Source organism: Thermobia domestica, chromosome 4 (genome assembly GCF_964235325.1).
Source record: "Thermobia domestica chromosome 4, izTheDome1.hap1.1, whole genome shotgun sequence".
Taxonomy (NCBI): domain Eukaryota; kingdom Metazoa; phylum Arthropoda; class Insecta; order Zygentoma; family Lepismatidae; genus Thermobia; species Thermobia domestica.
This window is the reverse complement of record NC_137457.1, coordinates 16,115,879-16,260,057: the sequence shown is the minus strand read 5'-3', so window position 1 is coordinate 16,260,057 and position 144,179 is coordinate 16,115,879. Positions and strand designations below refer to the sequence as shown.

Here is a 144,179-nt window from a genome sequence, read left to right as displayed (position 1 = left end):
CAGTTGTGAAGTTATCAACACATGAACAATGGAAACAAAATCTAACGTTCTTTTAAAATGTACTATACTTACCGTCGTTTTAATTGTGTAAATAGTTTCATCAACAATAAACACTTTGTATTATTTTTTCTCTTTGAAAACAAATGTTTTATTTCTTATTTTCTCTGTTTCCTAATAAATAAATATGTTTTATGATCAGTTATGTAATTAAATACACATATCATAAAACATATTTTTAAGTCATTGAATTAAAGAATTTCATAGTGATTTAAAAAAAGATTCTAAAACTGATTTTTAATTCAATGATGTAATCATATAACTACATAATAATAATAATGAATTCAAATACTTAATCAGTTATTCTTTCGTAAATTAAATCAAGTATGTGAATTCAATATTATTATTATTATTATGATAGGACTTTTGTTTTTAAAATTTTAATATTAATTATTTTAGTTCCTTTTTTTAAATTAAAAAAAGTCCTATCATACTTAAGACAAAGTTGTATAATAATAATAATTTCAAATACTAATTTTTATTTTAACATTCATTTCAAGAATTTGAATTCATTATTATTATTATTATTATTATTATACGTATCACTTATACGAGGGAAAAAATATGTTAGGATTTTTTTCTTATAAAAAACTTTAAAATCCTATCATATTGAGGTGTATGAAACGAACACAAAACACACACACAAATAAAACATTTCACTTTTCACTATATATATTTTTATTACATTTGATATTACGTTGTTTAGTATACATGAAAAAACAAATCAATTTCTCCTTCTTTATGAAGAGTCGTTCACTTCATTGATACCCTCCGAAGGTTGAGTTTCGGTTTCCCCCCACCATGGCTGTGTCGATACACTATCAAATAAATCAGCCATAATTGAATCTATAAGTTTTTGTTTGCAAAATACTTTCATTTCCAATTTTAATCGTTCACCATCAATGTTCACACCACTGTTCTTATCAAGAGAGACACTTGGAAAACTAATATTCATACCATTAATAATACTCTGTTCATCTACACAGGTATGGATTCCGGCAAGTCCTCTGCATGTAAGACACTGCGATTGTACATGATTACGAATAGTATCTGTACACAAGTCAAAATATTCACGTAGCACAACACTACAAACTTTACTGTTTTTCACAGCATGTTCAATACACGGTAATATTTCCAAGAAATAAAGCCAATCACTTGAAGTTAAGTACACAGTGTTTCGAGGAGCATGAAGTGTTCCTTTCTTCTCTAACATCACTAATTTTTCACCCATTAATTTTCGCACCACCAGTTCGTTTTTTCGACCAAGAGATTTTATAAATGTAATTTCCACTTGAGAATTTAAATAATCCGTAACAAATGGGGTTAAATGTACAAGTTTCTCCCACTCTGCCAAATTTAACTCTACTCCAAACACAAGTCCTTTGCCAACACGAATCACTGGTTCAAATGTATCACTATCCAGTCCGATACAAATTAATTTGGTTTTCATTGAATTAAGTCCATATTCAACATTTAACAAGTACTCTTTCTTGGTATCCATAGTTGACGCACAAGCACTCAAAGACATGTTACTCCAGTCGCTGGTCAGCACAGAATAACGACACTATGCATACAGATGACTGCGCATACATGAAGAGGAGGGGCGAAGAGGAAAATTCATGTTTCATCTTGTTTGTACATGTCACCATACACTTACGATGAGTAAACCAGTTCAGTAAATTCAAGATCATGCATGTTACGTCCAGATACATTAATCTTCATTCCTTTATATATTAAACAGACATTCCCACTTTGTAAATACGTTAATAATGCACCATTATCTGCTTCCAATTTTTCAGTACAACGTCCAGGTAAAATCACTTTTTCACCTCCTTCAAATGTCACACAGGCCTTCCTACCATATACCGTTGTAATTATGTCACAGTTTACAATACGAAATGGTACTCCAATCTCCAAATCTCGCATTTTTGTAAAGGGTACCATTGATGGCTTATTAAGTTTATCTAATAAACTCATTGACGATGACATCTTTAAAATTTTGACGTTTCTTCCTTTGCAACAGCTGCTAACAGAATGATCTACACAAGCACATACGTTCCGTTTACGCTCTTCGCAAGAGGGTGGGGGGTTTGGGGTATTCAAATTATTAACCAATAGACGACAAGAACAAGAAAAAGGCATGTTTTATCTTGTTTTTTACATCTGGTAGGCGTCCAAGACTACGAACATAGCAACAGCAAACCAACATTTTCCCACGGGCTTCTGTGGTAACCGTAAAAGGCTATGTACATAGCAACTAAAGAGGAGTAGGGGGTAACGGGGGTTCAAATAAACCAAAATTTTCCCACGCGCTTCTGTACTACCCGTAAAAGGCTATGAACATAGCAACCAAAGGCTTGTCGAAACTTGCCTCCCAATTCCAGGAAATGACACCGAATTCTGTGAAAACAAGATAATTTTTTGCTGACTCGGCCGTCTATACGCGGGGACATCTACTATTATCAATCCATTGTCTCGTATTAAATTACTCAGATGGACCGATATTTTTAAACATTTGGTAATAATCCTGATACAAAGTAGACTTTTGATTATTAGTTACTTATGTAGTTCAAGAGTCTGGATCTCCTGGAACTTTTAACTTTTAAGAAAATTAACACAATTTCAGGGGAAAAATTCACAAAATTATTTGCATTTTGTAGACTACTTTGAAATATATTCAGACTCAAAAGCGTTACATTCTGTACGCCACTGCTTGTGTTTACTTTGTGTTACCCATTGTTTGATTTAGAATGTCTGTGTTGGAAAGAGACATGATAGTATTGAATAGTTTTATACGTCTAAGGGGCCCTGAAAGGAATTTTTGCGTGGGGACCTCATTTCGAAAACAAATCCGCCTCTGGATCTAAGACAAATTAAATATCGATTAAGACTCACACTTTTGCCATTTGGTGTGTACTAAACAAGTTCAGTTAAAATGAATAACGAATTATTTGAGATCAACCATTGTAACGCCCCATTGTAAATGATTCTACAATTGTATTATTAGTACAAGTTATTACTTACCTCTTGTAATCCTTTTGTATTTGGCAACCCTGCCGAAGCATCATGTTCGCGGGTTCGCGCAAGGGATTCTGGGTACTGAAAGTCGAACATGAAGACATCATGGCATGATTAATTTGGTGCGCGTTGATAAACTATGTCAAATCTCTAATTTACAGCCGCCATCGTCACATTTAATAGTGTGTGTGCTTCACTTTATGCTTCAAGGAACTGTTTCACAGGTTTTGGCAAGTGTGCCACTATTTAGCATAGTATGAAATTCCGAATGTAGTTGGGATATACCTATTAGCCCAGGCTGCCACGTGAGTCATCTTTGTGTAGGTGTATGTTTTAAGTTGGCTCTGTTCGGTTGCTTCTGCATATTCAAATATCTAGTGAATAACATTCTCAGAGTGGACTGCTCATCATGTTTTTTTTAGTGAACCATATTTTTACTTGCAGTCAGAAATGATGTATCTAATGTTCAACTAAATTCTTAGCAGCGGGGCCCCCCAACTCATTCACAATGTCCGTGAAGCGTATCAGAATTAAGTACTTTCCTCATCTGTCCCATTTGGAAATATCCGTGCCTTTATGTAATATGGAAGCATCAGGAGTTTATGGTAAATTCGCCAGTGGAAATATGACATTCCGGAAATGGAATCCAGAACATTGTCATCATTGTGATTTATTCGAGTGGCAAGTACGGATACAGGTTTATCACTCGCTCCTGCTAATTTTGCTTGTGCTGTTTAGCCATTTGATTGTACGTAACCTGGTGACTTTTGTGATCCAGTACTCCCGAGTGACTATTTAAGAAGTCAAGAATTCAGCATTCTCCCAAGAAGTTGGAATGGAACTTTGTACATAGTCTTACAGTTTGAAGTGTCTATCCATAATAGTTAATATCTACACGTTTAACTTTCATCAATACACTATCTGTGTCTCTTACGAAGCGTTCAATTAATATGTTCTCAGTACGATGTTATAATAGTGCTATTTATCATTCAAATCTCCATTGATAATCATAGTAAATACTTTATCTTCATTGTCTGTTAAACTGTCCAGTGAACGTCATGGGTTGTCAGCATCAGGATCGGTGTGTTTATTTTTGGCGACGGTGCCCCCCAGCCCTCGCCTGCCCAGATCGGGTTGTGTGCAAGACGAAGAATTCTCCTCATGTCCTATCTTCTAGACGTTATAGCTTAATGGAAGTTCTCCACAACAGTGATCAGTTATTCTGTCTCAGTTTCTGTGCATCGTATGCGTTTTGAATAGCAGTTAGTGTGTATTTCTTTTGTGTCCAGTTGGAAATGCGTTCCGTTAATAGTGCAAGTGCATTTAGGGAAGGTATAGTAGTCTCTGCTTGTTTATACCTGTCAGAAGGGTAAGTACCCTGTGTTGTTGTGTGTGCCCGCCTTCGTAGCAGGCTGCCCATAATTCTGCTTTGTACAGAATTATCTTTTCGGTTGCTGATTCATTGGAATCGTAATTGCATAGCGCCCGTATGTGGATTTGCTGATGCCCGTCTTAAGAATGTAATTTCGACGATTGTTTGTTTGCACTTATCAATGCTGATGTAAGCTATAGGAACGCCACTAGCTACATGATTGTTTAAGTAACTGCTGTGTATTGAGTTTATCACTGTCGGAAGCAGGAGTGTGCTTTCCGTATTTAGGAGACACCTGGCCGTCTAGCACAAGTTGATTCGATATGTGATCCTTTTGTCTCTCCACTTAAAGTTAGTGTGGCATTTACTTTTGTCAACTTATATGGATCACTTTACAGTCGTTTCCTTTCAGGTTTTATCCAAATACGCCACTACTTGAAGATTACACGGGTTTTGTTAGTCAGAGCATTACGTCTGTATAATTATGATGCTCACTTGCACCTAGCATCCTGATCAACGCTGACGTTCAGCAATGCATTGTCCGTTTTACTTATAATGTCTAATATTTACACTTGTCTAATTTGTCCACCCTTTTATTCGCATTCATGTCCTCATTCATTTGGGACGAGTCACTTGTCTTAGGTTTACATACGATGTAGCGAGAACCTATCTAGCATGATGTTTCTTTGGGGTTCCTTACTCCTATGGTGGTTACTATTAAGTGCATCATAATATACTTCTGAGTATTACATAATTGGTGTAAACCCGACTAGTCGTGGTAAGTAAATCTACGTTCGCTCGAGCCATTTATCCTATTAGCTGTTAGTGTCATATTACTCGTTATGCAATTTTATAAAAATATATATGTATATGTTCCAATATTTTGTTTCATATGAGTGTTGAATCCCATATCATTATTTTCAATTACAATATAGCAATAAGATGGGTGTGAGTTTATTCAGTTAAGTAACTGAGCAAGTCACTAAGTATAACATTGCAGGGTTATCTCAGAAAGCAGGCACAATGGTAACCTCAGTATAATTTTGGTGTAATAATTGGTGAGATCCATTATTCTTAAACTGTGAATGTTTTTAAGTCAAATAAAATGTTGCAACACCCTACCATAAGTGTTATGTTTTGGGAAATTAACTCTGCAGCCTTGTATTTCAGCTTTGGCATTCTCATAAGATTCAAATAGGTAAGGAAATCACAACACAAGGGAAGGGCTGTGTTCTGTGCATTCGTAGAGTGTACAGGGGGCAGTCTCGCACAGGTTGGATTCGTTTTACCGTTGTACTAAAAGTTTTTTTTCTTTCTTTTCTTTTTCTCATTCTTTTATTAACGCATGGATTTAGCGCAATCTTATACAGTGTTAGCATCTTTTGCTATTCTTCTCCTGTGTCATAGCATGATCACAGGTGGCGACCCTTACCATATATTTATCATCTCAGTGCTCCGGCATTGGGCAATCAAGCTTAGCTGTAGCCTGCCAGGGATTGGGCCCTCTGGGGCGCTACAGCGGTTTGTTTGTTTTTGGCGACCCAGCATCAGGATACGGGTTTTGTTTGTTTTTGGCGACCTGATCGCCAGGATATCAGCTGGTACCTTCTGATTTTTCTGGTGTTCTAGTGATTTCTATTTTTATTTCTCTATATAGAATTTTGTTGGCATCGTATTGCAATCTTGTTTATCAGTATCTTGTACATTCTGTATATTTCTTAGTTTCCGAAGATGGTTACCGTCATCTTTGAATTTTCCGAAAAAAAAAAAAGTCTTACTGTCTTAAGTTAACTTTCATCGTAGGTGAGGTGCAGCGCTCTTTATTGACATTGTCGAATTGGGTTGGGGACCCGCATCATATATCAGTGAAGTAAAAGTCAATTGAGTGTTTAACGTCGAATAAACTATTTTTTTTCAGTGTATCCTTTTAATCTTAGTGCATGTGTTAAACTGTTAGTGCCAGAATGAACAAGTCTAAGAGGAAAGTTCGTCAGTGTGGCCATTCAGGCACTTTATTAGAGTGTACATCTTGTAATACTTGGTACTGTAAACAGTGTTCAGGTTTAAGTGAGGAAGCTTTTGCCGAGAAGGGCAAGCCCAATGTTTCGTGGGATTGTAATTCATGTTTGGTACAATCTCCTGATTTAGCAGATAATACTATTGAAATAGATGATGTAAACACTGGATCTTTAGTAGAAAAGTGTCAAAGTGGAAGTAGTAGTGAAGTTGGTGTTGCTTCCAACTTTTCTGAGCTGCTAGCGCAGCTCACTGCCCAAATAGATTCCATTAAAGTGGTTGTGACAGAAGAAGCCGTGCAGCTGAAGTCAAAGGTGATTGAAGAAACCACACAGTTAAGGTTGGATGTAGCCAACGAAAATTGCCAATTAAAATCAGCAGTAACAGAAGAAGTATCGCAGGTTAAAGCGACAGTGATTACTGAAATTTCCGAAGTCGTAGGAAAGGAAATGTCTGAGCTGAAGGACACTGTGGATCGTCACATCAAAGAGCAGGACGCTCGTATAGCAGCCTTGAGTAACCAATTAGAAAATAACACGGCGGAATTGAATCATCAGTTGGAAGTGGTGAATGAGAATTTAGCATCTCAGGAAGAAACTTTACTCAACTGTTTAAGGGACAATAGTATGTGTAAGCGTCAATTGGAAGCGTTGTCTACCCAGGTTAAAGAAATCCACCAGACCAGCAACTCTTGTTTAGGACTACGGGACGAACTTGAAGCCTTGAGGGAGAAGGTTGATAGCCTTTTTGATCAAGATTATGATGAAGAAGTGGAAGAGCAAAGTAACCAGCTCAATTCTGATGTTGTAAACGTGGAGCGTAGACACTTCACAGACTTTGAAAGATTTTTAGGTCTTGTTAATCCTAGTACTTGTGAGGGCAGAAGTCAGTCTGATATTCCAGTGGTTGTTTCTAGTCCTTTGATTGGAACTACTTCAGTAACCACTACCTCTTGTCTTCGCCCTGCCAAAGTCAATCTGTCCCAGGTACAGCATTTCTTTAACAATGCTAGTTGTGTTTCCACTGCTTCTGCTCATGGTATGCCGCATAGTCATTGCACTCATTCCCAGCCTGGTCATGACAAAGGTTTGAACGGTCGGAAAGCTGATGGTTTTCCTAGTTATGAGCGAAATAATTTATTCAACCCTTTTCTTTCGCAGCATGCTAAAGATAGGAATGATTTGCCTTGTGTTTCGTCCGTCAATATTGGTCGAGGTGACTCTGCCTACCCAAGAACTTCCACCTTGGAGCCAGATGTCCCCTCTTTCTTGTCCAATGGTTATTCACTGTCTAACATTAACGATAATAATAATAATAATGGTCATGGTCTAAAATCGTTACGTCTGTCAGATTTGAGTCATTTCCCTGAGTTTACAGGTAATGTGTTGGAGATTTCCCCACTTGATTTCTTGCAACAATTAGAACAGAATTTTAATTTGTTGAATCTTGATCCCGAATATCAAGTGTTAGTTGCTATGAGAGCTATGAAAGACTCTGCTGCTTGTTGGATTTCGCAGGTCTCAGATCAAATTCATTCATATCATGACTTTAAACGTCTCTTCTTGTCGCAGTATCTCAATCCAAAAGTTTGTAGGGCTCAGTGGAGATATTTGCTGTCCACCAAGTATAACCCCAGCATTCACGGAAAAGCTTCTGAGTTTGTGTGGAAACTCTCTAAAGGTTTAAGAATGCTCAAGAATAACATGTCACAAATAGAATTAGTGGATTATTTAATTGATACACTACCTCCAGAGTATCAATTTACTTTAAGTCAAGTAGAAATCACTTCTGTTTCTGAGCTCGCTGAGCGCCTAATGCGGCTAGAAGTACCCGATACAACTAAGCTATTAAACAGCCCTCTGGTGTCTTTAGAGTCATTTAGTTTTAAACGTAAAGCAGGTAATGACAATGATCCTCCTAGTAAGAGTAAGAAGCGCAATGTGCATTTTGATGTTAATCTCGCCACTACTATGATCAATGAAAACAATAATGAACAAGGTAGCTCTAGTGTAAATTCCAGTTCTGAAAACAAGGTAACCACTAAAGAGAAATGGGCTCAAGTGGGATATGCTAACGTAAAGTATTACCTTGGCAATAATCCTCCTGGTAATAGCAATAATAACAATAATGTCAATTTCAGGCGTAATAACCGAAGAAGGTTTGGTTTTGGTAACCGTAATAATAACAATAGTAGTAATAATTTCACTAATAGACAAGGTAATAATGGTTTTCAAGCTAGACAGAATAATCGTAATGTTAGAAGGGTTAACGTTAGGAATCGTAACATTAACAATGGTTTTGCTAGAAACACTAACAATCAGTCAGGAAATTCTTGTGAACAGGCTGAACCTATTTCATCTTGTTGTAATTGTAATCATTGTCCTAATTTTAGGAATAATCATGAAAGTATGGGTGTAAATTCACAAACTGTCTCTGAGCCTTATGCTCAATGTAATACAACTTTAAATTAACAGGGCAGACTCCTGATCGGTCGCCTGGAGCCCGCCAAGATTGTAGTAAGCGACCGGAAGCTGTATTATCTAACCGAACTAACGGTACATGGTTCACTCAGTCTCCTCTTCAAGTTTATTTTATTTTAAATGAAAATTCTCTTGACAGTGTCAATGAAAATAGCACTTTCGTAAAGTCACCTTATCTGTCAGGCCAGATAGCAGGTTTATCCCTATCCTGTATAATTGATAGTGGGTGCGAAGCTAACCTTTTGAGTTATGATAATTGGAAAAGGATTGTAGAAGTGTTACCCACCGCCAAGCTAGTGCCAGCCAAGCACGTAACTCTGCAAGCCTTCGTGGGTGATAATAAGCACCGAGTTAAAGGCCAAAAGACTTTATATCTAGAATTCTCTGGTCATGTTCTCGAAGTTTCTTTCTTCATTATGGAAGGCATGAAGTCAGACGTTCTCCTAGGAACTCCTTTCCTGAATAAATACAGTTGTGTTGTAGACTTTTCTAACCGCATCCTTACATTCAAAGATCTCGATGGCAAGCCAGCTAAATTGAACCTGAACTCCTTATGGATAAGTTCAGTGGAACCAGAACCTTTAATACAAGAAGTGAACCAAGAAGATGATTATTTGGTGCCCGTGAGCGAAATTCGAGATACCATCTTGTCCAGAACTGATGTAACGGAAGACGTTAAGTCAAGATTAGTAGATTTATTAATTCGGTACCGAGAATTATTCTCTGAGAGACCTAGGCCAGTAAAGATAAAGCCGCTGAAGATCGAACTTACAGATAACGAGCCAGTGGTGTGCAAGCCATACCCGATAGCCTATTCAATGCGAGAACCATTTAGAAAACTCTTGCAAAAATGGTTAGAATGGGGAGTCATTGAAGAGAGATTGTCACCGTATTTAAATCCGGTGCACTGTGTATATAAGGCAGACAAGCAGTCTATTAGACCCACATTGGATTTAAGGCACCTGAATAGAAAGGTAATATCTGCTAATGTGCGAGTGGAGCCCATACAAGATATATTAGCTCGTCTCAAAGGTTCTATGGTGTTTTCTTCATTTGATTGTAAAGATGGATATTATTGTCTACCCTTAGAAGAAGAATCTTATGAGAAGACAGCTTTCTTATTTGAAGGAAGACAATATTGTTTTCGTTATCTAGTGATGGGACTGAAATCTGCTACCAGTTTGTTTCAGTTCGTTATGAACAGTATCTTCGACCTGTCCACAAAACATTTTGTCTCCTGTTATTTAGACGACCTTCTTTGTTTTTCCCCCTCTATAGAACAACACTTCGAGCATTTGGAATTTATTCTGTATACGTTAAACAAGTTAAATTTTTCTTTAAATTTTCGTAAATGTAGATTTCTGTTTCCCGAACTGTTATTCCTAGGACACATTATATCTGGCCGAGAAGTTAAAGTCAACTCCAAGCTGAATGAAACTATTAGAAATTTTCCTGTGCCAAGAACTCGTAAGCAGTTACGTCAATTTTTGGGCATAGCCAATTGGCGTCGCAAATTCATTAACAATTACGCCGAATTAACCGAAGATTTAGTGCATCTTCTACGCAAGGAAGTGAAATTTCAGTTCGGCCCAAGGCAACTGAAAGCTTTTGAACTGTTAAAGCAAGAGTTAATTTCTCCTCCTGCCTTAGCATTGCCTGACATGAGTAAAACTTTTCACATCTTTTCAGATTCCTCTGCCATAGCTATTGGAGGATATATTGGTCAGTACGAAGGTGACGAATTTAGAGTTATCTCTTATGCCAGTAGACGTATTAAGCCCACTGAAATGTCATTGTCTATCTTCCAGACAGAATTATTAGCAGTAGTATTTCTGTGTGAGAGATTCGCAGATTATATTCTTGGTAGAGAAACAGTTGTCCATACAGACAACAAGGCCATAACGCATCTCAAAACTATACGTAATCTAGATGCTAGAACCACCAGGTTATTACTAAAACTTCAGGATTATAACTTGCAATTTGAACACCTGTCTTCTGGTGAGAATTATATTGCTGATGTTATTTCACGTAATCCTCCTGAGGAGGATGAGTCTGGTAGTGCTATGTACATGGTGAATGTTGTGTTTAAAAATTTAACTCAATCTTCTTTCTTACAGCTAATGTCTAAAGAACAGCAGAATGATGCTTTTGTTAGTAAATGTTTAACTAAATTGGAAGAAGGTAATTTAAATTATTGTAAACATTTAAACTTAGTGTATGTTAAGCAATCTAATGTTTGGAAATTAATTATTCCTAAAAGTCTAGTTCATGTAGTAATAGACGAAATTCATAAGGAAGCCCATTTTGGTTCCAGGAAATGTTACTTACATTGTAGAAAACTTTTCTATTGGCCGAATATGAAGCGTGACATTGCTAAATTTATAAATGATTGTGAAATTTGTGCAACAACTAAACCATGTTCACAGGCCAAGGTACATCAAATTTGCCATGTGGAGGCTGACCGCCCACATTGTAAATTAAGTGTAGATCTTATAGGGCGTTTACCAAAGAGTAACTCTTATTCTTACATATTATCTGTCTTAGATGTCTATAGTAAATTTCTTGTGTTGTATCCAGTAAGGAATGCTAATGCTAAAGAGATCACTTCCATTTTTACTAAAAGGTATTTTTACCATTATCCTATTCCCCAGGAACTCATTACGGACAGGGGAGCACAGTTCGTTTGTTGCCTGTGGCGTCGTTTCTGTCGCAGAAATGGCATTCAACATTTGTTGTTGAGCCCGTATAATCCAAAATCTAATCCTGTAGAAAGATATCATTCAGAAGTTTCTCGCTTGTTAAGAGTATTTATTAACAAAGACCATACTCAATGGAGTCAAAAATTATCAGAGATTCAGTCATTGTTAAATAATTCTATATCTCTTACTACTGGTTACGCTCCTTCAGAGCTTTTTCTTAATTTCTCAGCTCTAGATAATTTCAAGAAAGAATTAGATTGGCCTTCAGAGTTTGGTGAAGTAGACTATAAGTTTAGACATCAGTCAGTATTGTTAAATACAAAGAAAAGTCTCAAGAAAAATGATTCTAAAGTGAAAACTAAAGGTGTCGAAATTAAAATTGGTGATCTTGTTTTCGTAAAAAATCAGAAGCATAGCTCTATCATGGATAAGACCATTAGCAAGTTTTTCTTAAAGTATTTGGGTCCATTTTTGGTCATAGGTGTAGAAAATAACGCAGTAAGTTTGGTTAATTTAAACAATGAGTGGATTGGTACTTATAATTTAAATAATGTTAAGTTGTTCAACTGTTCTCTGGAGAAGCGCCAGGAATTGTTGGTGAATACGTACTTATAAAAAAAAACTATTTGGTCAAAGTTTTTTTTCTTCAACCAGGGCGAGGTTGTAACGCCCCATTGTAAATGATTCTACAATTGTATTATTAGTACAAGTTATTACTTACCTCTTGTAATCCTTTTGTATTTGGCAACCCTGCCGAAGCATCATGTTCGCGGGTTCGCGCAAGGGATTCTGGGTACTGAAAGTCGAACATGAAGACATCATGGCATGATTAATTTGGTGCGCGTTGATAAACTATGTCAAATCTCTAATTTACAGCCGCCATCGTCACATTTAATAGTGTGTGTGCTTCACTTTATGCTTCAAGGAACTGTTTCACAGGTTTTGGCAAGTGTGCCACTATTTAGCATAGTATGAAATTCCGAATGTAGTTGGGATATACCTATTAGCCCAGGCTGCCACGTGAGTCATCTTTGTGTAGGTGTATGTTTTAAGTTGGCTCTGTTCGGTTGCTTCTGCATATTCAAATATCTAGTGAATAACATTCTCAGAGTGGACTGCTCATCATGTTTTTTTTTAGTGAACCATATTTTTACTTGCAGTCAGAAATGATGTATCTAATGTTCAACTAAATTCTTAGCAGCGGGGCCCCCCAACTCATTCACAATGTCCGTGAAGCGTATCAGAATTAAGTACTTTCCTCATCTGTCCCATTTGGAAATATCCGTGCCTTTATGTAATATGGAAGCATCAGGAGTTTATGGTAAATTCGCCAGTGGAAATATGACATTCCGGAAATGGAATCCAGAACATTGTCATCATTGTGATTTATTCGAGTGGCAAGTACGGATACAGGTTTATCACTCGCTCCTGCTAATTTTGCTTGTGCTGTTTAGCCATTTGATTGTACGTAACCTGGTGACTTTTGTGATCCAGTACTCCCGAGTGACTATTTAAGAAGTCAAGAATTCAGCATTCTCCCAAGAAGTTGGAATGGAACTTTGTACATAGTCTTACAGTTTGAAGTGTCTATCCATAATAGTTAATATCTACACGTTTAACTTTCATCAATACACTATCTGTGTCTCTTACGAAGCGTTCAATTAATATGTTCTCAGTACGATGTTATAATAGTGCTATTTATCATTCAAATCTCCATTGATAATCATAGTAAATACTTTATCTTCATTGTCTGTTAAACTGTCCAGTGAACGTCATGGGTTGTCAGCATCAGGATCGGTGTGTTTATTTTTGGCGACGGTGCCCCCCAGCCCTCGCCTGCCCAGATCGGGTTGTGTGCAAGACGAAGAATTCTCCTCATGTCCTATCTTCTAGACGTTATAGCTTAATGGAAGTTCTCCACAACAGTGATCAGTTATTCTGTCTCAGTTTCTGTGCATCGTATGCGTTTTGAATAGCAGTTAGTGTGTATTTCTTTTGTGTCCAGTTGGAAATGCGTTCCGTTAATAGTGCAAGTGCATTTAGGGAAGGTATAGTAGTCTCTGCTTGTTTATACCTGTCAGAAGGGTAAGTACCCTGTGTTGTTGTGTGTGCCCGCCTTCGTAGCAGGCTGCCCATAATTCTGCTTTGTACAGAATTATCTTTTCGGTTGCTGATTCATTGGAATCGTAATTGCATAGCGCCCGTATGTGGATTTGCTGATGCCCGTCTTAAGAATGTAATTTCGACGATTGTTTGTTTGCACTTATCAATGCTGATGTAAGCTATAGGAACGCCACTAGCTACATGATTGTTTAAGTAACTGCTGTGTATTGAGTTTATCACTGTCGGAAGCAGGAGTGTGCTTTCCGTATTTAGGAGACACCTGGCCGTCTAGCACAAGTTGATTCGATATGTGATCCTTTTGTCTCTCCACTTAAAGTTAGTGTGGCATTTACTTTTGTCAACTTATATGGATCACTTTACAGTCGTTTCCTTTCAGGTTTTATCCAAATACGCCACTACTTGAAGATTACACGGGTTTTGTTAGTCAGAGCATTACGTCTGTATAATTATGATGCTCACTTGCACCTAGCATCCTGATCAACGCTGACGTTCAGCAATGCATTGTCCGTTTTACTTATAATGTCTAATATTTACACTTGTCTAATTTGTCCACCCTTTTATTCGCATTCATGTCCTCATTCATTTGGGACGAGTCACTTGTCTTAGGTTTACATACGATGTAGCGAGAACCTATCTAGCATGATGTTTCTTTGGGGTTCCTTACTCCTATGGTGGTTACTATTAAGTGCATCATAATATACTTCTGAGTATTACATAATTGGTGTAAACCCGACTAGTCGTGGTAAGTAAATCTACGTTCGCTCGAGCCATTTATCCTATTAGCTGTTAGTGTCATATTACTCGTTATGCAATTTTATAAAAATATATATGTATATGTTCCAATATTTTGTTTCATATGAGTGTTGAATCCCATATCATTATTTTCAATTATAATATAGCAATAAGATGGGTGTGAGTTTATTCAGTTAAGTAACTGAGCAAGTCACTAAGTATAACATTGCAGGGTTATCTCAGAAAGCAGGCACAATGGTAACCTCAGTATAATTTTGGTGTAATAATTGGTGAGATCCATTATTCTTAAACTGTGAATGTTTTTAAGTCAAATAAAATGTTGCAACACCCTACCATAAGTGTTATGTTTTGGGAAATTAACTCTGCAGCCTTGTATTTCAGCTTTGGCATTCTCATAAGATTCAAATAGGTAAGGAAATCACAACACAAGGGAAGGGCTGTGTTCTGTGCATTCGTAGAGTGTACAGGGGGCAGTCTCGCACAGGTTGGATTCGTTTTACCGTTGTACTAAAAGTTTTTTTTTCTTTCTTTTCTTTTTCTCATTCTTTTATTAACGCATGGATTTAGCGCAATCTTATACAGTGTTAGCATCTTTTGCTATTCTTCTCCTGTGTCATAGCATGATCACAGGTGGCGACCCTTACCATATATTTATCATCTCAGTGCTCCGGCATTGGGCAATCAAGCTTAGCTGTAGCCTGCCAGGGATTGGGCCCTCTGGGGCGCTACACCATATTTCAAGAACGATTAAATGGACTAGATTTGATGGTCATTGATATTGAAGTACTCAATGAAATGGATATGGATCCAATCCAGGCTGGCTCTACCGTATCTGTAACATGTGCATTTGCACGTGGCGGCAAGTTTCGAGAGGCGGCAAAATCTGTCATATCTATATTCTTTAAAGTATATATATATATATATATATATATATATATATATATATATATATATATATATATATATATATATATATATATATATTGTTGGAAACAAACTTCATGGTGATGGTAGTTAAATTTACTAAGCTGGCCTGTTTGAAGAGTACATTCATAAATCATGTTTAGGTCGCATTAGTTTAAGGTCACATTGACAGTGCTAAAGCAAGAACTCAATTCTCAAACAGTAGCGAACACCTGTTCCATTTTCTTAGTAATCACAGTGTTGATATGAAAACTAGTCTTTTTTTGTCTGTCACAAACAAGTTTCCTACATTTGCGAAAACATTTGTTTTCTAATTTAACAAATGTAGAAGGAAAATCCAGAAATAAAGATAAAAGAGCTAGCTGCACTGGAATTGCAAAACTGATATATTGAGATTGAAGCTCGATATGGAATTTTATAGAAACTATTAACATCTTTCCTCTGCAGGTGTGTTTGCCTTTTTCTTTCACTAACATAATAGGTTATTTTAAAAACAAAAACAAAACGAGATTATATTTGCAGTGTTTAGGTCTTTCTGAGTGTCAATGCACTTTCTCTCCTCTTCGCTGTTCATGAGGGTAACATACTTAAAATCGTTGTTTTTAAGATTTGTTCTTTGTGGAAAGAGAGTGGGAGGCGGCAAATGATGCCATTGCACGGGTCAACAAATTGCCTAGAGCTGGCCTCATAGGCGGAACTAGATGGGAGCCGCCCCTCCAGAAGCTAAGCTAGCCATTTGCAGAATTTTTCTGGACGAAAGTAATGATATTAATTTATCTCATTTCACGCATTAGAATTTTAGTTATGCTTGCATTCGACATATTTAATAGTGTCTATACTTGCCCGCCCATCGTTTTTTTAAATATGGTCTGGTGCCTTTTAAATATGGTAACAAAATCCCTGGACCAATTTGATAGTGGGCAGTATAGCGACCTCTCAACTTGCGCTATATTTGTCTTTTTTATTTGATAGCTTGATTAATGTAAATAATTTTTTTATTGTTTCAAGTAATTAACATTATTGACGTAGTAAGTGTTTCTTGTTTATATACGTATGATAAACCAGTCTTATAGTTATTTTTACTTATAGCATAGTAATGTTTTAATAGTTAAGATTCTCAGAGCAAATTGTTAAGGTACACTAAAAACAACAGAAAGGAAAGAAAGAAGAAGCCGAGTACTTGAACTGTGAAACTCAAGCCGATTGTTACCTTCTACATACATGCTTATAATACTCATTTAGAAGTCATTATTCCGTATCGTTTGTTGATTATTATTATTAATATTATTATTATTATTATTATTATTATTATTATTATAAATGAACTTAACTTTGTGGTTAGATCCGGCGCGCACCCAGAAATGTCTGTGCAGGGAGTCGAAAGTTGGGATGGGTACAATATTGTAAGACACAGACACGACGTTATTCTGCACCCGAGTAAACGATAAATAATTTAGAATAGCGGAAGTCGTGCATCTCAGGATACTTTTGTATTTTCCTTTTGAAAAGTGAGTATATTTATAGTATGCTAAAGAAAAAAGGTTCCTGATAACCTGATATTTTAGTTTCATACTGTAAAAGTTACATGGATATTGCAGCAAAAACAAGACCTAGAGCAATTTTAACCGAGCAAGTCATGTCGTCTCTTGGTATGGGGGCAGAGAACATGTACATACCTAGGGACTTAAATTATTGTACGTAGGGACAATCGATGATAATCGATTATTACCAACTAATTTGGTTGTTGAACAATGATAAGTACAATTCAGAAACCATAGCTTGCTTCCTCATTCTCAACAGAAAGGGAATTTTTGCAATGTGAAGTTATTTTGTAAATACAAGGAAGATAATGTTATACAAAACAAATAATATTGCAATTTTATCACATTATTTGCTGAAATAGCATAGAAATACAAATTCATAAGTTTATTAGAGCTACATCAAATAGCTATTACCATTTGCAAAGTATTGTATCTTGGTACATGAAAATTCGTGTCCCTTCGTACTTGGATCGCCCTACTCAATATAAATAAAATAAGTGCGGCCTGGGGATCATACGAGTCGACCGAGACTAACCAAATTTTGGTCACGGGTATCTTGGTCCAGGCCTCAGTCCAAGACGAAGCCTTTTTATTTAAATTCGAACCATTGGGTCTCAGGGGGTCATTTACCGTGACATATAAAAATAGAAAACGATCGCTATTAGTGTCGAATTCATAGTTTTCGCAGTCGCTGAGACAAATGGTGAAACTCCGATCGCATTAACTACCAAATTCACCCCATTCAGCTGCGGGCCGAGGGTTACCGGGAGGGATACCAAGACTTAAAAATAATCCAAAATGAGCAATATTACTGTCAAATCCATAGTTTTCGCGGTCGCTGAGATCAATGATGACACTTCCATTAGGGATGATTTTCAAATTCAGCTACCATTGTATGCGGGCCGGGGGTCACTTTCGGGGAGTGGTTACCAAGACATGTAAAAATAATTCAAAATGGCCGATATTAGTGTCAAATCTAGTCTTCGCGGTCGCTGAGATGAATAGTTATCCTTCCACGGGCGTTGACTTCCAAATGCAGGCCCCACCGGCTGGGGGCCAGAGGCGTTTTTTTTAATATTTGAACCTGGGGGCTCAAGGGGCGTTTACCGGGATATGTAAAAGTACTAGAAAATGACTGATATTTTCTTTTGTTGTTCAGTTTGTTTACATAGATATTTTATCTGACGTATGCGAAAAATGGATATTTTAGTTATTTTATAAATAAAAGTAAATTTAACGAAAAAAGTGCATAATAAATTAAAGTTTCAGAATGTAGAAGCAATATATAGGTATCTTAAATATGCTGGAGCATTTACTTCTGTATAAAAAGTGATCATTTCTTAATTAATCTGCGACACTAATAAACGACAATGATTTATTGCAAAACTAAAAATGAAAAGATTTTACACTTTAGTTTAAATACAGAAATGAATAAATATTAGCCCATGACTGATTTTTAAAAGGTTATAATTTTAAATTATATTATTGCTTGCATATTTATTTGTGTTTCTATTAGACGTTGAGAACATGATAGTTAACGTTTACGAATAATGTACTTTCGCTCAGAATTGCACGAGTAAAACATTAATAGAAAATTACGAGTTTTCATAATTAGAGTAGATTTTAGGTAGTTATTTAGTAGCAATAGAATACAGGAAATATACAATTTTAAGCAAATTTCGGATGTAATAGATTTTCACTGAACTGTTACATGACAGTGTTGTGTTAGGAGAACTAAATAACTTGAAGAGATGATAATGAATTCTGGGCAAGGAGTACTCACGAAGAAATATTTTTTAAAAAATTAACAAGATCTTTCAATTTTCAGATATATCGGGCCATGGCCTCCCTAGAAAAATATCCCAGTTACGCGAATGGCCGGCCCTGGATGCAATAATGAGAGGTTCTGCCAAATTGAAAGCCAGAAAAGTGTCTTTATAAAATGAGCTTTTCAGTAAGAAAGAAAACGAGAAATTAAGCTAATTACTGTAATCGTATCATTATTAAATATTATGTAAATATGCATTTAATGAAGCATAAAAGCATACTTCTTTGTCAAAATCAAACCTATGTTAATGTTAAACTTGAAGCTCATGAGTTTTATTCTATTTCGACTTATATGTTTCAATTGTATTTATTAAAATACATCTGATATATATCTTTGTTGTGTATTGTGCTTGTTTAACAGAAAATGCTATTAATTATTAAAATTAGAACTTTGTTCAGTATTAATCCACAGTCAATTAGTTATAATTTGACCATTTTTCGTTAATATTCACAGGATTAATATTCATTCAATCTATAGGTATTGAAGAAATTTGCAATTGTAATAATTATTTGTTCGTTACAACTTTCTACTCTTTTATTATCATTTAGGTGGGGGAGCCAGAATATTGTCTGTTTACACTTAAGAAATGTCTAGAGCCGGCCCGGTATTCCTTGTTAAGTTAGCTTCCATAATTATGATTTTGTGTGAAAATATAAAAAGCAGATAGGAGAAGCCCTTCTCTTAAGGCTTGAAGTGACGTGTTATGACTGTTAAACACGAATGTATGGTAGAAAGTAAAATGTTGATTCAGCGGAGTTATTGTGGTTTAATCGATAACGTTACAAGCCACACTTCAAATAAGGTCTTTACCGCATGTCGAACCCATTTAGTTTTCTTACTTTTCTAAGTTTTAGATAGTAGTATAGTATGTGTAACATATTCATATTAATAAGAATTGAAACAATGTAATAAAGAAGATAGAAAACAGTGAAATGAAAAGGTAGGTAGTTCATAGAAAATGATGCTCATATCAACATTACGTGAAGAAGGTAATGTTATTTTTTTTTATAAATGTGACAAGTGCGCATCAATATTCAATGTATTTCGTCCTTAGAATGAAGATAGATTTGCGATGTGAGTTACGGTTTCTGGAGAGGAAATCGAGAATGAATCGCCTCTTTAACAATGTGATTGAATTAACAGTTTATTAAAATATTTTTTTTATTACAATTTAACATCGCCTTACGTTTCGACAGTTATTATTGCAAAGAACACTTGTATTTTCTTAATTCTAAGACAACACACCTTTAAGTTCGAGAGAAGTCGTGCTGTACCATAGCCAGTAAGGCGTCTGCCTGTTAACTGAGCGACCGTATTCGAATCATAGTTCTTAACATTTGTGGGAGCTTTTGTTAATTCTATCATCGTTCCAATGGGACTCTGAGTTTGATCCAGTGTCTTTAAAATAAATACTTTCGACAATTGATTGAAGTAGGCCTAAGCATGCCAAAGGAAGATGTTGATCACATAAGTTTAGAAGTCTGAAATAATCATGCCCGTCCAGCTTATATATGACGCAATGGCTGGATTTACGTAACGGAACAGACTGGACAAGTTGTACAAAGAAGCGAAGGGAACGAGATGGGAAAAATTAAATAAAATTGGTGTTGTTAAGGCTCGGTTACTTATGAATGCTTCATAAGTAAATAAAAAATATATTGACGTTCAGTTGTTCCCCACTCAAACAAGTCTTGGACAAAAAATTCAGCCCTTTGCATAAAGCTAAAAACTAAAATTGAAGACTTATTAAACGTTTTGGGAAGTTTCACATATTCATCCATTCGTCGTTTGAATTTTTAAGTCCTTCTTTTGTGAATCTTTAACTGAAGCTTTCTAGCCATCCTTACAATGATTCGGTTTGGATTCTAGTATTTTTTTTTAATTTCACTACTGAAAGCTCAGCAAGGATATTTGACCGTACCGGAAGTTAATTTACTGTTTTGCAAAAACGTTCCACTTAAATTTGTAAAACTATGAAAAAATCGTTGTTGTGATTTAATTGAATCATTTATGTACGAAAATGTAAATGGACATAATTTATGAAATGTATGTCCATTCACGAGATTTTAATATTCGAACTAAAGTGTCAACCACATTCACTAACAAAAACGTCAAGTAATCCAAAAGCATTAAGGATTTTGGCACGAGATTGCGAAAGTCAATCGATTCTTAGGGTGTGAGTTGCAGCGGGTCAAGGTTAAAGTAAGGGAAAAAATGAGGAGGGGTATACCTAAGAGAAGATCGAAAGAAAAATACAAGAAAATGTGGACGAAAATGATGAAAAATATAAATATCGATCCCCTAAACGTATATATCACTCGCGATTTTCTCATGTATGTAATGTTAACAGTGCATATCCAAAGATAAACCCCACATATTGCATTATTATTATTATTATTGGTTATTATTCCAACCAATTTCCAGTATCGCTGTTATTTTTTCCATCCTTGACATTGGAGAAATGATAGTTGTTGCGAGTTTCTCATATTGTCACTAAAAAGCAGCATACTAGAATACGCCTGTCCTCTAGCGCCATTCTTTGGTATTGCTTGCGACTCTGGATGTCATTCTTCGCATTGGGTACCTGCGCCGAAAGTTAAAACAGAAATATCACGAAAAAGTGCAAATAATCATGTCACCACTGGAGAAAATTTGTACTAAAACTTGTCAAAAATATTTTATAAATTGTATTCACGTGTGCCTATTTTACGGCGATATTCGGTTATTTAAAAACTTAGTGATATACTTAAATCTTGTGCAATGTATGAGAGGAAATTATGCAATAGCAGTGTGTGATTATTGCAGTGGAATCACGAAGCTGTGAAGTCATAAATAGGAGCTAGGGGTAATTGTGACTATATAATTGCTGATGTAATTTAGCTTCTCGAGCATACACAAATAAAAAGGTAAGTGTGCAGAATGCTCGTCCAACTTTTTAACTTAATATTTTCACTAAAGTGAAAACATGTATTAAACATTTTAATATTACAGTTATTCGTGGCTATGATTGTTCTACAAACAAGCAGTGGCAAAGGGTGGTAAAAGGCTCTGAGGCCCGGCCTACCCATTTAGTTTCAGAAATTATGATTTATAATTAATTCATTTTCCTTGCACAGAATGTATGATAATTTTCAAAGTTGAGAATATATTTTTTGTCCGATAAAGAAATTGTGGTTAGCACCACTACTGGGAGGCTCAGCGAGCAGTGTCTCAAGCCAATGTCACCTGGACAGATGGCATTGCTCAAGCGACAGTAGAACGACTGCCAAGCCACTCAGAAAATCCCGCGACAGAACGTGTTGGTATTAAGCTGTGAAAGAGACCGGCCTCAGCGCTTATCGACATTCGTTTTCTACATAAAGCATTTCTCTCGAGAGTTTCGATTTCGATTCGATATGTCAAACAAATAAAGAGCAAGAGAATGTGGTCCCCATTCCGTAGCAACTTTGTTTAAGTTTGCGGACTCTAACGCAACGCAAAGCTGTTACAAGCGATTATCACAAACTAGTTTTCTTTTATTCCGTTACGTTGACGCATACTCATACGATACCAAACTCGTTGTATTTATTAGAATTGACTAGAGAGTATGTGTTTCTGAGATATTGTAAGTGACGTACAAAATGACTTGATTGAGTGTTTGTCATGTATTTTGAACAATATAATTAAAGACGAAATTTTACAAGCAGAGTACGTTTCAGTAAAAGTATACGAAACAGCATATGTTTCTTGTGAAACTCAGGTAATGTGATAATCCATCTTCCCCACTCTATCACACCCAACTGAAACAATTAAATTGCATTACGGCAAATTAAGATCACCTATCAGTCACATACGTGAATTTCATTACGAAAATTGAGATCCGGATCGAATAGGTGCTGTCGATGGTCTACAATTATGTTAAATTCATGTGAATTTGTCTTGTGTTTCTGTAGTAAAATATTTTCACCTTATGCAGAGTCGTTTTGACGTTTAATTAGAGTCATACTAAAGGCCTGACTACCGCAGGAGACATGTTAGTCGAACTCTTTAATATGGTACTAATCACGCGTCAAAACGACTCTGCATAAGGCCCTTTATGTCTATCGATAATCTGTTTCATATATTGCAAAAGAAAATATACTTCCAGTATGTCACGCTTAGCTACAAAGGAGTGATGCAAACATTGAGTGCGTTCACAAGAAATTGTACATGATTTGTTAAAATATTAGTTCGTTGCAGTTCGGTGATAAGGAAAAGCAAAGCTTAAAAACTACTTTCCTACGAAATTCTGGATATACTTGAAGCTCGGGTGGATGTGATTTATTCTCTTTGGAATCTTCAGAATTACTTGACTGAACAGTTTCAGGATTATAATAGTGATTTTGCTAGGACGAAACCAGAGAATCTTCTTAAACTGTGTCCCACTTTCGACGGTAATCAGCTGCGGAATGAACTAACAGTGATCTTTTACGACGAAAATCAGTATCTTCGACCTGTTAATTTTGTTCAATACATCTTATCAAACGGCTTGCAAGAAATGTACTTATAATGACTTCGTTTCCTACATGTGTACTCAAGCATTCCAGTTACTACAACACCATGTAAAACAAGCGCATAGGTGCCCCGAAGAAAATCAAAACATTCCAGAGGAATATAATGAGTAACAACAGACTTAGTGTGTTATCTTCAATCGCTACAGAAATGAACTCTTGAAGAATATTAGTCAACGATACAGCTTTCAAGAAGAAAGTAATTGATATATTTGATGAGAAGAAAAACTGACATTTGGAATTAATTTACAAGATGATATAAGTAATGCAGATATTATTATTATTATTATTATTATTATTATTATTATTATTATTATTATTATTATTATTATTATTATTATTATTATTATAGTAATAGTTTCGTTTGGTTTTTTATTATTATTTGGAATAGTATAGGTATAACATTGGCAAACAAAATTGAGTCAGTACAAAAATGTTTTTTTTAGGTTACTCTGCCATAAAAAGAATAGAGATTACTACTCACGTAGTTATGAATACTGGTGTCAATTTTGGGGATTGCAGGCATTGAGCGACAGAGAAAACTTATTGAAAGAGATTTTATTAAGAAACTACTAGACAATAGCTATCATAGTGAATATTGCTTGCATAATATAGGTATAAGGGTATAAGGGTATAACCAATGTATAATACAAGAAATAGATCAACATTAGTTCCTTTGAATCCGAAATTTGTAATTTTAAGAAGATTGACTAATTTTTTAAATTTAGTTTAATTTATTTTTTATCAATATAAAAGCATGAATTTTAGAGCTTGACAAATATTATTTTTAATATTTTTGACGACTATTTTTAGAGTAAAAAAATATTTGGTGTTAATTTGACAAGGAATTATTAATCCGATATTATTTTACTTTATTATTATGTTTTATTGTTTTAGTATGTAGCTTACATTGTATCTAATATGTATTTATCTTGTCTGATAAAGTGCTGTATTTTTGCCGTTAGGCTGTTCATTGCACAGAAATAATAATAATAATAATAATAATAATAATTATTATTATTATTATTATTATTATTATTATTATTATTATTATTATTATTATTATTATTATTATTATTATTATTATTATTATTATTATTATTATTATAACATTGGGCCTACCCTGTTGAAACTATCACCCTTGGCCACTGCAAACAAGTTGTTCTAATAAACACAAACAGTGTTGGGTAAGTTACTTGTAAAAATGTAACGCGTTACAAGTTACTTTACTTTCTCTTAAAATGTATCGCGTTACTTGCCCCAAAAAAGTAACAGGTACTGTACTTCGAAAGTAACGCGTTATAACGCGTTACTTTTAGGTCCGAAACTTTAAAAATGTGAAAAAAGAAATATAACTTCAATTTTCCGTACTGTTATTACTACCACTATTATTATTATTATTATTATTATTATTATTATTATTATTATTATTATTATTATTATTATTATTATTATTATTATTATTATTATTATTATTGCACGTTCTGAATCGCTTTATGTAAATGCAAGGAAAAATTTTTATTTGATATTTGAACATTTTCATATAATGTAACATTGATAAAATGCCATACTGCGTTACTCGTAGGGACGGACACGAGCAAGTTCGAGCGAGTTTTCTTTGAAACTCGATTCGACTAGAAACAGACATCTTTGAGCTCGAACCGAGAACTAGGCTCGAAAAATTTCCTCCAACTCGACTCGAATTGGGGTCGAGTTTCGAGTCGAGTCGAGCCAAATCCGGTATGTAGATTCGAGTACATTCTTCATTAACCTTTACACATGCTATTTAACCTAATACTCCAAACCAGCAATTTCCCAGCAAAATGGAAACTTACAAAAATTTGTCCTATTCCTAAAAATAATGACAGTAAAGAAATTCAAAATTATAAGCCGGTTTGTATTCTAAACTCATTTGCAAAGATATTTGAAAGCATAATTTATAAGCGCATTGAAAATCACATTAAACCAGTAATATCGGATTATCAACATGTATTCGTTCCTGGCAGATCAACCGTAACAAATCTCGCTGTCTTCACTGACCATCTAGTTGATACATTGGAGAGTAATAATCAAATAGATGTAGTTTATACAGATATTGCAAAAGCATTTGATAAAGTAAACCACACGTTGTTAGTGAATAAACTTAAATTTCTCAACTTTTCTGATCAGTTAATTGCTCTTATGAAGTCATATTTGATGGACAGAAAACAATATGTGGTTTATAAATTCTGTAGATCATTTGAATACATTCCATTTTCTGGAGCCCCACAAGGATCTAATTTAGGGCCGTTACTTTTTATAATATTCATTAATGACCTTCCTAATTGTATTAAAACATCACATAAACTACTCTATGCAGACGATCTAAAATTATATAGGAGAATTACAACAGCACAGGACTGTGTCAGTTTGCAGGAGGATCTAGACAGAGTAAATGAATGGTGCAAGAGCAACTTGTTAAACATAAATTCAGGTAAATGCAAAACCGTGTCCTTCACTAGGAAACGGAATGTTGTTAAATGGTAAACAATTAAAGGAGGAACAAACTGTCAATGATTTGGGTGTAATATATGATAACAAACTATCGTTTGAGCATCATATAAATCAAATTGTAAATGACGCCAACAGAAATCTTGGATTCATTTTGAGAATGGGAAGGGAATTTAATAAGTCGAATGTTTTACTGAAATTATATTTTTCATTTGTTAGAACAAAATTAGAATATGCGTCTATTATATGGAATCACCATACGAAGAAAGACTCTATTAGAATACAAAGAGTTCAAAATACATTTCTGTGGTTTCTGGTGTACAAGAGAACGGGCATCTTTCCCACATAAGAAATTGTACTTCTCTTAATGAAAATTTTAACACAATGTCTCTCAATCACAGAAGAGTGTTAAATGACATGATATTCTTGTACAAAATATTAAATAACAAATTAAATAGTAAAGATTTGGTCTCTGCCTTTCATCTAAGGGTACCCAATGGAAACATACGTGTGGGCAATGGAAATTTCTTTTATTGTAAGAAATCTCGAACAAATGCAACAAAACAGTCACCAACGTGGAGGATGGGTGCAGTGTACAACCAACTGATTAAATGTAAAAAAGTTCTGGATATATATATACAGTATGTCAGAATAGATTTCGCAAATATATTATAGATATTCTATGTAACTCTGATACGAACACTGTAATTGGGTAGAATAACCAGTTGTGTTCTTCTTCTTAAATAAATAAATAAATAAATAAATAAATAAATAAATGTATTACATAGACAGTATAATTATTATCAATGACACTACTACTACTACTACAATTATTATTATTATTATTATTATTATTATTATTAATAATAATAATAATAATAATAATAATAATAATAATAATAATAATAACACTGTGTATAAACATGAAAAATAAGCGGTTTGTATTTGAATACTAAAAAACTAGTTGATTGCCAACCTCGGTAGTCGTGAAGTCTAGGAGTCAAGGACATTATTCACTAGCTTCTAAATTTGGGTTGAGGGTCTAGGTTGAGTATTCGGGCTCGAGCCAAACTCTATTGAAAGTTATAGGGCACTGGCCAAATATCTTCAAAACTGCTCGGCCCAGGTTTAGAATTGTCAACGACTCGAGCAGCTCGGCTCACAGCTCATTCACTATCGACCCGAACCGAGAAGTGAGCCGAGCCAACAGCTCACCCAACCGACTCGGTTAGAGCCCTCGGCTCAGTTGAGCCGAACCGAGCAGATGGCTCATCCCAACCAAGCCAGCTCGAGCCGATGGTTCACCCTAAGTGAGCCGGCTCGAGCCATCTTCTCAGTTGAGTCGAGCCGAGCTGAGCTTGTTATAAAAAATATCTTGTGGTTTCGCTATCGAGACGAGACGAGATGCGAGCAGTGTCCCTTCTCGCAAGCAACACCAAAAGTATTCATATTTCTGTTTAGCTTACATTTCTCATAGCTTTCGTTTTCAACTGTAATCAGGCCATGATTTCAAGACGACTTAAAACGAACGAGCCATTTATCAAACTCGACTGGACTCGAAACTCGACGCGAAAATCTGAATCGACTCGAGAATATTACCTTTTACTTGACTCGAAGCTCGACTTGAATTCGAGTCGAGTCGAGTTTTAGCTTGACTCGTGCTCATCCCTATGCGTTAGAAAAAATGGTTGCTTATTATTATTCTACTAAACTGATTATATAATAATAACAATGTTGTTATGTAAAATTAAAAATACAGAATATAGAGAAACATTACATTACAACTAATAAAATAAGAACACATGAACTGGAAGTGAATCAAAACTTGCCAGTAGCTCTAAAATCGATACATGCTTTTTAAAACTAGTTTCGAACTCGATAATCAACGGGACTCTAGGATAAGCAAACTGATCTGAAAGAACTCCAATATTACATACCATCAGCAAACTATTTTCTAGTAATAAAGTAGGCCTGCTCATCAGAACACAGTTTATTCATATTAACCCCTTACTATAAATCGTTAATTATAGCACCTTAGTTGTTAATAAATATTTTCCGCCGGGGCACTTTAGACACTTTACTTTTAAACTCTGTCCACCATCATCCTCAGTTCTTAAGAAAAAGAGTATTCTATCAAATGTTCGAATTGTAAAATATTTTCGTTCTCCATCTTTATAAAAAAACAACACCAATCAAAGTAAAATAAACTACCGTTATCATTGCACTCGTAGTTCACTCACTGAATGTATTGATTTGGAGCTGTCAAAATCTACGACAAAATCTTCCCGGTGCTTGCAATCAGTACACGTGATTTCCCTAAGGCTGTCCTCATCTTTCAAAAACATGGAAGATGTGTTTTTCTGTGTGGCACTACGAACTTATCTGATTTTCTGTGTGTCTGTGACTGTCGGTAACTGACATACATAGTTCATGTTCGATTGTTTCATTCTGAGAAATTCACTTACAGTAAAGAAACCTTTGTTTCCGAAAAAAATACATATATTGTAGTTACTCATCCGAAATGTAACGCGAAAAAAGTAACGCAAATTAGGTACGTTACTAAAAAATTTGTAACGCGTTACCGTTACAGTTACTTTGGAGAAAATGTAACGCGTTACTAGGAAATGTTTCTTAAAAAGTAACGCGTTACTTACGTTACGTTACTTCCCAAGACTAACACAAATATATAGCAGAGCTTCTTTTGAATGATAAGAATATTTGGAAAATGGAGAATATAACGACATTAATAATGTTCACAAAACTTATAAACATGTACTGTGTTTCTTATGTCCTAGCAGGCAGTAATTATGAAAAAATCTTCGGAAAATCAAGAAAATCGGAAAATCATATTCTTGAAGAATAAAAGGAAATAAGTGATTAGCATCACAAAGAACGCGTTTGTAAAAACAGAGACATTATGAAACGTTTCAGTGATGTTTGTTTCTTGGACATACATGAACAGGCTTTCAGGGGTCAAAATGAGAGTACAGATTCTTCAAATAGAAGCAATTACGTATATCTGCAAACTAATTCACAAATGTGATCCATTATTACGGAGCCAATTACAAACATTTAATGTGTTCAGTGGGTTATCTAACAGAATGATATACTAGAATATATCCCTAATTTGTTGCTTTCATATAGAAAGGAAGACATTTGTAAAACTTGTTGTTTCAATAATCGCGGGTGAAGTTACTGGTGAAAGCTAAGCTTTCTTGTGTACTTCATTGCACAGGATTCAAGGCACAGCTGAAGTTCCTGAATCTATGGGTATCTATGGGTTTCGTTAACGTTTCTGAAAATTGTCAGCTGAAGTTCTTTACAACATTGTCTGCCGGATAGTTGATGGTTACGACTGTACTCAGGAGTTAATGAAACAAAGCTTTGATGTTGCTGCTCTTTTTTCGAGTTATTAGAATGAAATTCAGGCAAATGTTAAAACATCATTACCTACTGTCATTTTCGTTTATTGTTTGGTTCACGGTTTAAACCTTTATTGCCTCAGGCGACCTGTAACATCAAAGATTGCAAATTGTTCTTAATAGCATTAAATGAATTAGCAGCATTTTTTTTCTAAAGAGTAGGCATACATTGGTTACTGAAATTAGGAGGCGGCTGCCCAAAGGCTCTGCTATGCGCTGGAACTCTACTTCGGCTAATATTTTAAGAGAATATCGGAGGGATCTTATGCCATTATTTTAGAAGAAAAGACAGATCAAGGTGAGATTACTAAGAATTAATGGATGGTGTTGAGATAATAATTTCAATAAAAGACTTTGAATTCAATTTTATATTGATGATATTTTCTAGCATTTTTCTCTGGCAGATGTGATGTTTTCCATCTTACAAAATACATTATTTGACATTCGTTATTGTATTAGTAAAATGGAAGAGCTGAAAGATGAACTTGAAGAAAAATGTGAACAACTTGAAGAATATTTGGAGAAGACAGTACAGAAACCAAAATATGCATGAAGTCTGAGAGAAAGAGGCTAAGATTATTTCGCAAGGCCAGGACAGATTTCAAAATTTAGCACTAACTTCTATTGAAAAAAATCTACTTTTAGAGCTACGTAAAGATCCAAGCTCCTATGGCCAGTTCATTAGTTACCTTTGCAAGAAAGCCAGAAGGATTGTGACACTTCAAGTAGATCTAGTTCCACGCAACTTTTTTTAACGTATTATTATTATTATCGTTATTTTAATATTAGCAGTAATTATAATAACATCACTAATAGTAGAGCAACATGGGGAGTAGTGTAACTTTAAAAAATCAGTGTCTTAGTTATTATTCACAGAGGAGATTAATTCAAATGTTAAATGTTATTAGTGTTTTCAGAAAATAGACAACAAGGTTCATTCGATTGCTTGCCCAAACTAAAATCTCACCTAACGCCATTGATATATATATCGACGGTACTTTGCAGCTCTCTCGTATATATATATATATATATATATATATATATATATATATATATATATATATATATATATATATATATATATATAACTTTACAGGAGAAGAAAAACGTTTGAAAAAGTTGGAGATAAGTCAAAAGTCACTGACTTTAAACTAATCTCCAATTTTTCCAAATATTTTTCTTCTATATAGTTTTTTTTTTTTGCTTTTGAGGTAGCAAGCAGGTGCAAAGTACCGTCTAATACACCCACTGACACATACACACACACAAATATATATATATATATATATATATATATATACAGGGTGATAGGTAACTCCACCAACAAACTTGGTGGATTTACCTTGGGAGGTGATTCCTTATATGAAATGAAAGAAAAAAGTTCTTATAAACATAGGTCGAAAAACGTCTCATTTCAGAGTTATGAACCGCAGAAAATTCGAAAAATCGTTTCGAAACGCCCTGCCTTAGAAACTATAGGACCTACAACAAGCGGTTTAAGGAATTACACAGTAACTAGTATGCGAACTATCCAAATATCCATGTTTTCCCATCCTCCGTTATCGGCGAAACAAACTGTAAAAAGGAAATTGAGGTATAGGAATACTCCTTTAAGTACTAATAACGCGTTCGTTTCGCCGATAACGGAGGATGGTAAAACATGGATATTTAGATAGTTCGCATACTAGTTCCTTTCTAATTCCTTAAACCGCTTGGGATCGGTCCTGTAGTTTCTAAGGCAGAGCGTTTCGAAACGTGAAGATTCGAATTTTCGGCTGTTCATAACTCGGAAAGGAGACGTTTCTTGTCCCATGTTTATTAGATCCGTTTTGTGTGTGTGTGTTTGTCTGAAATAACATGAACTTAGTACCATGTTCCCCCTTGTATAAATTCTTTTTATGCTACTGTCGTTGATACGTGTGTATTGTACCATTCATTTGGTGGTTAAGTAGATATTTTCCCCTAAATTTGATATGTATATCCCATTAGGAATGGATTTTTGTAAAACATTGAAACATATTTCCTTACCTTTAATTAACACCTTTCTTGCTGTGACGAGATGAATTGTCAGGTATATGGTAAATAGGTGTTGTTATATATATATATATATATATATATATATATATATATATATATATATACAGGGGAGAGAAAAATCTATAAACACTTCATACAGGACACGTAAGTTTGGCCCTCCACTGTACAACACGTGTTGCGGTTGCCGATCGTTTTTTGTTTTCAATGTGTCATGTGGACCTTCCTCTTCCGTCAACAGTAACCAGTTCACCTGTGAGTGTCGTGATGTGAAAGTGGTGCGGTAAAATGGGAGACCTGACAGACTTCCAAAGAGGCATGATCGTTGGTACCCGTCTGGTTGGAGCTTCAGTGGCAACAGTGGCGAACATTGTGGGGTATCGAAAGGCACTGTGTTCAATGTACGAGGGCATACACAATTCATGGGCAAACGTCATCTGCAAAGCACAACAGTGGTCGAAAGACAATCCTGTCAGATAGGGACCGGAGAGCATTAAAACGGATTGTAGCAGCTAAAAAGAAGACCACTGCAATGAAAATTACGTCTAAACTCAATTCAGGCCTACAGAACCCGGTTTCATCAAAAACAGTGCGAAGGAAACTTCATAAGATGAAAATTCATGGCAGGGCCGCTATCACCAAATTCCTGGTCACAGCAGTAAATGCGAAGAGGCGTATCCAGTGGTGCAAGGATCACAAGGCGTGGACTCATGAGCAGTGGAAACACGTAATATGGTCCGATGAATCGACCTTCACCTTGTTTCCAACAACCGGTCGTGTTTACGTATGGAGAACACGGTCGCAGGCGTATGATACAAACTGTCTGCTCCCAACCGTAAAGCATGGAGGTGGTTCTGTTAGAGTATCGGCAGTGATATCGTGGTTTTCTGCATGTCCCGCCATAGTCCTGCATGGAATAATGAATGCTAAGGCGAATGAGACCATTTTGAGGGACCAGGTTCTACCCATGACCCAAATATTGTTCCCTGATGGTGATGGCATCTAGTAAGGTGATTTGTCACCCTGTTACGTTGCAAAAACGGTGAAATCATGGTTTGAGGAGCATGACCAGGTGCTATCAAACCTCCCCTGGGTCTCACAATTACCAGGTCTGAACATCGTTGAGCCATTGTGGCCTGAGTTAGAACAGTCTCATTACCCTCCCCCAGCATCTCTTAAGGAACTGAAGCATGTTTCGGAGGAACAATGCTACAAAATTCCACACACCACGATTCAGGATCTGTATACGTCCATTCCAGTCGGATCCAAGCTATTTTGGACGCAAAAGGAGGCCCCGCACCATACTAGGTATGATTTTCATACTTTTGCAAACGTTTTAGATTTTTGTCAAACCCCTATATATATAATAAGGTAAAATATAATTATAGATTTTAATTGAAAGTAGATGGCGCCATCTTATAATTTCTGAGATGGCGCCATATGAGGTCTTACGACTTTATTTACCCGTTGCCCTTTCCTGTTTATCTTTCCGATCTCGAACGGAGGTATGTTATGAGTTAAGAAAATATATTGAAAAATCTGGTACCAGCCTGTAATGTAAAATGGCGAGGGCCTCGTGATCTAAATTCTCGTTTGGTTTTGAACAAGGAATGGAAGCCACGGATCAACTAGTGTTGATCGTCGTTTTGTCTGTGAGTGAGGTACGTAGAGTGTATTTATTTACATTTGTTAAGTTAAATATTTATTCTTATGTGTAAAAATGACTTGAAATTTTATCACAAGGATATCCGCGGGTATACTAACTGTATTTAAAATTGTCATCAATTATTATTATAATTGATAATAATATAACGAGCAAGTGTTATATCTTACTGCATAAAATTTTACTTCTTAAATCTGAACGAAGAAATGAAATTTTCCTGTAGGCCATGTTGGAATGGCGCTTTGTGAAAAATGTCTTCTAAGTTGTTCCATTGGGAACTGTAGAACTTTGTTTTACTATGTATTCTATTGTTAATTATTTTGTGTACTGTTTGTTATTTTTCTCCTCTCTTTTATTGTTTGATTATTAATAATAAATTGTTTGTTCTTGTTATTTGAAATATTAGATTTGTCATTGTTAAGTAATATCCTTAAACAACTGAAATTATTTTTGAATGAAGTTTAGTAAATTAAAACGTGAAAATGAGACATTTTCATTATCTGGATGCGCTAGGCGGTCTTTCAATACAGTAGCGGCGAAAACTCTCCGTACTTTTCCAGGATTACTTCCTCGAAAGTCAAATCTGTGTTTTGATTAGACTTGTACTCATTTTCTTTCAAGTACGGATTTTTGCCTCGGGGTGTTCATCTGGAAAGAAAGGGAACTAAAAGTGTTTCGTTACAATGTCATATTTGCCTAATGCCACAAATAAAACAGAAGCTACTTGATATTGGGCAGTTTCTACGATCGACAAATATGAATATTATAGAAACGATAATCCTTTACCCCTTAAGAATGAAGCTTCGAAAATGCCAAAAATACGTATTTTCCTGTTGTTAATGAAGAGTGTTGAATTTGAGTTTAATCTCTCAAATTTAGGGATTCATTAAACATTCAATTCTTGGTAGGAAATTTACTCCCTCCTTTAAGATCCTGTACGATACAAATTTCAATAAAACTGCATGTTATGATGCCTCCTGATATTATAACAGAAGGAATATTCTGTCCAACGAAATTAAACTGCACGAAATTCAATGGCAGTCAACAGAGGAATATTTCGCGAACATGTGATATGTTGTTTGGAATATGTTGAATGGCCCTCACGTTCGTCTGATTTTTACCTGCGACTTTTTCCAATGGAACTATCTGAAAAACAGTCTTCACCGACCTCACATTATAAATAAACCGCAGCATTTTACTTTTGTTTGTTTAATCATTGAAAACAATTTACTTCAAAAATTAACTGCACTGATTCAAATCACAACGAAAGAGTAGTGCTGTATTTCAATAAAGGGGCGGATTTTAAATTCCCATAAATATGTATCAAACTGTCTAGGGATAATGTGTAAGGCAATTGAATGGCTACAAATAGAAGGATGAGGAATGTCCTGGAAATCTCATACCCCTCTGCGTATACAACAAACTGGGATTTTTATCAATTGCCTTTAATTACAATGCACATGCAAAGGAGAAAGGAGAGAAAATGTATGCCAACATATAGTTTCTCATGAGCTCTCATGTTAGGGAGTTGGAACTTGAAATATGAACTCCTTGAACGGGGGAGGAAAGAAAGGGTAATTTCTAGTATACTTTTCTCAATACATAGAAGTGATACCAACGTTGTTTCTTTGGCTATCACGAGAAAATATTTGAATTTTACCAGATGAATTTTATAAAGTAGTTAGGATTTGGGTTAAGTGAAGTTTCCACAATCGCAATTCAAATACTCAATTTAAAGACGAGAAAATAAGTTCAATTATACCTTTGAAATATTTTTTCATAAATCTCTTTTTCCTTGTCATGAACAGGTATTTCGGCTAGTCTTTCTATATTGCATTCTGGTCAAGGGTATACATGACAAAGAGTTGCAATTTGTTTCTAGGAAATATGTATGCTCAAAAGTACTGACACACACTCATAGTCAACGTCTTGCGAATCAAATCAGAAAAATAAACAAACTGCTGAACAAGACTGAACTTATTTAATATAAAAATACATTTACACGTGACGTTTCGATCTTCTAGCCAAGATCCTCATCAGACGTACGTAGAAGAGTGTACGTCTGATGAGGATCTTGGCTAGAAGATCGAAACGTCACGTGTAAATGTATTTTTATATTAAATAAGTTCAGTCTTGTTCAGCAGTGTGCTTATTTTTCAAAAATACTACACTTCAGTTGTAATGTATTTTATAATTTATATTTTTGTTACATTGGGAAGAATTTGCTAAATAAAATATTCTTTCAGGTGACTGATAAATGTATCAATGAAAATTTATTTATATCTCAGTATTTTATTTATTTATTATTTTTTTCTTTTTGTTCTACTGATAGCAAAGTAAATATTTTCCTCACAATTTCGCATTTATGAGTTTCATAATTTTGTGATTTTAATACATTTTATTTATTCTTTATAGTTTTCCAGTTTTTGTATCTTATTTTTGTTTTTTTCTTTTCATTCTTTCTTCTTTCCTTTCTTTTATTTATTTATTTATTTTTTACTTATTTATTTATTTGATGGTATGGAATTAAACCTTCTTTCTAAACAACATTCCCAGGTATTTGCTCTCCTTGCTTGTTAGAATGTCGTCATAATAAATATACGACTTCAAAATTACATATAAATGTTGCTCATTAGTGAAAACCTAAAATGAAGAATATCAAGTAGATTCTTTTTTTTAAAAAAAGATGGTAATTCTCGATTTTTCCATTAATAAAATGTAGGAAGAGATTTACGACTGACAACTATATTAAGTTTTCTTCTATTGCAGTCTATGTAATTGGCCAGATGGATTTTAAGTACTTGATGTATTGTTAGCAATAATTTGAATCATCTTCTCTTCTGGAAATAATGTTTTTTAACAAATAAAATACTAGTCTCTAGTTTTTGTTCTAGTCGTCCCCTGCAATTTTCGTATGTCAGAGACGTCCTTAAGAAAATAAAGTATAAATTCAGACATCTCATTATTTTGTTACCTCCAGGACTATTTTCTCACAGAAGCTATTTCGCTTATCGTTCCAATTTCGAAATTTTAGACTAAGATACCAAGTATGTTACACGCGTCTCTCAACTGCGAGAGTGTTTTTCCTTCTAATATTGCTTCATGAAAAAAAAAATCTTTAAAAAATCACAATCTGACAATTCTCGATAAACTTAATTCCAATACTATTATTTAATGAATTGGTCACAAGATGAAGACATCATAAACGAGGTACGTTTTGACTCTGCCCGGAATATATTATATTCAAGATTAGATTATAACACCATAATTTGAGGTGGAAAAGCGTTAACAACATAGGGAACAATGTGTTTCCATTTTAAATCTAACTGACACATGGTACGACTTTATTGTCGTATTCATTTTTGTCTATCGGCAGAAGTAACTTGGATTTTATTTTTGGCTACATTAGGCACAACAACTATTACAAAATAACTATGGTACTTTCATAAATATAATGAATCGTCATACCTGAGTTTAAAGGTTTCTCTGGGCGCAATGGTTTATGAAAATTATCAGGATTAATGCCTAACTCCTTTCCAAACTCATCGCCGTACCACACCAGCAGCTCAACATGTGCAGCAACATAACGAAAGGTTCTGTAGTAGATATTCCCTTTATATTGGAAAGCGATCACATTCTGTTCTTCTTCGTGACGAGCACAGTTCACATAGCGCATCCAGTTGCTGCTTCTGGTGTCCCATGCATCTATGTAGCAGTACGTTCGATGATTCTTTTTGATCTGGAAGTAAATGGTTGCATTAATAATAAATTTCGTTTCATAATGTAGGCTTCCGAACTATGCTACTTCAATACTGAAACTTAAAGTAGTATATCCGTAGCAACAGGTTACAATAGAGAAATAAGATCAATACACCCGTAGCTACAGGTTACAATAGCACCTGCTCTTCGGACGATGAATCCATATTAATAAGACATATTCGATATGTCTTACTGTTTTACCTCTATGGAGATTGCCATTAAAACCGAATGCAGTAATTGGTGTCAAACACTTGCAATTGCAATAGAGGAATAAAACCAGTGAAGAAACATTTCTAGTACTGCATCCATTTATAAAAATTGCTTGTCGCCAACTGTTTCCATTTTATACATTAAACTGTGCAAAGAAACAACTTCCCGACATCGTTTATCGTTTTTGCTGTGATACCTATCAACAGATAGACAGACGGACGGATGGACATAGCAGGGGCGTCATTTAGGGGGCAGGAAGGAGCAGATTTATATAGATTTTATCAATGAAATAGTAGTAAATCAGTGAAAAACGCGAAAATTTTACTTATATCAAAGGGTCTGCCCCCCTCTTCAAGCAAAATCTGAAATGTCGCTCCTGGGACATAGCCGTTCAATAATACTTCCGAGACATGTATAGTTTGGAAATCTAATAATTAGTAGTTTATGTTAAGCAGGCTACATCATACCTGCAATCTTACAACTACAATTGACTCTCTGAACGCCGTAAGTCTCTGAAGTTAGAGAAGTGCAAATAAGAATACTAAGGAAAAGTTGAACAATTCTGACACTAAGATCACTTAGAAACTTATATAAAGAGTAAAATTAACTTTATTTATTGCAATACAATGATAGTTTGTACAGTCAGCGACAAAAGTACCTGAACCTCAGTTTGTACAGCCAGCGACAAAAGTAGTTGAACACTAACTGTCAGAACTTCATTAAGTTGGATCCAGTACATCTTTATGCTATCACAAACGCCAGGACAGATGGAACACAACTTACACGTAACTTTTCAAGCAGTATGCAGTGTTCTACAGCAGTAACTTTTCAAGCCTGTAGAACACTGAATTAAGTTTTCGCTGTAGGCCTACAATTGTCGAACGTAAAAAGTACCAACTTTAAGATTGCTTCCTATTCTTTGGAACGTTGATGTTTAAAGAGTTCTGTACAGCAAATGCATTATAACTCGTTGTGTGTATAATGTATTATTATACTGGATACTGCATATGAGAAGACAGAATAAAGCACTGATCATTCATGAGTTAGAAAATGGCTGAAATAAACTGAAAATATCAAAACTAGACAAATGAAGGAAATCAATTTGTAAATTTTTGTCTCCATTTATGATCTTACTTCAACTCCCCGTTCCAACATCTGTTTCCTTCTGCACAGGAAATCTTTCTTACCACACTAAGTATGAATTGAAATTCAAACTGAAACATGTAAAAAGTTTGGAACCGCCGAGACTCGAACTCGGACCTTCTGCTTAGAAATCCAATACGTTAACCACGCATGCTAATCAGTTATTTGAGTTTATTTAAAGACTCAAGGACTTTTAACTAAATTAAAATTCATTGATGTAAGTCTAGACGAGCCATTAAGATTCTATGAAGATATGATCATTATTTAATTAATTTTCTTCATCAAATGTTATTATTTAGGTAATTCTTACTGGAATTCTATTATTACTTTTTATTATTAACAATCATAAAACACCTATAATTTCATTAGATTTAATCTATTTTACATCAATTCTTGTGACGTAAAAGAAAGGATTACTTGTGTGAAAAATATGTTTATGCATTCAAGAAATGTCATTTGCAATTAATAACTTCATTTAATTTTTTCGATATATATACATTATTATATGGTGTATAACAATATATACATTCTATTATTTCTGCAAATGCTGGCAATCGAGAACATCGTTCAGATTCCATTATACGTTGTTGAATTATTGTTTGGAATAGAACTTAAATATATTTCATTGTTATTTGACGTTAAATATGAACACCATTAAATTTTTAAATTTAAATATATAATTATAACGTCAAAAGAGAAACTATTGTCCAGCCTTCTCAGAGTATAAACATATCAGCCAGTTCCTTACCAGGTGGTAAAGTGCCAAGGACCGACGAGACGTTACCACGTTGGATAGAAACGGATATGCGCTGTATTAGATAAGATGTGGAGCGAACTTCTCCGGAAACACAAGAAATGCGTTTCCCTACCTCCCTAATGAATTCAAGACTTCTTACACCCTAAGCACTACTGGTTTTATTTATCGCAAATTTAGTCGTATCTGACTGTGGAACAGAAACCCTAGTGTGGAACAAAAACAACTTTACACAAAGTAAATCTGAAGGAGCGTCGAAATAACCGAAGAGTTTATAAAGTTTGTTAATCATTATTTCGTATGTTCAAATCCTCGAGTAGATCTTACATTTTTTCTCCTTATCTACCTATAGACTGAGAGAATTTCTTTGAATAACCTTTTATAAATTCTTTTTCTTTGTAAATTCGATGAGGAAACAATATCATAAGAATTGTAAATGTAAAATATCGGAGCTGAAAACAGGATATTAAGTATTTTCACTATCTTATTATCCTCTCGAATACGAAAGACCAGGCTTCTATTCTCGCTAGGAGCTCATGTGGTTCGAATCCCACATTAAATTATGAGTCCACTTCTTCAGTTGACCAATTGGTGAGCAGAAAGATGCTTAACCAGAATGAGAACTCGAGTACGGTTTTGTATTTCATTTTAGAGATTACTCTTATATATAAAAATAGTGCTGAGAACGAACATTAAATCTCAATTAATGTATTAATCAATCAACCTAACACAGTAAATTTAATGTCACTTATTGATATAAATGTAAGAGAACAAAGAAGCCCTAGATTTAAGGTTTTTGATCGCTGCTGCTTTTTTGCTATTATTGTCGCCTGCTTGTTGAAACTTGGTTGCTGAAATATAGGTACGGAACCTGTCTCCTTGGATTGGGCTTCGTGCTACACTGATGGAGCTAAACTGGAGTTGTAGTTGAATTTTGATTTTTTTTAAAGCAGCAGTTCATAATATACTTGTCGACCAAAGATCTTTACATATGTTAGTATTATTTAATTACGCACCACATATCTGCTGAATGCCTTGGATTAAAATTGATGTGTTACCTGACTATAAATTAAGCTTTTTCTGTGGAATTAAATGTTTTTTTTAAAGTAGCAATATTTGTATTATGTGAGGCTCTGTTACTTTTTTTTTTTTTTTTTTTTGGCTGTTACTGAAAGACATTGATTTGGACTTGATTGCCTCGCCATTCGGTTTTGGCATTTTGTTGTCTTAGTCAAACTGACTTTATATTAAAATTTGGCAACATTTGTGTGAAGGCTCTTTCCCTTTTCAGCTGTTGTTGGACGTCATTACTACATCATTGATTTTTGGCCTTTTGTTGGACTTAATCGAGCATAATACAAATTAAAATTTGGCACCATTTGTGTGTGGATCCTCTACATTGCAGCTGGCAGACCTTCATTGTCATGCCATTTACTTTTGGCTGTTTGTTGTACTTGTTTGTTAAGCAGCCTACAAATTGATATTTGGCAGAATTTGTGTTTGGGCTTGCTATTTATTGGATTTAATGCAACGGCTTCTTTTCATCTAAATTTCGCGCAGTGTGGTTGTTTTTCTATTGAGCAAGGTGAGTGTTTCATTTAATAGTATTAAATTAGAATTTTATTGTCTGTTAGCTACACTTGATTAATTATACCAGTCCATTTGTGACGACCCCATAGATTTTTAATGACGAACAAAACTTGACTACCAATGTGCTAGCCTGAGCAATTTTATTTTCTTATTGTGATATAATTTTTTATTACCTTATTGTGGTCTCACATACTCTACAGGCAGTGCTACTTCATATATTATATAATGTAGTGTGTGATGGCCCATAGATTTTATCTACGAACAATTGTTTACTGCCTATGTGCTACCGAGGGCAGTTATTTTTATAGGAATTTATAATACCTTATATTAAAGATTGCAGCGGTTTATTTGTGCGTGTTAGCTACTTCATTATTAGTAGTCTCACTCTAAATTTTAAAAATTTAAATATCAATAGAATGCACAATATCAGGATGCTCTCAGTACAACAAATCGTTAACAAATTACGTAAATCTGCTAGACGACATTATGTAGAATTCCTGTCATAACCAAAGAAATTAATAATATTTGGATGGCCGATATGGTCGAGTTTATTCAGGTACGTTGAAGGGTCTTGCAAAAGTAAACAAAGCTTATAAGTATTTGCTTACCGTTATCCATACGTTCAGCATAAATGTAAGGGCCGTTTTTGTACAGAATAAAACTCGCATGGAAATTAGCAATGCGTTCCGTTTAGTGTTGCAAGAAGTAAATCAAGTATCAAAAATTTGCAGACTGATCGCGGTCGTGAATTCCACAACTAAGATTTCATTAAACTCACGACAGATTATAAATTCAAGCAATTTTCAATACGCAGTGAACCAAAAGCGTCTATGATTGAACGATTAAGAATTCTTAACCATAGACATACTGTACGTTGGAAACTTAATGAAGGAACTACCATAATCTAAAAAAACCGATTTATATATACAAGTAACGACTAAATGAATGAACGTTACGTAATAAATACCTGCTAAACAATTGAATAAACATTAACAATGAACGTAGCTAAATGTAAACGTAGAGCCTCAGTAGATGAAAACATTAAACTACAACACTACATAGCGAAATTGTATATAGAATGGAAGGAAAAACATCAAAATTATTATCAGAAGTAACAGCAGAAAAACGCAATTAGCAGCTTGATTAGGAAATCAAAGATATGATATATGAAAATAGGAACTTAATTACTGAACTCATACCTAGCCGCTCAAAATATTTCAGGTTATAGACTAACACTATATACCTAGCCGCTCAAAATATTACAGATTATAGACTAACACTATATACCTAGCCGCTCAAAATATTTCAGGTTATAGACTAACACTATATACCTAGCCGCTCAAAATATTGCAGATTATAGACTAACACTATATACCTAGCCGCTCAAAATATTGCAGATTATAGACTAACAGTATATAAAACTTTCTTCGAAAATGAACTTAAGCAAACAGAAACTCATCATTGCACAAAACATCCTTTCATTATTCTCATATGGCTCTAAAAATGCTACTGCAGCTAAAGACGAGAGTGCATCAGCTACTAAACTCGGGCTATTAGTCACGCATTATTTGAGTACCAATAAAAGAGAGAAACATGAAGTCTTTGAACTTGGATTATTGGAAGCTGGAATATACATATCGAACATGATTATTTATGATGCAAAAGGTGTTGCGAGGTATCACCTTTCAATCGGTTTAAAGGTACTCAAATGAGGAGCGTCATTTCAGACTTCGCTTGAGGGGGGCAAGAGCACCACCGACATAATATTTTCACGTTTTGTACTAGTATATTAGCAGACAATCGATTAAAGTATATGTATTCCTCAAACTCTTGGGGGGGGGCAATTGCCCCCTCCTTCCCCCCGTGAATGACGCCCCTGACTCAAATGATACTGGAATTGTTAACAAAGAAACAGCTTCATAATTATACTGATGAGAATTGTGAAACATACGCAAAGATACTTTAAATGACTCATTTGTTATATCAGAATAACGATTCAAGGCACAACAGAGTCAAATCCTCACACACTACAAATATCAAAACATAATAAAACCACTTTGGGTTGAACTAAAGAAAAGCGTGCATGAAGAAAGAAGAAAAGGTATTGATTGTTTAACCAACAAGTATGGGGCGGAAATTGAGTTGATTTTAGTTTAGCGTCCCTTTCAGCAGCGAGGCTATATGAGACGTGGACCTACTGATTAACGTGGAATCCGAACCACATGAGCTCCCGCCGGGAATCGAACCCGGGTCTCCCACGCCAAAGGCGCGTACGCTAACCACTTAGCCACGAAGGAGCTCGCGGAAATTAAGAAATACAAGCGATTGCCTAAAGAATTTATCTAGACGGATGATATAAGGAAGCTTATGGATTGACTCTTTAATTGTTGCTGAAGGAATGGCTAGGAACTGATCATTCGCCAATCAAAAGATAGTAACATTAATATGATTGCCTCTCAATTGTCTAATTTTCTTGTGTTTGATCCTAAAGGGTTACTTTAGATCATTATCTTACTGCTACCGACGTTCTGAAGACGTAGCTGTAGAAATAGTGGATTAGTTAATGATATTAATAAGCTCCCCTTCGAGATGCATAGTATCGGGTATCAATTTTACGGTCCCCAGGCACTTGTCTCGATTTCAGATAAAGCAGAGATGATCGAGGAATTAATAAAGTTGATCAAGCTTGTAGAGACCATTATATTTCGTTTAATATCTTTAAGGACCTGGATATTAGGCATAGAGCAAATAAGAAATTGGATGATAAAAAGTTTGGTTATGTTGTTAGCAATGATACCAGTATTGGTGAAAAAGCAGCAACATTAAGAGTTAGTCTGTATATCAATACTAAACCCAAAATGGGATCAGATGCATTTTTGAAAGCAGTACAAATGTGCAAGTGTAATGAAGGAGAAAGGCGTCAAAATTGAAGTAGAGCCTAACGAGTTACAGTTGATTAAACCGATACTTACAGAGCAGCAACTATCAACGTGTGTATGAAATTCAAGTTACGGAACGAGTGATATTGAAATTACATTGAGTCTACTTCTGTTAAAGAAACTTAAAGAGCGAAAATTTGGTGGATTTATTTTTACCATTCCAGCTTTATTAGCTGAATTTCGTTTGTTAGGGAGTGTAGCAGGTGAATCAGCTTATATTGTTTAAACAGTAATAGATGCTAAGGAAAATAAAGCAGAACTTGCTGAGCAAAAACGTCGTAATCAAATGATTGAAGCTGCAGTGCTCTCTCAACATACAACTGCTTCAGGTTTAGTGTATCGCAGCCATAAAGAAAAGCGCTCACTAAGCACGTATGTTGCAATAAAGTACTTTAGTGTAATGTTTATACCGCATTAAATACCTTCTATACCTAGTGCGTTGTAATTAATGTAGAGTGCATTGTGTCTTGTACAAGAAGTGTGCATTCTGTCTGTATATTTTCGCGTCGTATGGTAGTATATGGTTCGAGTCACTTAAATATTTACAGCGTGAATCGTGTAGTGTCATAAAATATAATGCAGATAGAATACCGGCACAAAATTTTTGTGATGTTATTTCTAAACACTAGTGCTTAACGTTTGTAAAGTTTATAACTGATGGTCATACTTTTTCGAATGCAATGAATTGCTTATATACACACTACACTGCCTACAAAACATAAAGATACACCACCAACAATGTCTATATTGCATTTAGCGGGTATATCTGCTCTATATTTGAGGCCAATCATGAGATTTCTAACCATGACTAAACTAAACACTTGTTCTTATTGGATTCTATAATTGTATCTAATTTTGAATGTTACTCCTAAAACACATTTAAATATAACTGTCAAAAATATATCACCAGATCAATACAATGCATCCACTTTAGATACAAACTTCTCGTCCTATGTGTTGTTGAATGAAACTTATGTCTCATAGAATGGAAATCACTCCATCAGGTACTGAAATCAATCTTGGTAGCATTAGAAATCTGTTAGGTTTAAGAATGATGCAGGCCTTCTTCCAGAACAAACACATGCTGGACAGTATGTCCTTAAATTCCTAGCTACTGATACTTAGGATGTTCACTGTAACACAGTTCGAAGAATGCTTGTATCAAGACATAAGTATGCACATAAAGAACCAACATTATCTCTACGTTTAGAAATCTCATAGAAATTCTCATGATCCTATTGTACATGAACCACATTTCCCATTATTCTCTCCGATTCAAGACTGTCATATACGTAACATTGAGATTAGGGTGACGAATGAAAAGAATGAATCTATTTCCTGTGGAGGAGCAACAACAAACGAAATATTAATGATTAACAGCGGTGAATAAAACACATAAAATGACAAGAACAAGAGAACTTTTGAGATTTATGAACTTCAATTGCTTTCGCCCAATCGACGAACATTTAATAACCTAAACTAACCAAACAAGGACATTGACTTCGATATTGATTTTATTCATCCATTTAATTCAGCCCTTTACATTAAGTACGAAATGGTAGGACAGTTGAGATGAATCTTTGGTGAAGGAGCAAATATTTAACTCATTTGTAACTTTATCCCGTATCTGTTTTCGTAGGAGGAAAATAGGAAATATGGTAGAGTTATTGATTGCATTGACTATCCAAGAATTATGTCTACAATGGTGGCCACATTAAAATTCTCCAAGCATAAGGCGGAACATTGTAAAAGTGCTGGTTTGATCACAGCATCCAAATTGCCTTCGAAAGAAGATACTGGGTTAATTTCATTGCAAAAACTATTTCGATTAGTAATTACAGTGATTACAAGGAAATTATGTGGAACGAAGGACTGTGAGTAACATTTAAGTCAAATGAAAAAAAAACACACTTTTCTACGATGGAAATCCAAGAAAACTTATCGAACACTTAATTATAGCACATTAACTCATACATAGAAGTTTGCTATTAAGAGTATGGAACTTAGAATGCCAACTGTGAAACACAAAAGAACACGCCTTAAAATCAAGGTAAATATACTAAAGAATCTACCTACTTTCTTATTGAATTTCAAACATATGATTGTATACAACAACATGTAACAGGAAGTCACTTCAAATTCTCTATTGCTACGCACTTCAACACTTTAAATTTAGATATGCCTGACTGTTCTTTTTGCTATACAAACAGCACAGGAAAACGGTAATCAATTAAGAGATGCCAGTAAGTTTCATCATTACAAAGTTAAGGATATGTACTTCAAAAACAGATGGAATTAAGTCTTTCATATAGAAAATCTCAATCTTAATTTCAATCAACATAGTTTTCTTAAAGGATATGCTTCGTCTTTGATTCTGATGAAGCAGTTCACAATAACATAATTTGGAACGTTATTGCTCCTACAAACTATGTATACAATATCAAAAATGAACGTATAAGAGAAAAATCTTAACTGTCAACGCAGCTAAATACATAACCTTATGCAAGACTGTGAAATTCTCGATTTGAAACATCTGATACAAGCACGGTGTAATCAATATTATGCAGAGAGTGATTTTGAATTTGGCATTGACAAGGAGGCGGAAACAAGAAGAACATTTGGCCTTAGCAGGGATGTGGATGCAGGCAGAACAAGTCCGAAGGTCACATGACTGAAAATCATCGAATCTGCCTGTGTGGCAAAATTCCTACTATAAATGAACCAAAAATTCCATTTTCTACCTGGTTTCTATTATTTTTCATCTGAAATTACCTACCTGCCAGCAATATCCTTCTTTGTTTGGTTCGTCTTTTGTAACTCCTTCGTATGGCCCGAATCTAACTCCTTTGGGTATAGGGGATTTTGTCCAGACGCCTCGACCACCACCATGGATGCTGGAACGGCATATTTCTAGCTGAGGAGGAACAGTTTTATCCGATCGCAAAGGGTCTGTTCCATCATTAGGTACCTACAATAAATAATATTTTGAGAAATAGAAATTCACATTTAAAAGTCTTCGAAATAATTTTAACGTCCTTTGGAGTTTATAATAGTAAGAAACCGCTCATCATCCGAATAATTTTACAACAAAGCATAAGTTCTTTGAACAACTAATTTCAATGATGTTCATGTTTATTTTAAATTAAAAAGCTCGTTTGAAAATTAACTAACTTTATGAACTTTAAATTAACGGTTTTTACAGGTATGTCTGAATGCCAATAACATTTAAAACTATTTTTATAAGTATGTCTGAGTGCCATTAATATTAACATATTTCTATCTGTTGGAATCTATTTTTGTGAATTTGTACAGGAATTAATTACATTTTACTAGTAACAATTACCAAGTCACTCAGTAATAGAGCGCTCTTTGCCGGTGTATGGGGTATCTGGTTGGACTCCAGCTCACGGCAAATGAACTTTCTGCTGGATAACATATGTCTGTGCTTTTCTCAGGGATTTTTTGTTTTGTTCAATTTCTTTATTCCACCATTTCGTTTATAATAATCACACTACCCCCTAAACCTACGTGCATAATTGCGGGACGTTACGCAAAAAAGGCAATCACTAACACCCTTAGAGCGGTGATTTACTGTTCCAGTGAGATAAATCAACAGCATTGGTTGTGGCAGTGCTTGGTCAGGTGCAGCATTGTGATGGGGTCGCTAAGGAAGCTCTATAAATCCACCTGTGTTACTAGGTTCAAGCTTCATGGTGAGGAGAGTTACAGTTGTGAGCGGTTGAAAAATAAAATTATATTTACAGTATTTCAAATATGTGCCTAACTTTCAGTGCAAGTTACTTAACTTGCCTGAGTAAGTCAATTAACTTGTTTAAAAAAAATTCCCTAAGTAAGTAAAACAAAAGCTTAGCTACGAGTAAATCAAGTCAAGGGAATAACAAGCTAATATGCAAAATAAGTCAAACATTCTAAATTCAAGTCAAGGCAATGCAGCTTAAAGTTCTCCATATGTGACTCAAATGCCCGATTTTACATCTGGTAGAAAACCACCCTCTGCAAAGCAACCAATAGATTTACCAGGGTCACGCGAATGTCGGCACAAACTCTCTACATGACCAGACATACATGCCTATCTACTCAGGAAGAAGCATTGTCTTGTTGAACAGGATCGTGTTAATATGTACTATGAAGAACACACAATTGTGAATATATTTCTTTTCAAGTTTGAAACTCGGATATCCTACATTGAGCCGTGTAAAAGATCAACAGTGCATTTGAGGTAGTAGTAAATAAACACACCTTACGAATTTGGGTAGTACTAGGGGCGCAGTTGGAGGAAAAATCGCTTTCGTGTGCAATTTGATGATACAAACATGCCGTTTGCGATATTCTATTATTCGCACGTTCCTGATGAACAATTTCCATGGTGTCACTCTTTCCAGCCCTTAGGACGCGTGTGGTGACGACGTCATCAATATGACCGCCATTTCAGACTACTTAACACGTATTATCTTGAGAACCGCTCAACCGATTTTTATTGTTTGCGTCAAATGAAAACTTTAATTTCAAGCAAAAAAATATGTTCAGTGACATTTTTTCATATAAGCGACAATTAAAATTATACGAGGGACTTTATATATTTTCCGAAATCAAAATTTCTTTTCTTTTTTTGGCAAATTACAAAGAAACTATCCGGTTTACGAAAACATGTTACAGAACATAAATTTTAGTGTAATTCAAGACCTTTAATTTGCTATAAGGAAAATCAAAATCGGCCTATTAGTTCTCTCGGTATGGACATAAGAATAAGGCAATTACACAGCAAAAAATGAGGTGTTGAAATAACACAAAATGACTACTACTTTAGCGTGTTACTTGTTGTCAATTCAACATCAGCCACATCGCCTTTAGAGCATATGAGAAATACCTCGTTATTGGCTGTAAGAATTGTTTTTTTATTGTTTGGTATGAGCAAAGTTTTGCGAAACATATTTCGCATTTATGGCAAGTAACTACCTAGGTAATAGCATTCTATATTTTCTGTAATCGGTCACAATAAAATATTCACAGATTGTGAACCTGTGAATCATCTGACAACAGTTACACAGATGGCTATGCTTCAATCTGTTTTCTTTATCTGTTATTCTTGTATCTTAGCATATGAACATAAGATGGCAGAACTGTTGCCTATGTAGCTGTTGTCAGACGATTCACATGTTTACAACAATATTATTGTGACCGATTACAGAAAACATAGAACATTATTCGTTACTTGGCATAAGTGCCAAAGATATTTCGCAAAGCTTTGCCCAGTTATTTCTGATATGCTCGGAAGGCGATGTCTTGGTGCTGAATTGACACATAAGTAACACGCTAAAGTGGTAGTCATTTTGTGTTGTTTCAACACCTCATTTTTTACAGTGTAGTATGGGTGCAGTATTTAAGTTTGCACGCAAGTTGATGATAAAAACATGCCGTTTGCGACATTCTATTATTCTCGTGTTCCTAATGAATAATTAACATGATATCACTCTTTTCCTCCCTTAGAACGGGTGTGATGACGTCATCAATATGGCCGCCACTTCAAACTACTTAACACATATATCTTGAGAACCACTTAACCAATTCTTATTTTGTTTGCATCAAATGAAAGTTTTAGTTTAAAGCTAGAAATGATGTTCAGTAACATTCTTTCATACGAGCGATAATTAAAATTGTATGAGGACTTTATATATTTTTCGAAATCAAAATTTGTTTTTTTTGGGGGGGGAGAGGGGGCAAATTACAAAGAAACTATCAGGTTTACGGAAACATGTTACAGGACATAAATTTTAGTGTAATTTAAGACCTTTAATTTTGCTGCAAAAAAATCAAAATCGGCCTATTAGTTCTCGAAGTATAGACATAAGAATACGTAAGAAAAAATACTTCGTAAATGCTCGTCACTACCCAGTTGCAGATGTCATGTAGAAGACTCCGATCATTAGGATAGCCAAAATAAAGATATATGTAGGTGTTGGTACCATAACATTGCAACTAATTTGGTTACCTACAGTAGGTATTGCTTCTATAAAGCCGTGGATGAAGCCACCCGCTTGCGCCATTTCGCTCTTCGACAACGAGATCCAGATCTTAAGATCCGAATTCTGGCCCATGATAATTCTGTCTCACAAACCGAACCCCGAAAGGTGACTATCTCAAACTGATTATAATCGGGTAATTACCCGACCGTAACCGATCCGAAATGTTTACATGAAAAGGAAATTGAAATTCCGCATGCGACGGCAGCAAGGTCTAACTTTTCCAATACACCATCAAATGCGACATACATATTATGTCCATTCAAGATATCGTGAAAGATACGAATTTCTGAATTTTGATAAAATTTACTTAAAATATCTATTGGATAATAGAGCATGATTCGATAACAAATGAACTGTAGATAAACTTATATTTATTTTCGTTTCAATTCTCCATACAAACAATCAACTGAGTCACAAGAGCAGGTACTGGCGCTCTCAGCTGTTTTTTTTTTTTTATGTATCTTAACCATAAAGAAAATATGTAGTACAGAAATAACTATCATTCTTCACCCCTGCTAACGAGGTACCTTTCTATTTTCGAATAAATACTAACGCTCAAAAGTGAAACCGCTTCACACATTGGAATTCCCGGCGCGAGCTCATGTGATTCGGATTTCATGTTAATCAGTAAGTCCCGTCTTATATAGCCTCGCTGCTGAAAGGGACGTTAAACTCAACATCAACTGAATCAACTCATATACACATTGCACATGGTCAACCTAAGATACCACTCTATTTATTGATAAAACTCATAGCCGGTAACATCGTCATTTAGATATGAGGATTCGTTTTTAAAATTATTATAACAAAATAATTCATTTGCATTGCGCTCACACATTGCAGTAGGTAAGTTTATTTGTTAAACATTTGCACGGAAAATTGCACTTGCTCATAAATTTCTAGTTTATGAGAAACGTCTGGCGCACAAGGTACGTATTTCACAGTACACAGGCGTAACATCTCAATTTTCTTCACACCAACCATGGCCAACTGGCGAAAGTATACAAACAAGGCTTAACTTTACCATCTTGATATAAAACAATCGTTTGGTAGTTTACTCTCTGGAAAGCGGGTATGAGAGAGTTTCGATTTGGAAGTAGTTTCTTCCAATTTGTCTGCATTTTGATAAACATATTCCAACAAAATTCCTCAGGAGAAATATTTTTTGTTACTGGTTGATAAATTTGACAGATGGATGCTTCAAGTTGACCTATTAGTGTAGGAGAAAGTTCTTGACCTCCAAGATTCTGTAATGTAAAGAGGGTCTCTTCATTAGAGTTTTCAAATGCCTTCGAATAATATGTTTTTTCTTTTTCTTTGCCGAATATGCGCGTACATCCAATACTGTCACATCCGGAGAGGTCATGTAACGCTGGACGTGCAGACGCCTTTGTAGAACCTAGAATGTGGTAAATATCTGACAAAGCTACACAATTCTGTGGAGACGGTTTAAAATAGGAGTTTGTGGGAATTCTTGGATAACGCCTTATTTCTAAAACTAAGAGCAAACATATAAAGCGTTGTAGCGCCTCTTTGTGTTGCATCTGTAGAGTGAAGAATTATTTTGGTTCCCTCCTGAGTGCTACTTAATTATTCCAAATTGCAGTGAGTTGCAACCTTACTTTTGTACGCCATGCAGTTACGAAGTTTCTCTGAGAGCATTTAGCATATGAAATTATTTTCTCTGATAAATAGCATATTAACTCATCTTTAGTGCTCATGTGCGAAAAAAATCCTCATGGGGACGTTTCTTATCATCGTTCTGTCTACAATCCTATATTAAACTGGAGTCATGCCTTGAAGTCTTATCTGTCTCACTTGATTCTTAATTGATTTGAGTTCATATCTATCAAAATCTAACGAATTTCGTGGAAGCCCCAGTATTTTTTTAATTATTAATTTTGTGAACTCTTTTTCTAAATCCTGACATATCTTCATGTTTGGCATTTTACTTAGAGCTCCGGCATTCCAACTAAAGCAACTGAGAAGCCCCTTCCGCATAGGATAAATTTTAATTCTTTTCTTTGGTCAGTCGGGTCCGGAAAAATTTGCATTTCTCCTGGTGAAATATAACATTTCAGTAGAATCTTCAAAACTTCAGTTAACATGCTTTTGTTACTGCACAGATGCATCGTTCCATTTAATTAAACAGACAACGTGTCACAACAGAAAACTTATAACTTCCCAGTATATCACGTAAATCCGTCTCGCGTTGTTGTTAGTTGCAATGTTATGGTATCAGCACCTAGGTATACCTTTATTTTGGTTATCCTCATTATATGAGTCAATGTGGAGTCTTCTTCATGACATCTTCAACTGGGTGTGACGAGCATTTACAAAGTTTTTCTTTTTTTTACTTATTCTCTCAGTACGAAAAGGCATGGCAAGTGTCTTTTGGGATCGTAAAGTTGTTCTTCTGGTGCATTCCATGCCAAAAAACACAAAGATCAACGCAAATCGTTATTGTAACACTCTAAGAAAACTACGGCAAGGCATCTAAAACAAGAGCCGAGGAATCTTTTCTGAAGGAATTGTGATTTTTTGTTTTACTACAAAGCCCATCCTCCCACTGCTGCTAAAACTCAAGAATTCCTGGATCAATTCAGATGGGTGGGAAATTTTTGATCATTTATGCTATAGCCCGTACCTTACTCCTAGCGATTTCCACCTTTTCTCTAAGCTGAAAAAGTTTGAGGGTGGTAAACGTTTTGAAGATGCTTAAGAGTTGGAGAATATAGAAACCGCCTGGCTTAATGAACTATTATCTGTTCAGGTAACCTGATAGGAAACTCCCCTCCCCCCACCACCACTTACAACTAAAGAAGGGGAAAGCAAGTCGTTGACCTTCACATGGAGGGAAGCTTTTCTATTAAACAGAATCGTGTAAACTCTAAACTCGTACGTCGATTCGCTCGCACCTGATATTGAGAAAGCACTCCTGTTCCTTTTAGCTATCAATCCCGATTAACAAACAATTACTGTTTTTAATTTTTGTCTTTAAGAAAAGTGTTGCTTATAATTTATATAATAAAATTTTGGCTTTATTCGTATTTATTAAATTGCATTTCTAGAAATAAGAACTAATTCGTTATAAAGTTAATTTCCATTATTGTTTCATTTAAGAATCAGTATGATTTGTCTTTTCGTGTATATATATATATTGATTGATTTTATAGAGGATTTGAAGTCAATGCAAGTAAGCATACATTAATTGCATTGATGTCCAGGTTGGGGTCGTGATGGCTTCGTGGTAGAGCATTCACCTCTGGTGTACGTGATCCCAGATCGCGCCAAGTGGGCTTTGTGGTGGATAAACGTAATTTTTGTGGGTTTTCTCGGAGTTCTTCCGTTTCCTCCTACTTTCTTCTTTCCACAATTTCATTCATTCTCCTTTAACCTATCCGGCATAACCGAGGAACGTAAAACCCAAAGATTTCTGTTACTTCCCTTCTCCTCCCCCTCAACGGTCATCAGTACTCTTGACAACTCCGTTTGGGACGCCGTCAAGGTTGGACGACGACAAGCCTGGACACTTAATTTTGGTCGCTCCCGACAAGGTTGGACAACGACAAGCTTGGACGACGACAAGCTTGGACAACGACAAGCTTGGACACTTCTCAATTTATCCTCTTGCACCAGTCTCGAACGAATTCCTGAGGTGTCCAAGCTTGTCGTGGTCGATCCCGACAAGCCTGGACACATCTCATTTTGGGTCGTTGACGACAAGGTTGGACGACGACAAGCCTGGACACATTCCTGGGGTGTCCAAGCTTGTCGTGGTCGATCCCGACAAACCTGGACACATCTAATTTTGGGTCGCTGACGACAAGGTTGGCCAACGACAAGCCTGGACACATTCCTGAGGTGTTCAGGCTTGTCGGGATTGATTTTGGATCGCTGACGACAAGGTTGGCCAACGACAAGCCTGGACACACTCCAATTGGCCGATTTGGTGCATTCAAAGCACGTAGAAATAAGTTTGTTTAACGCTGAAAGAACAGCATTGCGTGAATTTCCACCAGAAAAGTTTCGTTCCGTTTCCAGGCTCGGGAGATGATAAATTCCCCGGAAAGTAGCACCGCAGGCTCCATAAAGTTGCTTTCTTCTTTTTTACCAAAAATATTTCAATTCAAATATAAATTTTATGAAAATGAATATATTTGTGCGTGTGTATGAAAAGGTACAAGTTCGCGGATATTGAGCTATTTGTGTTTTCTTAATGTTTGTTAAAAGTAATAACCATATAGAATGTGGTTTGAATACAATTTCAGCATTAAAAATTACTTTCATAAAGTTAAAAAAAAATTATACACTTTTTATATACAGGGTTTTTATGTACATTTAATTTGACAAATCAAAATATCTTTGGAACGAAGAACAATTTTCAAATTCGGTTTACGCAACATAGTGTAGGGGGCACCGTGAGACGCTATAGAGTAGAATCTGTGGATCTAGTCTTCTTCTTCTTCTTCCCGAGTATTATCGATATGCTGATTCCCCATTTCATCCACAGTAGTTTACAGTGGAACAACATAAACAGCCTCGTTAATGTATCCTACCCCACACAAAGTGAGAACAGGTGATAATCCACTATTAGAGATCCTCTACTAGAAATTCTAGAAAATTTCTATGCAGATTTTTCGAATATCACTTCTGATAAAAACATCACCCTTATTGGAAATATTATACTGATATTTCCAATAAGTATATTACAATGTATACACGGTGTCCGGTGAGGAAATGCTAAGATTTTGGGATGTGATGGGGAGGGGGGATCGGGAAGGTCATGCTAAGTAAAAATGCTTATGTAAACATAGCGTCTATTCCCCTTCGTTTCGGTGATAGGGGTGGGGGTAACGTTTTTCGTGGTGCTCTTACCGACATTATAGCCCACCCTGTAGTTGGTCTTACGTTACATGCAGTTTATCCAAGTATTTTCCTATTTTTTAAAGGTTACTAGCCTTAACGCCCGACTTCGTACGGGGAGATCTGGTTTCTTAAAAATATTTTGGAATACTATTACCTATTTCTACTACATTATACTACTACTACTACTACTTCTACCTACTACTACTACTACTACTACCTACTACTACAATTACCTACTACTACTACTACAACTACAACTACCTACTACTACCACTACTACTACTACAACTACCTACTACTACTACTGATGCTACCACTATTACCTACTACTACTAATACTAATACTACCACTACTACTACTGAAACTACCTACTGCTACTAACACTACAACTACCTAGTACTACTACAGCTACATACTACTACTATTATTACTACACCTACTATTATTACTACTACTACTACTACACCTACCTGCAACTACTACTACTACTACTACTACACCTACTATTACTACTACTACTACTACCTACTACTACTACTACTTACTACTCCAACAACAACAACAGCAACTACTACTATTACGGCGTTTGGAGTGTTAACATTGATCTAAGTGACCTCAAAACCTATGTACAAGACCTATGTACAGGATGTATTGGTCATTTTCGACAAATTTTACATTTTAGCCCCTCCACCTTCGCTAGGGGTATTCCACTCCAACATTATTATCCACCAGACTATAAGGTATATGTGTGCCAAGTTTCGTTCAAATCGGTTTAGTCGTTCTTAAGATATTTCATTAGCAACATTTATGCCATTATTTATATTTCAACCCCTCCACCTTCGCCCCTGGACGCGCGAGGGGTGTTCTACTCCAATATTATTTTCTGCCAGACTATAAGCTATGCGTGTACCAAGTTTCGTTCAAATCGGTGTAGTCGTTCTTAAGATATTTTATTAAAGCCATTTATGCCATTATTTATATATATTTCACCCCCTCCATCTCCGCCCCTGGACGCACTAGGGATGTCCTACTCCAACATTATTATTCGCCAGACTATAAGCTATACGTGTGCCAAGTTTCGTTCAAATCGGTGTAGTCGTTCTTAAGATATTTCATTAAAACCATTTATTTATACTATTATTTATATTTCACTCCCTCCACCTCCGCCCCTGGACGCGCTAGGGGTGTTCTACTCCAACATTATTATTCGCCGGACTATAAGCTATATGTGGGCCAAGTTTTGGTCGAACCGTTCTTAAGATAATTCATTAAAACCATTTATGCAATTATATCGCCATTTAAAAAGCATTGTGTAGTGTTCCACCCCCTCCCCCTCTGCAACGGGGTGAGTATGGGGTAGCTAACCCCGACAGTGTTGGTTGCCTAGTAGCAAGAAATATTTGTGCCAAGTTTGATCAAAATCGGTTTAACCGTCTAGGAGGAGATGTGGAACATACATACATACATACATACATACATACGTACATATATACAATCATTTTTATATATAAGGATAACCGTTACTTGGTTAATAAGCCGTTTTTCTACAAAACTGGAAATACAATACTATTCCCAAACATACGAAAGCTCTACATTCCCACATAGGAACACAAGTTACAATAAAAATTGTGACAATAATAACAGTAACAGTTAAAATAAGAGAAGAAATTATAATAATAATTATTATTAAACAAGCAAAATTGTTTGTTTCCAGTGGAAGTCATTATATAACAAATAAACCGATTAGTAAGATTGATTTTTAGTTTTAGCGTCCCGTTCAGCAGCGAGGCTATATGAGACGTGGACCTATGGCTTCTAAAGAAGATAACTTGACACCTGTGTATAGTTTTCCCCAAATCAGAAACAGTTTCTCTACTGACAGAGTTTCTACTCAAGAACAGTGAAAAATTGTGTTACAAAAGAGAATTTTAAAAAAATCCCTCCGTTACTTCCCTATTGTATGCAGTATTGAGACAAATTGCAGATCTCCTACAAGCCTGTTTCATTAGCTTTAAAACAAGCTATAATATGTAATGTAAGACCAACTACAGGGTGTGCTATAATGTTTGAAACAAGAATCTGCAAGTGCAAGATGCAAAAAGTTATCTCCACCTCTATCTCCGAAACCCTATATGTTCACATAAACATTTTTGCTTAGAATGACCTTCCCTATCACCTCCCAAAGTCTAGGATCCAATATGGTGGCCGAAAGCATTTGTCATAAAAATACAGAGCCTAGACGCTGGGGCTAGATACACCAAATGTGGTATAAATAATGACCATCACGAGGAGGTTAGAAGCAGAAAATAAATTTGGGAAAAGTCTCCATCCTGAATCCAATATGATTCCTAAAATATAAGAACAGTATATGCACAGCCCGAGCTACTGAACCTAAAAATACGAAATTTGGTATAAAACCCTTTCATCAAACGTGCATTAAAAGAATAATAAAAATGTTCAAGAAGTCGCAATCTTGAATCCAATATGGCGGACTAGAATATATTTCACAGTCGCTGGGGATAGAAACACCAAATGTAACACAAATATTGATTATCAATATGTGATCACGCAATGAAGTACGAAAAAATCGTCATCTTGAATCCAATATGGCCTCCTAAAATAAAAATCAAAGCTATATGTACTGTCAAAGTTCTGAAGTTATATGTACCAAATTTGGTAGAAATATTTTTGAGAATGAGCAAGTCAAGGAAACAACGCCAAATTTTGAAAAAATTGCCATCGTGGATCCTATTTGGAGCCTAAATAAAATAAGGAGTGTATATGCACAAACCAAATGGCTGAAGCTATACAAACATAGAGTTTGGTATAAATGTGCATTATGATAAATTGGTAAATCCATTAGGTAAATTGGATAATACCAAGAATGCAATGGAGGGAATACGAGGATATTCGGTGTATACTCACCTTCAATTTTGAGACACCATTGTATGGCTACCTAAAATTTATGAAGTCTATATACCGCATCTATAGAGTGTGTAATAAATGTCAGAGCGTATCCCACCTAAAATTTTAGGATGACATCACTGGAAACTTTGAAAATGTTGTCATCTTGAATTCAATACGGCAACCGTACATACAATTTCAAAGTAGCCACCATTTCCGTACAATGTAAGCGTAGTTTGTTTTCGTCCACTTTTTCGAGGGCTTTTCAGACATCTTCGCTTTTTTTCTGTATTTTCATTTTGTTGGTTAAATTCAGATGGCAATTAGTAGTTGTTTCGATTAAAGTCATATACAGGGAAAAGTTCCTATTTCGTGATTGCGACCATATTGAATCCAAAATGAAAACCATTTCAAAGTTTCATATTATCCCATTTACGTAGTCATCATAATGCACATTTATACCAAATTCAGTGTTTCTGCCTTCATCCATTTATTGGGTTGTGCATATACTTTCGTTATTTATTCAGGGCGCCATACTGATCCACGATGGGAACTTTTCTACATTTGGTATTCTTCCCTTTACCTGCCCATTCTCATAAATATTTCTACCAAATTTAGTACCTTCGATTTTTATTTTAGGAGGCTATTTTGGATTCAAGACAACGACTTTTTCACACTTTATTTATCATTTCGTGATCACATCTTGATAATCAATATGTGTATTTCATTTGGTATTTCTATCCCCAGCGATTGTGAAATACATTCTCATCCACCATATTGGATTCAAGATGGCGACTTCATGAACTTTTTAAAGAAAGTATTTTCGTAATACACGTTTGGTGAAAGGTTTTTATATCAAATTTCGTATTTCTAATTTTCATTCTCATTCCCATTCATCATAATCAACATTTGTCTTTGATGTTTCTAGCTTTAGCCATTTGACCTAGAAATACAGATGAAGGTTCTGAGGTCCAGGGACTTTACCGTCCTTTAAAAATAGGACAAATTGCAAGAAAGGGTATTTTTTGCGGGGATATGAAGATTCGGTGTAGGGAAGTTCGGTGCAGGCCCTGGACATAAGGTAGACGCTTCCAGACCCTGGACCTGTTGTATCAGCAATCCATCATTCCTAGCAATTTTTGTATAGTTTAGAACATTTTAAAATGATATAATGCATTGAGAAAAAATAGTTTTTAAATATTAATATATATATATATATATATATATATATATATATATATATATATAATTTCATCATCATCATCATCATCATTTTCAACCTATGTCTATCCACTGCTGGATGAAGGTCTCTCCAACTCTTCTCCATAACCATCTATCTTCTGCTGTTCTTTTCCATGCTATTTTACAGTGCTTTTTCATTTCGTCACTCCATCTTGTATTACGACGCTTTCCTGGGCGTTTCCTGTCTCTAGGTATCCAGTCGAGAACTGCTTTTGTCCATCTGCCATCAGTTCTTCTTACGATATGTCCCGCCCACTGCCACTTCAGTCCCTTTATTTTCGCAATAATATCCGTCACTCCTGTCATCTTCCTGATCCACATATTTCTTTTCCTATCTCTTCGGGTTATTCCGAGCATACATCTCTCCATGCTCCTTTGTGTAGTCTGCAGACTGTGAATGTCTGATTTTGTTGGTGTCCATGTCTCAGCCCCGTATGTCAAAACAGGAAGAATACATTCATTGAAAACTTTTCGTTTCAGACACATCGGCAGTTTACTTTTTAATATGAGTATATATATATATCACTGGCGTGACAGACCTTGCGGCCCTGAGCCTGCCCCAATATCATGTGCAATTATTTCCACCTGAGTGATGGCCGTGGGGTCAGCACTTCGCAAATTTGAACCAAATTATTTTAGTACTAGTTGGCCAATGAAAATAAAGTTTTGGTCTAAAATGACAGTCTTTATTGAGGCAATGAAACTGTTGCAAATATTAAATGAAAATACTCTTCCTTAGTTATATATTTTTAATTTTTTAAATGTTGTTTTTCTCCATTCAACAGGTGGGGTGAATAGGAACAAGCATTAATTTTTTGGTGTTACTTTCCTATTGCATTGCAACTGACATGAATTATCATCATTCCCTTACAGTAAGGCTTTGGCTGCGAGAGTTTCCTTTTTACCTGCCCAAAATGGAAATCGAACACATCTGAAACGTCGGGATAGCCACACACGAAATCGATATCTGAGATTTTTCGGAATGACGTTGAAGAAAACTTACGAGCAAATTATTTTTGAACTTTGGAAATGTTTTCCCTTATTTGTTAAGATATCTTTTGAACATCAGTGTTATGTCATACTCTTGTACGGAATAACCCTACTCTGCACACTCCACAATTTTATCAATAATCACTTCCTTCTGTATTTTTTTTTACAGTATTCGATCTTGAGACTTCACGTTATATTGGTTTACATGTCTCTGTAAAACTGTTTTGGGTATGTCATATTTTTTACTAACACATCTTTTACGTTAGTTTGTTAACCATAATGCCCTTTTAGCTTTTTCAGTTAGGTCATTTGGGTATTGATATTTTTTGGCACGGGGTTATGGTTTATTTAAAGACATTACGTACCTGTTCACGTGCCACTCTCAAAAATGCTGTTGTTAATATATAAAAATGTCTTTAAATCAAATTATAAAATTTCAAAACTAGTTTTGCACATGAAACATCGAAGTGCAGTCAAAAACAAATTCTTTGAAGTCCCACAAGTCAAATTGCTTGGAGCGCCACCTTTGGAGTGAACAAAGTTAAACTAAGTTAATTAGTATTAAGATTCTTTGAACAGTACACCTCGCGATAAATTTCTGAAAGTTTTACTTAGGTTCGTCAGTTCTCATTTTTGGATAATTCATTTTCATTTTCTGGCTACATCCTTATCTGATTTCACCACCCCCTCCACCTTCCTCCGAAACAAAAGTAATTCTCCAAGCATATTTGTTCATTTCCTGTCAAAGTATCGTTTCGATTTATCAGTTTCCATTTTTGATCACCCCTGTTTCATTTTCTGGCTACACCCTTAGCTATTTCACCCCCACCCCCTCCGTAATAATATGCCGTAATCCGCGAAGTATGTTTGCTCGTTTTCTGTGAAACCCACACAGCACATAATGTATAATATACGCATATTAAACGTCTAATACACGTTAGAATGTTTATTATACGTTTAATATACGTATATTATACATTGTGTGTTGCGTGGAAAGTTTTGTTTCGATTCGTCAGTTTTCATTTTTAGATCACCCCCTTTTCATTTTCTGGCTACACCGTATCCGATTTCATGCATCTCCGGAAACAAAGGTCGTAATCCCCGATATATGTTTGTTCATTTGCTGTGACAGTTTCGTTTTGATTCGTCAGTTTTCAATTTTAGATCACCCCCGTTTTTGTATTCTTGCGATTTTATTCCTTATCCGATTTTACCCCGCTCCCTCCGAAACAATAGGCCGTAATCCCCAAATATCTTTGCTCATTTGCTGTGAAAGGTTTGTTTTGATTCGTCAGTTTTAAATTTTTTTTTAGATCTTTCTTTTCCGTTTTCTGGCTACACCCTTATCCGACCCCCCCCCCCCCACACCTGCGAAGTAACAGGTAAGGCCGAAATATGTTTGGTCATTTCCTGTGGAAATTTCGTTTTGATTCGTCCGTTTTCATTTTTAAATAACCCTCTTTTCTACTTTCTGGCTACACCCTTATCCGATTTTTACCCCCTCCCCTTCCTCCGAATCAATAGCTCATAATTGCTTATTTATTAAGCTCTTATAACAGAGAGTAGTTCATCAAATTCGTTTTTAATTGTGGTTTTCTTCGTTTTTCTATATTTTCGCACTATTAAGAGGGAATTTCACCCCCTTCCCCTGGTCCGATTTTGTTTCCCAACGAACTCGACCTGTCATTTGAACCAATAAACACTCTGTGAAACGAACAATAGACCTCGTGATAAACCTGCGAAAATTTCATTCGTATTTGTCAATTTTCACTTTTAGATAACTCCCTTTTGTAATTTTCTAGCTACACCCTTGTCCGATTTACCCCCCCCCCTTTCCGAAGAAATACCTCCAGATCCCCGAAGTATATTTGCTGATTTATAAAGCTTTTGCAACAGAAAATAAACCATTAAATTCGTTTTTTTTATTTTCTGTGTTTTTCTACATTTTTGCACTTTTAATGGGGTTCCACTCCCTCCCCTCGGTTCGATTTTGTTCTCCAACGAATGATCTGTAACTTGAACAAATAAACAATCTGTGAAAGTTTCATTTGAATCGGTTCACGCGTTCGACTTTTATCGTGCGACATACACACAGACAGACAGACAACACAAATGCCAAACTTTCGACTAGAAGACTTCGCAAGCTCGGTCAAAAATTGTCAACAGTAATGTAGCTAAAAATAGTTGCAGAGAAAAAATGTTAAAGCAAGTCGCCAATCCTATTATTGCATGCATAGCAAGATTAGAGTATGAAGAGTACCTCAAACAATTAATATAGGGTTTCTCTTGCATTTATAAAACCTAAGAGTGAACAAATTTATAAAAAATGAAAGTTTTGTTCGTATTCACCCCACTTGAAGGTATAAAGCATTACCATAAGATCTGCAGGGCAGGGATTTTTCTATATTCCTCAAAACTCCCCCTAACATCCCTTCAAAATTATTGAGAAACCCATCCTTCTCACTTATAGCTAGGAAGTTTCGGCGCAGGAACCTTCAATGCAAGAAATTATTATAATAGTTGTATTTCCACAAAAAAATATGAGACCTGCATGGTATAAATTATTTAAGTCCTGCAGTAGACCTACTTTTTTTTTAAAAAAAAGGCATGTTTTGATATGTAATGACATATATTATCTCTTGCAGGTCCTATTTTACCCTATCATTAGTCTAGACATTATTATGAAGGTAGGGTTCAAATGAATACATTTGCTTCTAAATCCATGAAGTATCTGGGTTGTATAAAATATTTTATGGATACAAAAAATAAAAAAAAAATATATGGATGATGTAATGGAAAATAATATTATGGAAGCAACACATATAGACAGGGTTGGAAATGGAAATTTACAAGTTATGGAACGCTGTAGTCCGCTCCGGTCCGAGTCGAGCCCTGATTATAGGACAACCTACTTTCGTGCATGGCAAAGTATTTACATTTTAACCAATAAATATCAACATTTTTGATCTTCTTATTGGATCACACAAACTGTTGTAGATGATGAATCTAAATTTAGTATGAATATACACAGTGGCGGCGATTGGACGTTAAAAGTGGGGGGGGGCAAGATATGATCTGAATATGTGTATATCAATGTTAGTGTTTCTGGTTGTTTCTAACACTTTGAAGAAAGGTTATATAACTAATAGGATACTATCTTTTTCAGTTAAAATGCCGTATATCGTGTTTCATATTTAATTAAATAAATTCACAAGAGCAACGCACACTGGTACTAACCTTTGATTCCTTACTCATGAACATCTTAAAATTCTGTCTGGAAAATTGTGTGATCAGATTATTTAACAACATATTTGTAAAACAAATAAATAGAAAGGATATTATTAATCAAACTAATGAATAATGAGGCTTGTTTTGTAGAAGTTATATTGAAACTGGGGATTAATGAACAACTTATATTTTTAATTCCACACTTGCCATTAAATGTATGTTATTACTCTTAGAAAATGAAAGACAGTAAATACAAGGATATGCTACGACACAATTGTAATATTAATTCCTTTGAATTGCAATTAAAACGCAATTCCTGTAGCTGTCTTGTATGGTACCATTTTTTTCTATGAACCAGTAATATATGCAAAAACTTTATATTTCCAAATGAAACTATATACCGTACATTAACCATTTTAAATTATGGCTTTTTAAAGGTAAATTATTGAATTTCAGTCAATCAGCTACAGCATCATTCCTATTTATCGTAGGATCATGTTTTGTACCTCATTCTCTTCAGAATAGAACAATCTTTCAAACTGTTTCATTTACGTTTTCCTATCATGTCCCTAAGGCGGGAAATTTTGAGGGAAATCTGGATTTTTCCTGATTTTTTCAAACTTTGGTCCCCTCTGGACCCCCCTTGAAAAATACGAAGGGGTGTACTAAATGTGTATAAAAAATTTCAAGCTTCTATCTTGAAAACTAAGTGCGGGAAAATGTTTACCAATGAGCTAAGAACATTCCCACAATGCCCCAGATGACCGGATGTAATATAAAATTTTCCTGAGACATCCTTATTGAACCTATGATCATTCTTCGTACATCATTCCCTTCAGAATAGAACCCAATCGTCATTATCCCTCGTCATTTTTGGATTTTAACCCGGTTTTTTTTTCAGTATCGATGTTGCATGTATTTCAATAATTTTATAGTAAATGTCTGTGCTGGTTCTTACAACAGTTTACATGATATAATGAAACATTAATGTGCTATAAATAAAACTAACACTACACTATATGTTACGAGTAGCGTTGCCCTTGTACATTGGTAACTCCACCTACCCTTTGTACATTTGATAAAAACCCACCTCTGGGTTTAAACCCGGGTAAAACCCAAAAGGTGAAAACCCGAATTTATTCCCATCACTAGTCACAACCAGTGGTGAAAAAAAAAAAAAAATTTATTTTTTTGGCTTCAAATACAAAATTTTAAACCGGGTTTAAACTCAGAGGTGGGATTTTATTAAATGTGCACTCGTCAAATAAATAAATAAATAAATAAATGGATATATAGTTGTGTTCATCATATCTTTCAATGTTGGACAGCTAACCATCACTTGTGGTCATTTGGTGGGTGAATACGAAAGGTCTCGAAGAATCTTGGTATTAATCCAGTAAGCAACCAGATGTTCGTTTTCTAAATTAAATGATCTGACAAATACAACTGTTTATTCACTTGTACGGGTGTACAAGGGCAGTTAGTGTTATCAATGTACAAGGGCAACTGTACATTCTGTACGTTCTCTCTGATTATACTGCAGTGTTATTTTTATACCACCGTGATATTCATAAAAATCGTGAGAAGTACCACAGACATGATTATTCAATTACAATATCATATATCAATACTGAAAAATAAAAACCCGGTTTAAAATTTAAAAAAAAAAAAAAAACGAGGATTAAAACCCAAAAATGCCTAGCGTTCAAACCTATTCAAGCCATCAGGCTTTGGGGCCCCTATGTTTCGACGACACCGTTTCGGCGCCAGCTCAGTTCGGCGAAAATTTTATGTACAAGGGCACACATCCCATTTAATAAACATAAGCGTCGAGCTGAAACGGTGGCGCCGAACTAAGCGGGTCCGTCATGCTTTAACGCAGCACCTTGTCACAATTAACCACACATGCATTTAATACAAAAGAGAACGCTAAGACTGCGGCTATTCGCCGTGAAAAGCAATCACAGAAACTTTAAACGTGTTCACCCCTAGTGTTTGTGATTGTATTACGTGGTGAACTTTTTGGAGTTCCAATTCAAAATAGAATCAATTTCCAACTAACGTATTCATTGATTTTTCGCGTCTGAAATGTAGAGTGGCGACGGTTTTCTACATGCTTTCAATTTATGCTTTAAATCATGTTCACTTTCACACGTGATCACCTAAGAAAATGCAATGTTACGCATTTGATTTGCAAGATATCTTGATCAAAAGTTGTTAGTACATTCTCTTATCCTTCGGCAATAAGGATATAAAACTAAACTATGATCACTCTGGCGGTTTCTTATACAATTTTTGTCCGTGCGCATCTCAGAACGTTTAGTTCCTAGACCCGGGTTTAGTAGGCCTATTGGGAAATCCGGGCCTGCAAGAACAGATAATGAAATCTAATTGGAAACTTTCGAAATGTGGGCATAGAGAGAAAGGTAAATTATCAGACAAAATATATAATGAAGGAGAGCAGAAGAAATTAAGTGCTGTAACAGCAATATTAAAAAGATGGAATTAAAGAGAAGTAGGATGGGTGAGACTACGCACTAACTGAAGAATGGGATAGGCCAGGGGGAGCGAGAAAGAAGCTTACAAGGGAACCTTCCGAAAATGATAGTTGCAGTGAAAGATGTGGCCTATGCCAATTGAAAGAGCTGTAACAGAGATGTTCATTTCCAAAAAAATTAGCTGCCCATAGCAATAGGTTCAAGAAATATAAGGGGTGGAAGTTCGGGCAACAGGAAGGTGGACAAGGGGGGAAAGGTGCAAATTCCGCAAAAAAAGGGGGGCAAGGCAAAATACAATGCTGACAAGTGATGTATAGAAAGAGACTTGCCACAATAGGGAACAAATGAGGGCCACCAGTGGGGTTAACAGTGTTGCCAACTACAATAAAAAGTATATGTTTTCCAAAGAGCACTACATGAAGTGAGTGCAATATTCAGTGTCAACCTGTCATGTAGAACATAAGATATGGGGTGTATAATCAGTGGTACAATCTAACAAAAGAGAATAGAAAATACAGAAGCACGAAAAATACGGAAAAGACGGAGTTGGCCATAATGCGCCACATTTGATCACGAGCTGTGCATATTAGGATGAACAAAACAAGAAGCACCGACTATGCAGGAAACCAACGTACCTAGAGTCGAAAAGAAAAACGAGTTCCAAAGTTGGCAACACTGGCCATGAAAATCCAGACAAGTCTAATATAGTTAGGCCACTCGCTTCACGAAAAGAAAATTCCGGCAATAGGCATCACTCGGAATGCATCAATGCTAGAGTGATTGAGGTAATGTCAATTCGGGGAACATGAAATGGTTGGGTTGAGCCAACAACCGATAATAGAAGTAGTGAACATTATGTCATGGTTGGGTCGTATGTGGAAATATACAGGGTGTCCCACTAAACTTTGTGACCTGAAAGATTTACGAAAGGAACAAAAATGTGACGGATCCAGTTGTGCAGGAATGTACCACTGTCAGGGGGCGATAAAAGTCTGTGAGAAGCAAGTGCCCCCAGGGGTCCCCATCATAGGGCCCCAGGAGCCAATTTCAAATTTTCAAATGGCAACAGGGACCGAGTGGTACCTCTCTCGATAGATCATGGAATGTGTAACAATATCTATAGGAATCATTTGCTATATGAAGCATGTTTTTCAAAATGGCCGCCACAAATATATGTTGTTTCTTAACATGGCATCGAACATTGTGATCTCAAATTGCTGCGAAGCGAAAAGAGATGTCACAAATCCAATTGTACCGGAATGTACTCATGTCGAGGGCCAAGAAAACTTTGTAAGAAGCAAGTCCCCCAGGGCCCCCATCATAAGGCTCGAGGGGTCAACCGCAACATTTCAAATGGGAACAGGGGCGGATGATATTTCTCTGGATAGATACAACACCGCCTATAAGAAACATTTGCTATATGAAGCACCGGTATCAATAGCGCCGCCAAAAATCACGTTGTTCTTGTCACCGAGCAGATATTTTTGGCGGCCATTTTGAAATCCCATATAGTAAATATTTCTGATATGCGTTGTTGTATATTCCAAGATTTATCGAAAGAAATATAACTCGACCGATGGTGTTATTTGAAATTTTGAAGTTGGCCCCTGGGACAATATGATGGGGGACTTGGGGCACTTGCGTCTCACAGAAGTTTGTCGCCCGCTGACATGGGTACATTCCTGCACAACTGGATGTGTCACATTTTTTCGCTTTGAGATTATTTCAGTTGCAGAGTTAGGTGGGATACTCTGGATATATCATATAGGCGGTGATAGTACTACAGACAGCACCACACAGCAGATCAAGTCTTTGATTATGTTTGCTTTCTACAGGTGTGGATATGTAATAGAAAGACCACCAAAGGTTCCGACACCTCTAGAGTACTGTTTCGAGACATTCATAGGCGATCATTGTACCATGTGTGACGGATTGGCAGTATTCCGCTGTACTCACTGCAAATGTATCTTCAGTTTGGACCATTGTCTCATCGAACAATTGCACGTACAATGTGGACGAGCATGTACAAACGATCCGAAGATTAATGCCTGTTGCTGGAACTTTTTTTTTTGTGAAGCGAGTGGCCTAACTATATTAGAATTGTCTGGATTTTCATGGCCAGTGTTGCCAACTTTGGAACTCGTTTTTCTTTTCGACTCTAGGTACATCGGTTTCCTGCATAGTCGGTGCTTCTTGTTTTGTTCATCCTAATATGCACAGCTCGTGATCAAATGTGGCGCATTATGGCCAACTCCGTCTTTTCCGTATTTTTCGTGCTTATGTTTTTTTCTATTCTCTTTTGTTAAATTGTACCGCTGATTATACACCCCATATCTTATGTTCTACATGACAGGCTGATACTGAATATTGCACTCACTTCATGTAGTGCTCTTTGCAAAACACATACTTTTCATTGCAGTTGGCAACACTGTTAACCCCACTGGTGGCCCTCATTTGTTCCCTATTGTGGCAAGCCTCTTTCCATACATCACTTGTCAGCATTGTATTTTGCCGTGTCCCCCCTTTTTTTTGCGGAATTTGCACTTTCCCCCCCTTGTCCAACCTTGCTGTTTCCCGAATTTTTCACCCCTTATATTTCTTGAATCTATTGCTATGGGCAGCTAATTTTTTGGAAGTGAACATCTCTGTTACAGCTCTTTCAATTGGCATAGGCCACATCTTTCACTGCAACTATCATTTTCGGAAGGTTCCCTTGTTAGTATTAATGCAGACTCTTCAGATCAAATCTGTAACACTTGTACGAAAAGCAAGTATCAACATTTATCTGCCCGTCTTTCTCATTTTCCTTGGATTAGCGTCATAAAACTATCCACTCTTTCATACACTGATGTCAAGCAAGAGAGTTCCACACAGAATTTTCTCTACCATTCAAGACTACATCTGTATAGCTCAAACGATTGATTCAATTCTAACATTGCAGTTTGGAAACCCACACTTCCAAACATTGTTCTCCATCGAGATGGCGTCCGTAGAAAAACACACTGTGCGATATTGGAATATTCTTGGTTTATATTTCAACGTTGCCCATGTTCTCATAGTCCGAAAATAACATCAAGATTAGCACAAATACTTGTTGTCCCAGCCTAATGCTGCTATGACACTGTTAGTTTCCTTTATTGTAGTTACTGGTTTAAATAAAATACAGTGATGCACCTATGAAAATATCCTAAATATGGTCTATACCCTCCTCAAAATATTCTAAATATGGCCTATACCCTCCTCAAACAAATCCTGGGTACGGCCCTCTTTAAGACGAACCCCATTCTCAGCTTTTGAACATCCTACTAAGAGGCACGCAAACAAAAATGCTCTACATGGTCATAGATCATGATTTTTTAGATATTCCTTGTTCTATCAGATAGTCTTCCAGAAACCAGATATACTTAATTTGCTTACGATTGTTCACCAGATGATCTCCCCAAATAACTCACTTCCATAATTGTTCATCAAATAAGTCCAAATTTTTTTTTTGCGAAGTGTAGACTTACTCACGCTAATAATTGATTCACCTTCCATAACGAAATAAGCGTTTTCACGAAAAGAATTTCATAACACTAGGCATTTAACCTGATCAAAGAAAGCATTTAACCTGATCGGTGTTTAAGAACGCGCCCCTAGAGTCAGCGGTGCATGGAAACGTGACTTTCACGGCAGAGTCGCACGGTCCGTACTTACCATGATTTTTTGGCGGAAATATTGCAACGATTGCTAAACACTGCTTGTAATTATTTAAGTAAAACGTAAATTTTGTAAATAATAATAATCTCTTTTAATAAAAGATAAATAAATTTAAAATAATTCGAAAATGCTCTAGTAGAGGGCAGTAGCTGACTGGCGAGAATCAGCCAATAGCGATATAGATGCGAGCCATGCAACTCTATATTGAAGGGCAGGGTGCGAAATCCCGGGGGGACGGGAGGGATTTCCCCACCACCAAAAATTTTACACTTGCGTTTCCCCCTCACCAAAATCTGTAAGGAGGGACACCTTAATAGGAAAATATAAGTAGGTCTATAATGAAAATTTTCAGACAAACAATAATTTTAAATGCATGCATGCTGTTTTAGAAAACGTAGTTTATTTGTAAAAGGATCAGGTGTTTAACTTTTTCGGTTGTTCGGTTGTTGACGAGATGAAGACCTTTATTCTCTAGCGTACCAGTTGCATGCAAAATTGGTAAAATTTCTTAAACAAACAGATTGTTTTTCAATTTCAGTGGACGAATCTACAAAAAGGTTTGCCGATAAGCACTTGCTGTTATATGAACATATGTGGACGAAGAAAATAAACCTTGTTGTCGTTTTTATAAATTAGTGCCTGTAGAAAATGCCGATGCAAAATCCCTTGAAGAGAAAATTATTCAAGCATTTTCCGAAGATGGCATAGATATTTTTAATCTTAAAGAAAAACTTGTTGGATTTAGTTCGGACGGGGATACAGTGTTTACTGGGAGGAACGAAGGTGTTGCTGCTCAAATTAGAAGAAATGTCAACCCGTGCCTAATTAGCGTACACTGCATGGCACATCGAATTGGTCTTGTTTCTGAAAGAGTTTTTGGTGTTGTGAATGCTGTTCACAACTTCAAATGTTTGTTAGGCGAACTTTACAAGGTGTTCAGTAAGTCATCTACATCTGCAACACTTAAAAGTATCACGACAGTCACAGATGTCGCAGGACTGCTGAAAATCAAAAGATTGTTTCAGATACGTTGGATTTCAAATGAGAAGGATGCATTATTGGCAGTCTTTACATAATTTTCTTGTATAATGCAATTCCTACTTTTGGAGTATGAAAATACTGACCATTTCAACAGAGACAGTTTTAAACTGAGTGGTATTTACAAATAATAATAATAATAATAATAATAATAATAATAATAATAATAATAATAATAATAATAATAATAATAATAATAAACTGTCGGGGAAAAAGAACATTCTATTGCTCGCTTTTCTTCTGAATATTGCGTCCATTCTGTCTAATATTAGTAAAATGATGCAAAAGGAAGCAGTTTCGTACACTGAAATAGAGAAAAAATTGGCTCTACAATCCAAGCTCTGAGAGAAATGCGTATGAAAGATGATGTCAACCAAATTCTTTGTAAAGATAAGTATTTAGTGCACTGCAGATAAGCATCTGATACAGGGAGTGATGATAGTGAGTTTGATCAAATAAGGGGGCAGGTAATCCAGGGTTTAATAGGGGAAGTGGAAAGAAGGTTTCCTTTTAAAGATATCCTAAAGTGCTTTTCAATGTTTGAAAATAAAGATCGTAATAGCCTGAATGGTTTATACGGTAACGTAGGCGTACATAAAGCAGCTTAATTGTTTGGATTGAATCTTGATACTGCAGTGTCAGAATGATTTGGTTTGATTTAGTTTAACGTCCCACGGATATGCCTGCTAGGCTAAAGGAGACGTGGACCTACTGATTATAATGGAATCCGAATCACTTTGGTCGTTCAACTGTATCCCACCGTGGAACCAGGGACCACGCTAACCGAAGTCAAGCGTGCTAGCCAATAGACCAAGCGGGGGTTCTACAATGTCAGAATGGAGAGAGTACAAGTCAATTTCTAAGTCCATTGGAGCTAGGATCCAACCATTGATCCCACGCACCTGAGGTGAGCGCTCTACCACTGAGGCAACACGCCTTTTTGTTGTCTATCAAGTATTTGTATTGAAATCATATCTGTTATTTATAATAATATATTGTTGCTAATAATACAATATAGATACATAGTATTATTTAGACTTACAAAGGTGACCGTATATCTGAACGAACAAACTGAAACACTACGTACGTAGCGAAGAAACGAGAATTTCATAAAAAATAATAAAAACTATACTCTGACTCTACAGCTCATGAGGATCTATGGTTGGCCAGGTGGAGCGCTTCAAGTTAGTAGTTTTAATGCTTGGTTAGGACATCGGTTCTCAGGGACTATTATTTCTGACTTATAGATCTCTACCGCTATTTTCGTGAATGCAGTCTTCAATATGATGGTAAACACAAGGGTACTGTGCTCCCACGAGAGTCTAACCCTGGACCATATGCACCGAAGTGTATATTAAATGCAGTAGATAAGTTACCAATTTTGGGTAAATGAATAAATAACATTAAAGTATTTTTAAATAACAATGACGACTAGTTTGATCATTTATTATTATTATTATTATTATTATTATTATTATTAGTAGTAGTAGTAGTAGTAGTAGTAGTAGTAGTAGTAGTAACAACAATAATAATAATAATAATAATAATAATAATAATAATAATAAACTGTCGGGGAAAAAGAACATTCTATTCTAATAATAATAATAATGTTTATTTCTGTGCCATGAACAGCCTAACGGCAAAAATACAGCACTTTATCAGACAATATAAACACATATTACATACAATGTAAGCTATATACTGAAACAATAAAACATAATGATAAAATAAAGTAAAATAATATCGGATTAATAATTCCTTGTCAAATTAACACCATTTTTTTTAGTATCAAAATAGTCGTCATAAATAGTAACAATAATATTTGTCAAGCTCAAAAATTCATGCTTTTATACTGATAAAAATAAATTAAACAAAATTAAAAGAATTGGTCAGTCTTCTTAAAATTACAGATTTCGGATTCAACGGAACTAATGTTGATATATTTTTTGTATTATACATTGGTACCCTTATACCTATATTATGCAAGCAATATTCACTATGATAGCTATTGTCTAGTAATTTCTTAATAAAATCTCTTTCAATAATTTTTCTCCTGTCGCTCAATGCCTGCAATCCCCAAAATTGACACCAGTATTCATAACTACGTGAGAAGTAATCTCTATTCATTTTATAGCAGAGTAATAATAATAATAATAATAATAATAATAATAATAATAATAATAATAATAATAATAATAATCCATTAATATTTCAATTTTTTGGAGGCTCCACGAGGCATTAGTGTGGATCGTTGAACTTCTCCCCCCCATTTTCAAATGATTTCGCACCCTGTTGAAGGGCATGTATGTATGAACTGTAAACGCCTTAACTGGTAGAGTTCGTTGGAACAGACATTTCAAATTGGGTCGTTGACGACAAGCCTGGACACATTCCTGGGGTGCCCAGGTTTGTCGCGGTCGATCCCGACAAGCCTGGACACATCTCATTTTGGGTCGTTGACGACAAGGTTGGACGACGACAAGCCTGGACACATTCCTGGGATGTCCAAGCTTGTCGTGGTCGATCCCGACAAGCCTGGACACATCTCATTTTGGATCGCTGACGACAAGGTTGGCCAACGACAAGCCTGGACACATTCCTGAAGATGTCCAGGCTTGTCGGGATCGACCCAGAGATGCTTTGGCATATCTCATTTTGGGTCGCTGACGACAAGGTTGGACAACGACAAGCCTGGACACAAAAAGTGTCCAGGCTTGTCGTCGTCCAACCTTGGCGCGGTCCCCTCCGTTTTTATAAAAATAGTCAAGTACAGGGTGTCTACTAAAATTCCAAAATGAAATTTCGCTACTTTTCGTGACCTTTTCTTTACCAAATCATAAAATTTCCTAACATTTTCAATAGCGAATTCGGGTGCGAATTAGGCGTAATTTTCATCCATGCGATAGAAACGTACTTTGCTTGCGATTTGGTAGCGTCTAAAGGCGACCATAGACATTTTAGCTGGTGAATTTTGACGTTTTATAGAACAAAATTTTCCAATCTGTACTTACATTTGCACAGTTAAAAAAAAAAGTGAAGAAAACGCTAAATTTCATGACTTTTTCGTGACTTTCATGACCGTTTTCTGATTTCGTGAATTTTTCGTGACTTTCGTGACCGATAGACACCCTGAAGTATCTATAATCAAGGCCGACGAAAAGGCCGGACAAGGCCTGGAACTGCACAGGGAGCCAAATTTAGGGAATTTTAGGATTTAGGGAGCGCCAAATTCACTATGATGGTTAAGCTCCCATAATTATAATTTTGCTTGCAAAAAGTACGCTGAGACATGAGCCTGTTCAAATTACGTGGCACCTGTAGTTACTACTTTGTGTCAGGCTTTAATCAATTTAGGATTGTTTTTGTAAGTCCATTATAACAATTCTTCCGCCTTTAATAAACTCACAATACTTCAATGTTGTATTGTATGTGTGCTTCACCGTAAATTTAGCACAGAGTAGAAAAAACGAAAACAACAAAAATACTTTGCCGTCGTCTTATTTCCATCGGATCAGGTGCAAATACCAAGGAAAAACGTAGGAAAATGGTCTCATTGAAAAATAGTCAATAAAATCCAGGGCATTCGTGTGAGTTGAGACGCCCGGGGCGAGAGGTGTGGATTCACTTTTATCAGTGCATTATATATAATTTTTCTTCATGTTATTTTTAATGTAAGAACATCTGTTTATAAGAGAGGAAACGAGATTTTTTTTTATTTCAGGTTCTACTAGGGTTGCCAACAGTCCCGATTCTGTCCTGACTGTACCGATTTCTGACTTATCTGTCCTGCGTCCCGACCGGACACTCATCGAGGCGCATATTGCCCCGATTTATCGATTTTCAAAGTTAATTTATATTTTACTCGGTCATTTTTTACAAAGGAATAACTTATTATTTTACGCGCACAGTTTTGTGTATAGAATCAATGTAACAAATTTGTCTTTTAGTTTGACTCATGAAAAAAATAGTTAGCAGCTCGTCTTTAATTTAGAGTTATTCCCTAATTGTTTTGAGTTGATAATCCAGCCGATTATGATGTTAGTATGCTTCATGCAGCGCTAAAAATGTTTTTGCAAACTCTACATAAAAGCGACTGCTACCGCAGTAGCAGTAACACTAGCGCTCATTTCAGCGGGTGGCCGCCACGCTAACTATACCGGATAGCGTTCGTCTGCCAAATCTAATACCAGTGTCGGCGTCTTGTGCTTCACTTTTGGTTTGCCGCGCAATTGCATTGTTTACCTTAATCTGTATTGTGAGTTTTATTCTGTTCTTCGACGTTATTTTATGCATACAATGATCGATGATGATGAAGATAACATCAATAATGGACCATGCACATCGAAATTTTGGAGGGAAGGGGGACTCCAACACCGATTGTCCCGTCCCGATTTTTTCTTAAGGAAAGTTGGCAACCCTTGGTTCTACTGTTATCATTCTTAATGCTCTGATGCTGTATCCATACGTATTGTACTTGGTTTTCGATTGTATATTATGAATTTTTTGTATCAATACAGTAAACACCCACTTAATTACCAACCCTGCCATCACTTGCCATTCCAACACTATGTCACAGCCCCAAATTCCAAAAGAAGAAAAATAAACAATACAACTGTTCAATAAAATGTTCACTGTACTAACATACGTGTTACTTTCCTCACTAATACAGGTAAATTTAATTAAGTGTTTTAAAATATGTAGTGTTATTATGAAAGTTAGAATTTACTACTTAGACATACTTAGATACACTCTATACCTCCGTGTGCTAGGGCTGATGGTGGAAAACGGAACACTAATATTCACGTTTTTTGTACTTGCCCTTGAGTGTGGTGGGGGGAAAAAGTTCTTCATTTTCCTATCAGGTTATGTGGAGCAGAGAATAATGGCAGAAGTGTATAGCATGGAAATTTTGAAGCTCGTGAAGATTATGGTGGTGATCATGTAGAGAAGTGAGGGAAGCTTTAGCATATAACACAACCGTTTTCTCCAATAAATATTGTGTTTTCTATTTCGTATAACTAAATGGTCTTCATTTTCTGGATGACCTTCGGGTATTACTATTAGTTAATAATTACTTAACAACTCCCCAAAAATTTCTGCTGGCAAAAAGATTATGTATTCTGTTGAGATAATACTTACTCTTTAGTTGCCGTCTTGACTTAGTTACGGAACCATGTTCCTAAGTTTTCTATGTCCATTACGTTTATTTAAATTATTTGGGATTTAATATTTATCTCTAATTTTTATTAGGTTTGGATTTTCTCAATATTGTTTCGTTACTTTGATGGTTATAATGTTATCCTATTCCAGAGAACAGACTGCAAGACAGTGATGGAAAGGTTCAGAAACTTCTTGGCCCGGAAGCAATAAGATCCGTGCCTCATCAGACCTCCTGACTCAAGACACAATTTGATCCGGGAACGTAGGTGGATCTGTGACTAGGAGTTGAGTTGATTTTGAGTTTAACGTCCCTTTCAGCAGCGAGGCTATATGAGACGTGGACCTATTGATTAACGTGGAATTCGAACCACATGAGCTTCCGCTGGGAATTGAACCCGGGTCTCTCACGCCACAGGTACGTACGCTAACCGCTTAGCCTCGAAGGAACATCTGTGACTAGGAGTGACCCGAACAGACTCAGTGTGATCTGGAGACGACGAAACATCGTCCTAAGGTTTTCTTTGAGTTTAATGTACCATGATTAAACCTGTAAGCTATTAAAGACGATGATTAAGGCACGTAAATGATAATGGAAGAATTGGTGGAATGATAAAGTGGGAGGAAACGGGAGTAGCCAGAGAAAACCTAGAAACACGATGCTGTCCATCACAAACACTTGGTTGGGATTGAACCTGGGACCCCACGCTCTACCTCTGAGGCACCGAACCACCGAAACATCAGCACATGGAAAGTATATATGATGCTGTTAATATCATTCTTTTTTTTAAAAAAAAAAACACTTGATTTTCTCCTTTCTCTCTCTCTTCCTTACAAAATCGATAATATTCTTTCTCTGTCGTGTGTTTATGTGTGTCAAAGCATTGTAGTGAAGGGTTTAAACACATAAAAATCACAGAAAATAAGCATTACAAATTTTGCCTATGGGACTCTCACATGAAATTTAAGTGAACGAGCTTATAAAACTTGTCATGTGGAATAAAATAGATGTACTTGAGTCCAAACAATGTTTTGTTAAATCTTTTTTATATCGTGTTAGAAACTGCCGCATTAATTCTCAGCGCGGTAGGACGAATAAACATGAAATTATATTTGAAATTGTCAAGACATAGTGCCTTCATTAAAAAATGTCACACCCTGAATCCAACACGGTGTGACATCATTAATCCATTATAAAATACTAGTGTAATACTGTAGAGCAGTGATTCCCAAACTTTTTGACAGATAACACACCTTACAAAACCCTCAAGGATCACGATTCACTTATTAGATTTTTAAGATTGTATAAATTATCATAGTGTAAGACTTTACATGTCTATATAGTAAATAAGTATCCAGAAATATAATTGAGCATTCGTGCTGCTATCGTCTCAATTCAGTTTGTCCCAGAAATTTTAATTAATTAATTATTAAAGGATTCATGCTGAAAGCAAAATGTGTCGTATAAAGTACATTTATATTCATATGTACATTTATAAACCTCGTGGATGACATAATACTTATTTTAAAATTCCAAAATTTCGCGATACACTCCATGGGGCTGCACGACACACACACCAGTTGGGGATTACTACTCCAGAGCTGATATGTTGACCGTTTCCGGGTCACAGAGTTACTAGATCGCTGCGTTAGTACGAGCTTCAGTGACGTGGACAAAAGTCGTGACCCAATTGACCCAATTAACCCATTTGGTCTGTGACGCGTGCCATCTTGATACAAGATATGAAGGTATTCAACACAAAACAATGCTCGAAGATTTTTATATTTTTATCTATTATAATGCTTTATCTAATAGTATTTCTAATTGAATTTTTTCTAAGAAAATAGTTCTTTTGTGTGTGTAGACGTAGGGTAATTTCATTACATCTAATAGGCATGCTCTTACCTCGGTATCCTTAATGACGAGAAGTGGTCCATGTATCGGACAATCGCCTTCCCATTCTCTTTCACAGTCATCACAATCTGAAAGATCATAATGAATAATCTAACTCATTAAGTTATTTTTATTGTTTAACCATGTTCTGCATAATTTTATTGATCTCTTTTCTCTGTTTTAGGTTTCAAGTATAAATACAACCCGTGGTGCTATTCAGCCGGTTCGCTAGAATCGACTGTTAAAATATTTCGAATTCGCAGAACTGTTTGTTATACTCAGACACAATGGCGTATTTAGGGGGTGGCTTCCGGGCTTAAGCCCCCCCGAAATCTTAGTAAAGTAAATTAAATATCTTGCAGAATTTTCACATTTCCAGGCAAAGCCCCCCCCCCCCAAAAGTTAGCAAAGCCCCTCCCAAAACAAAATCGTAAATACGCCACTGCTCAGACATAAACACACACACACACACCTGACCTAGCTAGGAGTACAAGAAAGATGCCAAACAACTTATGTGCTTGGACCTGGCAGAACCCATTTTTGGGAATGGAAAATAAACTATGCACATCTTTTGTTCACGATTGTTCCCATAAAATTTTCGTTTCTGCACGATTTATAAACAATTTATATCAAAAATAAAATGAGGGGTGCCAACTTTACGTAGCAACCCACTTTCGAAAATCGAAAATAAACCTACAGATAAGATTTATATATATATATATATATATATATATATATATATATATATATATATATATATATATATATATATATATATATATATATATATATGTGTGTGTGTGTGTGTGTGTGTGTGTGTGTGTGTGTGTGTGTGTGTTTCTATTAACATAGCAAGTGTGTGTATTGCAAATTTCAACTGGAAAGGAGAGGTTGCAGAATACAAATTTTTCACAGCCAAAAACAATTGACCCATTTGAAGAACATTACTTTGCTCTGTACATACCAGAAGATTAATGGAGGTCGGGAGAAACTTTAGATTTTATTTTAAGTTTCTTTGTTCTTAGAAATTCTGGTAGCTACAGAGTTAAAAATACGATCTCCCAGAACCACGTATAAGCGTTTATTTCTTAGTCTCAGAAGCTCAGATATCAAGAATGAGAACTGGGATCATATGAGTGAAGTGGTGAAGGATATTTATATTTGAAACACATACAGACCATTATCAACAATTGTCGATCACGCTTGTATTAGGATGCTGTGTAGGTCCCTACTTGTTACTTGTGGTATCCAGTAAAATATTTGCTTTTATCTACCTTATATGATTTGTTTCCTAAGAGAATTACATCTAGTTATCTAGCTATACATGTACTATAGAACCGGTTCTCTCATACAGAACCGGTTGCCAAAAAATTTGGTGTCTTCCCACTTGCGACAGTTCTATTAGCGACAGGAACTGTTAACTGTCCTATGAGCGACCGATTCGATCTATTAACTGCCCTATGAGTCACCGATTCGTTCATACTAAGATAATGGAAGAAAATAAGGTTCTCTCTTCTTTAACTTGTTTTATGCTAATGTGATTTAGAACCTAACAAAATGTACTATGAAAAATTTCGCTCTACCTGAATTTAATACGTGAGAATGCTCTCATTATATTAACAATCTTTTATACGTTTTCACTAATATTATATTTTTGAATTAATTTATATAAATACATTGACTCTATCAAGGAAAAAACTAACTAAATATTTAGAGTAGCTCCGCCTTTGTCTGTGATTCTAATATAATTAAAAATTTCATGTTAAAATGATACGGAGCATAAGTTTAGATTGGATATGTTTATGGCATAAGAAAGAAATCAGAAAGAGGTAGGGGCGCCCGAAAAAAATTTTCTAGGGAAGGGCATCTCCATGGTTGTTTTATCACGTCTGGTATATCGGGTATTTACTATATGTGGTTTGCTATATTACGTATACATTTTTGTGAGCCAGGGGGCGACCCCTGCCTTCCCATCGGGTGCCCATGGAAAAAAGTTGTTCAACATTTGAGGATATCAAAGAAATCTAAAAACACTGTGTATTAGAAGAAATTTTTACACAAGTTACAAATCTCTCGCAGGACTTTACAGTTCGTCTAGTTATAAGGGATTATTTCAGATTGCTTCACGACAAGCTTTTATGTATAAGTCAAAACAAGGGAGGAAGCCAAATTAAGCAATTAGTTTACGTTTTAGTAGCTTACAATAGGGGGGACGGTATTAAAGAATTTGTTTACCTTTAGGAATATACTTTTCATGGAAATATTCCTGTTGTCTCGTTAAGTTATTTGATATGTTTTATGTCAAATCTAACTCAAAATTAAAATAAGTTTTATTTGCACTCGCAGTAGAGGAAAAATATATTTGACAAACAGTATCACTGGCACGTACATATTTCATACCAAGGTTGTTCGGGCGCTAATAACGCCAGAGGCAAACATATTTTACGAGATGGAATCATATCATCTTCCATCATCTCAATGTAAAAGAATCGGTCGCTCATAGGAGAGATAACAGTTCCTATCGCTAATAGGACTGTTGCTTCTGGGACTAATTCAAAAATTTGAATAGCACCACTGAAAATAACAAAGTAAATATTGTCAACAAACAGGGCAAAGCGTTTTCAGTTACGTAGTTTTAGCTTGCACCAGCAAGCTAGAGTGTGAATGAGGGAATAAAGCAAATTTAGGCTGATATCATTGTGAGCTTGAATTTCAGCGAACGTGCATGAACGTGTTTGTTTTATAGAGAGATTTATTTGACACAACATATATTGTATGAGTACAGAGTGTAATCAGGTGGAGTTTGGAGGCCGACTTCGATTTCAGTCGATTCTATTTAGTGGTGATTACGTACTGGTGGAACTAAGATCCTGTACAATTTCTGTTATGTTAAATAGTCTTTGAACATTTTGTCATGTTTAATCTTAGGTCCTCGAAGCATATTAAATCATACACACTTAATGTTCTCTGGAGTTCCCACCGTTGCTCTCTGTGGGTATGCTTGAGTGTAACCAACGTGACATGCCATTGCCTGTTCAATGCACTAACTGTCTTCAGTGTATGATTTGGTTCGCGGTTTTGTTAGTAGGGACATAAGCAGGGGGGTATGTTTTGAGGGTTTGGACCTTTTCTACCCGAAATCACGAGTTTTCTGTATATTTAGTCTAATTTTAGAGGTGATTTTACAAATTGTAAAATAATGTATCCTCATATTGCATTTAACTTCCCCCAAAATAAATTCCTGTCTGTGTGCTTGTTTGTAAGTATCCATAGAGATAGTTGCTTCTGAAATAATCCTACAGTGATATGATGTAGTTCTTTCGAATAAACTTTTTATATTGAAAGTGAAAAAGGTGCACTTGTGCACGAACAAACGCTCTACGCGTGCTCCATGGGTGCTGACGTTACAAAAATGTCTACACAAATGTGTTCCGTTCCTTTTCTTGTTGTTGTTTGTTTTCTTTTTACTCGTGCTTACGGTCAGTTGTGCCAGTCTAAAAGTAGGGACCAGAAAATGTTTGTATAATAAAGAATTTAATAAATACAGTACATGTCTAGTCCTGTAATCGAGCTCTCTTGGAGGCGGGATAATGTGGTGAGCAGAAGTGTACTCACACAGAGGATCCATCGGTTCCGGAATTCTCCCTAAACTTCGAAATTCAATATACATCTGTATACTTTCTTAGTAAAAATGTACTTGTTTAACAGAGAAATGATTGTTACAGCTTAAAGATGTGATCTTTAGCTTCCTCTCTACTCTTCCTTTTCTTGTAAAGCAATCTAATTCTGTTAGTTTTTTTTTCTGAGTATGAGTGAGAACACTTAACAATTATTTATCGTCTTTTCGGATGCAGAATAACACTTTTATGCAATATAGACATAGTATTTTGTAGTATGAGACCCCTCCCAAAAAAAATCTGGTACGCGCCTGGTGGTGAGGAACATGTATAATATGTGGGTTGATAATGCCTAATGATCTGTGTCAGAGGCGGAGTAGGACACCCAACTACCCGGCAATTGCAAGGTGGCAAATATGTAAAGACGAAAATATCTGTTTCTAGAGAAAATATTTTGTTCAAAAATTTTACCTCAATCAGTAGTGCTATGTGCAAATGCTTTCAATATCTTTTAGTTGTAGGTTTCGTAAAATTTTACGGTGGATAGTTTTTTTAAAAATCAGAGGAGATGATGCTATTGAAAATGGTACCAGTTCATTTATTATCTCCATGTAAATTATATTTACAAAAACTGAACCTTACGCACAACCAGAACTTAAATTTGTGCCCAGCGACTTAGGAAAATCTTTTTTGCTCTTTAGGTTGTATTATAGTACAGTATCGAAAATCCGAATTCATGGGCCAATATTTTGTGATGGGCTAACTCTGTAGCTAAGCCGAATGAGGAAAAGTTTGCCAAATCGCCCTTGTTCCGTGCACGCGCAAATTATACCCATTTCAAATACGGTCGTGCTCGAAGCCCACGTTTGGAGAAGCGTATGAGAAAAGAGTTGATTTTGTCTCGTCTCAAAAATAAAAAATAAAATATGTTTCTTCTCTAAAGTGTGTCTGTTTCTATTGGAAGAATTCTTTCTCATCTTGAATCTCGTCACGAAAATTTTCTTTCGTTTCGCCTCATGCGCAACGCTATACACGTTAATTGTAGGCCATGCCCTTCGTAACCTCGGTATTGTATAAGAACGGCATACAAAACACAAAGTTACGTTTAATAAATACAACTGTCAATTGTATCTAATAGGAAATAAATAAACAATAAAAGTAGAATTTTGAAGGTTCTCAGAAACTAGAAAATTAATAACGTAAGATGTTTGAGAATTCTCACTACCATTTTATTAGATTATACATATACAGATATAAATGAAATAAGTAAATTAACACAGGAGAGATATCTAACATTAACAAGAGTAGATACTAGTTAACATAGGATTGACAAAAGGGATACAGTAAGGTCTAACAAATTAATTAAAAAGTGAATACTATAGCCATTTGGAATGCGAAGTTAATGTTAATTTAATACATTAAAAATAAACATTATTAACAGTACAGAGCGGACGGAAAGTCTCGTTCATCCCTGCATTAATAATACTTAATAATATTTACAGTTATTTATTCTAAACGTTTGTATATGCACCTCTATTATCCCTGAACATCTTGATGTGCCTCCATGTCCATGTCAACTTTAGCAGCTGCGGCGTCACAAATTCAAAAGTTTCAAGCACACTTACCCACAAATAATCATTATCCACGTACTACTACTTCCTGATGTGTGATTAGATGTTATCCCAAAGGGCATTGCCTAGTGTTGTAAGGTCCGAACTTCGAGGCCGCCAAGGATAAGAGGCTGGTGGATTTGAGGACCTACGTCCTATCCGCCGGCCAGGACTCTGCGTTCGTAGTAGAAGCCAGTCATTCAATATCTCCAGATACGTGACTGGGTCGCGAAACCCTCAAAGAAGTACGAATCAAAGATATATTGTTTAGTCATTCCCGCCCAAAGCATAATGTACGAAGGGTTGTTCTCAATTTCTTGATAAAAATATGGGTTTTCCATTGCCCATATAAAGACGTTTCTATTCCGCAAACTCCGATGAATAGCACATTCATCGGAAAAAAGAAAGCATTTCCGAGCAAGAATAATGGGGAACGCCTTCTGCATGTTGCATGATGGCGATTTAAATCATTGTCGGTTAGTTCATTGATAGTGATTGACAATGATTCCAAATTTCCAACAGGCCCAAAACCCTTACTTTTCGACTCCATATTTTCTCTAGTATCATGTGAGGCAGTAATAATACTGAAGGCCACGAAGAGATAAGCCTCTCGCCAGAGGGCGCTGATAGCTTGAAGGCTATGTGTGTGTGTGGTTTGCTCTCCAGCGTTAGTATGGTAAAATTCCTATTGTTTCAGTACAAGATACTGTCATCCGTGGATATTATTTCTGCTGAGTGATGTGTTATGTGAATTGACTTGTATATTTTCTCTGGTTAAATCCATAAAGTAATATATTTTAAGGTATAGTTGGTTCTTGATGAGTTAATACATAGCAATGTGCATGGGCTCCCGAAGGGGAGGGAGGGTGGGGCTCGGGACCCACTCTGGCTCACGAAAAAAGTATTAAATTTCTTAAGATTGTCATAATAGAAATAAAAAATACCAAACGTAATGTAGCAATCAGGAAAATGGGCCCCCTCTAGAAAATTTTCTTCAGGCGCCCATGGCAATGTGACTAATTCCCGTAATTCTCGTAATTACGAAGAGCTGTAAAATTTTCACGGTGTTTCTCGGTGCTGAAATCTATTGTTATATGCTACGTGATTCTTCTAGATTTGCCTCCTAAAAAGCAAATTGCGGTGTCCTGTGGTTTAAAATTATATCTTAAATAGTATCTGCTCATGCCAAATGAAACAGAAAGCAAGGTGAACTCTTTAGCAAAAAAACGTCATTTCTATCGATTTTTATATAAGTATGGGTATTATACTCCGTTTCCAATTGGATATAAACTGTCTTTGTTCAGAATTAATATTGCAGGAACACATTATTACAAGTACATTTTCCTGTATACATTGAAAATGGAATGTCGACGCCGACGAGAAGCGTTATACAGGACTTTACAATTACATTCTGGAGGGAGGAAGGAATAAAAACCATTCTTGTTAAACCACATACAAGAAACAAGGATAGAAGATTAAGACAAGAAACGGAAATACATTGACAAGGATATTTCGCGATTTTGTAGCGAGTTATTTCACCGACTGGACAAGGCGTGTAGGAATTCACAGACATTTCTTAAAAAAAAAAAAAAAAAACAAGGTAAAGTGGTTGGACCAAGACTTTACTTCCGAAATTAATATTGAAATTCCGTCTTCTTCTACTAATAAGATAGGACGACCGCAAATGAACTTTAATGAGAGCAGCGTTAGATCGAGGGGAAGGTAAACTTTAGAACTGCGAGTTTCCGAAAGTGCAGAACCTTTAACATTTGTAGGAACTATGAAGCAAAGAGAAAGATGTAACACAGACTCTGCAAAACTAATTGACGAAATACAGGAATCGCCTACAACAGCAATCAAAATTAGGAGAGCTTGACAGTCTATTTCGAAAAGCCGCTCTATTAGGAGCTACACAGGAGATAACGCATAAGCTCTGATTCTCGAGGCAGGTGAAACAAATTATTCGTATCTCTTGCATAGGCAAGGGGAGAAAAATCTAAATGCTGACATATATCCATCATAAAAAGGATTCCGGTATTATCTACAAAATGTAACTTCATCAGAAGACACTCTGAAGTTAATCTTCAAGATTTACTAGATCATACTACACATCGACTGCTACAAGCGCAAGAGCCAATATTAGACCAAATCCCAAAAATCTATGTAGAATCACTGATACTTTGTCTAAATGAAGTATTTGATGTGAGTGGTGGCCCGTCACAGTACAAGCAAAGGGCAGAACAACGTAACTTTTCAGATAACGACATTTATTTGACGTCATTAGTCCCACTACAACTACAATGACCAATTTGAGCAAACAGTAACATGGCATAATCCTAAACCATCTTTCACACACTTTTGTCGACCTATGACATTTCAGTTTCGAAAAGAGTTCCAGGATCTCGTGAGAAAAGAAACTTCCAACTTCGAACAGCAAATTAAGGATCTCAGCAAAACTGAATATGCAATTAATGGCAAAATAATGCAAGTAGAACATCTGGTTTCATTAACAATGGTAGATGGAAAAGTATGCAGTGCTATAACTACAACATCCACCCATAATTGCTATGTTTGCGGAGCTACCCCGAAAATAATGAACCAATTAGATATTCTGACAGGAAAAGACAGACATATCTACATTCAGATTTGGAATTTCCATTCTCCATACTAGAATAAGATTTTTTGAATGTTTGCATCTCGTTTCATATAGACTGGAGATCAAGGAGTGGCAAGTAAGAGGTAACACAAGTAAAGAAATAGTTAACAGACGAAAACAAACAATCCGGCAAAACTTCAAAATATATCCATAGGTATCTTAGTTGACCAACAAAAGCCTGGAGGAAGTGGTTCTTCAAATGACAGTAATACCCCGCCAGGACAGTTTTTGAGAAAGAAGACGTTTCAGCTGAAATTACTGGAATGGATCGTGAACTGATTCACAGGTTTGGTGTTATATTGTGTACATTATCAAGTGACTTTTCCGTCAAAGTTGATGCGTTTAATAAGTGCTGTAAAGAAACAACCGAGCTCTTCGTTTCTTTATATCCTTAGTATTATATTCCTGCCTCTGTCCGCAAAGTTCTTGTTCACGGTTCACCCATTGTTTCTGCGGCAGTGCTCTCCATATGACAGATGTTAGAAGAAGCACAAGAGGCCAGGAAACATTTTAAAGAATACAGGTAGTTCACGTCCGGAAAATTTCAAGAGAGGAAACAAATATTGACATCATGCACCGCCTATTGCAAACATCAAACCACATGATTTCCTCATAAAACGAAGTCTTTCTCAAGAGGTCATTAGTCTCGTAAATCCAGCAACTCAGCCACCCAAAGGAGCTTCTACCCCTGAAACTGACAACGATGACAGCGATTAAGTTAAACAGATATCTGTCTGTCCTTCTAATGAGATTTTATGCACTTATAAGTATCTTATTGTGGATTTTATCTCGTACTACAAGTAATAATTAAAACATATTTAGCCAGAACATGAAATATTACAAAAAATAATTTTGACTATGCTTTAGGGTAATTGAGACTACTAATGCATTGACCGGAATGCGCGTAGGCCTTAGTTCATTTTCAGATGGAGCTTTATTGTGCTCTTTGCAATTGCAAACTCTACACAACTTTTTCTGGTCGACTTCCAGGGTGAACGCTCACTGACGCACAAACTTATGCACACGTTTCTTTCCGGGTAGATAGACGAGCAGAACGAAGAGCATCTATAACACTTCCCAGGCGAAAAGTGTTTTTTTTTCTCCTACGTGATTAAAGTTTGACGGTTTGTTGGGTCCTTACCGCACCATTTTGGAAATATCGCATGTGGCACATTTTCGTTGCTGTGCTTCCGTTCATGGACCGACACGCTTGTCAGCAAGGTTCCTTCAAAGTGAAATCAATTGTATCTGCCATTTGTTCATCAAATACGGAAAGGAGACAATGAATTGGTCAACTCACAGACTTTATTCTCCTCCCTATGCGAGCAGTCACGTGATAGTTACGCGGCAATCAGGTGACAATTCACGTGAGAAGCACTGTTGTCAAAGTAATGATCAGAATGTAAGATTCAAATCTTAAATATCTTAACATCATACATTGTTACGCATTTAGTTCGAGTGTAAAGAAACGTTCGGAAAGAGGTTTTCTGGCCACTCTGTACTTTAATAATAAAATTTGTTGGAAGATGAGATGGTCACAAAGTGCTTATAAATGTGATACTACGTTACCAAATAAAATAAGAGTTAGTATGTGCAAATAGGATGCAGATATAAGATCATTTGAATATAAATTGATTATAATTTAAGATTACCAGGAAGATTAAGAAGACATTAAGAAATATGATTAAAATTATGATATATGATATGAAAGTGAGTTTATAGAAGGTTATAAATGGAAGAGAATTATAAGATAGTCACGGCAAAGATTAAGAATAAAGAGGCATATTGAGACTTTTTCTTTTCTTTTAGAGTTAGCAGTAGTCTGGCTTGGGAATAGTCTTACACTTTGTGGAACCCGAAGAAATTTAGATTTAAGACGATCAAGTTTCTTATTTGGAAAATAATTAATTAACGAATTGTAAGATTAGCTAACAAAAATTAAACAAATAAAAATAATTTGATTCCAGTTTGTAATCAGGTGTATTCTATCAGCCAGTTTACAAAGAACCTGGTTATCTTGCCTGTCCTTTTGGGAAACGTAGTGCATCCTTACAAACGGGCTAAAAACCTATTATAGTCTTACTACAAAGAGGCTGAGGGGACCACGGTGGCTCAGTGGTAGAGCGTTGGCCTGTGGTGCGTGAGGGCCCTGGTTCGATCCCAGCTCGCGCCAAGTGAACTTTGTGGTGGACAAACACCGTGTGCGTGGGTTTCCTCAGGGTTCTCCCGTTTCCTCCCACTTTCTTCATTTCATTCATTTCTCATCGTCTTCTTTAGCCTATCAGACATAATCGTGGAACATAAAACTCAAAAATTTCATTTCATTTTTACCAAGAGGCTGATTGAGAATTATGTTCATAATTTTACAAACTGCCAATGATTTCTAAACTCTTAGGCTCTTTGTAAAAAGACTGAATTTACAAAAAACTTATGATAAAAGCCAGTCGTGACGGATGAACGACGTTGTATAAGATTATGTTATGCATATCATAGTTAGAAAGATAAAAGTAAACATTATACTAGTTTCTGGAGCATTTAATTTTCTTCCCTTTGTTCATTTGCTCGAACACAATTATGTAATAATTAAAGCGAAACACTTACAAATATAATCATCATCATCAGGAACCTTTTCTTCTTCATAATTGAGTCGTGGGATATTACGTTTAGGATATCTTCTTTCCACTGGAGCTTCTGCTGAAATAATCAAAATTCCCTTATTACATATGCAATACTCAATTTCACAGGACGTAAGTTAATAAAATAAATAATAAGATCAGTTTCGTATTTAGGATCTTGTTTCGGGAGGGGCTAGGAGCATGTAAGAAGCATTTGTGTTGTACGTATAATGCCAAATAATAATAATAATGAAATTGTTTCGGAAGGGGGCTTAAGCCCGATAGCCACTCCCTAAATACGCCACTGAATAGCATACTCCAACCTTTTTTTTTAATCAAGGTGTCAAATATTGTGATTAACAATGGAAGGCAGAGACGCAGCAATTTGAATGGCAACTTCGTGTGTGTTTTGGACGCAGATTTCAAATTTGGAATTAATTTTATCGAAGGTTTTAAATTTTTGAATCACATTAATAAAGAGCACAAAATTTAAACCTTAAACAAGCATATTACTGAAGATCTGGTGATACTTTGTTAACATTTTGAAGATATCGTGAAACCATTCACGTCCTCAAAGAAACATTGGAAAATTAAAACACGTCGATCTACTTCAATTGATAGACATTTGTTGAGTTTTTGTTTAGGTTTTACGCAGACATATATAAACACAATATTTTAGCAGGGATAAAGGAAAAATATAATTAGACATTTTCTTTGTGTTTTGGAAATACCGCATTGAGGGTATCCAGGATAGAAAGAATCGAAAACGTCAGGTTCATATTGTTACATATTGTTATGTTTTATCTATCCAATATGCGCTAGATGTATATAAGTATTGGAACAGGGCACTGGTGTAGGCTTTAAATAAAGGCGAAACATGTTAAAGTATGTAGACCTATGTGTAGTTGTATTAGAGGCGCCTCCTTCTTCACTGTCGCAACAATCCTATATCGTTAATAAGTAAGTTTCAGTGGCTCAGTGGTAGAGCGTTCACCTCTGGTGCTTGGGGTCCCGGGTTCGATCCCAGCTCCCTCCAAGTGGACAAACACCGTGTGCGTGGGTTTTCTCGGGGTTCTCCCGTTTCCTCCCACTTTCTTCATTCCACCATTTCATTCATTTCTCATTATCACCGTCTCCTTTAGCCTAACCGGCATAACCGTGGGACGTAAAACTCAAAGATTTCATTTCATTTCAAGTAAGTTTCGTTCCACAGTGTGAGACTGTGGTAGAGTTCCAAACTGTCCGAATTCAATACTCAAATTTCAAGTAGTACATCCGTAACTACAGATCAAAGATGTACCTCGGAGCATATACTTCGGAAGATAAATCCATATCAAAAAGCAACTAGGCCTACTTGCTAAATCTTACAGTTCCTGTTCTATAGAGAATAATATTGTAACCGCAGGTAGTGCTAATTCATGAAAATAAAATCCTTCAGTTTAACGTCGCACGATTATGCATAAGGGAGACGGATGATTAAAGCAAGTGAGCGATGATCGGTGGATTAAGAATGTGGGAGGAAACGGGAGTACCTCGAGGAAACCCACGGACACGATGTGTTCCTCCACAAACTTACTTGGCCAGGGATGGAACTAGGGGCCCCACGCATCAGAGGTAAGCGCTCAACCATTCAGCCACCATGCCCCTAAAGTGTAAATAATGTCTAACAGGTCCGGTTGCTACACAGAAATGAAACAAAGAGGTGCAACATATTCTTGCTGACTGAATCCATGTACGAGGGCTATTCGGAAAGTGGTACCCGTTTGCGCCACATGAAGCGCTGACGAATCGGGGAGCCGCTGGACAAGGTCAGACCCCGTCAGTGGCTTGTCTGCCTGCTCTGTGCGAGGTTGCGTGACTCTAGCAGTGCCTGTGTTGTGTCTGTACTCGTTTATAATGATTAAACGAATTGAGAACCCCGCCAGTTGTCAAGTGAGGGCCATGATTAAATTTCTTAATACACGAAACGTTCGATCTTGTGAAATTCATCGCCAATTAAAGGAGGTGTATGGAGACAATGTGATGGACGAGTCGTCTGTTCGGCGCTGGTATCGCAACTTCAACATGGGGAGGATACTCGACAAGGAGCGTTCAGGGAGACCATCTGTCATTACAGACGAACTGCTGAGGTCAGTAGACGGATGCGTGAGGCGCGTCACAATTGATGAACTCTGTGAACATTTTCCTAATGTGTCTCGAACAATTGTTCATGAAATTGTCAAAGACCATCTGCGTGACTACGTATCTCAATACGCTGGCGGCGGAGGACGATCACGCTGGAACACAAAAACTCATCACACGGTATGACAAATGCCTCAATTTGCTTGGTGATTATGTGGAGAAGTAGTGTAAAGTATGCTCTTTCCAATAAAAATGTGTATACTTGTTAATATGTACTACTGTGTCTTTATTGCACAAACGGGTACCACTTTCCGGATGGCCCTCGTACCTATATATATATATATATATATATATATATATATATATATATATATATATAAGAACTGTTTAACACTATTTACTTCCGTTATCAATTTTGCAATAATTGTTGTAACCGAAAAATCGTAGGTCTTTTGCACTTCCGGTTACAACAGATAGATAAAAGTGAAAACGAAACGCGTTCTTTAGAAGCTCAATTTGTTTAGAGAGAGAGAAAGACTTTTCGACTTTTCGATATCTTACTGACTTGCTGTATAGAAATAAGTATTGAAGCCACAGGAACTAGTAGATTTCAAATACTTACAGTTTCGGTACAATCTGGTGATGGTGTGTTCTCTTCAGACGCTGAATCGATTGCAAAAAAAAGTTTGTCGATATCTATTACCGTTTCTGTTTTATGGCTATAATCGTTTAAATCGGTTGATTTCTACCATTTTCGGTTTGAATGGAGGGTTAACCTAGAAAGATGGAACTTATTCTTGGGACGCTTAATCGATAAAGAAAAAGTTTCTCGATATATATTACTGTTTTCTCTGATAGCCATCAACTGACGGACGGACGAACACAGCTGTTCCACAAGACTTCTGACTCTGATACATAGCGTAGTCCGGAAGGCTAAAAATTACTTTAAATTAATCAAATGTTACTTTATATATATATATATATATATATATATATATATATATATATATATATATATATATGCCTGTTATAAATATATATAACTTTTTCAAATGTTAGTTTGAGATGTAAAAAATGTAAAATATAAGAAATGGGAACAGAGAATTAGAGAAGAAAAAAAATCCTTTGTTCAAAGTTAAGATAAACTGCGTCAAGTAAGTTCCATGTTATTACACAAACTACATGGAATTATAGATACAAATTTCTCTATAACTGTAATGAGTAATCATGTACAAACAGGAGAAATTTTGAATTGAACAATACAATCAGTGGTGTATTTAGGAATTTGTTTTTGGAGAAAGTATGCACAACACGAGTAAGCAGAGTGTAGTTCCTCCAGAGTTTAAGAATGAAATATATTTTAATCGATTGTATACTAATACGCTAGGAATAAACCTGAAACTCGTATGTCAGTGAGGATAGTAGACCCGCAGGCAAATCTGAAACGACGGTCCTAAAAACACATGTTGAATATTTGTACACACACCACTGGATACAATATAAAGAAAATTGAAGGTATATGTCCAAAAAAAAAATTAAAACCATGGATTGTGCCTATTATTCAATTTCTTTCATAATTCAAAAATACTAAGCGTAAGAGCGAATGACAAGCCACTGAAGGTTTAATCTTTTCATTACTGCCGACTGCTATGGCAGTTCTCAGAAACATGTGATAACACTGCTACCGGGAACTATAGTTAGTGGAATGCCGTCGATTTGCATTTTCTTTACCAAGATATTAAGCTAGATCATTCAGCAGATTGGTTGAGACCCGGCGCGAAACTCAACTATAATATACGCCAGGAATGCAGTCATCTACTCGTGAAAACTGCTATAGAAGTCAGCAGCAATTGAAAGTATTTACAAGATGACCTCCACATACGCTCTTGTTCAAGAAACTTTTACTTTTTGGCCTTCGGTTGTTTTCTCCCTGTAGATTTCAACCAATTATATGTATACTTCTGAATTATCACTTACTTGGATGTAACTCCTTTTCAAGGTTCTCAATGGACCTCTCTAGGGAACTGATTTTTCTCTTTAGAATCGCTAACTTTGGATTGTTCCTGAAAGCAAAGATACTTAATTAAATGTAGACACTGGATTAAAAATTAACTCTCTAAAACACTTTTGTCCGTTTCTATCGCTATAGATGGCGTTACACTCCTAACATGGGATTATAAATGATCTAATCACCTATAACTAAGCATTGAGTGTGGCAGTTTGTTGTAAGTAAATATGTCATCATGATAAGTCAAACCAAAAATGTGACAGAATGGTCGCTTGGAAATGCCCATGGGCACACAAAATGAAGTATCAGATTCACTTATGTATCGATTGTCCAATGTTATCTATATGGAATGGTCTAATACACGTGTAAAAACGCAATAGATTAGAACTATGGTCGCAAGAAGATCTTAATCCAGACTCTGATGAGTTCCACGCCTGGCAATTGTTATATCTAGCAGTAATTGCTGTAATCCTTAAATGCAGGGACATCTAAACCAATTTCCGAAAAAAAAACTGCAAAAGGAACTAATTGCAATGAACATTTCGAATCAATAACTGTGAAAGATAAGCGATGGCCTTAAGCACCACATATCTGTTGCAATTATTGTTCCGAGGACTTTGAAACTGGATGCAAGGGAAGTGAAGTGGGATAAAAATTTCCCGTTTCAATAGTTTGGAGGAACCCCAGAGATCACTGACTGTTACTTTTATTTCACAGATGTTAAGGACTTCTCTTCATAATCAAAAATCACACCCACTATCCTAATTTGGAGATTGCAAGACGCCCAGTTTCCCACAGTGAAGAGCTACGTGTGCCCAAAGCTTCCGAAAATTGTACATTTGATGTAGAAGAAGGAAGTTCAGGCAACGAGGTCTTCGACTTTGAGTCACCATCCCTCTCATGTGCACCATACCTAATCACATAAGAAGAGTTAAACGATCTGATAGGACTTAAATCTATCGAAAACAAAAGCAGAAATCTTGGGATCTCGACTTTATGAGTGGAATCTATTCTAGAAAAACGTCAAAATCATCATGTAACTAATTTTACTTTCCGGGGATTGGAGGAATTCTACTTTGTACCAATGCTAATGGTTTATTTCAGGAGTATGGCCGGGAACATAATCTGTCAAATTGGCGATATTTCATTGATTTGTGAAAGATAAGTCTGAAGGAAGTGTTGCTTCATATTGGTAATGCTTATCCATCCATTATAATGGCATATGCTATTAACACAAAAGAAGCAAACGAGATAATATTAATTCATTAAATTACATTCAATATAGTAATACATTAAAATTAATAAAATCTCTACACGCATGCAAGAAGGGTATGCCTAATTTTGTTGTATTATGTGTGAATGGGATAGCCCACACAGAGTTAACTATTACATGTGGAAAATATGCTCACCACAACAAGCATATATTTAAGGAATCAAGAACATATCGCGTCAACAAATCCTGAAGCCTAAAAATGTTTTTCTTCGCCCGTCGCACATCAAACTAGTTTTGATAAAAATCTTAACCCATTTAAGCCCCCAGGTCGAAAACGACTCACTTAGGTATTTTGTTATTGATAAAACTTATATATTTGCCCCCGGATTGTTTTCGATCAAGTATCATAATTAGCCAATGGGAGATCAGAAAAAAGAAATGGCACTAGATTCACCAACAATAGGTCAGGAACTCTATTTTTTAAAATAAATCAAAATACAAAACAAAAACATAAGGGCATATACGGGTTAAATCGAGATGTGGCAGTTTTCAATCACCCGAAGGTAAAATTCCCAAGCCAAAGTGAAGCAAAAGTAAACGAAGGTCTGCTCACTGACACCAGGGGCGAATGCAGGACCGACTTCTGGGGGGGGCGGTGGGTTGTCATACTGTTGCTTTTAAGGGCTCCAAACTTTGGAATGGGTTTTATTTATATATACAAAATAAGAAAGTATTACTCTTCTGGGGGGGGGCGATCGCCCCGATCGCCCCCCCTGAATCCGCCCCTGGGACACATAAATAAGAACTTCATGCAGAATACTGAATATGAATGTAGACTGTCGGACAAAAAATACAACATGGCAAGCATTTAAAAGTTCGTCCCTGAAATTACATTTTTTGGATTCACGCAAAATGCCCCTGAAATTACATTTTTTGGATTCACATTTGGACTTCTTTCCACAAAATTTAGAGAATATTAGTAATGAACATGGAAAATGAAATGATTCCACCAGAAAATTGCAACAATACAAAGGCGGTTCAGTGGACGATTGAACAGATGGTTGCTGGCTGAAAATTGTTGGTTTATCATCAGACAGGCTCCTTCAGATAGCTACAAGAGAAAAAGATCACAATCGTCATTTTCGTAGATTTTTGTTTGTATGCGTAAAATGCCTGTCCCCTGTCTGTGTAACAAAATGTAATGTGACTGCACAATATAAATAGTACGCGTTTATGAGAGAACGGACTTTACATAACGATTTGCTCGCACTAATTTAATAAAAATGTCCTGTTTTAGACTAAAGGATAGAACATAATTAAATCGTCTCTGTAGAAACAAAGGGACGTATCTATTTTTCAACTTTTCTAGAAGATAATTTAAAGATTTTATCATAATTTATTCTATCGTGTTCTGTTAAAATCTAATTTGATCTTATAAGTTATATACGTGGAACGAAGGAAATTAAACTAGATTTAGGTCATAGAATAAATAATGGGAAAAGGTTTAAACTTGTCTCCTACAAAAAGCAAGAAAATGAGATACGCTCTTTTCTCTCGAGAGGAACGAAATTTATTGTACAGTGTAATGTATGGTGTCGAATGTACCACTTGCAGTGTCTAAAAAGTGTACTTGAGCTGAAGGAGACTCTATTGTCGTTCTGATGTGTTTTTCGTGAAGACCATTCATACAGGTGAATGTGAGCATGACAAAACATGTTATTTTTGACATTTTTGATGATCAGAAAATGCAAATTATCCAACATCTTCATGATGAGCAAGTAGCATTTACTTGGAACCTTCTATGACCTCAACTGCCGTGTTCACAGCGCTAAAAGAGTATTACATGGTCTGAGGAATGATTAGGAACCCTATAGCACCTGATCTGGTTTTCAAAGCTGTCAGATTTAAATTCATATGGTGCTATTTGGAACAGTGGGCGAAGCGCCAAAATAGGTATTCTCATATTTTATTGGAACTACTTGCAACACCTCTTTCAGTCACTTCCAAAGAGAATGTAGGTGTCAATCCAGGCCAAAGTTACTGTCCCCATGAGGATCCTGCCTCCTACAGTTGGACAATTTGTCCATGCCGACCAGATGCCGCGGTCGGATTGCCGGCGCCGAACACTGTCGTCTTTCAGTGCGATTTTCGACCGCGATGAATAGTTGCCTTGCCAAACAGTTCGGCAAACAGCCGGAAATGAGCATTAGATACGTCGGCGCCGCCGTCGAAAAGAGGTCGGCATAAGGAGTCGGCAAAAGGTTGGAAAGAGGCCTTTCCGACTGTTTGCCGACTCTGACGGTCGGCAACAGTCGGCAAAGGGCATTTTATTTTTACGATTTTCGATCGCTTGCTGCCTCGGCAAAAGATCGGCAACTTTGAACAAGTAGATCGTCGTGCCGCCTCGGACGGGTGCCAGCTGCCTCCGGCGGCAATCCCTCTTTCTGACCGCGACTTCCTGATGGGGTTACTAGGTACTAGGTAAGTACTACGATGATAACTATTGTTTGTTTGGTGTTCCAATAAGAAAATTACTTTTTATAATTTTTATTTGACAGATGAATAAAAATTTCATCTCTTTCTCTTCTAGAAAGAGCACAACTAAGCATTACAAATCACGAAGTTAAAATCACAAATAATCATGAATTGATTAACTTTTGCCGTTATTAGACATTCACGAAATAATTTAGAATTTAAGTTTGAATTTCCGATTGGCATTCATAAGGAGTGTTAAAAGCAAGTCATGTTATCTAGTTCAGACAAGAAGCCAAAGATGTGTATGATAACAAAGCCGGTTATTGTGACATTATCATACGAGAAGATTGGTTTCTCTAATACGGCACTTGAACTCTTTTGTGGCTAAGCGGTTAGCGTACGCGCCTTTTGGGGTGGGAGAGCCGGGTTCAATTCCCGGCGAGAGTTCATGTAGTTCGGTTTCCAAGTTAATCAGTAGGTCCCGTCTCACATAGCTTCGCTGCTGAAAGGGACGTTAAACTCAAAATCAACTCAACTCAACTCTAATACGGCACTTGTATCGGTGGTGAAGCGTCTCTCCGCTATGAGCCTCTGGTACCCTCTTCATCTTAAAGTAGAATTTACCTGTTTTAATGTCATTGAGTAATTGCAATCTTTCTCTCCCTTTTCCACTTTTCCTTACACGATACCTATTGTCACACATCTGAAAGTACAATTTTTGACCAGAGTACTAATGAGATTTTTTAAACCATTTCAAAAAGAATTCCAAATTGTTTTTTTTTTTTCTCTATTATCTTTAACACTTCGCTTTTTTAAAAAAAAAAAATTTCGCCCACCTATTTGCCATTTGTCTTCATATAAGTGTGAAGTATCTCTGTTCGAACCCATCCATGGGAAAGACATATACTATCGTGGACAAAAGTGCATTAGCGCATGTATTCTGCATATCCTTAGCAGATTCACTAATAAGCTTAATAGATACATTATGCTACAAATGAGAACTGAAGTCGGTATTGATCATTTTATTGTATTTACCAGTAACTACCACTTTTTTTTTTTTTTTTTTTTTTTGTAATTGTCTAACAAAATGAACCAAAGTATATTAATCCTTACGTGACAATTTTTTATCTACAAAATGAAATTTACTCTTTAAACTTATACTTTAACTACAGGAAATTCCTTTTAAAAACCCAAAGGAAAGGAAGTTGAAAGGGAATGTTCAAGACTTTCGAAGTTTGATGTTTTAATCTGGATTGCAGATTTCAAAATAGGGGTCATGGAGGGGCTGGTAAGAAGTTTGTACCGGTCACTGACGTTAATAAAAATAATAGCAATATCTCCGATCAGGACATACTTATTCAAGTTGTTTTTAAAGATATCACTGTTAAATGGTAATAACTGACTACATTTAAAAAACTATCAATTTCACGGATCGTTAAGATATTTACTGAATAAGAGTCAACGAAATCGAAAAACATAGTATGTTTTTTTATACAAGGTGTCCCAAGACGAAGGGGCAATATTTTGGGAAATGGTAATATGGATGATTGTAAGCAAAAATGTTCATATGAACATGGGTCCTAATCTCAACGGTGTGAGAGCTATAGGTCCTAAACCATTTTTTACTTTTTATTGTGTATTTCCTTTTCAACGGTATGCAACATGTGACAATGGTGTCTTTGGAAGGGAAGTTATTGAGGGAAATTTGAGAATCACTGTTGCCATTCAATTCCCTTACATAATTTTAATTTTCCCTCAAAAGCCCTATTTTCAAAGACAACACTGACACATGTTGCATACCGTTGGAAAGGCCACTCCATTACCTTTCAAATCCACTATGTCCCACCTCTGTAGAATAATTACAGGGTGGACAATACGCAATATAAAGTAAAAATGGTTCACAACCTATAGCTCTCAAACCGTTGAGATTAGAACCAATGTTCATATGAATTTCTTTATTTGGAATCACCCATACTACCGTTTTCCAAAATATTGCCCCTTTCCACTGGCACACCTTGCATATAGAATTAATGTTTGTATGCACTTTTATTTAGATCATCTGACTTTCACCTAGTAATGCGACCGTGTTGCTGCCAACGAGGAAGAAATATGCCAAGGTGTTTCCTCTCGACGTTTCTCCCATTGTACGCATGCGTGTTTCAATGGAGGCACAACCAACCCCTGTTTCCATGTCAAATTTTGCAGATGACCCCCGTTGGAAATATTCACGATACGCCACTGGTGTCGCTACTATTTTTATTACATTCTACACATACGGTTTGATAGTTCAATTGTTTGTTTGACGGCTCTATGTGCATTATTAGCTGAGATAAAGGCCTGCTAAGGGTAGTCATATACAAGTCTGCAACAACGCCTCTAGCGGCTAATGGGAAAGGATATGACAAAGTTTGTCCTCTAAAAGTTGCATGACATTTAATGTCCTTTCGAACGATTCCAACAGTTATAACACTTTCCATTGCAAATTTTGAAGTTGTCCCCCGTTGGAGGTATTCACGAAACGCCACTGGTCTCGCTACTATTTTTATTCCAATCTACACATACGATTTGGTAATGCAATGCAATATATATAAGTAGGAGTTTAAGTGTTTCAGTTTGTAAGATTATTTTTTTAATTAAAAGTTTAGTTACTTTTAAATGTGTTTGCTTTCATAAATTTATATGAATTAAATAAAAATCACATATATCACAGCCAGTATAGATCCTGTCGCGTAGGGATAGATAATTACTAGTTGTATTTTATAAATAATTTAAACTTACCTTTCAATTTCATTTTCAGAGAATCCCCGGAAACCATCAGTTTCATCACAAGTTGTCAACTCATCATTTTTCAGTTGTTCCAGCGGCTGAGTCCGAAAAAAAAGCATATCATCACTAAAAAGTATACATGTTATCACACTTATATCTTAAGCAATATCAAAACAAATTTTCATATTATAATCTATTCAATCATTACCATACGATCGTTTGCTAAACTCACAGCAAAGAAACAATGTATTCTTGGAAAGTAAAGCTAAGGTAGGAATATTTTGTAGGGAATTTTCCCTCTACATTCAATAAGGTTCCGAAGGTTTATAAGATGAGGCATCTAGAGAGTTAATGTGAAAAATGGATAGCGGCTAAGTATGACGTATCGAATAACGAGATTCAGAATCAGAAGTTTGTCTTATAATAGGAAGAACCTTGGTTAGATTCTCAGTTGAGCCTTTCTGCCAACATATAAAACTTTATAAAAATGAACATTCTGTATACCTTTGAATACCGCTACAGAAAAGGAAAATCGTTACTTAGTTTTCTCTTATATTGTTACAACAAATATACTATAGTAACAAGCTGTTTTCCGTGCGAGATATTGTGTTTACTTTTAAACCGTAACTCGTATATTCGGTAAGTTCATCGTAACTATACTATAGTCTAATCACAAAAATGAATTTCACACTATACAGGGTGACCCAGTTTAGATTTCCTAATTTTGATTTGGCAACACTGGCGAGAATCAAGAGGAGGTGAGTGAGATGCCTATCACCCGGTAGCAGGTAGCCTTGGATTCAGTGCGCAATGGAGCGTTAGCCATTCACACTTTATAGTTTCTTCTACACAATGTGTTTTGTGTGGAAGAATTTGTAAGGGGTGAGTAAATCGTGTTGGTGCAGCGAGCATTCAGAAGTGCATTTGATAACCAGCAAGGAAAAGGAAAAGTGTCATCAGGAAAAACAATACGTAGGCGAGTTACATAGTGATGCACCAATGGTAATGTAGGTGAGAAAATACACACAGGTAAGAAAACAGTCCGTATACCCGAAAATATCGCAGGCGTGTTGGAGGCAGTTCTTGCTAGTTCCAGACGTTCAGCGCGGCAACATTCCCTCACACTGAATCTTCCTCGGGCTCGGAGCAGTGTTGGACGAATGTTGCGTTGTGATCTCAGATTTCACTCATACAGAATAAGAGTGTTACCGCAATTATCGGAAGTAGATAAAAGACAGTGCAGTATTGCCAGGATAAACTGAAATCAATTAGTCAGAAGCAAAACATTCTTAATTCAATTTTCGTGACAGATGAAGCGAACATCTTTCTGAAAAAGTATGTAAACAAATAGAACTTTAGATATTGAGCACATGAAAATCCACGTCAGTTAGATGAAAAGTCCCTCCACAGCTTGTCGTGTGGTGTGATGTGGAGATAATGGGACAAATACTATTTCAAACCGTTTAGAAGTTATTTTCAGAACATTTTAATGCAGCTATAATAATGCTAAAGTAGTTGGGCGTTGCTTTAGTACGTTTGCATATACGATTTCATTATTTTAATCTAGGTCTGCTAATTACATTTGAGATTATAAAGGTGTCTTTCAGTCTCAACCAGTGTCCTGAGTGATCGAATTCTTTTAGTGACTAGCCAGAACTGCCTTCAGCTTGCCTGCGACATTTCAGGGTATACGAACACTGACACATCAAGATAACTTCCTTCTTTTCAGGTTTGTCAGTTATAGAGAGATTTAGTGATTCCATTGATTTTTACAAGAATTTCCAAGACTTCAGTTAAAAGAAATTATTGATTTAGGGGAGAGATAATTTTTCAACCGAGGAACACTGATCCTTAAGGATCACCTTATAGATTGTAAAATTCAGTTGTTTTCTCTGAATTACTGAAAAAAACTACAAAATATAATTTCAGGAATAATAAAACTCTCACAGACATTGTCATTCCAGCGTTAGTGCTAATTCAGAAACTGATTAGGATAAAAATATAAATAAATTACATCTAATTCTTATTACGAGACCATGTGAATTTTCGGTGGAAGCATCGTGGCTTCTCTCGGGGTTCTCCCGTTTCCTCCCACATCCTCATAGCACCAAGTCTTTCATAATCATTCACTTTCCTTATGCATCCATCTTCCTCAGTCTAAGGGCTGCTTATACATTATGAGATAAATCCTAAGAAATCTCTTACGATTTTTTCTACAGTCAAAATCTCAACGTATATGGCATCAGATCGCATGTCATTTCCTGTGTTCTGAACGATCCTATCAGATTTTTCTTGATTAGAGCACTCTCTATTTCGGAAAGAAAATTTGTAAGATTTGGATTTAAGGGACATCAGGTGAGAGAAAGTGAAAACAAATTTCTTTTCTTCCTACCAGCAAAGATGCCACTTGCGCACTTATTAGTGCATACGAGGAGCATACATTTTTATATAATACAAAGTCAACGACTTGACTGGAAGACCAATCGGAAAACGACCATTAGGAAGACCTAGGCGCAGATGGGAAGACAATATTAAGATGGATCTCGCAGAGATAGGAATGCAGAGCAGAAACTGGATCCAATTGACAAAGAATAGAAGTATAAGTGGAGAGCTTTTGTGAATGCGGCATTGAACCATAGAGTTAGTTAGTTACAAAGTCAACGTTCTACCTCAACACACATACAAGGCAGAAGGCACTGCTGGTCGAGTATGCGTTTCGAGACCTGGCACCTCTTCGGAGGATGTAAAACAGGAAAAATCTTCACATGTATGGCACAAAAGGGTAGGATTTCCTACGAGATATGTCCTAACATTAGTCCTAAGATATTTCCTAGGATTTATCACAGGACTGGCCTAAGGAGCAAAGCCATAGGCCATTAAAAATTTCTCCTAACTGAAACTCGTGATTTAGGTCAACGGATAAACCTACATTAGAATACACGAAAGCAATCATTATAAAGTTTTTTTTGGACTTTAAACAGCATACTTAACTGAAACCTACATTGACTAGATAGGAAGCGATTTGAAACTAACACTGTAATACGATCCAATAGACAGAAAATCACTTCCTCACAAGAGTATTTGTCATTAATCAATGATCTAGTGCAGTGGCGGCGATTGGACGTTAAAAGTGGGAGAGGCAAGACATGATCTGAAAATTTGAATATCAATGTTATCTTTCCTGGTTATTTCTAATACTTTATTTGACGAAAGGTTATATAACTAATAGGATACTATCTTTTTCAGTTAAAGTATCGTGTATCGTATTTCATATTTTATTAAGTAAATTGACAAGAGCAACGCCAGTAGATACTAGCCCTTTTTACTCTTAAACAACGAAAGTGTACAGGAAGAAGAGATTTGATTCCTTGCTCATGAACATCTTAAAATTCTGTCTGGAAAATTGCGTGATCAAATTCTTTAATAAATTTGCAAAACAAATAAATAGAAAGGATAATATTAATCATAGTAATGAATAATGAGGCTTGTTTTGCAAAGGTTATATTGAGAAAAAAAGACAGTAAATACTACAAGCATATGCTACGACATTTAAAGAAATACGAAATTGCAACATTGATTGCTTTGAGTTGCAATTAAAACGCAATTCCTGTAACTTTCTTAACTCCACGGGAAGACAAATAACCAATACATTTTCACACAACGGCAAATATTATATCGCACCATTTTTTTCTATGAACCAGTAATACATACAAAAACATTACATTTCCAAATCAAACCAAACGCATTAAGGGGTGACTTCAAAAAAGTGGAGAGGTAACTGCCCCTCTTGTCCCTCTAATCGCCACCCCTGATCTAGTGACACATAGTACCACACGAAGCATTGCAAGCTGCGTTTCGAATTCTTAATTTGAATAACCAAAAAGAGTAATTCCTTAATTGCTGAAGTTGCCGTTCGTACCAATTAATTATTGGTATGCATTAAATTTCATCAGAAACAAGTTTATCCGACATTCCTGGTGTGTTAAGTATACCGAGAGCAACAGAATCCAAGTTGATGACGGCATACAGAACTTATGGCAAAACAGCATGAAAAGAGGAATAGTGGACGAAAACCAAATCAAACTCAGAGGGAATGAAAAAAAAAAAAAAACACTGTAGAAAATTGTCACATTGAACCACAGAGCTAACGCGGTCCAATTGATTGTAGAACTCAATAAGGATTTGAAATAATCTGGTTCTACAATCACAGACTGACGACAACTACATAACCTTAGATTCAACGGTCAATCAGCGATTTCGAAACTCCTGATCACCGCCCCCAATGTGGTACTACGAAAAAAATGGTTGATGAGAACATTAAATATGGATCATCGATAATTGTAAGGGAGTAATATAGTCCAGTGAGACACCATTTTTCTTGTTTTGAGATACAGGTCAGTTTTATGTATAGCGAGATCTGCACAGGCCGAATGTTTCGGCCGAAGCCCAATCCGGACCCAATGAAACTAGGCCCAGCCCAGCCCGGGCAAGGAAAGTTTTGGATGTTTTTGGCCCGGCCCGATACGCAACTACTAAGCAACACAAACTGTACATATTGCATTGTTTGTAACAGCTTATGTGCACACAAGCTTTAATATTTGGCTTTCTTCCAATTATTGTTTAACAACAGTCAACAATATTAAAGAACTGCAATTAGTCGGCACGACCTGAAGAAAAAGCAGTGTCGGCCTGTGTAAGTCACTAACGAACACCCGAAGAACCTATTTGGAATTATGCCTAATTCCTAGTATTAAACATGGGCGAGGCTTTGTGCTGGCTTGGGCCGCAATTTTATGTTATTACTTTAGTCCTACTACTACACTTACAGAAAGACTTCAGTTAATTTTCAGTTTAACGTCCTGTTCAGCAGCGAGGCTATATGAGACGTGAACCTACTGATTATTGTCAAATTCGAAAAGCATAAGCTTCCACCGGAAATCGAGCTCGGGTCTCCCACACCAACTTACATAAAGAATTACTGCGAGTGAATATAGTGACATTTTAGGTAACCAGGTGCATTCTGTAGTACAAATGTTGTTCTTAACAACTGTCTTCCAAAATGCCAATTTGCGAATGTATATAAACACGCACAACCAGACCTGATTGGACGTGGTATGAGCAGTATTAAGATCAACAACTTCCTGGTATGCTAAATGCCCTGAAACTGAACATTAATGGACATCTATGGTTAGTTTTGAGGCAGTGAGTCCGTTGCTGATTTCCCCCTCTACAGTTGTTAGTAGGGATGCACGCGAGACGAGACTGAAAATTTTATGCGAGACGAGACTAAACCATGCGAGACGAGACGCTAGACGAGACCCGGTTAAGTCTCGCACGAGAAGTCTCGCGAGACTTCTCGCAGTCTCGCAACATTTATGAATTACATTTAATTGTACATTTAGTGATTTTACATTTATTGAGTTTTCTAAGTTGAGCGTTAATGCCTCCAGGAGCAAAAAAGTGATTGGGGCAATATACATTTTATGAGATTTATTATTATTCAAGGTTGATTTTCAGAATTACAGCCTTCTTTTTGTAAATTGGAAATTTATTACAGCATCGATTTAGGACTTTATTTTGCGATACAAACGCATATACGCGGGCGCGCACGAATACATGAACTTCTGTTTTTGGTCTGAAAAGTGAATAAGACTCCCTATTGCTTCGAAATGTGATATTTCTGTTGTTTCTGTCTTTTTCACATTACTACTAGCGATTAATGTTGGGGGATGGCGGAGAAATCCCCCCTCGTCAAAGTTTATCCCCGGCCCGGCTCGCAGAAATAACATGATATTTTTACATGGAATAAGTATTTTCTTTCCATATATTTATCAAAAACACCCCCCTCTAGTTCGGAAGTTTAATTCAAACACTGGTTTGGTAGGATGGCCCTATAGGTTGGGTGGGAGATGGTAGGAATGGCCCTATATATGTCAGTAAATTTATTTTCTAGATCTGGCAACACTATATAAGTTGAAAGCGAAAGGGTCGATAAAATGCGAATTCTGGCAATACTGCAGTTAGTGCAACTGTATGATCTGGAAATTGATCCAAAAAGCTTTTTTCGTATCAAGTATAGTTTGCTGGATACTTGGATTCTCGCAGTTGTTCACATATTGCGTTATCCGCAAGTAATGTTATTAGTTGGTGATTGGTGTAAAGGGAGATAGGCGACAATAGATGGCAGCACTGTTCTCCTACACAAGTAACGTATTTTTATATTTTCCCTACTTCTTCCACAAATTTAATGTTAGAGAGTTTAAACTTTCTGAAAAGAAAGTTCAAACCTATTCTAAGGGAACAATTCGTGTCAATTTTGGATATTGTGACGTTAGAGCATTCCTCGGACTAGAAACAGGCAAAGATAAGGTTGAAATCCGGTTAAATAAAGACGAAGCAATTTACATATAGATATAGTAAAAGGATCCGGGTTTGGTTCAATGAGTTCAGAAAAACATATACGGAAATGTTATATTCTTCATATCCCAATTACATTGGCAACTTTTTTTCGGGGCAAAAATGTGCCCGCATGGCATACTGGAAAATATTGCTGGAGACCTCTAAGCTGGAAAACAATGTTGGGTCCAGTAACAATTTATGCTGGTTTTGTTGTAAATTATGCTATTAATTTGACGAAAATTAATGGTCCAGCAATCAAATTCCAGCACAACTTTACTTTTAATTTGGAGCGGAGGGGACACAAGTTCGGATACAATCTTGAACTCTAGGTTCCGTCTCCTTAGGATGTTATGAACATTCATCCCATGGAAAGCAATGGAAAACCACCATGGATTCACCTTGCCAAGGGACTTTTAGGTCAATACCTGCCTTCGGACAGAATATCACATCATCATTCATTAACAGCCATAGAATAACACATTGCAAAATTTTGACCCATAATATATGCGAGACTGCGAGACTATGCGAGAAAGTCTCGCGCGAGACACGAGATGAGACTCAAAATTTTATGCGAGACGCGAGACAAGACCTCACATTTGCGAGACGAGACGAGACTTTTTCATTTCTCGTCTCGTCTCGTCTCGTGTGCATCCCTAGTTGTTAGGGGCTGTTCACATATTACGTAACGCTATTTTCGACCAATTTTTAACCCCTCCCTCCCCTTGTTCTATTTCGTAACGCAAGGTCGAACCCCTCCCCCCTTTGTTACGAAACACTTTTTAATTTTTGTTTTTTCACCAATTTTGTTTACTTTGGAGGTTATTAATTTTAAAAAAATTAAATGTAAAACTTTTTATTACAAAATGTTTGTATTCTGAATACATTTCTAGTGTTTTTCGCCAATAAATCAAAGTATTAGAAGTGGTAGTACCTTAATAATATTTTAACCCCATAACATTGTTTTATTAACCAGTCTTAATTCTTCGAAACTGCATACTGACATTTTCCTAAGGAGATTGCATCTGTTAATTTAAATTAGACATACAAATCAGTGAACAAAGAAAGTTTTTTTTTTTTAATAATAATAATAACTAACAGTTTCGTCAACTAACTGATCATATTGCTTCATCGGACATTATCTTCATCAGGGATATCTCGTTTGTGAACAAGATATCAAGCATCTTCTTTGGACTTCGGTTTTCCCTGTTTTCAAATTCTTCTTGTCTTAAATCAGTGCCAGAATGCGAATAAACTCGATCTCCCAAAATATTCAAATCCAAAAATTTTAAAAAAAAAAAATCATTACGAGATAAATATCCGACGAATTAGGTTTTAAATATCTTATTTTGTTCTGCAAATTATGAATCGTTCCGTCGCGGAAATTGTTACGTATTTTACGAAGAAGAGCTTAAGAATAGAGTTGGTAATGATTTAAATCAGAAGTTTTGAACAGTATTCTCAGAAACAGCAATATGAGTGGGAACGCGAGGGCATTTTCAAGCAGTGGTTACAGTGACTGACAACTAACTCCAGAAAAGCATGTGCAGTAAATTCAATACTACGATAGCCAAAAAACGGACTTTTATTGTAATGTAATGCATGCAGGATTCGTCATCAGTCATACTCGAGTAACGTCTTCGAATCTCTTCTGCATGATTTAATTTATATATATCGGCTATATGTTCGCAACTTTACAAAACAGTAGAAATATTCATTAACTTATAAAAAAAAAAGAAAAGAACTGAATAAGATTACATATAAACCTGACAATAAAAATTAAAATTGCAGCAAAAAAGCATGCGTTACGTAACGAAGACGTAAACCCCCTACTACCCCGTCACATTTGGTAACGCAAGGCCTAACCCCCTCCCCCCTTTGCCACGTTACGTAATATGTGTACGGCCCCTTAACACAACTGAGCCACTTCGCATGAATAGTTCACTATTTCTGTATAAACGGTTTACAAGTTATAGGCCTTAATTCTGCAATCAGCCAAATATGACTCAACAAAGGTCCGTAGCCAGAGGAGGTTCAAGCCTCTCTACGACCATCTTCAGTCAAGGGCGCCGATTTCTCTGTAAATTGTTGAGGGGGTATTCAGATGCAGAAGGTGTATATATATGAGGACTTTAAGATAAACTGCATTCAAATTATGTCAAATATTGTAAAATATGAAATCTTTGAGTTTTACGTCCCACGGTTATGCCGGTTAGGCTAAAGGCGACGGTGATGATGAGAGATGAGTGAAATGGTGGAATGAAGTAAGTGGGAGGAAACGGGAGAACCCCGAGAAAACCCACGAGCACGGTGTTTGTCCACCACAAAGTTCACTTGGCGGGGGCTGGGATCGAACCCGGGACCCCAAGCGCCAGAGGTGAACGCTCTACCACTGAGCCACCGCGCCCCCTATGTCAAATATTGTATATTCATAAATATAATAGGGCCCCACATGAGCTTTTGGGGGCCCGGCCCCCCGACCCCTAAGATCGGCGCCCTTGTCTTCAGTCCCATTGCCACTCTCAGTGGTTTATTTTGATAAATATAAAAAAAGAAATAAAAAAAATATCAGGTGAACTCAAGTTAGACCTCTCAAACATTATCTTGCTCTCCTTATCTTAGTGCTCTGCCTACAAACCAAATACAACGCCGTATTAATCAGATAAATTGCATTTAATTAAAATGTTTCCATTAGTTTCATAACTATTTGTAAGTACCGTATATTAAAGTATATAAATCTATTAAAGCTATGCAAATATATTAAAAGTACATATCTGACAGATTTTACTTTTTACCTCGAATATAGGTTTGGTTATTGTTGCCGTAACTTTGCGTTTCTGGACCTCTTTGATTGGTGGCTTAAATCTAGCAGCAATGCCTACTGGCTTCCGATTTACTTTCTCTTTCTCCGGTTTCCATTCTTCTTCCTCCGAGTCAGAATCAGGAACTGGTTTCTTCTTTCTGTTCAACATAAAATCTGGTTTTCTAGGGTTTAGACCTGTAATAATAATAATAATAATAATAATAATAATAATAATAATAATAATAATAATAATAATAATAATAATAATGTTTATTTTTGTGCCATGAACAGGCTAACGGCAAAATACAGCACTTTACCAGACAAGATTAACACATATTGCATACAATACAAGTTACATACAAAAACAAAAAGGCGTAATATTAAAATAACATAATATCGGATTAATAATTCCTTGTCAAATTAATACCAAATATTTTTAGTCTCAAAATAGATAGCCCCTACATCTTTGTCTAGTAGTTTCTTAATAAAAATTTATTTTAATAAGTTTCCTGATGTCTCTCAATGCCTGCAATCCCCAAAATTGATTCCAATATTCGTAACTACGTGGGTAGTAATCTCTATTCATTTTATGGCATAGTAACCTAATAAAACATTTTTGTATTGCCAATGTTATTCCTATACTATTGCAAATAACTACACCGAACTCTAATTTTGATCTTGCAAGCATCTTGTATAAATATACATATGAACTGACTTTTCTAGACTCAGGCCATTGTTTGAAAATAAACCCTACCATTCCTCTCGCCCCTTGGATTATATCGTTAATATGATAAGTAAATTTCATAATTCTGTCAAACACTATACCCAAATCTTTAATCTGTTCGGCTTTAGACAACGTTATTCCATTAACTACATATTTGCTCACGTAGTATTAGGTTTTCTCAATTTATTTTCAATAAGTTATTTTTACACCATGTACTAACAGTTATCTAGATCTTCCTGTAGTAAGTAGTTATCATACTCACTATTTACTATTCTAAATAATTTTAAATCATCGGCATACAACAAAATATTTGAGTATTTAATTTTCTCAGGCAAATAATTAATAAATATGGAAAAAAGAAGGGGTCCCAGTGGAGATCCCTGAGGTACAATAATAATAATAATAATAATAATAATAATAATAATAATAATAATAATAATAATAATAATAATAATAATAATAATAATAATAATAATAATAATAATAATAATAATAATAATAATAATAATAATAGGGGATTCCTGGTTAATTCGAAACCGACCAAGTCACATTATTTTAAGTTATCATTTTATACAATCTGTTTATGGAACTAAAAACAGTTTTTAAAAAACTTTTTTTTTTTTTTAAAGAAATACTTAGGTTAGAATTTTATAATTATTGTCACATTTAAAATATCTTTTTTTAAATGAAATTTCTCAGTTGACATGGAACTTTTCCCATACATACACAGTGGATATATAATCTGAATCTTATTTCATTGAGAACTCATGATGTACCTTCCTTTTGGAGCACTTGGCTGAAAGAATATTCAATTCTTCGTTCAATATTCAATGAAGAAATACACGGTTCAATCATTGACGTCGTATCTGGTTTCGTCCCAAATTATTTATTACACCATTTATTGACACGTTGTAGATCGAAAAGGAGTTGGAACAACTAGGCGTGAAATTTTGCATATTTCGTATTAAAACTCAGTGCTAATTCAATAAGTACACTGTTAAGTATAAATAAGTACAGTATATTGTGTATAGATGTGATTTTTTTTTTCTTTCAAACAAGGAAGCGATAATTTAACACATCCTGTGTAAAATTCATGAACTAATTTCTATGACTTCAGAAGCCTAGAGGTTCATAGTAGCAGAAACAAAAACTAACCGGTGAATTCTGTCTTGCTTCAGTTCAATTTAGCTGAGTGAGATTTTTATCAACCATCTCATTAAGACATTTTGTATATTAGGACATAGGGTTATCAATCCCAGAGAGATCACTTTTAGTACGAGGAGTTCCTGTTTCGAGCTCAGCTCATGTAAGCTTATAGTGAATAGCATTGTGTAGGTGGATTTTCTCGAGTTTCTCCCGTTTGTTCCTCCATTATCATTACACCAAATCTTTCATTATCATTCACAGGGGCGCCGACTCTGGGCATTCTCTGGTGCTCTAGTACCATCAGAATTTATGTGTAAATGTTCAGCACTCTCAGAAAAGAGAGAAAATCTATAAAGGGGCCCACATACTAGCAGTTCAACTGAAGGAAAACCTGAACGTGATCTCAGAACTGAAGGACAAATTGTGTGAACTGAAGGAATTTGTTCAGTTCAGTCAGTTCTTCATTGAGTTATTTGGACTGAAGAACGGTTATTTTGGACTGAACAAACGAACTGTCTTTCGCTACGATAACTGTGCTATTAACTGAAGGAAACACACAGTTGTCTCAGCTCAGGTCCTGTCATCATGGCAGCTACGAAAAGTGAGGCATTGTTGGCTTTTATTAAAGCCTACCGTGCTCATCTTGAACTTCATTATATACGCAACATGTGCATTATGCGAATAGGTATAAAAGGGGGGGTTGTGTATGATGTGTTATTTACAAAATGAAAAGAGTTGAAATCTGAGACGAGACGCGATACTGTTATTTAAAAAATAAACAACTTATGATCTGCATTTAGGAACTGCAAAAAGTGAACTAATCCAAGAAATCGGGGACTGGAGGTGAGGAAGTTTACGTTCCAAAGCTTTGGTATTTTAAGGAACTTAAAAGTGCGCTCCACAGAACACTTATTGAAGCGGAAGCAACTGAACTGAAGGACTAAACATGATTAACTGACGGTACTCCACACACTATGAGTTCAGTTCATCATACAATGCGTCATACAATGTTCATCATACAATGGTTACGTCAGCTTCTAGCTCAGTTGGACTGATCAGTTAAAGTTGATAGTGTATGGACCCATTAAGAAAGGAAAAAAAGAAGAAACAATAAGAAAACAAAAAGAAAGAACGAAAGAGGATGGAAAATTCAGTTTTTTATTTTTGTTTTTTTTTTTAAGAATTTCTTCAATGATCGTAGAACCCGATATTTTCAGAGCAGGAAAAGAGGAGGGGATATAAAGTTCAGATAAACATTATCAAGGATGGAAACGTAAATTCCGGAGTTGTACCACTGAAAATTTTTAAGGGGCAAATTGAACAATTATTTCTCCATGCTATTTATCTTAATTTTTTTTACATTTCTTATATCACATTTCTTATATCACAAATGGCAGATGTTCAGAATGTCGTGACGAGAAGTTAGATTGGGAATCAAAACCTTGAGACTCTCGAACAACCCTGTTACGCCACCATACTCTCTATCAAGTTTACTTAGTTTCTACTGTGAAAATAAAGAAGCAGAAAAAAAAAGAGAAAACAAACACGAAACAATGAATTTTCATTCAAAGTACTTAAAACTGCATTGGAGTGCCAATTTTCAAAATTTTCCGGGGGAGGATTTCCCGGTTGTGAACTGTGTGAGCATTCAAACTAAGTTTTAGAACTTGACTCCTTTAACCCTTTTAGGATTTCCACTTTTTGGGGTAAATTTTAGACTTTCACCCGAACAGCTACTGCTTCCTTACTATTTATCGTAGAATCATGGTTCATACCTCGTCTTTTTTCACGATAGAGAATAGTTTCCAACGGTACCGCCGTGCCGCTTGTCCGTATTATACACCAGAAACGGGAAATAGGGTAAAATTGGGAGATTTTTCGAAAAAAATCTATATTTCTGCGCCTCTCTCACCCGAGCATGGTTCACGTAGGGATCTGACTTAAAAAAAAAAAAAAAAAAAAAAAAGATACGTTGTTATGTAGATAATACGTACACAAAACTTCAATCTTGTATCTTGAAAACTAAGGTCAGGAAAAATTTTTGAAAGTCTGAAGGTGACCCATTTTTTCATATATAAATAGGATCTACTTCAAAAATGTATTGAATCATTACTATTGGACCTAGAGTCATGGTTCAAACGAAATTTCTTCAGTATAATGACTTCAGATGATCGCAAGTATTTTAAAGATGGTCGATGCTCGATGTATCCCATGGTCGATGCATTCCCAGTATCAGTGTTAAGAGGTAAAGAATTGTCACATATCACTTTTAAAAGTTTCAGTGTGATTACTGGTGCATCCCCAGTCATAAATTCTTGGATACGACCATGCTAGGGGAGTAAGACTCCTAACACTTTAGAGAGAATGGGAAGGGGTGACATAAAGATTATAGAAAACTAACGTTATTATTATCGAATTCAAAATTTTCGGAGTCGCTGAGATGAATAGTGATACTCTTTATGCCCTTTAAGTCCAGATTCAGTCCCGATTAGCACTCTGAAGGGTGAATGATGGCATGTAAATATATTTGAGAACGACAATATTACTTTCGAATTCATAGCTTTTGGGGTTACTAAGTTGATTAATGGCAGTTTCCATGCCCTTTAAGCCCTACTTCAACCCCCAGTAGAGGTAAGACCACTTAGTACACATAGGGAAGACTGAGAGGGGTGACATAGGAAAATGAACGATATTACTGTCGAATCTATACTTTTCTGGGTTGCTGTGGTGAATACTGGCCATCCTGACGCCATTGAATTCCACGTTTAGCCTCCATTAGCGCCCCTGAAAGGAAGAAATGCTGATATGTAAAAATAATCAAAAATGACCGTTATTACTGCCGAATCCATAATTTTCGGAGTTGTTCAAATGAATAGTGACATTTCGAATGCCATTTAAATCCAAGTTCATCACCATCAGCAGAGAGGGGAGAAGGGGTGAAAATGTGAAAAATGACTGAGATTAGTATCGAATCCATAATTTTCGGGCTTTGAAGAACGGTTGATTCGTTTAAAAAGACTTTTGGACCATATTTAGTATCTACCTCAAGCTCTTATTTTTTAATCATTTCAAGTGGATTCAAAGGCGTATTCTTGAGGGCTAGAGTGTTTGAAAATTTATCCCAAAAGTAGAGTATGTTCTGTGTTTTTATCGTTATACTTTCACTGAAAAACGTATCCTAAGGGGAAGCGAATTCAAATATTTCACGTAAAGCTATTCTTCCGTGCGAAGAACGAGTATTTCAGTTAATATGCAATAAATAAATAAATAAATATTGCCTTCCCCTGCAGTATTCATTTCTTTAAAAAAAAAAAATGTGCTGTATATAGGTCTGTTCGGATTCCACTTTAAACTGAAGGTCCATGTCTGATATAGCCTTGGTGCTGATAGGGAATTCTAAACAAATAAACAAATAAATTAAAGGTAAAAGGCCATCATCAGCGAATTCTGCGTGGGTATGCTGCCTTTTCCAAAATTAATCAAATTAAATCGCGTGTCATACATGCAAATCATAAGTAATAAATACTGCATATCAGTGTCATACATGTCAATCATATCGCTCAACTCAGTAATACTTACTTGGTGCATTTGTACCTCAAAAATGAGTTATTATCGTTGTTAAGGGTTGCCTGTCATTCAAGTAAGTGGGAGACGTTAGTACCGTCGTTAGTATTTTAAAGTGGGGTTGTCAGGGGAAAGAAGTTACAACACTCGTTTAAAAATGCAGGTTATACGATTTGCTGAAGAAAACGAGCATATATGTGAACCTTATACACGCAAATATTATTTATATTTTAAATAGTAGGCAAAAATTAAATATGCTGCTTCTATACTGTATCCTATGAATGAAATACACATTTCGTTTGTCTTTCAACTTCTCTCGCTCTCTCTCTTAGGTGACGCGGTGGCTCAGTGATAGAGCGTTCACCTCGGGTGCATGGGGTCTTTGGTTCGATCCCAGCTCGCGCAAAGGGAGCTTTGTGGTGCACAAATACCGTGTGTACGGATTTTCTCGGGGTTCTCCCGTTTCTTTCGTTTCTCATCATCACCCTCTCCTTCAGCCTAGCCAGCGTAATCGTGAGACGTAAAACTTAAAAGATTTTATTGTCATTTCTTTCTCTCTCTCTTTCCAATACACACACACATAAGCACACATACAATAAAGGATAAAAAATGCAATGTTTAGCTTACCAAGTTGTACCATCATTTTATAGTTATCCAATACATTAACATGGCGCTGCTTTTCATAGTCGGACATAGTTTTCCATTCATCCTTAGGGAAATACCTTCGAATTTCTGCCAAAGCTTTTTCCTTAGCATCCATCTTGGAACATTACTCGATCAAACTCTTAGATTTGAAATAAGGAGCCTAAAATGATAAAAACGTAATACACTTTAATGATTTTAATAGATTGCATGCATAATTTATGTAGGACAAAATTATTAGAAGCAAAAATCAAACCAAATTGTCTTATTAAAGATGCTGATAAATCATATACTTTTTTTAATATTGCAAAAGTCAAGTAATAGTGAATTACTCTGCGTACTTATTTAGTACACTTACAAATACTATTTACCGAAATAGGTTTTATTCTTAATATACTCACATTAAAAAAAAAAAAAAAAAAAAAGCCGTTTTCAAATCAATTTTGTCATCACAATATTAGACCCAAGACTAGGCAAGAATGAAGACCAGATTTTTAAAAAAATAATTATTTCTGTTCTTTCCACAAAATTATAATATTGATTTCTGTTATTTTTGATTATACAGGGTGTTTCAAAACAACGCCGACAACGTTTGGGAAGTGATTCCTGACACCAAGATAAGTAAAAAAACATAGATCAACCTGGGTGCACCAGATGCTTTCTTTCGGAGTTATAGACTGCCGAAAACATGAAAAAACGAAATTTAAAGGTCCATAGCTCCAAAACTACGGGATCCACCGTAGTTGAGTCAAGACGTCACTTAGGAACTAATATGTGAGCTATAGAGGCAATTTGGCTACGGGCATATAATTTAAAGTACTCACCAACTACCTCCATATAAATTGTTGCGGAAGTACCGCAGGATTCTGAAACTTGGATATTTGGATAGGACACACACTAGTTACTAAGTGAAGTATTGATCCCAGGGCCGTTTTTAACCTCCCCAGTGCCCTAGGCACTTCAAATTGTTATGCCCTCCTGCTATTTCCAGAGCAACCCCTCCTGTAATTATTACCTCGCCAGCCAGGATGGTTACAAACAAAAGCTGGTATTTGCTGCTAAATAAGAAAGTGACAAGATAATCCCATGCATGTACAGGAGATTATTGGGCGCGCTTTTAATTACACGCACTCATCTCAAGATTTTTCACTTCATGATGTAGAGGCAGGGGTTACTCTTGATCTCCGAAGCTCACTTTATGAACAATTCGTCAGGAATAATAATAATAATAATAATAATAATAATAATAATAATAATAATAATAATAATAATAATAATAATAATAATAATAATAATAATAACCACATGCACATGACTGACGATAGTTCGTGTTGGTCCCTTCGCGATTCTCCGCGACATATCGAAGGAACGCGTACCAAAATGAAGTCCTCGCTGCTATGCGGTGGTAACTTCAATATCCCGACCCTAGATATCTGTTTCGACTCGGCAAAATCCTGCCACTAGTGGCACAGCAGCGGCAATCCTTGGTCGCGTCACTATATCGACGATCGACATTAACCGGTAAGTGGGCCAATTAGGTGCTGGCGACGTTTACGGCATGTGGTTGTTTTCTAATTACAATTTTATATTTCCAACTCTAAAGATTTTTACCAGAAATTAATAACTAACTAGGAATAAAATATTTGTTTGTACTTCTAATTCTCATTTTTAATTTGGATGCTCATTGTGAAGTTGTGTTTCCCACTGTCAAGTTTACTTTCTATATATTTATTTATTTATTTATTTATTTATTTTTAGTTCACAATTATTATCGAAGCAATGAATGACGAAAAAACAAATATATATGTATTTTCAATCTTCATTTTAAATTTGAAAGACAGCTTCATGGAGATGCATTCTGGTAATAATTTACAATTAAACTGACAAATGATAATGATATTGGAAATGATTTATATTACTCGTAAGTTAAGGAAGGCAAGAATAGAAGACAGGCTAATAAAAGTAATAGATGATTAAATATCACTCTCCCAAAAGGAACCAAATGGAAAACATGCACTGACCTTCTTCAGAGCAGTGGCGGCTTTAGCAGGTAGGTCGAGTAGGCACAGGTGCCCCCCCCCCCAAAAAAAATGGAAAACTATACAAAAGCTAAAAGATACAATAAAGAGTAAATACATTTTCCACTATTTATATTAATGGTAGATAATTATTTAACAAATAGCATCAAGCACTTCTGTAAAAGTACTTTCCTACTGTAAACAATCAATCAAATGTATATATGTATCCATAAACGAGGGAGCGGCCTATCCAAAATTAAAATCCTAAAGCCGCCCCTGCTTCCGAGTGTGACCACTTTACGACTTTTGCTTGTTAGCTACTTTGAAAAAGCCTCAAGTTGAAAATATACTCATTAGCCCAGTATCACAAACGCTGAAGGGATTAGAACCACCGACATCCTTAAATCCACCCTAACTGCTAATTTGTTAGTAGTTCTTTTATTATTTTACAAAGCCATAATCTAGATAAAATGTTATATTATATACTTTCAATAAGTAGTTTAATTCTTTTAGAAATTTTCTCCCCCTCCCCGCAAAAAAGTTAGATAAAATTAAGTGTTATTTGTTTATTATTAAATATAATATGGCTACTTTTATTTGTCTGCTTCTTACTTCAAATACGAAGTTAATGATTAGAATCCTGATCGTGAGGTTACCAAACTGAAATATTTGTTTCACGTCCCACGGTTATGCCGTGTAAGCTAAAGGAGACAGTGACATAACAAATGAATCAAATGATGCAATGAAGAAAGTGAAGGGTAACGGCAGAACCCAGAGAAAACCCTCCCACTCGTTGTTTTGTCCACCACAGAGCTCACTTGGCACGAACTGGGATCGAAGCAAGGACCCCATGCAGCAGAAGTGAACGCTCTACTTCTGAGACACCACGGCCCCAATCTTGAGATTAAATAGAAGAATGATGGCTGAAAGATAGAGCTCTCCACCTCTTGTGTAAATTATTCCAGGATCGATTCCAAATCATGTGAGATTTTATGGTTCGTGTTCGTGTGTTTTGTGTTAGAATTCTTCTAGTTTCTCTTTCCACAAATGTTTGTATTCTCGTACATTGGCATGTGCCAAGCGTTTTCTTCAGGATACAGCCAACAAACGTGAGATATAGGACTTACGATTTAATTTTTAGAGCATAGCATATATTTTCAAAACCTTAGATCTACTAGTAAATTCTGTCGATATTTTATTTACTAATTGGACCCATGCTGACTCAAGGGTGGCTCCAACTAGTAAACCAGGGACCTCTGGTGGGTGGAGGGCTTGGTTAGACTTTACCTTGTGCCAAGTAAAAATGAAATGAAATCTTTGAGTTTTACGTCCCACGATTATGCCGGTTAGGCTAAAGGAGACGATGATGATGAGTAATGAATGAAAATGGTGGAATGAAGAAAGTGGGAGGAAACGGGAGAAACTCGAGGAAACCCACGCACACGGTATTTGTCTACCACAAACTTCACTTGGCGGGGGCTGGGATCGCACCCGGGATTCTAAGCACCAGAGGTGAACGCTCTACCACTGAGCCACCGCGGCCCATTTGTACCAAGTAAGCTTTGTGGGGAACAAACAGCGTGTACGAGTATTTTCTCAGGTTCTCCAGTTTTCTCCCATTTTCTTCATTCCACCATTTAATTAATTCTCATCACCATCATCTCGTTTAGCTTACAGGCATGACCGCGGAACACAAAACTGAAATAGTTAATTTCTTTAATAGTTTGTAGCCTCTATTACGAAAAATGAGTTAATGAATAAATAAACTTTAAACGCACACAGGACATTTTTAGGAAAGTCTGGAGGACTTGCACGAAAAATTTGAATAGCTTGGACTCCGTTTGATTGTTTGTTACTAGTTGAATTGAGAAGTACGAGTAATAGCAATTATTATATATTTTAGTTTAGAACGATAAAAAATAAAAACAAGTAAAATTATGTTCTTCTAATGTCATATATGAAAATAATTACCCCCTCCCTTCCGGTCTAGTGGTTAGCATGCACATCTTTGTTCCACGGGGTCCTGGGTTCGATCCCAGGTGGGAAGCTCGAAATATGACTTTATTATGGTGGTTTAGATGTTACCTTAAATTTAGGGCGACCAGATTTAGAGAATGAAAAAAAAAAACTAGACACGGCAGACTGACACAATCCTACAATCCTAATTTGACAATCACTTAGATAAGGACAATTGGACACTGTTATACGTATCTAAAGAAGAAATCTCTATCAAACTAACCAACTTTCTCATTTATTTAACTTTAATTCAATTTTAATTTTTACATTACCATTTAACAGAAACATTATTAGGACATCATTGTCACTTGAATGTCATGTAGAAGTTGATACGAAAAGAAAAAATGTTCAAAATGGGACTTTGTGATTATACTTTGTAACTACGGGAGTCAAAAACGGGACGCTTATTTCTACCTATGGTAAATAACAGAATAGTGCGGGAAGAATCTGATATAAAATGAAGAACCATGCTAATATTAAAACACACACACACACACACACACACACACACACACACACACACACACACACACACACACACACACACACACACACACACGGGAGAGTCGATATTCTAATTTATTTAGAGCCTTCGTGGTTAAAAAAAAAAAAACTTGGAATTGAAAGGCAGAAAACCCAGACAAAGATTTGAAATGTATTGACAATGTGAATCATTTTTTTAGTGGAATCCATTTCCTTATTTTCTTTTCAAAATATGCCCACCAGATTTACCCTCTCTCTCGCCTTCACATTCGAATGGTCCTGGGTTCGATACCAGTTGCTGACCATCCTGAGTTTTTCCTATTATAACAGGAAAAAGCCGCAATGTTACATTCAGCCTTGGGGGCCGGCTTAGAAGGACAGGAGGGAGCACATGCCCTGCTTGATGTTGGTTTTTATTGGGAGAAATAGACCACTTCATTAACAATAGAATTAAAAGATGTGTCACTCATGTCCAAAATTATTGTCGCATGTCTATAAATATGTTATTGTAGGAATATAATTTGATAACGAATTCACCCGGTATTTCTTATAATGTTAGTATGCGTACAATCGGCAAAGACATGTATGTGGCAAATTTCATGTCAAAAGAGCAGTAAATAAGAACAATAAAACGAAAACAAAACTTTCGTGTCCATTTAGCAACATTTTATTTTACTCATTCTAATCTTCGTATTTATAATTACTGTATTTTCCTATGAAATTTACCACATATATTTCCCGATTGTACACATAGTATCAGTATTAAAAGTCTCCTGCAAAATCATTATTACATTATATTTTTACAAGAAGACAGTTATAGAAATGCGACAATCATTTTGGACATGAGTGTACAAGGATGTAACAGGTGTTTGTTTCAAACATTAAATAAGTGTTCGTATAAATTGAACTTATTTCCTGACGTCATAGAACTAAGAACTGTTGCAGAGCGATGTAAGTCCGGTGACAATACAATATTCCATCCTTACTTTCATACTTTGCAATATATCTATTTATTTTAAAAGCAAATTTTAATATGTTTTTATTTTCAACTTCCTTATCCTAAAATAAATACTAGACTTTAACCAGCCCTGGTATCCCTGGTTGCATATCACTTTAGGATTTGGAAAAGGTGTCCAACGAATTAAAAAAAATGATAAGACACCTTTTAAAGACATTCTTTTGTTAATAAATTCCCACTAAAAAGTTAAAAATAATTTTGTTTATGCAAGACTAAATAAAAAGAATGGAGTGCGTCATTTTAAGAATTTATAAAGTAACTGTAAGCCTATATGAGAGCGCATCCCTTTTTTTTAGTCACGCATAAACATTTTTTTTAAACTTTTAAGTGCGACTTGATTAATGAAAGAATATCTTTAAAATGTTTATTGTTATCTTTTTTATTATTGTTAATGTTTGCGTCCTTGGCATAGGGTGTTTATTTTGGTAAGGTACCGTATGGTACGTTTCTATACTACTAGGGTATATTAAAATTTAGTTTCCTATGCGTTACTACATACATTAAAAAACATTTTTTTAAAAGAATTACTACCGAATATTACTACCGCTCCGCTAATAAGAGGGAGACAGATTGAGGATACCAAACACCCCTAAAGTTGATTGAGAAGTATTTAGGTGTTGACACTGATGAGCAACATCTACATATGAATTTGAATGTTTTATGGGCTTTAGACAATTGATTCAGACCGGAAAACATGGGGGACAGAATGTTGGAAGCAAGTAGTCCAGTCCCTAGTTTGAATGCCTGGAATGAGTAAGGACTCTTCCCCCTTGGTAAAACCTGCCGAAATTGGAAGCAATATCAAAGAAGCACTGCTTCAAAAAAAGAGGGAGCAAACATGCATAAATAGTCAGAGTCGGATTTAGGTTTAGTGGGGCCCCAAGCTGTTGAAGGTAATGGGGTCCTTTATGTGTCCAGATGAACATACGCACCCTACATACAGCAATGAAGAAACTAGAGATAATTTAGGAAGCAGACTGGTAGAATGAGCCCTATTAATTACACGAACGTAGGCTACACAGCAGGAAGCACTGTTGCTACGTATATATAAATTTTACTTTATTTTTTAAAATTTTCTTATATTTTAGAAATCCAATTTTTCTTTAGATTTTGGGGCCCCCAAGAGAGCGGGGCCCTAAGCTATAGCTCGTTTCGCTTACACGTAACTCCGGCACTGTAAATAGTATACATATACAGGCGCGGATCCAAGGGTGGCTATAGAGGCTATAGCCCCCCCCCCTTGACGCTCAGGTATACACTGGATAAAATGGGCTTCAATCCTGTTTACTCTGGATAAAGAGGCAAACTATGGTTTACCTCCCCCCTTGATCATATCCTGGATCCGCCACTATATATATATATATATATATATATATATATATATGTACATGTATGCATGTATATAAATGTGTGTATCTAGTATGTTGTACGATGGAAGCTGATGAAAGAGCTTTATACCATATTATTCTTGATTTTTTGACAGGTAAACAAAGAATATTTCGGGAAATAATCTATCCTAAAGATTATAATAATGTATCTTATTTTTTCTCTTGCATGTATATTCTTAGCCTGCAGGAAGTTTTCATTTCTTTCTTGGAATAGATAAACGAAGACTTTGGTTCGGCTTCTCCTTCACAAATTTTTGTCGAAAGATTGACTTTATCGCTTCAAACACAAATTACTTCTTCTCACAGAAACCATCTACAAACACACTGTACTGCTGAAACAGAAACCATCAACCAAAGAGGTCATAAATTTTGCCATTCCTCGTGTTTGAAGTTCCCGTTCTTCACAATGATTTCCTTCCTCCCGCCCCTGTTAAGAAGTTCAAAGTAGATTTTCAAAAGGACTGGCTCCCGCTGAGAAGGAAAGGGGGATGAGGAATGACTATAGTGCCATCTAGCAGTTATACGGCCAAGTACGTGAACACGAAAAAATCTGATTTCTGATTTCTGTAGATTCAATTATGAAGGATATAATTTCTCATCGATTGTGAAATGGATGTCTTTGGAAACAGCGAAGAAATAGTACAGTAGCGCACAAATACAAAGATTGTACTCCATTCTCAAAAAAGTCCGGAGTTTTTAGCTCTTTTCCTTACTGTAAAAAAACAGAAGACTTTTCCGTCTGATTTTGATCATTTTCTTATGGGAATTTGGATTATAATTATCTGTATTTATAAGAAGAAAATATCACGCACAGCGTTCAAATTGCATCTTTAAAATGAGATGCATCATATTTAGTGCGCTACTGAGACATTTTTGCGAAAGAACGAAATGAAACCGTGATTTGCCTAAAAAATGGTTGAGATCCCATGTTAAATTGAACATCAATATTCCGGCCGCTGTGGCGCACTCCTTCTCCCTCTTAAGGACATTTTGCGTCATTTTTCTCGAAATACCGGACGACTTACTGAAAGAGAGGACGGTCCCGTTAAATACGGGACATCTGGTTGTCCTACTCTAATAAACTGTAAGTTCCCTTCTAATATAACGTCGAAGCGAAAGGGACGTTAAATTCCACTCCAATCAACGAAAATGAATAGAAAAAAAAGAACGAAAGAAACAGAAAAACAGAAGAGGAAAGATAATTTATAACTTTAATTTGATGCTCCGTGATGATGCCGTGATAGAGTAAAAGAGCTGAGTTATACACAAGTGAATGATCACTGGATTGAAAAGAGTGAAATAATACAGGAAAATCGAGGGAAAACCCCCGAACACGAATCTCTATTACAAAAACTTACATCAACTGGGACTTATTTGTGTTCCACATTACATAAGCAATATGAATAAAATGAAATTTCAGTTTAATATCTCAGGATTATGCTCTTTAGACTGAAGGAAATGGTCGACCACTGAAGGTGAATTATTATTATTATTAGTAGTAGTAGTAGTGGTAGTAGTAGTAGTAGTAGTAGTAGTAGTAGTAGTAGTAGTAGTAGTGTTTTTCACTGGAAATCGATTTCGGGACCACGTGCATCACAGACACATGCAATAGCCACTAGACTAACGTGTAAGGCTGCAACTCAAATCATAACTGATGAGTAACACAGTGGCTCAATCGTGCGGAGCACCACTGTTTAGCTTTGGTGCGGGGTACCACTGGCTAGATCACCTGCCACACGAGTCTCTGTTGGACAACATTGTTTCCGAGTGTTTTCTCGGAATTTTCCCGTTTCCTCCCACATCACCATTCCGCCAATTATTTCACAACAAGTCAGTTTTATTAAGCACCTGTCTCCTTAACCTAAAGACCATAAGTGAGTAACGTAAAACTAGAAATTGCATTTCACATGTCGTAAATTGTTTCATTCGTAATTTAACTCTTTGCAGCACGGAGTTTCGCAAACGTTATGTAAAAGGTGATATAATATAAGTACCACTATGCTTCAAAGAGTTAAATGATACTAGTATCGAATGGATACTAAGTTGCGAGAAGAAAATATAAAAGGGACCAAAACATGAACACATTTATCGGAAATATTGTTTCAAAAATTCAGGTACCTTTATAGGCCTGATAAAACCATTCTTACGTGAACAGGGACGTGGCTTTGGCTCAATAAATAAAAAGAAAGCAGTGTTAATTGTCCTCTGGAAAAATGAAATGAAATTTTTAAGTTTTACGTCCCACATTATGCCGGTTAGGCTAAAGGAGACGGTGATGATGAGTAATGAATGAAATGATGGAATGAAGAAAGTGGGAGGAAACGGGAGAATCCCGAGGTAACCCACGTACATGGTGTTTGACAGATTGTGGAATCAACAAAAATATCTGACTGCTGTCCCAGCTGGTCTAGTGAGTAGCAACAGCGTCTTTGGTGCACAGGCTGCTGTGTTCAATCCCCGGTAGGAGTGCGTTGAAATCTGATTAGATTGTATTCCAGTGTAAACTGTAGGTCCACGTCTCATGTAGTCTCAGTGCTGAAAGAGGATGCTAAAATTCAGGGACCGACAACAATAAGAAACATTTAAATGGATATGCGTTTGTATGGCATTTCTTTCTCGCTTAAATGATATCTGAGGGTTTACAATACAACCTAGAGTTCCATTGTAGCAATGTGGATTGTGTACGCAAACTTGGTGCGGAAGATACTGGATCGATTCAAGCGTTTGTGCTTTTGATTTCACGTAAGCTGTAGGTCCACTTATCACATAGCCTCGCTGCTGAAAAGGAACAGTAAACTGAAATCCTATCTATTATAAAGAATACAATATACTTTGATAAAAGAGAAACATGCATACATGAAGACTTTTAATCCTAAAAACATACTGTTTTCATGCGTTATACACTGAGGGAAAAAAAAATGTAGGTGGCATAGGCCTACTTGAAAAGATAACTTACATGCGTAATTCCTGTAGTTTGTAGTTATTTACGTACAGCAAACATATGACTGAAAACGCATGTTTTATAATACTTTCTGTATAAGTGTTCCATCTATTGTTACTGTCCGTATGAAACAATGTAGGCGGTCGGGATCTCACATACAAATGGATGTATATAACATATAGCTAACGAAGGTAACATAATTATATTTATTTATTTATTTATTTAACAATCACCAGATACAGCTCAGAGGCCATTTTACACTGGATATCCAACAACAACAATAACAATGGAAAGGATTTGGGAAGGTATCGGCCAGGGCCTGTTTAGTAGGTACCATCCCGGCATTTGCCTGGTAGGACTGAGGGAAACCCTGGAAAACCTCAGTCAGGATGGTCGGCAGCGGGATTCGAACCCACGACCTCCCGAATGCGAAGCCAACGCTCTACCACTTGAGCTACTTCGCTCGGTCGTATATATGCATGTGATATACGGAAAACTGTTAGATGTAAGACATCCTACAACGGCATGATGTAACATCTAAGGGCAGTGCCTGTGTAGCATACGGATAACGTATGCTCCGTACTGATTTCTGTAGTAAGCAAGAGGATTCCGTATATTTGTACAATATACCGCTGTCCGGAGAATAGATTTTTCTCTGTGTATGTTCATTTAATAGATGTTAAAAGTTAGTGTCTCGGAATTATATAATTGGAGTTTCAAATAAATGTGACCAAGTGATTTTGATGGATTAATGAATTGGAGTTTAATGTTACATTTTAGTATTACAGCTATTGCTAGACAGCTTTACGGCTCAGTGGTAAAGCTCGCACTTCTGAAGCGAGAGGTCCTTATTCAATCCCAGATTTTATGAGTTCTTGGTGGACAACATAGTGTCCTTTGGTTTTCTCTGGTTTCTCCCGTTCCCACATTCCCATTCCACCAATTATTTCATAAAAACTCCTTTTCATTATTCATCCGTCTCCTTTAGACAAAAGGATACAATTAATTATGGAGACGTTAAAGGAAATAAAGGAAATAAAGGATTATTATCTGAATCTTTGTGCCCCCACACGATTCAACCCTGAATCACTTGCTCATTGTTGAATTCAGAAATTTCTACGAGGGGGCAATAAAAAAAAAATAAGGGGAGGCTCTGTTCTAGATTGCAATAGCCCTTTCGGGATCCTGGGTTTTTGGGGTATTTTTTAGACTTTCAGTCAAGCAGCTACTGCATCGTCCCTATTTATCCTAGGATCATCGTTCATACCTCATTCTCTGCAGAATGAAGCTGGCTTTCAAATGGTATCACTTGAATGCCCATATCATATACCAGAAGAGGGAAAATTGATGTGAAAGGGAAAATTTCGGAGGGAAATGTTATTCACACTTTGGGCCCCTCTCGAGCGGCCCTGTGTGAGTGTAAAGATCTCAAAAAAATCTGATAAATAGTACGTGGTAGACTGAATGTGCGTGCCAAATTTCAAGCTTCTATCTTGAATAGTAAGGACGGGAGAAATTTTATCAAGAATCTCCACAATGCCCCAAATTACAGCAAAACACCATGATCTCAGGTAAAAAATTCCCTGACACATCCCTAATTACCCTAGGAGCATGATTTGCACATCATTCTCTTCAGAATATAACTGCCTTTCAGACAGTATGACTCACGTGATTCCATCATGTATCTAAGGCGGAAAAATGACGAAAAACGGGATTTTTTGGGTAAAAATATCCGTTTTTTCAACTTTTAGCCCCTCTGGACCCCCCTGTTTTAACGCAGAGATCTGATAAATACTACTAGGTAGGCTGAATGTTTGTGCACAATTTCAATCTTCTACGTGCAAAAATAAGCCCGCCAAGAACTCATGAACATAGGCTTCATAAGAGAAAATATATCTATTATATAAAAGAGAACGCACAAATCCTTTGTTAGCTCATCACGCTAATACGGCTGAACCAATTTCTTTCATTTTTGGGGGGTTATTAGGATTTGGACCCTAGATGGTTTTTATCATATCACTTTAATTTTTAATTACCAGTGTCTTGAGATAATTGACCATTCAAGTGTCCATAACGTACAAATCCTTTGTTAGTTCATCATAGGTATAAAAATAAACGTATTTATATGCAACCCGCATGACCGTGTCACTCGGCGGGTTAACATAAATGACAGGCGCTATAATGTTAACATTTACTGCAATTTGAAAGCGAAAAAGTAAAAATTATCTAAGTAACAACGTTTATTGCGTTCCGGGGTGACCGCAGCGAAGCGGGGTGAACGCCGCTAGTATTTTAAAATTATGACGTGATCACCTCCTATGTCTGGACGCAGGAAGGTGTGAAACCATACGTAATGTCTTCTACAATGCCTCTGGACTTGAAAAACAATACAAAAAAAGGACGAAAAAGCTCAAATAGAAGAGTTATAGCGCAATGTACCATGAAACACCCGTATGGTACAAACTGTACCATAAGTACCCCAAAGGGATAGAGCAGCAGGAATCTGTCGCAACAAAACTCGTGACTTGTTATATATAGCCTGCTCGGTTGCAACAATCAACATATTGCCATTTTTCCCTAACTAAAGTCTTAAATCGTTTGTTTGCGTCTGTATCTAATTTCCAACTTTTTATTTAACTTCGACTTTATACGAGAACGTGGTTTGTTAATTAGTGGGCAAAAGAAGAAACTAATCTTGTTTTTAAAAAACCGGAATCTTTGCTTTTAAGACTTTCTTATTTCCGAAATTAAACAGAAAAGAAGCAAACATTTCAATGCATGTATATAGATATTGTGGGACACACATATATTCTAGGGGGAGCTCAGCTGGAACATTCTATCGATCGATAAATAACAAATGCATTAATAAGCGTATTGCCACAATAAAATTAAACATAATACATATACCAAGAAACACTCATTCACTCATTTAGTTTATTTTTGACTAACATTATTTTAGAACTATATTAGACAGTCTCACATCTTTTGTTATATGCCATAAATAATTATAAATTTTGAGTGATTTTAAAGCATACCTTTTATTATTCCTTTAAATAATACCTATTTAAGTTTTTATTATTACCTTAGCTTTATAAATACATAGTGTTTCTTCCAGGCATGCTTTTGAATTCTTTACCCAGCCTAGGCTATCTTCCCCCCCCCCCCCTGTAACCAGGAGCTATTACAATGATCACTTTCTTCAACAAATGGTGTTCCAATGCAGCCCCCTCACACTTTCGTTTTACTCCCTCAGATAAAATTTTCTAGAAAAACTCTAAGTATAAATACAAAGTATATTTTTAATCTCCGCTATGTTCTGTATTATGAACAGGTCGGTAGCCAGCCCAAAAATGTAAGGGGGCCGGCCGAAGTTAGGGGGAGGCGATCCAACCATATTATAGTTCATTTGCAAGCCTACCGTGAAAATTGTAGGGAGGCCAGCGAAAATTTAGGGTGGGCTGGCCCCCCTAGACCCCCCTGGATACGGGCCTGATTATGAAATGTACATATAGGTATATACAGTATATTTATGTGTGTGAGCAGCGTCTTTTGAGGATTTCTGTGGGGGTAAGCAAGAGTCTTACGTGTGTTATTACAGTATTATTATACAATTGATTAAAATTGAAACCCTAAATTACACTCTTGCTGTGTTTCTCTCTGTGTGTACAATGAATCAACTGCAACGTTTCTATTTTGAGGGAAATTGTTTTTAAAAATATATATTAAAATTCCTACTTTGTTATTTTTCAGTTGGTCCTGACAAAACTATAACATAATATAAAGCTGTCCCGGTAGGGAATCCACAAACTTCGCACACGTGTTCCTTACATCAAAACAAGAGAAAAGTGTATGCTGGACAATGCCGAGAAATGCCTAGTTTCGGAGATGACGCCAGATTGGCCAGTTTGTTAATTAATGGTCACAGTATTGCTAAACTGGCGTCATTATCACTTAAATTGTCTTAAAGTGCCTGTATCTCCCGAACTAGGCATTTCTCAACCAAGTACAAAATACACGGTGTCTCAAAAGTCCCCTGACATAGGGTAGTTCTGTTATTATCAGAGTTACAACAAAATGTAATAGAGGAAACCGTCTTCAGATATGATGTTTTCAATCTAAAGTGAAGGATTTCTTTTTTAAATCAACGAGCCATTCAGGCTGTACAATTTTTATACGTCCAATGTTAAATAAAAATGCAACATTGTCATTACTAGAGGGGCTGGAGGAGGGGAGGGCAGGGTGGAAGGTGGATGAATTTTGTAAGAATATGATGAATGGGGATATGTTTGAAATGGGTGCTGGCCATGTACACTTTAGTGTAAAAGACAATAACTTCATTCACCTATGTTGTGGGTCCAGCTAAATGGCAACGTTGCATTTTCATTTAACATTGGGTGTATAAAGATTGTATAGCCTGAATGGCTCGTCCTATTTAAAAAAATCCCTCACTTCAGATTGAAACCATTATATTTGGAGACGGTTTCCTCTCTTACATTTAGTTGTAACTCTTATAATAACAGAGTTATCCTATATCAGGGGATTTTTGAGACACCTTGTATGTTTTTATTCTATTTTGGTGTGAGAAATAATGTGTGCAGAGTACTCGGTTTCCTTCCGGAAAACCCTTGTATCATTAAACTCTACATTGGCACAAAGCAATTATCCCTGCTGATTATGTCCCTATCAGTGGCACAAATCTGTCTTCAACATTGGAGGGGACTTGTAAGACCGTTCCCATATTTTTCTTTTCTTTTTTCTTGTTTTTTTCTTTTTCTTTTTCTTTCTTTTTCTTTTTTTTTTTTTTTTTTTGCGATGTTCAAAATATTTATAAAATTAGAAAACAATATTGTGGAGGATAAAGAGGAGCAGAGTTGTCTTCAACGTTGGGAGGTGGGCAATTTGGGATTTATTCTGGGGAATATCAATTGCATCTCCCTTTCCTTTGTGGAAATGGGACACAAATCATTATGTTCCTCCCCAAAAGCACATTTCAAATTGGATTATTGAGGGATAGTCCCCCTCCTCATCCCCCACTCAATAGATTCTAGAAAATTTACTTAATTTTCCTAATTCTAATGTAACACTCTTATCTTATTATTTTACCTTAACACTAAATACGTTTTCCTACTTCTCGTTCCAAAGAGAAGTACTATTTTTACGTTAAGATATTATATTGTTTATTTTTCAGCCCAAACTGTGTACTGAAACATGAAACTAAACTTGCCAAAACCAACAATATAAAATATTGGCTGTGAGTAACTTTACTTACAGTAGGCTTTATGCCGAGTTGTTTTGATGTATCATTAGCGCCATTTTAAAGGCCTGACTCCTGCAGGAAATGTTATTCGGTCTTTAGTAAGGCACTAATCACACGAACAGAACGACTCTGCATAAGGTCCAGTATGTCTACAATAAATACAATTTTTACTGTTTATAAGTAGAATGAATATCTCAAACTATCTTATTTTTTTATTAAAAAAAGCATAAATCAGGGCGGATCTACCAGGGGGCCGGGGAGCCTAGGCCCCAGTTTTTAGAAAGATAAAAATAATTGAAGCTTATTTATATATTTTTGAAAGTTTATAGTAAACTCATGATACACCTATCATAGTCTGGGCTCTGACTGCCTCCCCGTTTTTATCTTGTAGATCCGCCACTGACAAGATTTTTAAAATATTTTTTATTGTTTACTAATGTAATGCTTGTTCCTTTGTATTAAATGATTAAAATATTCCTTACTTACTAACACGATAGGTAGCTATAGCACAATACGCTTACTTACATCACAATGACGTAAATGTCTTGTCTGTTAATTTTAAGAAAAACTGTTTTAATTTTGTTCTTTCCAAATTCACTAGGAATAAATATTCCACTCTTTATATATAAACTAGTAATAGCGTCCTGTTTTGCATTTCAAAACTCACTTGGTATCATTAAACAAAAAATATTCAGATAAAAACCTGTTGAACAGATGTCCAAAACGCAATTTCCTATACAGATAACAGCACCGCCATATTGCCCAATCTTTCTTTAAAATAAAAATAATAGATAAATTATAGATAATTATTTTCCAGCATGAACTTGAAATATAAACTCGTTTAAATATCTCAATTTCTTACTTTTAAAATTCGTTTTTGCTATCAGTTTATGCCATCAACAATCTAATAATTTTCTACAGCTTGATCTGACAAAAATATTTATTTTTAATTCCCACGTCAAAGTTTGCAAATGGCGACATTTTGATAGTAAGACCCTTCATAAGAGATAGCGTATAGCTTCTTTCCAATTTTAGACAATGAATATTAGAAACACCTGTTTTATTATCGAAATAAATTTGCATTTTTATTTATCTCGTCTTGCTAAAGATATTTATAACATAGTTTTCTTTTATTTTGTCATTTTTAAAAAATATTTTCAGGAAGAAATGATACCTTACCACAACCTCCGGCCCTTTGAGACTTATCAGCTATTTCACTGTTACCAGATTCATAAAATACAATAATTGTATTTAAGATATGAATGACTATTTTATTCTACGTAGGATAATAAAATTTCTTATGAAAGAACTTTGGTTTTTAAACATACCTATCGTTTTACTCTATTAAGGTATGTTCAAAGTTATGCACGATGAAGTAATATAGTATGGGAATTGTCTTAAAATATAATAGTAGTCAAGTACTGTTAGATTGCAGCATAACAAAATAGTGGGGAAAAACTCTCACCAATTTGTAAAGTTTTGTAATTAGTCATAGAAGACAACTTTTTGGTTAAAAATAAATTGTTCCATAAACTTTCAGTACAGGTCAGGAAGTCACTTGGAAAAATCCGTTCTACGGACAGCGGTATATTGTACAAATATACGGAATCCTCTTGTTTACTACAGAAATCAGTAGGGACTATACATTATCCGTATGCTACATATTCAGTGCTCTTAGACGTTACATCATGCCGTTGCAGGATGTCTGATATCTAACAGTCTTCCTTATATTACATACATATATGTATATTAAATTCGTCAGCTATGTGTTATATATATGTCTATTTGTATGTGAGATCCTGACCGCCTATATTGTTTCATACCGAAAGTACGAAGTTCTACATATGAAACACTTATACAGAAAGTATTATAAAACATGCGTTTTCAGTTATACGTTTGCTGTACGTTAAGTCCAAAAACTACAGGATTTACAAGTGTAACTTACGATTTTACGTACGCCACATACATTTTTTCCTCAGTTTACAAGTGGGAAAGAAAATTACTGTATTTGCAATGATCCTTCTAGGTACTTACGGAAGGAGCAGCAAAGTTCCTCCCCTCAGAAGTGATTATCACGCCCTTTAGCACTTTTATTAAAAGTACAGCCCCTTACATTTTGATTTTGTTCCCTCGATTTTTTTTCTGAAAGAAAACCTGGGTATTTTTTTCTATGACATAGACAGCCCGTACGTTTGGTGCTATTCCTTTCTCCTGAACCAAAGAGTTGAATTGTTGTTCATAATCTTCACTTGACTTCAGCCCTTTGTACTTAGAATGTGATGCTTCAGGACCACTTGCGATAATTGTAAATAGTGATTCCATTTTCGAATGTGACAGTAAAAATCCAAAGCAAGTGTGATGATTAGGTTTAAAGTCGCTACTACAGTAGAAATAATTGTATTAAAATTATTTTTTTCGCTATGTGTAAAATATTTGGACTGAACAACATGATAGTATTCCATGTGGGACAGATGAAATTGAGAGGAACCACCAGAAATAATTTTCAAAAATCAGAGTTATTTCATTAATAATTCCTTCATCCTTTTGCAAAATATCCGTACTTAATAACTTAACAATACTTAATTTTGCACAATTGAACTTAAGGTATTTTTAACTTTTTTACTAAAATATTTATTTTGATAGTGATGATTTCATAGAATTTCTTCTGGCAGAAATTTCAATACGCAGGGAGTTAAAAGTAAAAATGCGAAAGTACTAGTAACCATTATTGAGCACGATAAAAAAAATGTTTCGAGGAAAATTTCGTAACTTCGGGGAAGGAACCCTTTAATTAATCATTACTGATGTTAACCTCATACCTCATAAAAGTGAAAGCTTATACCGTGCCATTTAGCTAATGTAATTGCATGCACAGTATCATCTAATCTAATATAATAAATAAAATAAAGTTCGTTTGCCTGTGAGTGTGTGTGTCTGTCTGTCTGTGTGCGGCCTGGAGACCAGACGAGTGGACCGACAGTTAGCAAATTTGGGTCACTCGTACCTTGGTTCAGGCCCAGACCAAGACGAAGCGTTTTTTTTTTATTTCGAACCAGGGGGGTCTCAGGGGGCCGTTTACCTGGACATGTAAAAGTAGTAGAAAATAACCGATGTTAGTGTGGAATTCATAGTTTTAGCGGTCCCTGAGATCAATGGTGGAACTCCGATTGCACTAACTTCCAAATTCACCCTATTCGGCTGCGGGACGAGGATTCCCGGGGTTGGAGGGTGAGAGGAAATCGAGATGTGTATAAATATTTCAAAATGACGGATATTACTAGTAGTGTCAAATCCATAGTTTTCGCGGTCGCTGAGATCAATTGCGACACTTCTCTTAGCGATGTACTATTGTATGCGGGCTTAGGTTCACCTGCTGGGAGGGAGAGAGGTTACCGAGACATGTAAATGTAATCGAAAATGACCGATCTTAGTGTCACATCCATAGTTTTCGCGGTCGCTGAGATGAATGGTAACCTCCCACAGGCGTTGACTTCCAAATACAACCCCATACGAAGAATAGGGTTTCAGTTAGCTAATATATATTTCATACTATTTCTACAACAACATATCATCATTATTTTACAATATTATGATACTAATATATGAAGGGGGGGAGGAATGATCCAAAACCTAAATCGAAAATTTTCGGGAAAATAAAATTTGTTATTTGAAATTCAATGTCTCTTTCTAGTGCCAAGGCAATTTGAAATATGGATCTTTAGTATAACGTAAGCGGAATCTGAATCACACAACTTCTACTGGGAATCGAACCCCAGTCCTCCCGCAGCCAAAGTGAAAAAGAAACATTGGTAGCATGGTAATTATTATTGATATATATAAGCTTGTATCAATTATTAGGACACCCTCAACAGCTTACTAGATAATCACCCTTCCCAACGAAAAAACGCCCCTTTTTAGTTTCATAGTTTTTGACATGGTGGATTTGGGGTTTGATTCCCGTTAGAATTATGTGCTATTCATAATTACTACAAATTACTGCAGTTATTCATAATTACTGCTGTTGAGTGACATGTCAGAATTTCTTCTTAAACTGGACATTTACACGAATAGGTTTATAGAAGTAAGTGCATGACACACACAGGGGCGGTCCTAGGCAATTGCCGGCCCGTGCAGTGGGATTATTTGCTGCTCCATTTCTCCAGAAAGAACACATCTTAAAAGCCACGATTTTAAGTATGCGACCGCATCATGAATAACAAAGGGAAGGGAAAGCGCAACCGCACTCAGAATGGTCTGAACACTACAAATCTCATGTGTCATTTCCCTTTAAATAATAATATATTATGTTAGTGAAAGATAAAGCAAGCACATATGCAGACGAGAGATGGTAATTCTTTTTATAGAATTCTATATCGAGCTTCAATTTCAATATATCAGTTTGTAATTCCAGTGAAACTAGCTCTTTTATCTTTATTTCTTCAGTTTCCTTCTACATCTATTAAAAAAATTTAAAAGTACTTACTTCCACTTTTAGTGATAAGGAGTTTGTGACAAAGACAGACTAATTTTCATATCAAAACTGTGATACCTAACTAAATGAACAGGTGTTCGCTATTGTTCGAGAATTGAGTTCTTGTATTTGACTGAGATTTGTTTCACTATTTGCTTTAGCACTATGCATGTGATCTTCAACTAATGCGACCAAAACATGATTTATGAATGTAGTATTCAAATAGGTCATCTTAGTAAATTTTACTAGCATCATCATGAAATATGTTTCTAACAAGAAATATTTATTTTGAATAAAATAGTTATGACAGATTTTGCCGACCCTCGAAACTTGCCTCCACGTGTAAAGGAACGTGTTACACATGTGGTAGAGCCGGCCCTGGACGAAAACTCTACAAACCTAGTAGACTTTATGGGCCATATCAGAAGCAATTTTACACGTGATTAACATCGTACTAAGAATTTAGCTAACGCATTATTCAGTGGCGTGGCGTGACACTTTCACAATTGTTACCGGTTGTTGATATTACTCTGATATTACTCTATTATATCTCTAGTTTTTCAATATCAGAAGATCTAGTACTTTTTTTCTTTTAGCGTATCAATCATTTAAGACTATAGGCATTGGCAACGATTTTTTAGGGGGGAGTCAAATCCTACTTCATTTACCTTGATCTTTTTGAAAAGTGTGGCTCTTCAGGTTCTTCCATTTTTTACTTAATATAACCAAAACCGTCTCTCAATGATCTTAGATATTCTTCAAAGTCATTTTTTTTTTTCAAAAACTTACATCATGAATTTCCTTCTGTAAGATATTGAACAAGATTTTTTTTTTAATCTTGATCCTATAACATAAAACAGTTCAAGTAAAAAATTGAAGTCAAAACTTTGAAGGGTTTGGTAGAATTTTGCTGCACGAACTCTGGTTTGAGAATCTCATTCGTCGATGTTTTCGCCATGGATTTAAAGAGTCCTAACAGTTCATCTTTAAAGCTATATAGCATCATTTATCCTACTTCTATAGTTCCACCTTGGATTTGAGGCTGTTCTGATACTTTTGTTGACTACACAGGCCGGTTGCCAGCCCAAATATGCAGGGGGCCGGCTGAAGTTCGGGGGGAACGATCCAACCTTATTATAGTTCATTTGCAAGCCTACCGTGAAAATTTTAGGGTGCGCAGCAAAAATTTAGGGGGAACCGGCCCCCTAAACCCCCTGGATACGGGCCTGTGACTACGTAGTCCAAAGCATTTGTTCCTTTTGAAGACTTCGAGAATGAAGAAGCAAGTCACGACATAGTTTTAGAAAAACCTTACACCCTTTTGAACAGTCAACGGACTTTTCTAACACTAAATTAAAATGCCATGGGCATGACAATGCCGAAAATAGACTTCTGTATATCTTTGTTTAACAAGAGGCTGCTGCTTCCTACCTCACCAACCATAACCGAAGCTCCATCGTATGTTTGAGCAACAAGTTTTCCATATTGAAAACTAGTCAGACTGTCAAACACAATTTGGGACAGTCAAACTACGGTATGATGAAGACGATTGCATAGTTCTTTTTCAACACATCAAACTGCATCAAAATGCTAATTCAACTAGTAGGCTAGAGGCTAGAGCTGGAAATTTACTGAATTGAAAGTATTCTATACTAAATTAAAAACAAAATATTTTCAACTTAATTAGCATAAATCCTAAATAATAATAAATATATGAATTAGAAGGAGCACCGGGAAACATATTTACTCCTCTCTAATTATCATTACTATGAAATTGTATACTGTTAAGACAATGAAATCACTTTACAAATACGGAAATTACAGCCAAGTTTCCATACTTGGATTAGGAAGCAAACGAAACAGTATATAGTTGAATCACACTGCCAGCTCGATCCTCTATAGCAGCGTTTCCCGGCCTTTTTCAACTTGCGGCACACTACGGGTGTAACTTAAATTCTCGCGGCACACTCATAAATATTATTATTTGTAAATATAAAATACCGTTTTTTTTAAAGTGATTACTGATCTCACAGAGAAGAAACCTCGATCACTGTTTTTCCCCGTGGTAAATCATTATCTTATTTTTCGTTCTAATTTTAAAGTAGAAAACAATTGCAATGAAATATTGTACTCAGGTTTTTAAAAATACGCTTTCTTTTTTGAAAACTGTATCCAACCTTTTACTAAGAAGAAAGATATCACTAAATAACGAACGAAGACACAAAGTTATTGTACTTTTAAAACGAATGTAGGTAATTTGTATGCGTTTTGGCATGTTTGCTATGTCGAAAGGATTAGATGATATTTTAAAATTTCAAGTTACGAAATATCTGCAACAATAAAGAAGAAATAATGGTCAGAACAACGATAAATACTTTTTTGAGCGTTAAAAATGTACAGAAAAGTAACAAGGTATGAAACTTAAAATTGTAAATTCATAATAGAGGTTCATTGTAATGTGAAATACAATTATACATTTTCCCCCATGTCTTGCAATTTGATACCTATAGAATTAACAATTTTCTTTCGATTTCCTCGCGGCACACCAGCGGCCCATTCACGGCACACCAGTGTGCCGCGGCACACCGGTTGGGAAACGCTGCTCTATAGCGAGAGGAGAGCGAGTAGAATAAATATGCTGATGATATTCTAGATTCTCCTTGATTTGACAGGGAACGTTCCTATTTTTTCCTGTTCCACTCAGCCCAACGGTAACATAAGGGCCATTCCGAACGTCTAAATACGAACGAGCGGGATGCTTCTGGCTGGCACGCTGAAAGGTGCTTCTGGAGTGAATGACCGCTATCGCGGTTCGCGTTACCTCTAGAATCTACGGTATCAACAACAGTATCAACAGTATATTCCTATTTGGCGCTTGCAGTGTAAATGCGGCATAGGCCGTCCAAACTTTAAAAAAAAAAGAAAAAAGAAAAAGAAAAAAAGAAAAGGAAAATATGTAAACATCTTCCCATGTTGATGATGAAATTTAGAGACATATGAAAACAACGAACAACTGTCATATTTTTACCGTTACCGCCGGTAACAGCGGTAATATACACTACACGCCCCTGCAGGGAACGTTCCTATTTTTTCCTGTTCCACTCAGTCCAACGGTAACATAAGGGCCATTCCGAACGTCTAAATACGAACGAGTGGGATGCTTCTGGCTGGCACGCTGAAAGGTGCTTCTGGAGTGAATGACCGCTATCGCGGTTCGCGTTACCTCTAGAATCTACGGTATCAACAACAGTATCAACAGTATGTTCCTATTTGGCGTTTGCAGTGTAAATGCGGCATAGGCCGTCCAAACTTTAAAAAAAAAGAATAAAAAGAAAAGGAAAATATGTAAACATCTTCCCATGTTGATGATGAAATTTAGAGACATATGAAAACAACGAAAAACTGTCATATTTTTACCGTTACCACCGGTAACAGCGGTAATATACACTACACGCCCCTGGCATTATTATAATTTACGTACTCAGAAGAACGTTTCTAATATTAGCCACGACTTTTCTGCAGGGTTGTCCAAATTCATTATGAGAAAAAATAAGATAAAAATCTGTTTAACATTTTCAATTTGTTTAACATTTTCTCTTATTTTTTTTTCTGCTAACAAGTTCGGACTGGCCTGAGAAAAGGTCGTGTCTTGTCTCCATCGATATAGATATCAGACGTGGGTAACATAATCAAAATGTTCTTCAATACCCAAATGATAATCAAATCTTTACTACGAAGCTATTGGCCTTATCGTGACTGGGGCAAATAGCCTCAGTGCAGATGTTTTCATTAAACTTAAATCAATGAATCAAATCTTTAGTAGCGGTCCCGTGTTCGATTCCCGGTGGGGTCACTCGGTCGAGAAAGTGTAACACGCTTTTTCAGGCCAGCCACCTTGAATGGGGTTTTCCTGGGTTTTCCTCATTCACACCAGGCAAATGCCGGGGTGGTGCCTAACTTATAGGTCCCAGGCCGCTTCCTTCCTTCCCTTTCCCCGGATTGTGTGCTCGCCAAGGGACGTCATCCCTCCAATTGTGAAGGTTTAAATGGCCTTAGATGCCGAAAGCCCAGAAATCTCAATCCTAAATCCTAAATCAAATCTTTAGTACGAAGCTAATTGTACGTAAAATCGTTTCCAAATATATCCCTATGTATCTGATGAAAGAATGCAGAGTCATTTCAGCGAAGTTCCTGTAAATCAGTGACGAGAGCGAGCAGGGAATGGGACAGTCTTTAACATTCATGTCCAAGTCACCAAACTGTAACATACGAGTTCACGTCTACAATCAGAGAAATAGCTGAGAGTAATACTAAAGCAAAGGAGAGGAGGGAATGGTAGGAGAGGTGAAAGGAAAATAGTATAAGCAAAGGTTGACATTGTACGCCTAGCTTTGATCCAAGTGAAGTATGCCTGCAAAACCTTTGATCTACATGTAGTATACTGATAAGGGATGTATGCGAACGTGACAGCTAGATATTTATGAAAATTGGTATCCTGACTAATTGTTGATTGCCAATCATCGTGGTGATAGTCACTCGGTGCGGAAATGCCTTGTTTTCCCGCTATTTATAATACATATATCAAGCAGAGACAGGGGCGGATCCAGGATAAACTTCTGGGGGGGGCGGTGGGTTGTCATACTGCTACTTTTAAGGGCACAAAACTTTGAAATATGTTTTATTTATATATATAAAATAAGAAAGTTTTCCTCTTCTGGGGGTGGGGCAATCGCCCTGATCGCCCCCCTCTGGATCCGCCCCTGAGCAGAGACCGGGTGAGGCTGTGTCGAGTTATACCCCCGAAAACGCCGGAAAAAGGCAGAAAATGAAAAATGTATGCAGGTAATCTGATACTTACAGGAGGGAGACATGTGACTAAGAACACGGCAGTACTGTCACACAAGAAGTGTTGCAATCCCAACACAAACTTATATTTAAAAAAAAAAATAGAACGTATACAATTTTATGGAATTAAAAGAATTGGCATAAAAAAAACGTGAAAGGAACAAGCAAACGGTGGGTTATCAGTGTTGCCAAATAAGGGAGATATGAGGCTTTGAAGTTGAGAACTTATGGGGTCCGTACAAAGAAACAAACAAATGTGCAACAACAAGACTGCAGAATTAACAAATGTTATGGAGTAAACCACAGCATGCAAAGCATCGAGTGAATAATGGGTTTGATATGTTATGTCGAATGTGAGGCTAGGGCGAGAAATGTGTGTATTTTGACATACTATGTATGGCTTTTCTGTTGTATATATTGGTGTATTATGCTAAAATGTTTTGCGCCTGTATTTTAATAATAACCTGAATGCAGTGTGTTTTACCTTAATCGTTGTCTCACATGCTAACGTTTCATATACTCTCGACTGACACCTATCACAGGTCATTAATCTATACCAATCGATTCTGACGTACTTTCTTGTCACATATTTGTTACCTTTCGTGCCACAGCTTTTCTGTGCTCTCTTCAGCTGCTATGCCGTCGTTTCTATGGTTTGGAAGACACGCAGGATTTTATGCGGTGTTGCAACCCTAAGACAGTTCTCTTTATAGCTCTCGCGTACGGTTCGAAATATCGATTCTACTCAAACGCCATTGGAATTTCTGCGCTACAGGTAGACTTGGTGTTCACATTTCTGTATTATGTCACATGGAACTTCTCCTTTCTACCGATACTCTAACATATATCGTTTTTGGGTTAATGTATCAACCCCGTTACTCACTGAATGCTGTGCATGCTTTAGTTTACTCCTTACTTTACATTTGTTCCTTCTGCAGTTTTGTTGTTGTACATTTGTTCGTTACTCTGTACGGACCCCATAATTTCTCAACTTTAAAGCCTCATATCTCATTTATTTGGCAACATTGATAATCCACCTTTAGATTATTTTCTTTCACATTCTATACCAATTGTTTTAATGCCACGAAATGGTATACGTTCTATTTGAAGAAGTATAAATTTGTGTTAGGATGGCAACACTTCTTGTGTGACAATACTGCCGTGTTCTTGGTCACGTTTCTCCCTTTCATGGGGTACATTTTTCATTTTCTGCATTTTCCGGCGTTTTTGGGGGTATAACTCAGCACAGTCTCACCCGGGCACTATTTGGTATATATATTATTCGTAACGGGTAAACAAGAAATTTCCACACCGAGTGACTATCACCACGAGGATTAGCGATCCACAATTAGTCAGTGTATCAATTTTCATAAATATCTAGCTGTCACGGTTCGCATACGTCCCTTGTGAGAAAAATCCATTCTCCGGACAGCGGTATATTGTACGAATATACCGTATCCTCTTGCTTACTACATAAGTCAGTACTGAGCATACGTTATTCGTATCCTACATAGGCACTGCCCTTAGATGTAACACCATGTCATTGAATGTCTGACATCTAACAGTTTTCCGTATACCACATGCATATACTTATGTTATATTCCTCAGCTATATGTTATATGTCCATTTGTATGTGAGATACTGACCGCCTATATTGTTTCATACGGAAAGTACGTATAGATGGAACACTTATACGGAAAGTATTATAAAACATGGGTTGTCAGTTATACGTCTGCTGTACGTTAAGTCCAAAAACTACAGGAATTACTCATGTAACGTACCTTTTTAAGTACGCCACGCACATTTTTTTCTCAGTGTATATCTGTAAAACCATTGATCCACATGTAGTGCTTGCAAAACCACTACTCCACGTGTAGTATGCCTTAAAAACCACTGCTCCACCTCTAGTACTCCTGGAAAACCATTGATTCACGTGTAGTATGCCTGTAAAACAATTAATCTACATGTAGTATGCTTGTAAAAGCATTGATCCGCGTGTAGTATACCTGTAAAACCATCGAAAACGCTACTAATGCTTTTGTTTACCTGTCACCACTGCTTTATCTCAACGTCAGGCTACCTGCCTGGATCTTCTCCTCTCTGTGTGGTTTACTGAGAAAGGTGTTACCAAACAGTGATGTCATCGACCATTAAAATCTTGAAGCTTTACGTCCCACGGATATGGCGGCTAGGCTAAAGGAGATGGTGATGGTGAAGAATGAGGGAAACGGTGAAATGAGTAAAATGGGAAGAAACAGGAAAACCGGGAGAAAACCCACGCACACGGTGTTTGTCCACTACAAAGGTCATTTGACGCGAGTTGGGATTGACCCAAGGACCCCATGCATCAGAGGGGAACACTCTACCACTGAGCCACCGAGGCTCCTCACAGAGGATTTCGTTGCGAATATCTGGTGCGAAAGATTATACAGAAACGACTATGTTCTAAACTACAAGATGCGATTGGTGGACACCCTTACACTAGTAGACAGAAGTTAACATGCGTGACTTTTGTGAGGACATGCCGTATAGAGGAAAGAACATGCTTCGTGAAATTACATATCTGATCATGATCTTTGTAGAACAGAGCGCCCACATGCACAGATAATGCACTAGAGTATTAAATCATTCTGATTTCAAAGTTGAATTCCTTTATTTAAAATGTCTACCACGATGATGAGGTTCAGTTTCTCTTACTTACTTTAAAACAATAAGAGGTAATGCAAATATGAAGAAGGAATGGAGCAATGAAAATCATAGTTTCTTTCCGGGGTATTTAGTCGATTGGCTAGGTCTGGGACAAATGTAATTCTCGGGGCCAATAATGTAACTTGGAATTCCATGTTTAGCATCAATAAATTATTTTGGACCAATATTGACTTCTGTATATCAATGGTAAAGAATCCCACTATGAGATCATTTCGTGCATTGATAATGTACTCCCCAGGTTATCGTAAAATAAGTATCGCTGTTCAGAAAACTCTGGAGACGTAAGCACTTGACAGAATGCAACCAAACCTGGTGGAAGCACATTTGGGAACATGCAGAAGCGATTGATGTAGAAAATAAAATTAGTTCAAATTTTCGCCACCAAAGGTAATTGTGGCGCTGTACAACATCAAGTAAGTGCAACGTGTAAGAAAAACGACACTAGTGGTGCTAAATATGACAAAAAAGGATGGAACTACTTCTCCTGTGGGTCTCGTGACATTGATTACCAATGCCATTAATACTCCGTGGTCAGTGGCGGATTTACGGGGGAGGGGCCTTTCGAGCTGAAGCGTCCCTTTAAAATTCTTGGATATCTTACAAAAACGATGTTAAATGTTAGTCTTTCCTGTGCTCATAAAATGCAAGCTCCCTATTACTAAACCCGTAACACTAAAACACTTACAGGAGTGAGTAAGCACATGGAGAGGTAATTACATCCTTTTTTCATCATTTAACATCACCAATGTCGTTTTTCTTCCACGCTGCATTTACATAGCGTTGTACAGCGCCACAATTACCTCTGGTGGTGAGAGCTGGAACTAATTTTGTTTTCTACATCAATCGCTTCTGCATGTTCCCAAATATGCTCGTACCAAGTTTGGTAGCATTCTGTTGAGTGGTTACGTCTCCAGAGATCTCTGAACAGTGATACTTATTTTATGATAACCTGGTAGTATAGACCATCATCATCGCCATAGATGTTCTATCATAATTGGCAGGTCACTTGCCGCAGCTGAGAAGCTTCCATGCACCATAGTTTTCCGCTAAACTCTTCGTCTTCACGTACCATGTCTCTGTTCTGATATCGTCCATTAATTGTAGTCTTCTTAGCTCTCTCCCTCTCTTTCCTGCCACGACACCCTCTGGCACGTCATTCATGGTACAGTTACTTCTTACCCAATGTCCCAACTAGTGTTGTAAATAGAAAAAAAAACGGTTCATATTTTTTCAGAAATGTACGATTTTTAGAAAAAAAAACATTGCCTCTCGTTTTTTTCTAAATTTCGTTTTTTTTTTTCAAATAGTCATTTCTAATGCATCTTACGTCTATTTAAGTATGAAATATTTTTATGTAGGTGTAATCACCGTAAAATGCAACATAAATTAAACGCTAGATACTGATACGCTACAAATATTTTACATGAATACCATACCTATTAACAATTCGGGTTTCAGCAGTTTTCATCAATATCAACTAAGAAATAAAAGTAGAAATGAAATTTTGTTTTTTCGCGAAAGCAGGCCTTTAATAAGTACGAAAATAATGTCACGAACAGTATAAAATTCCAATAACTTGTCTAAAGGTAAAAACAAATACTAATTTGCCTAATAGTATTTTTCTAAATATCATATATAAAGAATTTGTTGACTAGATATATATGCTATGCAGAGCCGGCTCTACCATATATGCAACACGTGCATTTGCGTGGAGCGGCAAGCTTCGATGGCCCGGCAAAATCTGTCATAAGTATATTATTTAAATTAAATATTTCTTGTTGGAAACAGACTTCATGATGATGGTAGTTACATTTACTAAGCTGACCTATTTGAATACTACATTCATAAATTATGTTTAGGTTGCATTAGTTTAAGGCCACATGGACAATGCTAAAGCAAATGGTCGAATAAATCCGAGCACAAATTGCTTGATTGTTGTCAAATGCAAGAATTCAATTCTCGAATAGTAGTGAATATCTGTTCCATTCAGTAAGTTATCACAGTTTTGATATGAAACTAGTCTTATTTTGTTAGAAACAAGTTCCTTATCATTGAAGATAGAAACAAGTTTTTTTTTTATGTTAGAAGATGTAGAAGAAAAATCAAGAAATAAAGATAAAGGAGCTAGTTGCACTGGAATTGCAAACTGTTACATTCAGATTGAAGCTCGATAGTGAATTCTATAAAAAGAATTACCATCTTTTCTCTGCAGGTGTGTTTGCTTTATCTTTCACTAACATAACAGATTAATATTTAAAGAAAAAAAAAACAGACACAACAGGATTGCATTTTTAGTGAGTATTTAAGCCTTTCTGAGTGCAACTGCACTTACCCTCACCTTTGTTGTTCATGCTGGAGTAGCATACTTAAAATCATGACTTTTAAGATTTGTTATTTCTGGAGAAAGGGTGAGGCGGCAAATTATGCCATTGCACGAGGCGACAAATTGACTAGGACCGGCCCTGATGATATGTATATAAAAGACATGAATATAGGATGACTCAATTTGAAGTAATGCAGGGTGTTTCAAAATCAATATTAAGGTTTTGAAACTTTGTAGTATCTACTACAATTAACTTACAATTATAAATATTATATCAAATGAAAGAGCAACTCAAACAGTTTTGTACGCACGCATGTACATGCATTGTTTCTTCTGTCTGCCGTTAGAAAGAGCAAAGACTGTTTGAGGTGCTCTTTTACTTGATGCATTGCTTATAATTGTACGTAAAATGTAATAAATACTACGAAGACTTAAACCCCAAAATTTATTTTGAAACACCCTGCATTTCTTACCAACAGTGTTAGAACAAAGATGTAAAAAGGAGAGAAAATTTTCCTTATAAAGTTATTGTTTACAACGATATTATTATTAGTCGAGACTATAATTACAACAACAACACGAGTTAATAGTCAAAAAAAATGTAATCAAATGTATACTCGGTGGCCCAGGTGGCCAAAGTGGCACACACGGGTGTGTTACTTGTTTAATCCGCTCCTGTGTGGACACTAATTAAGATATCGGGATATTATTATTGCAAAATATGGTTGGACTATAGTTTATCATATTAATTTCTTTTTCTTCTGATGTCGAATTTCCTTCTCAAATTTCACCCCAGTCAAAAATTCGAGAATTTTCTAATTTCGAATTTCCTTTACTTCTTTTTTCCCTGTAGCTTCCTTCATTGTAGAAAGGCATCCTTAAGACTTGCCAGGTAGATACCTCGGATGGATACCTAACTGTTGACATCAATTGGACGGACCTGCGCGCAGTGTTGCCAATTAGGGAAATTAAAATTCTCCTATATTTGGGCAAAAAATTAGAAATTTTTGTTTATAAATCCGTAAATATACGTCCGAGTGCAAGTCAACTGACGCCAATCGAACATTTGTCCTTACTTAACAAACGCAAGTACAGATTGTTACAATGGGGTAATTAGGAGGCGCATGTAAAATTCGTATTTAGGTTCTAACCCTTGATGTTTCTAGTTTTTCCTTACTTTTCTGTTTACCATAATATATTTGTGGTATTAGAAGCTTTGTTCCTTAAATATCGCCCTAATACTTGTAGGATATATTAGTGATGTACCAATGCTTAATTAAAGATAGTATGCGTCTGTCTGGTAGCAGTGTTGCCAGCTACAGAAAATTTTAATTCCAGATTTTAGGGGGAAATTTTGGAAAAATTATATGTTTTGTCTCTATTATTTCCCTTTTGTTGGCTATATCGGAACAAACGTACGAGTATCTGGAAGTCTCGTCTTTGCT

The 144,179-nt window shown here is 36.1% G+C and overlaps 1 protein-coding gene across 1 annotated transcript; it reads right to left on the bottom strand.

Moving 5' to 3' along the window:
• Positions 1 to 36,355: 36,355 nt before the first annotated feature.
• LOC145683257 (histone-lysine N-methyltransferase PRDM9-like) lies at positions 36,356 to 113,423 on the bottom strand. Its single transcript, XM_081754629.1, has 8 exons — positions 113,251 to 113,423; positions 107,182 to 107,384; positions 98,003 to 98,088; positions 91,506 to 91,591; positions 87,394 to 87,486; positions 76,922 to 76,998; positions 46,122 to 46,313; positions 36,356 to 36,689 (listed from the first exon to the last, which is right to left on the bottom strand). The coding sequence occupies exons 1-8, from the start codon at positions 113,381 to 113,383 to the stop codon at positions 36,372 to 36,374; spliced, it is 1,188 nt and encodes a 395-aa protein (XP_081610755.1). The 5' UTR covers positions 113,384 to 113,423; the 3' UTR covers positions 36,356 to 36,371.
• Positions 113,424 to 144,179: the final 30,756 nt, after the last annotated feature.

Bases quoted from the DNA above. Each gene is read 5' to 3' on its own strand.
- LOC145683257 (XM_081754629.1), bottom strand. From the start codon at position 113,383: ATGGATGCTAAGGAAAAAGCTTTGGCAGAAATTCGAAGGTATTTCCCT. The intron at 107,385-113,250 runs GTAAGCTAAACA...TTATTATTACAG, and splicing joins TAAAATGATGGTACAACTTG to GTCTAAACCCTAGAAAACCA. The intron at 36,690-46,121 runs GTAGGTAATTTC...ATTTACTTCCAG, and splicing joins AAGAAGGATATTGCTGGCAG to ATCAAAAAGAATCATCGAAC.